The following is a 144,179-nucleotide window of genomic DNA, read 5'->3' on the forward strand; positions in this document are numbered from 1 at the left end:
GTTTTTACAAAAGATTTGCATTGTCGGCTGTGTGAACAACAATGTGAATAGATCTGAATAGACTCGGGATAGAACTCTTCATGCGTTTAATGGGTTACAAATGCATTTGCATCATCAACAGCTCACGTGGTTGAGAAAGTGCCACCCTTTCCCAACATAACAGCCAATGCTGGTGACAAAAGAGGAAAGAGAAAGGAAAAGAGGGAAGAGAAAAGGGAATGCTGACCCCCTTGTCCTGCTGAGGGGTGCTGGTGGGTGTGGGAACAAGGGAAAGGTGCCCGCACACATGAGCAACCAAACTTGCAGAGATATGGAGCAATGCAGTTCCCAGAAAGATGTGGTTCAATGGTGTGAATAACAAATCTGGAATGTGTGAGTGAGGTTATTTGCATTGTTCCAGTAAAAAAGATTACATGTGAATGAAGCCTTGGAGTCACAGAATGGGGATGTTCTTTATTGAGGTGTGAAACAGACATGCTTACAAACCAAAATAATTATTAGTTCTTTCCGAAGTATTATTTGTAAGGAACAGTTATTACCATCAGCTCTTAACCAACAAAATTCTGATTGGCTGTTTCCAGTGAATCTTTTTATAATAGTAGACTTTGAAACCTCCATTCAAAAAGTCTTACCTGCTACCAAGGCTGGAATAAAATGGTCAGCACACTGCTGCATTTCCAAAAACAGGGTCCATGTGTAAGCTCTCTCACTGGAGGGCTAGCTTTGCTCTGTGACAAAGTAGGCTTGGCATTGCTGCCAGGCCAAGAAAGACCCTCTCTGGCACCAGACCCAGCTTCTTTCAGATCTGAGGGAAGGAGCAGCCCTAGGCATCCCTCTTGCCTTTGTCCCAATGGTGTCCTCAATGTGCCACCTGCCTCTTCATTTCCCACCCCAGCTTGGAAATAAGACTGGCTTGGTGGTAAATGCTGCCAACACTTGAGGAGGGCAGGGAGGTGACATCTAAAGTCTCCCTCTTCCCCAGAACAATTGTCTCTTGACAACATCACAGTGCAAGAAGCTTGTGTGCATATGTATGCAATGCCAGGTGCACTGTGGGCCTCCTAGGCATTGAGGGCTCTGGAGAATTTGCTCCACTTGCACCACTGATAATCCAGCCTTGTGTGCCACACACAATTGAAAAACTAAAATGTTCCTTTTCTAAAATTAAAAGTATCCTTCCCTGCATGAAAATCAACAGCAAAGTTAGACTAGATATTCTAGTATACAAAACACATTATTTCAGAAGGGCTTCAATACACAGGTTAAAAACACAAGTCACTTGGGCGATTTTGTTTGGTTCTTTTATGTTCTGTTTCATTTGAAATGCTCCATTTCTGTTGATTAACTCACATAAGTACTGTAAATTCACTTATGTGAATCATGCCATGTCAGAGGGCCCAAATACCCTGAAGGTACTAGATTCCCTCTGATCTCAAGAGGCCAAACAGAGTCAGGCCTGGCAAATACCTGGATAGGAGACTGTTAAGGGAAACCAGGTGCTGTTGGCTACATTTCACAAGAGAGAAATGGCAAACCTCTTCTGAATAAACCTAAGAACAACTCTGTAAAGTTCATGTAGTCACTGCAAGTTGACATATGTCAACTTGGAAGGGGAGTGTACACACACAAACACATGTTACACCCGCCACAGAATCAAACCACTGGAAGATATATTTGTCTTACCGTGGCAGCTCACATCCGGCAAAGCTCACCTTACTTATTAGTCATGGTGCATAAACAAACAAACTGCACCTTGTTGGATAGGAAGATACTGCTGAGGGGGTAGAGGGTTCCCCTTCAGAGCCACTGTTGTGTAGTAAGTGGAACGTATGACTCTGGAAATCATCATTTGATTCCTTGCTTGGCCATGGAAACATGGGGAATCAAACCCTGATTTCTAGAGTCTACCACATCCAATTACTAAACAATAGTGGCTCTGAAGGGGCAAGTCACACACTCCCAGTCCCAGAAAAACCCATGATAGGTTTGCCTTTGTTGCTGTTGTGCCTTCAAGTTCTTTTGGAGACTTAGGTGAAATCGTTTTTTGTGGGTTTTTTGGGCTATGTGGCCATGCTCTAGCAGAGTTTCTTTCGGACGTTTCGCCTGTCATGCCATTTTTTTGGTAAGTGTCTTCACAGGGGGGTTGCCATTGTCATCCTCTGAGGCTGAGAGCATGTGGCTTGCCCAATGTCACCCAGTGGGTTTCCAGGGCCCTGTGAGGATTCGAACCCTTACTTCCACTATATGCATCTGAGAAAGTAGACTGGAGTTGAGGAAAGCTCCTGCTGCCAACTTCTTTCTTTCAGTGAGTTTAAAAGGGGCCATAGGATCTCTGACTGATTCTTCAGACTAACCCGGCTATAACTTTGAATTGTATTCTTATTGTCTATATATGTTATATATCCTCTCCATTGACGCCCCCTTGTTGTGGGGGAGAGGCTTGTGTACCCTAATGAAATTGTGAGCTATGCTGCTGGTGGTATAATAGCCACTGGTAGGGCCTCCCATACCAGACAGGTCACAACCAAAGGGTCTGACCAAGTGCGCCAAATGGCAGGAAGGGCTCTCTAGCCTATAGCAACCATCCTAGGAAAAGGAAAACTCTAATCCCAAACCCAGGCAGATGGTGCTCATCTAACCCTATAAGGTCTAAGAGAAGGAAACTCTAATCAAACCTACGACCCGAGGACCTCGCTGCCACCGTCCATGCTTGTCAAGGCCTCAGCAGACAAACCTCTGAGGCCAGTTCTGTGCACGCTGTGCTCCACCAGAAAAATCCATCACACAGATACATCCAACTTCCGAAAAAGCCCTGTAGCGATAGGTGAGGGACGAAACAGCAGGTGTAAAGATGCACTGGAAGCCGCAGACCCAACCCCGCATGCAGGCAGTTCAGGACTTTGGTCGCTTGAGACTGACCTGGGGGTGACAGTCTTGTTCGGCAGCATCTTGAATGACCAAGCAGCCTTTTTTAAGGAGAGCACTGTTTGCTCCATATGGAGAGGGGCCTAGAAAAGGTGGCCTAACGAAAGCTCATCCCCATCTACCCGGTTGGCTAGCCACGGCCAACAGGCATCTTTTGATGTGGTCAAACAAAGACAAAGAAACAAAGGCACACACCAGCCTCCAAAGGTGCAAATAGACTAATGCTTGCATGCTGGAACATCAGAACCATGCAAGATTCTGCAGACAGTGGACGTCCTGAGCGTCGTTCTGCTCTAATAGCCCATGAACTGTCACGATTTAACATTGACATCGCTGCTCTTAGTGAAGTTTGTCTCCACACGGAAGGCAGCCTTAACGAACACGGTGCCAGCTACACACTCTACTGGTCTGGCAAACCCAAAACTGAAAAACATCTTTCAAGTGTAGGCTTTATGATCAAAAACTCCATTGCCTCCGAACTCGAAACCTTGCCAACAGGACTTTCTGATCGCATTATCTCCTTACGCCTCCCACATGTTGTTCTCTTCAGTATATATGCCCCAACTATGCAAGCCGACCCTGCGGAGAAAGACAAATTCTACTCAGACCTACGCCACCTTATACAGAAAGTCCCTGCAGAAGACAAAATCATTATCCTTGGTGACTTCAATGCCAGAGTAGGAAAGAACTTCGAAGCCTGGAAAGGTGTTTTAGGCAAGCATGGGGTTGGAAACTGTAATGATAACGGACACCTCCTGCTAGAGTTTTGTGCAGAACAGTAGCTGGCTATTACAAACACCATCTTTCAGCAGAAAGACAGCCTGAAGATAACCTGGATGCATCCCCGATCCAAACACTGGCGCCTCATTGACTATATCCTAGTGCACCAGAGAAATATTCGCAATGTCTGTCATACCTGAGTGATGCCCAGTGCAGAATGTCAAACAGATCATCGCCTCGTAAGATGTAAATTAAATCTTCATTTTAAGCTTAAACTTAAGAGGGGTGGCATTTTAAAGAGGAGACTCCAAGTCATAGAATCATAAAATCAGAGTTGGAAGAGACCGCAAGGGCCATCCAGTCCAACCCCCTGCCATGCAGGAAATCCAAATCAAAGCATCCCTGAAAGATGGCCATCCAGCCTCTGTTTGAAGACCTCCAAGGAAGGAGACTCCACTACATTCCGAGGGAGTTTGTTCCACTGTCAAACAGCCCTTACTGTCAGAAAGTTCCTCCTAATGTTCAGGTGGAATCTCTTTTCCTGCAGCTTGCATCCATTGTTCTGGGTCCTGTTCTCTGGAGCAGCAGAAAACAAGCTTGCTCCCTCCTCAATATGACATCTCTTCAAGTATTTAAACAAGGCTATCATATCACCTCTTAACCTTCTCTTCTCCAGGCTAAACAGCCCCAGCTCCCTAAGTGTTTTCTCATAGGGCATGGTTTCCAGACCCTTCACCATTTTTGTCACCCTCCTTTGGACACGCTCCAGTTTCTCCACGTCCTTTTAAAATTGTGGTGCCCAGAACTAGACACAATATTCCAGGTGGGGACTGACCAGAGCAGAATATAGTGGCACTATTACTTCCCTTGATCTAGACACTATACTTCTATTGATGCAGCCTAAAATCGCATTGGCCTTGTTAGCTGCCGCATCGCACTGTTGACTCATGTTCAACTTGTGGTCTACTTGGACTCCTAGATCCCTTTCACATGTAGTTTCATTCAGCCAGGTGTCCCCCATCCTATATCTGTGCATTTCATTTTTCTGCCCTAAGTGCAATACCTTACATTTCTCTGTGTTGAATTTCATTTTGTTAGCTTTGGCCCAGCTTTCTAGTCTATTCAGGTCATTTTGAATCTTGATCCTGTCCTCTGGGGTATTAGCTATTCCTCCTAATTTGGTGTCATCTGCAAATTTGATAAGTATGCTCCCAATTCTGTCATCCAGGTCATTGATAAAGATGTTGAATAGCACTGGGCCCAGGACAGAGCCCTGTGGGACCCCACTGGTCACTTCTCTCCAGGATGAAAAGGAGCCATTGTTGAGCACCCTTTGGGTTCGGCCGGTCAACCAATTACAGATCCATGTAACAGTTGCCTTGTCTAGCCCACATTTTACAAGCTTGTTTGCAAGAATGTCATGGGAAACCTTGTCAAAGGCCTTACTGAAATTAAGATATACCATATCCACAGCATTCCCTTCATCTACCAAGCTGGTAATTTTATCAAAGAAAGAGATTAGGTTTGTCTGGCATGACTTGTTTCTCTGAAACCCATGTTGACTTTTTGTGATTATGGCATTGCCTTCTAGATGTTCACAGACTCTCTGTTTAATGATCTGCTCCAGAATCTTTAAGGTGATTAAAAGGGCCCTCTTCCAGTTGACCTTCCCAGACTGACCTCTGATTGGGACAGAATTATCTGCTCCCTTCACCAGCCCCCTCTGCATTGCCTCTTGCGCCTTAATCTGTTTTAATTGATCATGTTTTTATTTATATGGATTTTATTGTTATAATTTTCTAATGGTAGGAGGGAGGGGGGAATAAGGGAATGTTTTTGTTGTTGCTTTTGTATTGTATTTGATTTTCCTGTTATCTGCCTCGATCCTCAAAAGGGAGAGGTGGGAAACAAATTATTATTATTATTATTATTATTATTACTATTACTATTCTAAACCACTACAGCCCAGAGTGGCTCTTGGGGTCGCCTTGGGTCAGGAACGACGTGAGTTAGACTTCCCCAGTTCCAGCCCAGTCCAGGGTGTGTTCCCATCCTGAGGCGAAGTGCCCCCCTTTGGCTGGGTGTCCCAAGACAGAGGCCTGGCGGGTCTCCAGGGGGCCATTCCGGGGCCAGAGGCGGCCGGTGGAGCCCTCAGGTGGCCGCTCCAGTCCAGCAGCCCAGCGGAGGCCAGGAGGAGCCCCCTCTGCCCGGTGCCTTGGACGCGCAGCAGCAGCAGCAGCCCCGGGGGGAGGGAAGGGAAGGGAAGGGAAGGGAGCGGGGGCTGTGCGCACTCCTGCTGCTCCGCACCTGGACCCAGCGCCTGAGGAGAGGAAGGCAGTGGGCACAGAGAGGGAGGAGGAGGGCAGGCAGAACACCAGCCCCAGCTCTCCCTGCCCTGGGCAGAGGAGGAGGAGGAGGAGGAGGAGAGAGGCTGCTGCTTCCCCATTGGCCCTCGGCCCAGAGCCCTTCTTCCTCCCCAGCCTCTTCGGCTCAGCATTGGAGAGGGCTGCCGCCGGAGCCTGGGGCCCGACGCCGCCGCTTCCTCCGCGTGCGGCCGGTGAGTCGCCCGTCAAACAGCGGGAGCCAAGGCTGGGCAGAGCCAGGCAGAGAAGGAGGAAGGGCGGGGGCCTTGGCTCGGGCTTCTCCCCTCTTCCCCCTTTTCTCTTCCTCCCCTTCCCTCCTTTCCCCCCTTCCCCCCTCTTTATAGCCTCTTTACTCCCATTCTCCCCCCTTTTTCCACTTTCTTCCCCCTCTTTCTCCCCCTTTCTCCCCTCTTGCCCTTTCCCCTCCTTCCTCACTTTCTCCCCCTCTTCCCCCTTTCCCTCTTTTCTCCCTCTTCTCCTCTTTCTTTCTTCTCCCCTGTTTTCTTCCCCCTTCCCCCTCTTCCCTCCCCTTTCCCGCCCTCTTGCCCCTTCCTCCCTCAGCCAAGGGCAAAGGGGGGGTGTCTGTGTGGAGAGAGAAGGGGCTCCTTCCAGACTCCCTGCCCTCTGGGGCTGCCGCTGCTCCGGGGGCCGGGCCTTGGAAGAGCAGGAGCAGCTCCTCCTGGTTGCACGGCGTAGTAGTTGACCGGGTAACAGAGGGGGAGGAGGAGAGAGAGAGAGAGAGAGAGAGAGAGAGAGAGAGAGAAAGGGAAAGGGAGAGTGGCGGAGGAATGTGGCCTCCGAGGGGCTGAAAGATGGTGGCTGCTGCTGCTGCTGCTGGGAAGGAGGTGAGGGGGCTGAGGAGGGAGGCAGTGGCCCAAGAGAAGGCGGTGCTCCTCCCTTTGCAGGAGAGGGGCAAGAGGGCAGGCAGCTGGGGGGCTGAGGGGGGATGCCTAGTGGGCTCCCTCGGCCTCGCCTTACGGCCCTGAGCCTGTTCCCCTTCCTCAAAAGCTGCAAAATGGAACTGCTGGTGGTTCCATTTTGCAGCTTTTGAGGAAGGGGAAGACTAGGCTCATGGCCGTAAGGCGAGGCCAAGTGGACATCCACCCTCCGAGCTCCAAGGCACCCTGCCTTCTTGCCTCTCTCCTCCAAAGGGTGATCCTTTGACAGGTCTGGTTTTGACACTTGGCACTCTGTGTCTGTGTCTGTGTCCATAGTGGCATAACCACACCCCTCCTGCAAACAGAGGCATTTAAAATTAACCTGCTCTCCCTCTCCCCCCCTCCCCATCCTTTCTTTTCTCCCTCCCTCTTTTCTCTTTAGGGCTGGCAGCCATGCCTAAGGTGTTGGAGGAGCCAGTGGATTTATCCGGTTTGGGATCTTACTTATTTTTATTGTAATCCGGAGGAGTGGCCGCTATCATGACTGTCTTCAGGCAAGAGAACCTGGATGATCACTATGAGGTCGGAGAGGAACTTGGCAGGTAGAGTACTTGTTGGAAGGAAAGCGTGTAGCCATTTATATGTCAGCTCTCTGTTGAATTGCTACATGGAGCGTGCTTCGTAGTCCGCAGTGTGCTTGTCTCTTCCATTTTAATTTTGGGGAAAAAATTAATGTTACATCTAAGGGAAATGTTGCCGTATATCTCTGTATTGCTTTCCTGTATACTAGACATTCTGACAGTTTTGCCTGTTTGCACAGTAACTCTGCATGGAAAATCAGCTAGAATGTGATGTTTAAATCATGGTTTCAGGTGTTTCTATCAGTTGAGATTTGTGGATTTGCCATCACTGTATTTTGCTAATTGGGATATTATGGCCAATCGTAGGAAAAAGTAGTAAGTCAACAATGAAACTGATGTGCAAGATGCATAGAGAGCGTAGAGATTTCCTAGTGGCTTGGCTAGTTATGGGAATGAATGGGAATTTGAACCTGGATTCAGATTCCTTTAGGGAAACTGCAAAAAAAAAAATAAAAAAAAATCAGCAATATATAGCATGGAGATAGGTTGGCAGAGGTTGCTTTTGGATGCTGAAGAAAGCATGGGAAGCAGACTGTCGGATTGAATGCCTTTATTATTAATCCTCTCCAACAGGTTGCATGTGTAGCGGAGGAGATCAAGGAATATTCTGTGATGTCTAGGCCAAAAGTAATTTGTTACATTATGGTTGGTTTTATATATATATACACACACACACACACACACACACACACACTGCTCTTCAGCCAAAAGGCTATCAGAGCGCCTTACAAGTTGTTAATTAGACATTTCCCTGCCCTCAGGTTTCGACTATTGCTCTTACACTTGTCACTCCACATTCGCTGGGGTTGGGGTGCAGGACCCCCATGAATGTGGAAAAGCTGCAAATAACAAAAACATATTTTTACCTGAGAGAACACCTGTCTAGGAATCTCTAGGTCCTCCAGCACAACTCTGTGGTCAACATCTGCCAGACAATGACCACAGAATTGCACTCGAGGAACTATAAATGCTAACTGGATTGTTCTCCCTGGGAATATCTAGGTCCTTCAGTGCGACTTTTGGTTAACATTGACCATAGAGTTGCGCTGGAGGATCTAGATATTCCTAGAGAAAACATATTAATAAAATCAGTGAATAATTTAAGCGTTATATAGGTAGGTCCCCTTTTCTCAAAAATGCACTTGCTATAGATGGGTGACAAGCTAATTCAGTTTGTTGCTTTAAATACCTATAAGGCTAGTGGAACATTGTATCTACCAGAGAACATTATACAGTAATTGGCACTTATGCCTCTTTCATGCTGTCAGTAACTGATTATAAGAGTAGTTTGCATGGGCGGTTGGTTTTTGTTTACATGCTAAGTTCTAACAATAGTAAATTGTTGGAGTAGGTGGTGGAATGGAAATTGGTATTTAAAATTAATAATCTATGCAGTTAACAGTTTAATTCCAAAAGTAAGTCTCTGCGAATGAAGTTAATTTCCAATATTTGTTTTCAGTCTAATAAAGATCAATCTCTTTCAAGGTATCAGAGTTCAATTATTCTGTCCCAGCCAAATGTCAGATCAAGAGATTTATAGTCATTAAGTAGTGTAAGTTTAACACAGCCTTCGTAAAGCTTGTTAGTCGACTACTACAGAATGCTGTGTCTGCTTTGTGATGGAAAACCCAGACCATTGATTTGCGATTTATGTTTGCTTTTCCTTTCAAATCTCTGTTTAATTGCTAAATGAAGTATGGTTCATAGTCTGCAGTGTGTTTGTTTCTACCATTTTAATGTTCGAAATGTTGCTATATATGTCTGTATTGCTTTTCTGTATACTAAACATTCTAACAGTTTTGCCTGTTTTCACAGTAACTATACTTGGAAAATCAGATAGTGATGTTGAAATCATGATTTCAGGTGTTTCTAAATTGAGATTTGTAGATTTGCCATCACTGTATTTTCCTAATTGGGATATTATGGCCAGATGTAGAAAAAAGTAGTAAGTCAGGAATGAAACTGACATGCAAGATGCAGAGTGCCAAGATTTTCCTAATGGCTTGACTAGTTATGTGAATGAATGGGAATTTCAACCTGGATTCAGATTCCTTTAAGGTAGTTATGGTTTCTGTCTGATTTTACTGAGGTTCCTCTTGAATTTACTTTTGGTTTCTGGGTATCATGAAAAGTTGTTTACAAAACTACGAGTCCAGCTCTTATTTTGAAGTTGTCAAATTATTTTGGAGAAAAATATATATTTTGCTATTATTCTGAGCTGACTATACATAGCTTAGTTAATATATGCTATTGGAGAGGTTTAGCATATAAACTATAGGAGGATCTGTATTTACAGAGAATAAAGAGAAAGTCAGAACTGGATAATGACTTGCATTTGATCAGCTTTTGTATTCCTTTCTAGAGAAAATATTATAATTCAATGGTAAACAAAGAGTTTATATAATTCAATTTATATTTAAACATTGTAGATCTATAATTTTAAAGAACCTTTTAGCATCTACATTGCAGATTATATCAATGCTGATTCTTAAGAGTTTGACATTGGGGCTGTACAGACTGGCAGTAGCCTGATGCTGGAGACGCCCAGGCTACTTGTCCTGGGCGACTTCAACATCTCCCTCACGGCCAGCTATGTTCCACCCGGTGCAGCTCGCGAATTCATGGATACCATGGCGGCCATGGGCCTGTCCCAGCTGATTTTGGGTCCCACACATTGTGCGGGTAATACTCTTGATCTGGTCTTCTGTTCGGATGCGGAAAATCCGTGGGCGGAAATAACTAATATTTCCCCCTTGCCATGGACGGATCATTTCCTGGTTGAGGCAAAAATCAAGGTCTCTACCCAGATCCCTCCCGGGGGTGGTGGACCTATTAGGATGGTCCACCCTCGAAGGCTGATGGAACCCAAAAGGTTCCAGGAAGCCCTAGAGGGATACATGGTTGGAAGTGACGGCGACTCTGTTGATGCCCTGACTGGTATCTGGAATACCGGTCTCTCAAGGGCTATACACAGTATCGCTCCCAAGCGCCCTCTCAGGCCTGCTTCCAAACGTAAGCCCTGGTATACGGAAGATCTCCGGGCAAGGAAGCGGGAACTGCGACGGCTAGAGTACCGTTGGCGGAAACACCTTCGCTTAGACGACAAGACTCTCCTAGACCAACTGTTAGTGGACTACGGAGAGGCGATACGAGCAGCTAAGAATTCATTCTATGGTGCTCGTGTCGCGTCCGCGGAGTCGCGTCCAGCAGAGTTGTTCAGGGTAGTCAGGGAGCTAACTCAGCTCCCTCCTGCCCCGAACCAGATCCTTGAACCTTCTAAGGCCTGCTGTGACCAATTTAACAACTTCTTTGCGGATAAAACTTCTCGGATAAGCGAAGGTCTTGACGCCGACATTCAAGCAGAACCTAGGGTAGAGGCATCCAGAGCCTCCGTGGACTTTGTTAAACTGGATCGGTTTGAGTTGGTAAGTACCGATGATGTGGACAAGATCCTCGGAAGTGTTCGGAAAACGACCTGCTCTCTCGATCCCTGTCCCTCATGGCTAGCAGCCCAGGGGGGACCGGCAGTGACTTCACTGTTACGCCGGATCATTAATACATCCTTGAGGGAAGGGCAATTTCCATCTGATCTTAAATTGGCCACTGTAAAACCTTTATTAAAAAAGCCCTCCCTCAACCCCCTGGTACATAATAATTATCGGCCAGTCTCGCTGCTGCCATTTCTGGGGAAGGTGATCGAGAGGGCGGTTGCAATCCAGCTTCAGGCGGTCTTGGATGAAACGGATTATCTGGACCCATTTCAAACTGGCTTTCGGGCGGGTTACGGGGTTGAGACGGCCATGGTCGCCTTGGTCGATGACCTCCGTCTGGGCATCGACAGGGGAAGCGTGTCCCTGTTGGTGCTCTTGGACATCTCAGCGGCTTTCGATACCATAGACCATGGTATCCTTCTGGGGCGCCTGGCAGAGGTGGGAATCGGGGGCACTGCGCTCCAGTGGTTCCGGTCCTACCTCTCCGGGAGGTCCCAGATGGTGCAGCTGGGAGACGTGTGCTCCGACGAGAGGGCCCTTAAAACTGGGGTCCCTCAAGGAGCCATTCTGTCTCCCATGCTATTTAACATTTACATGAAACCGCTGGGAGAGATCATCCGGAGACATGGGGCGCGGGGTTATCAGTACGCTGATGACACCCAAAAAATTTTCTCTATGTCTCCGACTGATGCAGTGACCGAGGATGGCGTCTCTCCTCTCGTGGCCTGTCTGGAGTCAGTAATGGGCTGGATGAGGGAAAACCGACTCAAGCTGAATCCAGAGAAAACGGAGGTACTTGTGATAGGTTCCCCTGGTCCAGGAATGGCGGTGGTTCCACCTGTCCTGAACGGGGTCACGCTCCCTGTGAAGGACTCCGTGCGCAGTCTGGGGGTGCTTCTTGACTCGTCCCTTCACCTGACTGCCCAGGTGAATGCGACGGTCAAGAGCACCTGTCATCAGCTTTGGCTTATTCGCCAGCTGCGTCCATACCTGGCCCAGAGGGACCTTGAAACTGTGGTACACGCTCTGGTAACCTCGAGACTGGATTTCTGCAATGCACTCTACATGGGGCAACCCTTATATCAAACCCGGAAGCTACAAATGGTACAAAACATGGCAGCCAGGCTGGTCACTGGTACTTCCAGGGCCAGCCACATTACACCGGTGCTAAAAGATCTGCATTGGCTGCCGATTCGCTTCCGGGCGCAATATAAGGTGTTGGTGATGACCTATAAAGCCCTAAATGGCTTGGGCCCAGGATACCTGAAGGACCGCCTCTCCCCATACATTCCGTCCCGCACCCTCAGAACATCTGGGCAGCAACTACTTAGGGTTCCCGGGGCCAGGCTTGTCTCCACTACCAGGAAGACATTTTCCATCGCCGCCCCGGCCCTTTGGAACACGCTGCCCATAGAGCTCCGCTCGGCCACCTCCCTGGCCCAATTTAAAAGGGATTTGAAGACCTTCCTTTTTGGTAATGCATTCCCCGATTAAGATGTCCTATGGACCTCCTTCCTCTTCACTGGCAAGAGGACTGGCTAACTCGGGGCTTTTCTGTTTTTTATTGTAATGTTTATTGATGTTTTTAATGTAATGTTTTTAAAATGCTGTAAACCGCCCTGATCTGAGGAAGGGCGGTATATAAATAAAAAAAATTTTTTTTTTTTATTATAAGCTTGGTGGGGGCATGGCATTTGGATGATGCATGCCTGACGCTACCCCCAGGCTGCCTGCCTGACTGCACGGCGGGCAGTGTTATGGTACTTCTTTGGCACTGCGTTCACATGCCGCACACCAAAAGAAGCATGGAAAAGTACCACTGTGGCAGCAAAGGTGTCTTTTTTCCAGGCCAAAAATATGTAGCAGTTTGCCACTTCCTTTTGGCCCACAGAAATGCCAGATTGGGGCCACAGTTTGCAGTTGCCGTGACCCCGATCTGGCACTCAAAGGGGCGGTGGCAAGCCACTCCTTTGGGGCAAACTGTTTCGCCCCCTAGCCACTAGAAATTTAAATCTAAGTGTAAATAAGAGTTAAACATTAATTAAGAACACTGATCAGAATTAGCTCTGATATATTTTTAAACGTGTTTTTGAAATAATCTTTTAAAATACTTGTGGATAATAGAAAAATCCAAAATGCTGCCTTTGCTCACTGTTTTCTTTTTGAATAAACTCAAGCCAACATACCTGGCTCTTCTTTTCCCCATTTTATATTTGCAACAACTTGTATACTTGTAGTAGAGCGATCTTGTAGCACCTTTGAGACTAACTGAAAGAAAGAAGTTGGCAGCATGAGCTCTCATAGACTACAGTCTGCTTCCTCAGATGCATTACATGTTACAAGATCTCTCTCTATATTGATTCTACAGACTAACATAACTATATCTTTGGATTTTACCTGTAATGTAGACCATACTGAGAGAAAATGACTGGCCAAATACCACTTAGGCTAAATCCGCTTTCCAGAAATAATCCAAGTTGATACCACTTTAATTGCCATAGTTTAGTGCTATGGAATTCTGGGAATTGTAGTTTATCGTTGCACCAGAGCTCTGACAGAGAAGGCTAAATGTCTCACAAAACTACAGTTCCCAGAATTCTATAGCATTGAGCCATGGCAGTTAAAGTGATGTCAACCTGGATTATCACAAAAATGTTGCTTCCAAAATAATGCTTTTATTTTTTAAAATTTTTGTAGCAAATTTTGTAGCAAATTTCAATCTTTTCTTCCTCCAAAGACATTGCTGTTTACTCATCCTCTGTGCTGCTAATGTTCAACAGAAATCTTATATCCAAGGGAAAATGTGATATAGCAAACAAGTTAGTGAGATCCAGTTGAAATCTGTATATATTAATTTTTATAGCTCATAATATCTACCATTTTAGAAAATGGTCTGAAGATTATTTTAATTATGGAGGTACAATGCTGCCTTACCAATGCTGCTTCAGATCACTTTTCCATCCAGTTCAGTTCAGTGTGCTCTAACAGGCAACAGATCTTAGAGGTTTGGTGCCCAGCTCTATTTCAGTCATTCAGTGGACAATGCTACAAAAAAAGTACTCTGTTGATGAGAAGTCCAGGTGTCTTCGACTTGCATCTGCACTGCAGAATTAATGCATTTTGACACTGCTTTAGTGGCCATTGCTCCATGCAATGGAATTCTGGGGTTTGTAGTTTTGTAAGATATTTAGCCACCTATGACAGAGAAGTATGGTGCCACAACAAAGTACGAAACTGATGATTCCCTTGGATGGAGTCATGGATGCTAAAGCAGTGTCAAGCTGAATTAATTCTGCAGTGTGGCAGGAGCCATGATGATCTGAGCAAAGACCAAGCGTGGTTAACCAGGTTAATCTGGTGAGTCGCAATATATTAGATACAAAAAGCTTATCATGAGTTATACCAATATAATTTACATTTAAGTAGCTATTTATGTTAGTAGCAGAAACTGAATCAGGCCTTACAGTTGCAATCTTGAGAGTTAAATTCTATTCAAACCAGTGAGACTTCTGGTACATTATTTGAGACTGGAGTGTAAAGTATTTCCTTGGCACATTATCTGCTTTAAAATACCAAACTTAAAGTAAGATTAGTACTCCCTTGCTTATCTCCTAAAACAGATGTTATCAACAATCAGCTCACCATGCAATTTCATAAGGCCAAAGCAGATTTCACTAACATTTGGTCTGGAAATGATTATGAAATAGAAACAAACATAAGCCTTTCTCCTCTGTTTTGTCCTCTTGTGGTTACAAGCAATGTGACTGTGCATTTTAAATACACCAGTCTGTAGTTCCTTATTATACTCTGTTGTTTCAAGTACTTTGTTAGATGGTTGCCACAGTGCTGCATTCTTCAGAGACTTTTATTGCTTCTGGTCAAAACACTTAATCTCCATAAAGGTGGCTTAGTTTTTCAAAAACATCAAAGGCAGTGTTGCTTAAATTTAAGTAGTCCTCATATTAAGTGGCTTTGAACCTTTAAGTCTGATCTATATCTAGGAAATAACTTACATGAAAAGCAGATATTATAAGAAAACAGATATCATAAGAAATGAACTAAGCCAGAAGACAGCAGATCAAGTCACACAAGATGTGCATGATATGAATGAAGGAACTGTGTGGAAGAATTTTTCTAGAAAAAATGTACCTCTTTTAGAGTTGGAAATATGCCAAATCATGAAAGCTTCCCCTTTCTCTCATGCATGCAGACAAGGCTTATGCAACCACATGTTCCACAGAAACAAGCCCATTCCTTCTGTCCAGTGTCTAGATCCAACTGAGAACCTGTGACTCACCAGATGTAGGACTCAGATTCCCACAATCCCACTAGTATGGCCTGTGGTCATAAAGGGAGGTATAAATTCACAATTTCTTTTCCAAAACAACTTTTATGAAATCCATAATCTGCTGAAGGCGACCCTCAACCACAAACATGTCGCAGAACAGTGAGAAAGCTTTCAAGTTTTTCCTAACTCTCAACAGGTCGGTAGAAAGCCGAGGATGATGATCTTTCTCCTCCAATTTATAGCACTCTTAAGTGGAATGTAAGAGTAGCTCTACTGGTATTAATCAAATTAAAAATACTTTTAATCAGTAAGTCCAAGGTTTTCATTTATTTATCAAGGTATTACATTATCAGAGTGTGGCATGTTTCATTGCAAAGTGCATATTGTCACTTTAATCTGCATTGATCCAAATAAAGTTTAAAACAAAACCTTTAAAATGTATGTTAATCTTTAGTCCTGGCAAAGTTAAGGTATTTATGTGCCACTGATGGCATTGAAATGCCTAGTTGAAATTGATTGTAAAGTACTTTGTCTTATCTTAGTCTGAATTATAGCTGCATAGTTGGGTTTCACTATCTAGATCCAAGAGTATGATTTTATCTTGCAGAGTAAACACTTATGTGTTAGAACTATTTGTGTCCTACTTCGGTATGTTTCATGCTGTAAGTGCTTGTGGAATTTTCAACTTCAGTGGAATAAACACTTGTAGCAATGCACCTTTCAGCTGACTGTTAGCTCTGGCTGTAAGCTCTGTTTATTATAATACAGTGAGTGGTAAATAAGAGGCTTATGAAGTAAGATCCTGTTTGAAGTGGGTGCTTATTTTGAGCTAAATGCCTGGGAAAATTTCAGACCCACAGTGTAATATGTGCAGTGTCTATGTAGTGACACCTAGTCCCTAAAGAGGTACATTAAGCCTGAATTGTGCATAGTGACCTAACTCCACTAGTGCTCTGTGATTTCATTCTTAAAAGTAGACTACTTAAGCTCCAAAACACACTGCAGAAATAATCCCATTTCAGACCGCTTTAACTACCTTGGCTCAGTGCTAGGGAAGCTTGAGAACTGTAGTTTATTGTGGTGCCAGAATTCTGACTGAGAAGGCTAAATGTCTCACAAAACGACAGTTCCCAGAATTCCCTAGCATTAAGCCATGGCAGTTAAAGTGGACTCAAACTGGATTACTTCTGCAGTGTGTTTTAGACCAAAGTCTTTAGTAGTGCTGTTTGCTTCCTGTCACCCTGACAGTGTTGTATTTTGGATGAAATAATAAACTATAGTCATTATTAAAGCAAGCCTAGGCGAGCTTATGATTAGCATGCAGCTCGTTCACCTGTCTTCCTTTGTCATGAGGAGGTTGAGCAGATGGACAGGAAACTGGACCAATCCTGGTTTTTATGAAAGTGGATGAATGCCTTGCTATCTGTACGGCCTCCTCTGAAGGCGGGCCAAACACTCATAGGCAGTTTGCAGCACAGAGCATCAAGCTGCATCTCTTGGGTTTTGGGAGGGGGATTGCCTCCTCCCAGTGTATGCACACCACTACACAAACACACCACTTGAGACTGGCAACTACCTCTCTTCCCACCCAGCTGTCATCACATTAGACACCCTTGTGTGACCATCCACAAAGTCACATGATCAATCAACCACGCGTGACCCATACAGTGCCTTGGTGCACCCAGTAACACATTGGCAAAGCACAATCATGGAAGCCCCCCATACATGCTCCCTTTCCCCACCTTCACTCCATTAATGCCCCCTGTTGAACTTGTGTATGTTTTAAATACATCTGTTGCATTATTGCCGACCTGCCATGTTGTACTTTCGCATCATGGGATCTGTGACAGCTCAAGAGTGGTGCAGCTGGTCACTTGTCTGCCTATATGCTCAAACAAAACCATATGACAAGCAATGACTGCATCTCACTGATCCTAGAGCACATGTTCCAGACCACTTCCGTATGATACGTAGGCTTTCCCACATTACACCATGCTTTGTTACATCTGCACTGCAGAAATAATCCAGGTTGACATCACTTTAACTGCCATGGATCAATGCTATGAAACTCTGGGAAGTGTAGTTTTGTAAGACATTTAGCCTTTTCTGTCTGAAAGCTCTGGTGCATCAACAAACTACAATTTCCAGAATTCCATAGCATTGAGCCAATGAGCAGGCAGAGACATCATTTGGGAACGGCCAGAGCCCAAGAAGGATGCAAACAAGCAGTATTAGAAAACTTTGAATCATTCCACACAGAAAGCATTATTTGTCATATAATTCATGAATAAAATAAGGAGAAACAGCATATAGATAGAGCATGGGATGAGGGGAACTCTACCAAAGGCAAAGCATAGAAGCCCCTTGAAATCACTGAGCTGAAGGCTTCTGTCAGCATATTCTTTCTGGTGGGGATGTTTCATGGACAACATGAAGCTTTACAGGAGTTGTCCCTCTCAGGTCACTGCCATTTCAGAGCAACAATGAGCCTGAAAATACTTTGTTTGTTTGTAAGGTACTTGAGGCTCAACAGGGGAGGAAGAATGATAGTAAAGTCACTGAGGAGCTGGCTACCTTTCAGGAAATGTGGAATATTTTTGTTGAGCAGCTGCAACACACCACAAATAAAAATCTGATACATGCCCATTCTGGCAGAAAATAGCAAGTAAAGAGAATATGGAATAAAATTGTGATGGTAATGCAATGCTAAAACAGCATATGCTTTAGAGAGAGACTTGTACCTCAACAGCTATGTACACTAGGCAGGTACACTACGGAAAATGCAGCTCAGTTTGGTGATGATGATAATTAATCTGTATTCCCACAATGGATAAAATGTGGCGGGAGACCATTTTTTCTAAACCTTAAAAGTTGGCAGATGTTCTGAAAACCAAAATTCCAATTGTTAGTACTATGTGGCAAAATAAGCTATCTCCCTGCCAGGTAAGTATAACATAGAATACCTCCTCCCTTCACTATCTGGGTAGATATTAATCTTCTCAGAGTGCTTTTTCATAAAGTAGGCATCATTGGCCTTGGAGAATTGGGTAGAAAGTGTTCCAGTGCTGTAGATATACATTCTTTCATGGAATTAAGGAGGAACACAATGAATGAATGCAACCTAAGTTAATCTTTTCAGCAGGAAGGGATGCAATATCAGTAAAATCTACAGAGTTGTACTTTTTCAATCTTTAGGTGATTTTTCTTAGGAAATACACCTACACAGCGTTTCAGGCACATTAAAATTAATATATTATCAACTGATCAAAATTTGTATATTGTCAATGCCTTCACTTTAAAAAAAAATTATGCCAGTGGAACAGTCTTATCTTGAAATAGCCATATAAACCCAAGTAAATGGTTTAATTAGTGTGTCGATAACATTTAAATCATACTACATGCATTTTATTAATTCTCTTCCACCAGTCACAATCCAGGGATAGTCAGCGTTTTTACTGCTGGATGGATCCTTTCCTTGAAATCTCCCAGAACTAGTGCAAGTAGATGCAGTCACAATTCAAAGTATGTTTGACTTCAAATCCATTCTTTCACAATTCAAATACATCCTTTCTCTCACCCCCACACAGATCTACTGAGCAGCAAGAGCATTTTCCTTGGTAATAAATGAGAAACTCAGCTAGAGAGAGCTCTTAGCCCTGGTCATTGCTTTAGAGCTTTTCTCTATCCAAGGAAATGGAACTGAGCCTGGGGAAGAAGCTGGTGGAGTAGATGGGGAACCATTGTGGGTTGTGTTTATCCCATTGGTTAAGGCAGAAGAGGAATACTCTAGCTTGGAAAAGGTCGGGAAGAGCTTCCTCCCTAAATCCATCCTCCTCCAAAATTCTTTCTGCTAATTTGATTTCTCCATTAGGAAAATGGTAGAATCCCCATTTTGTTTTCCATTCAGTGATGGGTGATAATTGTGCAGATTCTCCCCCAGCATTCTTCCCACTACAAGGGTGAGTGGCAAGAAAGGACTGCATATAATTTTGATGAATGCTCTATTTCAACTGCTTTTTCTTGTTGAAAAAACTTTTGTGATATTTTATGTACCAATCAAATTCTGTCCCAAAGCCACATAGAAAACCCCCATGTATCCCAAATTTTATTGGATTCCCTCTCAAAATGGCAAAAGGCAATAACATAATATCCCTTCCAGTTGCCAGTCAGAGAGGGACTCTAAAAAAATGATGGTATTTGGAGTGCTGAAGGTGTGTGTCCTAGGATGGAGGTTGGGTGGAAACTGGACCCTGGCTCCTATGCAGTTGCCCACCCTTGTTTTAATATCTGTTTCCATTACCCATTCATGTTGTAAAAGACATATAATGAGCTGCTTTACACAAGTTACCCAGAGGATGAATGAAATAAAGCTCTATGACAAACCATATATACAGAAAAAAAGCTTCCTCGATGATCTTCAATTGAAACTTTTATGTGGAAGCATACCACACCTCTATCTATTCTTCTCAAAATACATCATTGGGTCACTCCTTTCTCACAATGGCCCATCCGGTTGTTCTTTTTATTTTTAAAAAATCAGTAGTTTTAAAGGAGGTTGAAACAATCACTAAATAATTTTCTCATCTGTTAGCCTGAAGCACTTGGTCTAGAACACTGACTGAGGTGAGAAACCAGCAATTATTTTCTCATGGTGTGCCAGGGACTGACACTATATTTGCACATATTGGCAATAGTGATTTCTTTCCTGGAAATTCACCAGGGACTGGTCCAGGAACCACCACTTTGAGTAGTGCTGGTCTAGACCACTTTAGTCAGAAACGGAGCTCCTTTCACAGTTATAATCTGTACCACCAAGGCTGTTTCCCCTTAACTATGAAGTATGATTTCAGTATTTGGTTCTCAAGAAACCATCCAAATCAGGAATTCAAATCAAAATCAAATCAAATCAAATTTTATTGCTTTTGACCAAAGGTCATTGCACAACACAACAATACAACAATACATATAACAATATAATAGTATAACAGTATAACAATACATGTAAATTATATCTACAATGTGGGTATATATATATATATATATATATATATATATATAAGAATATCTGGTACAGGATTTCTAAACAAACAAACAATTGTCATTATGCCCATTAAAATTTTTGTCAAATATAGTCATCGCCTTTACAGTTTATGGCTATCCCTGTTATATATTTGTTCCTGATATTTATTTATTTTATTTTATTTTATTTTATTTTATTTTATTTTATTTTATTTTATTTTTTGCTGCTAAGGCAAACAAAGCTACTTTCCAGGTTACATATTTATTCAGGTCCAGTAGAAGATGAAAGATCATAATCTGTGGGTTCTGACTGGGGCTGGTTTCTATTATAGTGTAATGAACCTTTCTCTTGGTTCTTGGTAGAGAGGACAAAATAACATGTAATGAACAAGGTCCTCTACCTCTTGACAACCATATACACAAGTACGTTCTTTTGCTGGAATACCTCTATATCTTCCGTCTCTGTATGCTGTATCCATCATATTTAATCTTAATTCGGTAATAGTTTGTAAATGTTAAACTAGCAAAATAGTCTGGAAAAATACAGAACTTCTTGAGTTTATAGTATAGGGGGGCACATGAGGACAGATAAGCAGTATGGAAGTCGTTTTGTATCAATGTTTCACTTATTATGTTCTTGATAGACTTTATCTGTGCTTCCAGTTGGAGTTCATTAATTTCAGCTAATGAAATTCCATATTTGATAATCAATTGCACGGCCTGATGTACCCAGTTCTTGTTGGGCATGCTGTTATTCAGTTCCAGCAAACATTTTTTTGGAAGTCTGTTATTATCCATCCTCTGAACTTTAAGCCAGTAGCATAAAATTCTCTTATCTATAAGGCTTTCTATACTAAGCATGTTGGTTTCCAATCTAAGCAAGGCAGTTGGTGTGTCTCTGGGGAGGCCCAACAACGACCTCAAGAAGTAATTCTGATGGGGTTCCAGGTTTATGTTTGGTTTACCTGTGGTACCCCAAACCTCTGTCCCATATAGAAATGGTGCCATTGTTTTGGCTTTATATACTATTAAGGCAGGGTTTACTAAATTTCCCCCTGTAGTTGCCACAAACTTTAATGTAGCTTTTGCCGATCTATAAGATTGTACTTTTAAATTTAACAGTTGTTCCTTCCAAGATGTTGTGTCTGAATATACTAGGACTAAATATCTAAATGATTTTACTTGACTTAAAATGTTTCCACTTAAGTGCCAAGCATGTTTGTCGGGGCGTCTTCCAAAGACCATAACCTGGGTTTTGTCATAATTAATTGTCAGTTTGTTGTTTTTACAATATGTGGAGAGTTTTGCAAGAAGTCTCCTTAGACCTACCTCCATTCTAGATATCAAAACAATGTCATCCGCGTATATTAACAAAGAAATTTTAGTATCAAGAATTGTGACAGGGGCATATTGCAAACTCTCCAGGTCTTTTACAATGTCATTAATAAAAAAGTTAAACAAGAAAGGAGCTGAAATGCAACCCTGCTTAACTCCTACAGATGCATCCATCTTTGAAGTAAGATGTCCTGCCAGGTCCACTTTAACCTGTAATGATGTATTGATATACAATGACTTTATAAGAAATAATAAACAGTGGTCAATATTTGTTTTCTCCAGTTTCTGCCACAACAAAAATCTAGAAATCGAATCAAACGCAGATTTCAAATCAGCAAAGGTAACATACAATTTTTGTTTCAGGTTATGAACATATTTGCACATGAGGAAGTTCAACACAAAACACAGATCAATTGTTGCCTTCCCCTTTTGGAAACCAGCTTGTACTTCTGCCAATAGATTATTGCTATCTGCCCAGTCTTCAATTTTTTCCAAGAGGTACCTACCATATAATTTAGAAGCAATATCCAAAAGACTAATGGGCCTGTAATTGGCTGGGTCTTTCTGTCGCCTTTTTTATATACTGGGGCAATGATACTCAATTTCCAACCTTCTGGAATACATCCAGAACGATTTATATGAGTAAATAATTTTGCAAGGATCGGGGACCAATTAAATCAGAAATTGAAAGATACCCTCCTGCTGTCTTCTCTGCAATGAACTCTGCACGTGCTCTGAACACAAAGATTCTGCTTTGGAATGTAACATGTAACTGATTTAGGTTGACTCTTATGTTTATAGGCATGTCCCTGTGTTTTCCTCCCTTCTGTTTTTCTTCCCTTTAATCATCCTGTTCATAAATAAACTTTTTTTATATACTTGACATTTGGCAGCATTATTTTAAAAGGGAATTTCTCACTAGAGCCTTCTTCATAAAGGGAAAGTGTGAGACTGCATGGTTGCTAAGCTACTCCTTGTGTTCTTAGAATACGTTACAAGATTTTGTTACCTTGGATGTCAAGTCAATCTTAAGGCATCGTTCTTTTAATTTTTCTCCTAAAGCTGGTCAGGTTCTAAGGCAGTTCTTGATAGAAGAATTTAGGAACCCTGTCAGCAGCTGGATAGGTTAAAGTGTGTCAGAAAGTTAAATCTCACTAATATGCTGTTCAGCTGGGAGCTCATGTAAGGAAAGGGATTTGTCATAAGTAAAATTCTTCTGTACCATTTGCCACAGATTTCAAACTATATTGAATATTGATGTTAAGGCTCCAGTTTTAGGCACATTTACTTGTAAGTAAATCCCATTAAGTACATGCCAGTTGATACTTTTACAGAGCATGTACAGTATAGAATTGTGTTTCAAGAGGATCCACTGTAGTGGAAACTAGTCTGAGAATGCTGCGGCTGCACATTGCAGGGATACAGTTCCTGCATTCTTGAGAGTTACAGAGACAACAGCCCCAGGACTTCTTTTTTCCCCTAAGACTGAGGAGCTCTTCCTATGAGTGGGAAGAGTGAGGAGGGGAAACAGAACCAATCAGTTTAATTGATTATAATATTTATATCCCATGCCACATGTAAGGATCTCAGAATGGTGTACAATAATATCCCTTTAGGACACCACATAACACTAGTATCATAGAATCATAGAATAGAGTTGGAAGAGACCACAAGGGCTATCCGGTCCAACCCCCTGCCATGCAGGAAATCTCAATCAAAGCATCCCAGACACTCTCCGAGGGAGTGTGTTCCACTGTCAAACAGCCCTTACTGTCATAAAGTTCCTCCTAATGTTGAGGTGGAATCTCTTTTCCTGTAGCTTGCATCCATTGTTCTGGGTCCTAGTCTCTGGAGCAGCAGAAAACAAGCTTGCTCCATCCTCAATATGACATCTCTTCAAGTATTTAAATAAGGCTATCATATCACTCCTTAACCTTCTCTTCTCCAGGCTAAACATCCCCAGCTCCCTAAGTTGTTCCTCATAGGGCATGGTTTCCAGACCCTTCACCATTTTAGTCGCCCTCCTTTGGACACGCTCCAGTTTCTCAACATCCTTTTAAAATTGTGGTGCCCAGAATGACACAATATTCCAGGTGGGGCCTGATCAGAGCAGAATAGAGTGGCACTATTACTTCCCTTGATCTAGACACTATACTTCTATTGATGCAGGCTAAAATCGCATTGGCCTTGTTAGCTGCCGCAGGCCCGCATCGCACTATTGACTCATGTTCTACTTGTGGTCTACTTGGACTCCCAGATCCCTTTCACATGTAGTTTCATTCAGCCAGGTATCCTCCATCCTATATCTGTGCATTTCATTTTTCCGCCCTAAGCGCAGTGTACCTTACATTTCTCCGTGTTGAAATTCATTTTGTTAGCTTTGGCCCAGCTTTCTAATCTATTAAGGTCATTTTGAATTTTGATCCTGTCCTCTGGGGTATTAGCTACTCCTCCTAGTTTGGTGCCATCTACAAATTTGATAAGTATGAAAGACTAAAATATATATAACATTTATTGTTTAAAACCCATCTAATAATTTGAAAAATGGTGATCATAGCATATGTGCAAATTATGTAAAATCAGTTAGGCACTGAGAGATTTTTTTTAAAGGCAGTATTTGTGACTGGTATTTGTTAAGACTGCTGATAATGTTGTACCAGCAGCCACAGCAGCAGATGCAGGGCAAGTTGTCAATTGTGGTCAGGCTAGTACATGGGTAAATCCAAAGTCCTAACTGTTTTTAGGCTACTTATCAGAATCCCTGTCAATATAAGCCCTTTCCAGATGTTCTGATCAGCTAAGTAAACACACAGGTGTGGGGAGGTACTAGCACCACCCACCCTCTGTCATGATTTTTGTCTCACTGAGGAAAACAGTCTTAAAAGAAGCACCTCCTTGGATGGAGTCTCTCCACACGTTTTGTTTTTAATGTTTTAATTTTTTGAATTTTGAATCACTTGAAAAGCCTTGGTGCATGCAGTGGGTTCTCCTCTTTAAACCATGAATCTTCACATGAGAAGAGTAATGGAAATGCACAAGAGAGAGGTGGTGCTACCACACTTTGTAATGTGTTTATTCAGAATACATTTAGAGCTTTATTTTTCCATAAAATACATACTATTCTTGTACCTTCAAATCACCTTTAGTAGTATCTTACACCTGTTACAGACCTGTGGGAAGTGCTGTTCTCGAGCCAAAACTAGAGTTTGGGAGCACACAGCAACCACACGCTCCCGAACCCTAGTGCACGGCAGCGGCATCATGGCAGCCTGCTGTCCACACGCAGGCAGGAGTGACGTCATGGCAGTACACATTCCTGTTTGCGGCACTGCAAAAAAAGAAGCTACTCTAGGCAGCTTCTTTTTGGCAGTTCATTGGTGCTGCAGTGTGAGGCTGCTGCAGCACTGACAGTCGAGTCCCATAGTCTTCACTTCTGATGGCACTCTGGTTCTTTCTCCATTACCACTGTTGTTTAACTTTCTGCTTCTTTTTGCTGATGTTATCCTTCAGCAGAAGCCTCTTCTGCTGGGAAGTAAGTGGTTATGATACTAAGAGATCCCACGCTCTCTCTCTCTCTCTCTCTCACACACACACATATATAGATATATATATATATATCTATACTGCGTGACCTCTGAAGCACTGATTGCTGCTTCTGTTTCTCACTCTCCCACCATCTATGCATGGAAGCCTGCCATATGCTTCAAAATTCTCTTATTTCCGCCACCTTTCCACATAGGCTGTGACTAAAAGGTTTTGTCTTCTCCACAGCAGGTGAATTGATGAGAATATTTATGGTCGGAGGTGCAGTGGTTGTAATCTGTTTGGCTTCTCAGAGAATCTTAGTGTAGGATCTGGCAACCCTTTGAGTCTTTGGAAGAATTAGGTTCAAGTTCAAATAGAGATAGTGTTCCTCACAACTGTAGAATAGCTGCCTCTATTTGACTTCTCGCTTTCTTAGTAGTTAAACAAGTGTGTATAGGTACACACTTATAAATCTTGTACCCAATAGGAATTTATTTTTTTACTTTTCACTGGCTAACAAATGGCTAATAAAAGATCTCATGTGTTAATCTATTTGTTCAGAAACTGTGTTTATCTATGAAGGATTGGCTCATGAGAACAGTAACAGTAAACTTCATAGGAATATCATTTTATTTTATACATTGTGAAACAGAATTGTATCCATTTCTTTAGTAAAATTTTACTAATTCCAGGTACTCTTTTAGAAATTCTGAGAACAAGAATAAATGTCATTTTTTTCTCCAGTCATGCATTCTTTAATCTTCATCTTTTTCAAAATAATTTAAAAGAGCAAGGCATGACCTAATTGCTTAGTTGCATGTGATCATGGTTTTTCCTTACATTTAATAATCTAAGCCTCTAGACATAGGTTCTTTTTTAAAAGTCATGTTTTCTGGTGTGTGAATTAACAATATTGATAGGAGGTCTTGGTTGCAGTGCCATCAGATGTAAGACTGCCCACAGTGTTTCTTAATGTTTGCTTTCATTGTTACCATAAACGATTGAGGACTGTAAAAGTATCCTTGATTCAGTGAGAGGATATGTCTTACTTTCCTAACCACAGTCAGAGTTTCTTGAAAACATATGTTGAGCAGATGAACAGACAGTTACAAACGAATTAGTTCAGAGGGAACAAGCATTTTAAGTGCTTGCAAATAATGATGGCTAAATAAATGTATTTAGAAGAAATTAAATTCCTACTTAATCTTTTCCTTATAATGCTAACCATGTAGAACAGGTAATTTTTTCATGAGTGCCATGTTCAGGAAAAGCAATTGGATTTAGTAGATTTATTCTTGAAGAAGATATAGGAAAGTGTATATGCTGACGTAACTTGGAATGCTATTAATTTCATAGAGGTTTCTTAGGCAAGGAGTACTGTATGCATTACAGGCAAGTATTTCCAGGTTCAGTTCAGAAACCTCTCATCAGCTTTGATCACAACAAACACCTAACTATAGCTGAGAGGCCATGTCATAGTTCTGGACATCAAATAGATGGGTAAACATTACTGTACAAAGCCCTTTTTACAGTACATTAATTTTCAGTTCACCAACCTCTTATCTGAGTTCTTGGGTCCTATCTGCCTACAAAATGATTTCACATGTGGTGCCACATTATCACATGCTAGCTACTCCTAGGAAATGGAATCACTGAAGAATGGACTGTTTAACATCTTTGGCAGACTCTCAGCTTTGTATGCAAAGGGATCTTGTAGCATTTTTGAGAGAAACTGAAAGATAGAAGTTCATAGCATGAGCTTTCGTAGACTTGAGCCTATTTCCTCAGATGTATTTGGTGGAGAGGAAAGCCCAGGTACAGACCTATATAGAAGAGTGTGTGAGAATGTCCATAGGAATGCAAAATTTTGTGGGTTTGGAGATGAGATTACAAGTTGACTTTTAACAATGGTCATTGGGGGCAAGGCAAGGATGTTGCCTAAAGCCAAGATTAGTTGATAACCGTATGAATGAGTGTTGGAGTGTAGTGTGGGAGCCAAAAAAGAAGATGTGATGAATTGACCAAGAGAGCCCCTATGAGGGTGGTGGAGTTAGCTAGTGTTATAATGTATAATGTAGTGTGCCAGGAAGCTATTGTCTTTGTTCAGAACTAGCAATATTGTATTGTGCTAGCAATAGCAAATACATTTCTGTATCACTTATCAGTGCACATAAGCACTCTCTAAGTGGTTTAAAATGTATAATTGCCCCCAACAAGCTGGGTACTCATTTTAGTGACCTCGGAAGAATGCCAGGCTGAGTTGAGCCTGAGTCCCTGGCTGGTATTGAAATCACAACCTTGTGGTTTGTGAGTGAGTGGCTGCAGTACAGGCATTTAACCAGTGTGCCACCAGGGCTCCTAGCAAATGCATGTTACCCATTTCTGTTGTAATGTTATTTTAAAACATTCACACACACATACACAAAGCGCCATTGTCTCTTTCCACTTCAATATAAGTTAAAGTGTGTTGCCTATGCTGACTTTTGAGTTATAACTTCTCATTTAGTCCAGAAATTCAGCAAATCATTCATTTTATCATTTTCATTTTGTTATGAAAGGGAGTAGAGGGGGAAAATGAATTTTCTCTTATAAAACTCTATATTTGTTTTTCTCATGGCATAGATCACCATTTTTGCTTTTACAGAGAGAGGGAGCAGTGCTGTCTATAACATTATCCCATGTTTAGAATGGCTGTGTATTACCTATACTTAGAACTCTAGGAAAGCTCAAAATGCAAAATAAAGCAGAGTTGGATTATCAGTATTGGTTTGTTGAATTTTGAGTTGAAATCTCAGAATAATAGAGGGGTTTATCTGCATTTCAAGCTTTCAACCATTCCATGGACCATCTCTTTCTTCCACCCACCCCTCTACCTGCACTTCCTCTGTTGTTAACTAGAAAATATGTGTGAGAGTTATAACACTTGTCTCAAGCAAGTTCCTCTGCATATTTCTGATCTTAATCCATTTAATACAGATCATGCTGTGTGTACCATGAGCAAAGAGACAGATTGAACACGGTATCAGAATAGACATCTGAGTGATTCAAACAAGTGAACTATGTGTTCTGCTTGCTGCTTAATATGACTTAACAAGATGTGCCAAATTGAAGATTGGTTGTAAGCCAGAACACCTAACATGGAAGCCCTTCTCCAGAAAATGAGTTGCTCAATGATTCAGTGGTGAGGGTGAAATACATTGCACGTGCTTTGTGGGAGAAAAATATAATCATATTTTTTATGCTTGACCAGTAACCTTGTAAAAATAGTTCCAGGACAAATCCCTGGCACAAACTAGAAATACTGTGTGATAAGGAAAAGTCAGGAGGGCTGCTACATAATTATTGATCCAAAACACACTGCAGAAATAATCTAGTTTGAGACCTCTTTAACTGCCCAGGCTCAGTGCTAAGGAATTTTGGGAACTGCATTTTTGTGAGACATTTAGCCTTCTCTCTCAGAGAGCTTTGGTGCCACAATAAACTACTATTCCCAGGATTCCCTAGTACTGAGCTAGGGCAGTTAAAACAGACTCACACTAGTTTATTTTTGCAGTGTGTTTTGCTCCTGTTACATGTGCATATGTGCTTGTAATTAGTGGGTGGTTAGTGAATGGTTCTGTAAAATTTGTTTTCACCATGAATTTAATGATAGAGGAATTAAAACAATAGAGGACTTAAAAATATCTCCTGTTGTAGTGATTATTATTATTATTATGCTTAAAATTCCAGAGGAGTAAGTGGGATTCAGGAAAGGCAGAGGCACTAGAGACCACATTCCAAGCATATGATGGCTAATTGAGCATACCAAGGACCTCCAAAAGAAATTCAGCATGTGCTTTATACACTATAGTAAAGCCTTTATCTGCACAGATCATGAAAAGCTATGGCACATTCTTAAAGACATGGGAGTGCCATTACATTTGGTAGTCCAGATGAGAAATCTGTACTTACAACAAGCAGCGACTGTTAGAACAGAATATGGAGATTCAGAATGGTTCCCAATTGGCAAGGGGGTCAGGCAAGACTGCATATTACCACCCTACTTGTTCAACTTGTATGCAGAAAATATCAGGTTTAGACTTAGAAGAAGGTGAAGTAAAGATAGGAGGAGGGAACAATAACAATTCAAGATATACAGATGACACCATACTACCAGCAGAAAACATCATGGACTCGGAACTATTACTAAGGAAGGTCAAGGAAAAAAGTCCAAAGGTAGGCTTGCTGCTGAACATACGGAAAACAAAAATAATAACCACAGAGGAGCTACATAAATTCAACCTAGACAATGAGGAAATCAAAATAGTAAAAGAGTTCCCATACCTTGGATCAAACATTGTCCAGAATAGAGAGTGCAGCCAAGAAATCAGGAGAAGACTAGGAATGAAAAAGGCAGCAATGAAAAAACTATACAAGTGAGCACTAAAGTCAGAATTGTCCCAGCCATTTCATTCCCCATTACTATCTATGGATGTGTTTGACATTGAAGAAAGTGGATAAAATAAAAATCAGTTCATTTGAGATGTAATGTTGGACTTGTTAAGGATAATGCGGATAGCAAAAAAGACAAACAAATGGGTCCTTGAACAGATCAAACCTGAACTTTCTCTGGAGGGCAAGATGATCAAGCTGAGGCTGTTGTAATTCAGCCCCATCATGAGAAGGCATGAATCATTAAAAAAAGACAATAATGCTGGGTAGAAGGCAGTAGAAAGAGTAACAGCATACAACTCAGTTAGGGAGGTTACGGGCCTAAATCTACAAGACCTAAGAAGAACAGTAGAGGATGGGGGAGGGGGGGGGCTTGGAGATGTCTCAAGGGCAGCTAACAACAACAACATTGTAGTGAGAGTCTCTTAATACAAAGAGCCTCCAAAATAAAAGAAATTAAGCAAGATGGGGGGGGGGGGGGAATCTTACATGAATTGAGCACGAAAGAAGAAAAACTTAGACAAATGTATAACAACAAGTGCAAAATGAAATAAACCTGTTCCAGAAACAACTCCAAGCTCAAACCACAGAAGAAACGGCAATAAACTTTTTTTAAAAACTAGTCCAAAATAGTTTGCTGGCAAACAAAACAGGACATCACAGTAAAAAAATATTGTGATATAGAGAGATCTTGTAGCACCTATGAGACTAACTGAAAGAAAATTGGCAACATGAGCTTGCATAGACTAAAGTCTACTTCCTCAGACTCATTTTTAATGAGTCATGCCTTCTCATGATGGGGCTGAAGTACAACAGCCTCAGCTTGATCATCTTGCATCTGAGAAAGTAGACTTTAGTCTACAAAAGCTCATGCTGCCAGCTTCTTTCTTTTAGTTAGTCTTAAAGGTGCTACAGGATCTCTCTACATACTGATTCTACAGACTTTGAAAACAATTGTGAGAAGATTAATTACAGAAATCAGTTACAAGGATAAGATATGATAGATCAGGATGAGATTTGGATAACGCATTTCATGAATTCTATGCCAACTTACTTGGGGAAAGGAAATATCAAATAATGATTGTAGGGAAATGATTACCTTAACAATAAGACAATATTCAAGATAATGGGAAAACAAAAGGAAATTTTAAATGCTTCTGTTAATCAGACAGAAATATTGTATGTTATTAGAAAATTGAGTGATGTTAAATCTCCTGGCCCAGATAGCTTCACAGCTATATTTTATAAAGTATTCAAAGATGAGATAAACTCACCACTACAGAGTACATTAAAAAAAATACCAGAAGAGAAGAAACCAGATACTTGGAACAAAGCTAACATCATTCAAATACCTAAATAAAGCAAAGATAAAATGGAAATCTCCAACTACAGACCTATTGCACTTCTTAATACAGATTACCAAAGCTACACATCCATCCTAGCGAATAGATTGAAAAATATCCTATCAGAGATTATACATGTGGTTTTTTGCCTGGGAGATACATGAGGAATAATGTAAGAACGCTATTGAATATTTTGGAATATTATGAAAAGAATAACAATAGGAAGATTACTGTGATCTTCATGGATTCTGTGAAGGGCATTGATAGTGTAAGATGGGACTTTATGTAAAGGGTGGATATGGGAGAGAACTTTATCATGGGAATAAAAACAGATTTACATACAACAATATGACCAATTGATGATAAATGGAGATAAAACAAGGGAATTTAGGATAAACAAGGGAATTGGACAAGGATGCTCACTCTCCCACTTTCATTTATCATCACTTTGGAAATATTCAATCAATCAATCAGTAATTTATTTCAGCCAACAAGCCATCAACATCAGAATATATATAAAAATATAGAACATATAGAGCATTTAAAGTATTTAAAACATTAAAAACATTAAAATACACGGACTTTTAAAGATAAAATCATGGGATATATATTCATAACCTGCGCAAAGGATAGAAATTTATATTTATTTTAACTGAAAAGCTCTAAAAGGAGAAAAAAAAAAGTGTATAATACAAGGCCTTAGGCACAGAGCCTAGATAAGTGCAAGTTGCAAAAGGCCGACTTTGGAAATATTAACTAACACAATCAGATCAAATGATAAGATTAAAGGAGCCAGAATAAAGATCCATGAACACAAACTAAGAGCTTTTGTGGGTACTGTTGCTATAATAGTTAAAGACCCATTAGAAAATATTGATGAAATTCTATATGAGGTGGAAACCTTCAGAAAACACTCGTGATTCAAATTAAATAAAGAAAAAATGGATTCTAATCAAGAATCAGAAGAAGACAAATTGAGTAAATTGGTTTCTAGGTTAGGAAGAAAAATCATATATTGAGGAATTTGGTTCACAAATAAAAACACTGATCTTTATGACAACAATTACAATTCAACCCTTTCAGATAAAAAAAACCACTGCAATTTGGTAGATCTTCACTTGTCTGAGACTTACTTAAGGATCTCCCAAATGCTCCCATAACTGGTGAAAAATTGCCCCCCAAAAAGAAAAATAAAACAGAAATTATTTCCAGTTTCATTTTTAGTTGAAGTAAACAACTGATATATTCTATGTCTGCATCCAACATATGGAGGAATAACTGGGATCATACTCACTGGCTCAATTCTTTAACATCTGTAGATTCAAGCTGACCATTCCACAAGTCCATTTGAAAGGAGACCTATGTGCACCCTTTACACACTGTGGATATAGTGCCTTGCAGAAGTAGTCACTGCCATCCCTTTGATAGTTCCATGTTGTGTTATGTTACAGTCTAGTGTGGAAATAGATTTAATTGCAGTAGTTACTACTAGATGTTGACAAGATGCCCAGCACTGTGAAGCTACAAAAATACTGCTAATGTGGCACAAAAGTTAAAGCAAATGATCATTTGTTAGCTGCACCCCTTTGCTGTGACATGCCTGCATACACTATGGTTCAACCCCACTGCTTCCAAAAGTCACATAAGTGTAGCTGAATAGTGTTCTCCACTTTATAGTTCCACAGCCACATGACCTCAGGTCAATTTAACCTGTAACTGAAAGGCCCAAGAATTTAAAGGGGAGCATATTGCAACAAAAAACATCAGGAAGTTGTAGACGCTATCAAAACAAGTATGGGATAAAGTTGTGCAGAAGCACAAATCCGGGTTGGATCATTTTAAACAATCCCAAACTATGAGCATCCTATAGAGCAGTGTTAAATCTATTCTGCCTAGAATAGCCACTCCACCAAAATTCAGTGACTGGGTAAGGAGGGTATGAGTCAGAAAAGCAATGAAGAGGCCAGTCTGCAGTTGAGATGAGAGAATTCCTCTTAGCAGTTTGGTATAATAATCTAAAAGTATACCAATTTCTATCATATAAAAGTTACTTGGGGTCATTTTAACTGTTCTTCTTCAGTTTATTATGTCAGTTCAGGTTTAATTTTACCTTTGCTTATTTTAAACTGTTGGCTTCTGAATATAGTTTGTTTGGAGTCCACTGAAAAAAATCAGACAAAGCTCATACACCTTTAATTCTTGTGTAGAAGGGGAATTTCCATTCAGTAACTTCTAATTTCAGATTACACCTGTGAGAAAGAAAGAGGTTGGCAGTATGAACTTTCGTAGACTTAAGTCTCCCCATACAAAAAGTGTTATGTATTACCAAGTTGTAGATGGTAAATATGGTCAGAAAGCTCTAGGAACTCTCGGTCTAGAAGTAACCCTGGTTGGTAAATCTGCAAGACACAAACATATCTGCTGGAGTTGTTTTTACCAGTTTAGGAAGCTGGAAAAGGATATAAAAAGGGGAAGACAGATGCATTTTAACAACAGTAGCTTTGCTGTGGTTTGCAGTAAATTAGTCATGTTGTCAAGATCACAAAAGTATGGTGTATCATGTGACTGATCATAGTTCATAGCATAGATCAACTGTGCAGTTCAACTGTGTTGAATGAGATTTACTCTCATGTATTCAGGATTACAGGTTAATTAAAGAGAAAAATCCAATGACTTAGATTTAGCTAAGGTTTATTGTTGTTGTGTGTCTTCTAGTCATCTCCAACTTATGCCAACCTTAAGGAAAACTTGTCACAGGGTTTTCTTGGCAAGATGTGTTCAGAGGAGGTTTGTCTTTCCCGCAGCAGTAAGTGATTTTTAAAATCATGTTAATTTTTGTATCAGTTAGGGATACTGACATTTTATCATTACTTATTTATTCAAATTCATGTCCCACTGTATTGTATTTATAGCCTACTGGGTGATTCATTTTTTAAAAAAAAATCATAAAAATTACATTTTTATCACAAAGCCAGTCACTGTCCTCAAAGTTTTAAATGATATTTACTTCACACAATATTGCATAAAATAAAAATTTCATCATTTTGGCAGTTCATATGATGTAAAATTATATGCTAATAATCACTAGTGAGCTTTATGTAGTGAGCTTTAAAAAATAAAGGTATTTATGTTGGTCCACATCTTTCCTCTTAGGGTATATCTTTTTTCACTGACCCACCCCATGTGCAGAAATAATGTATAGAAAAATTTCCTCAGCCACCTTGCTTTTCTGTCAGTTGAACCCAGCTTTATTTATGCTGATGTTGTGAACTGCCTGTACTGTAGAAAGTAAATGCCTTGTTTTATTACAGGAGGAAATGAAATCACTATCCTTTCCTGTGTGATTCTGCTTTGGTTCTTGTCATATGTTGTATTCCATTTTGTGTTTCTGGGGAAAAAAAGAAAAGAAAAAAAATGCTTACATTTAAAATGAATTGTACCTGTAGATTAGTATTATTATTAATAATAATAATAATATGTATTAATAATATGTATAATAATAATAATAATAATATGTATTAAAGGGACCTAGCAGTATTCAGCAGTTATAACTTGTCTGTATGTGTAATATGTATGCTTTCATCCTAGAACTCTGTCACAATATCCAAAACCTAGAGAAATAGAGTAATCCAAAAACCTGCTGTTTCAAGACAGTTGTTGCTGTCTTATATTTGTTCAAATTCCACAAAGCCAGGAAATTGGAAGCTTATGCTGCCACCTTAAGAAATATTCCCTGTGAGCCGTAATAATGTTGTGCAATGTCACATACTGTACTTGCTTATTGCCTACTCAGCTTGAAATAACACCTTGAAAACGAGTGGGCTGTTTTATCACTGAATTTCATCTTTGCACTGGTGGGATGATACCAAATCTGAAAAGCTTAATTCTTCCAAGGTAATTTCTGTCGCAAGATAAATAGGGTCCTTAACAAAAGGAAGAAAACAAGGACTTAAAAGAGTTACATACACCTGAAGTATAGTTGGACCTAGATTGCAGAAAGAATTAGCAAATGTGCTGTCCCATGTTTAGTAAGTGAGTGGAGGTGAGAAGATCAGTATTCTTCTTTCTATCAACTCTTGGACCAAACCTCAGATTCCTGAACCAAAATTTTCCTCTCTGCTTCTTTCTTGAGACTACATTTCAATGTGAGGTCACAAATGCTTTTTTTTACTAGGAAACTATTTGTCTAGGAAGTGATTGGAGTGCAAGCTTTGAAAGTCTTCTGAAGATTTGTACTTCATAGGGTCAAAACAGATATGGAAAATATGGATTGTGAGACAAAAATCTATTTGGGTAGTTGGAGTGGCCTTTCATAGGCTTTAAGAAAGGGTGAGGATGTAGTTCAGTGAGCTCCCATCACTAGTCCCGGATTCTGCCAACCTAGCACTTTGAAAGCATGCAAATGCAAGTAGATAAATAGTTACCACTCCAGTGGGAAGGTAAACAGCGTTCTGTGCAGTCATGCTGGCCACATGATCACAGAGTAGTCTCTGACAACACTGGCTCTTCGGCTTAGTAATGGAGATGAGCACCGCCCTCTATGGTCAGACACGACTTGATAAACGTTTACCTTTACTTAGTATTGTTACAGTTAAACTGAAGAAGAAGGGAACCTACAAAGAGAAAAGTATTTTAAAAGACTTTTAAAAAAAACATCTGGAGTGATATACTGATCAAAGAATAAATATAAACTTCGTAGTAAAGAAGAAAAAAATAACCAAGTGAATGTGCATGTAAAACAAGCTTCTAAGTATTTGACAATTTACTAGTTATTATAAGTCTTTATTGATTGGAGTTCATATCCTTTGTGGTGCTGCTTCATTGTTTTAGATTGTTTCAGTATCTGTATTTTTATTTCTTCTATGAATAAATCTTGGAAGGCAGGTTGGCACAGAAAGGGTGTGTATACATTTTATTAAGTAAGCAAGGGAGGATAAGTGTAAAATGGTGAGTCACTTACATCAAGATTACAACTTCCATTTGAACATACAGTGTTCCTGACTTGGCAGTTTGCAGATTTTGGTGGTCAGCTGAACATGGCAGTCGCCATCTTGGACTGTGCTGATTTCCCCTTCTTCTTTCCAGAAGCCTTTGGACCTTTCATCGGCTTTAAGAAAGAGTCAGGATGTAGTTCAGTGAGAAACGATGAAGCTAATTGGGGGATGGGACTTGAGCAAGCTGGGTATAGGCTTCACCCAGGTTTGTTCCCTGGATAGATCTATAAGGTTGTGTTTAGAATCCCAGCCTCGTTTAGCACCATCAACCACCATGATGTAATCCATGTCTAATTTGCCCTTTCTGTACTATGATCTTGTCATAACTTTGGGAAGTTTTAGCATGAGATCTGGATCCTGTTTGGTGGGGTGGGGGTCAATGGACCCACCAGACCCTGTTGGGAGTTTCCTTAGGGGACCTTGCATGGCAGAAATGGAAGGATGCCCAGCTGGGAAGAAAGTGAGTTCATCCCATATCCACACACATTGATTCCCATTTGTGTCATTGTGTTAACCAGCAATTGGGCTGGGCAGTTGCTTTTCATTGGTGAGCAGGCAGGCCAACTGATGCCTGGGGCCAAGTCTATTCAACTGTAACCAGTAAAATTGTGCCCTTTTCCTTGCTAAAAAGTAAGGTGGTTTGTGTTTCTAATGTGTGGAGCTGCACTTGCCACTGAAAAAGAAAGGAGGGGTTGATATCTGTAAAATAAACAGAAACAAATTCAGACAAGATAACATGTTCACATTGTCCAGTCAATTTCATTTTTTTAAAAAAATATTCCATAAGAGGTTATATTCCTCTTGTTCTGCTTTGTTTCCTCCATTTCCTTTATATTGTTGCCACAGCCAAAGCTCACCCTATTTGTGAGTCATCTTTTCCTCTGTGTACCCCATTGTATTCTTTACTCCGTACACTCCCACTTCTGTTTGTTGTTTTTTCCATTTTTGCTGTTTCTCCATGCTCCCCCCCATCACTTCTCTAATTTGCCTTTCTAGATTTTAGTGGTGTGCTTCTAGTTTTGTAGCAATTCCTATAGTAGTAAAGGAGTCTTGGTCAGAGATGGGCCTTACAGCAAGAGGCTTAGAAATGTAGGTTGTTGTTGTTGTTGTTGTTGTTGTTGTGTGGCTCCAAGTCATTTTTGACTTATGACAATCCTAACACAAACCTATAATTAGGTTTCCTTTTCAGGTTTCTTCCAAGGGGATTTGCCATAGCCATCCTCTGAGACTGAGAGAATGTGACTTTGCTCAAGGTCACCCAGTGGGTTTTTGTGCTCAAGCTGGGATTTGAACCATAGTCTCCAGAGTGGTAGTCCAGCACTCAAATCACTACACTATGCTGGCTTGCTTACCCTTTCTACAGTGGACCTATTAATCCACAGATAAAGGAACAAATAATGAATCACATTATAAAATAGGTATAAAATTAGATTCCAAGTTATTATAACATACAATTTATCCATTAATTCATTCGTCATTGTATTTATAAAAGATCTTGTGGTTGTTAATTGCGCTTAAGTTAACTCTGACTTATGGCACCCCGTGAATGAGAGACCTTCAGTTCCCCCTGCCATCTACCATCCTGCTCAGGTCTTGTAGATCCAGGATCGTGGCTTCCTTTATTGAGTCTATTCAGATGTAATACAGTGGGCTCTTCCCTTACATGGGGGATTTGTTCTGGACCCTCCCGCATAAGGGGAATTTTACTTATGCTCGAGCCCCATTGAAGATAATGGGGCTCGTGCAGGTGGGGGCATGCACCATTACTGCTTGTGGGCGCACCGAGGCTTTTCCCGGCACGGACCTCTAGCATATGCTGGAGTCCACATAAGGCACACCTGCGTATAACATGGACGCACTGCACCATCTTCCCCATTTCCTACTGCCTTCAACCTTACAAAGCAATTTTTTTCATATAATGAGGCTTGTTTTCCCATGACATGTCCAAAGTACCGCAGTCTCGGTTTAGTCATCTAGGCTTGTAGATCTGTTCTGGGGGCCCTTTATTTGTCTGTTTTGGCCATCTGTGGTATCTACAGATCTCTCATCAAGCACCACATTTAAAATGAGTTCATTCTCTTCCTGTCCGCTTTCTTAACTGTCTAGCTTTTAGAACCATACATAGAAATTGGACAACTTAGAAGTTCCCATGTGGTTAACAATAATATTATAATAGTTTCTTGTGGGTTTTTCGGGCTGTGTGGCCATGTTCTAGAAGAATTTATTCCTGACATTTTGCCTGCATCTGTGGCTGGCATCTTCAAAGAATGTATTCTCTGAAGATACCAGCCACAGATGCTGGTAAAAGATCAGGAATAAACTCTTCTAGAACATGGCCACATAGCCCGAAAAACCCACAAAAAACTATAATTTTAAAATTTTATATACAGTGTGTGTGTGGTATTAAAATGATTATGCCAATAAGATTATGACTGATATTTTATCAAACAAAGGGCTTTGAAATAAAAGTAAAGCTCTGGAAACAAAGCAACATTGGCACAGGCTAACCATCAACTGGCATGGAATCCAGTGAAGTGGAAACTACTATATTAAAAGTTGTGCTCAGAGTAATCTAAGTGATTTGTGAAACCACAAGGACCACCTTTTCTGATAATCTCTGTTTCCAGGTATTTTGTTAACTGTAGTTCTGCTGCTGAGTTCAGGTGTCTTCCACACTGATTATCTGCAGACAGCCCCAGTCTGGATCAGAACTGTAATATGAGAGTAGGCAGCTATAATCCTCTGCATTCACCTTCTATGAACTTAATCCAGATCAGATCTCTTATGCCTGAAATATATATTACACAAAAGGCCCAGTTCCTTTCCATTGAACGTTTTTTGCAATGTAAATTTCAGGAATGGAGGAAGGGCTGTTTCAGATTGCAATCACATGGAAGGCAAAGAGTTAAAAGCTCCTTGACCACCACTGTATTGTGGTCTCAGTTTGGATAGAGGGCCCCATTCTGACAGTCTGTAGGAATAAAGAACCTTGCAGCTAATGGCAGGACTACACAAAGTCATGTATAGTTTGGCACTTGTTAAATAAGATTCCTCTTTTTGTTGTTCCTGTTGTCTCCCTTCAAGTCATTTCTGATTTATAGTAATCCTAAATCAAACGTATCACGAGGTTTTCTGGGGTGAGAGTGTGTAACTCTCCAAAGGTCACCCAGCAAGTTTTCATGGCCAAGCAGGGAATCAAACTCTGATCTCCAGAGCTGTAGCCCAGTACTCAAACCACTATCCCAACTGACTCTCTAAGATTTTCTTTTGCCTTTATAAAGTAACTTAAAGTAACTTCATTGTTTCTTTAATGCCATACACTGAAAATAAAATGTTGTTTTTCTGTATCAGATGATCACACCTCTTCTGGGACAGTCAGTCCTTAGAACTGAGTATACTTGTGGTGGATTCATGTTGCTAAGGTTCATTGTTTCTTTTGTCAGCCTGTGAAACCTGATCTTGCTTGACTCTCTCTCTCTCTCTCATGCTCTCCCTCCCTCTGAAACTTTCAAACAGCAGGAGTTGGCTGCAGTTGCTTTTTTAATGTTTGGTTTGTCAGAGCTAGTGTCTCTTTAGGAAGGCATGTAAGTAAAAGTAAACAAATGAGTGTGTTCGTTTATTTATCTAGTTAGGGATTTGTTTGTTTTAGTTCTACTACTTGCCTTATGGTTAAGGTGGCCTCCAATAAAAACATCCGTATAAAAAAAGCAACAACAGCAATACAAAACTACAACTCAGAAAGCAAGAGCTGTTTGGTTTGAGCTGCATTAAATCAGTAAAGTATTTAATAAAAACATAACAAGGTCTCCAAATGATCTCTGTACTGGGTGAACTTATTTATTGAGATAGCAAGCCTCTTTCTTGTAGGCATAATGAGGGTGAAAAAGTGTATGGTCAGCTATCCAGTTTTGTGAATTACAGATTTATATATTTAATGTACAGTTTGTTTAAGGACATCTTTGTCAGAAATTAACATCACCACTACCAACCCTCAAAAACCCTGGGAAATAAAACCTTCAAATTGGAATTGTTTTTTGCTATTGTCATCAGGTGCTATTTGCTGACACAGTGTTCCAAATAATAAAGCTGTAGGACTAGTTTGTTATGTTTAAATTAATGCACAGTCTGTCAAAGAAATGTGCTTGACTACTTTGTGACAGAAAATGAATTTGCCAGTGTATCACTCAGAATGATTACAATTCAGTACAATCATGCAGTAGCAGTTTGTGTTATACATATGCAAATACAATATGGCTCCGTCAATATTTTTTGTGTTTTGAATTATTTAACATGGGGTAAGTTTGTTTTCAGGATAATGTTTCATTTTTTTTCATATTAAGTGTGTTGTAATTCATAGCCTTGGTGATCAGAAGGTGTTAAAATTCCAATAAATTAATTATGAAGTTGTACCACATCCCTTAATATCTTTTCTACATTTCACTACACTCTACATTATCCAACAGTTATCAAGCTTGTATGTTTTGTTCTGCACACACATTCCTCCAGTATTTAGAACACAAGCTAAAATTTACTGTTCTTACTGAAGGTGTGTAAGTTCACATACCATTATTTTATAACCATAGCAGACTGATGACCCTTTGGCTCAGTTCAAGTACCACACCATATCAAGTGGTTAAAAAACATGATTGAGAACCATGCCATCATGGTTTGAGCTTCACAGTCTGCAGTGCAAACCATGATTTAAAACAGCTTGTTTCTTCCCCGCCCCCCAATTTCTTCAACACTTAGTTTTCTAGGTTCCTTCTTGTCAGCATAGTACAACAATCTATTCTCGCAGTCCAATTCCTTTGCCAATCATTCTTTGTGATCACATACAGTGGTTTGTATGATTCAGATATAACAGCAAACCATTGTCCAATACAGATGTAATGTTGCTGCTTGCATGGTTAAATGTGTATTTATGCAGACCTGTACAAATTTCCTCCTTTTAAAAAATGTACATCTGGGGCTGGGAACATGACAGCTAAGGATGCCATTTCCTTCTGTACACACATGCATACATGCATACTTATGATGTGCCAGTTTCCTCCTGATTTTCATATGTTAAAAAAAGGAAAGCTCCACTTTAAGCCAAATATATTCTTATAAGTGCTATTCAACATCTTTATCAATGACCTGGATGACAGAATTGGGAGCATACTTATCAAATTTGCAGATGACACCAAATTAGGGGGAATAGCTAATACCCCAGAGGACAGGATCAAGATTCAAAATGACCTGAATAGACTAGAAAGCTGGGCCAAAGCTAACAAAATGAAATTCAACACAGAGAAATGTAAGGTATTGCACTTAGGGCGGAAAAATAAAATGCACAGATATAGGATGGGTGACACCTGGCTGAATGAAACTACGTGTGAAAGGGATCTAGGAGTCCAAGTAGACCACAAGTTGAACATGAGTGAACAGTGTGATGCGGCAGCTAAAAAGGCCAATGCTATTTTAGGCTGCATCAATAGAAGTATAGTGTCTAGATCAAGAGAAGTAATAGTGCCACTGTATTCTGCTTTGGTCAGGCCCCACCTAGAATATTGTGTCCAGTTCTGGGCGCCACAATTCAAAAAGGACATTGAGAAACTGGAGCGTGTCCAAAGGAGGGCGACTAAAATGGTGAAGGGTCTGGAGACCATGCCCTATGAGGAACGACTTAGGGAGCTGGGGATGTTTAGCCTGGAGAAAAGAAGGTTAAGAGGTGATATGATAGCCCTGTTTAAATATTTGAAAGGATGTCATATTGAGGAGGGAGCAAGCTTGTTTTCTGCTGCTCCAGAGAACAGGACCCGGAACAATGGATGCAAGCTACAGGAAAAGAGATTCCACCTGAACATTAGGAGGAACTTCCTGACAGTAAGGGCTGTTCGGCAGTGGAATGCACTTCCTCGGAGGGTGATAGAGTCTCCTTCCTTGGAGGTCTTTAATCAGAGGCTGGATGGCCATCTGTCAGGGATGCTTTGATTTGGATTTCCTGCATGGCAGGGGGTTGGACTGGATGGCCCTAGTGGTCTCTTCCAACTCTACGATTCTATGATTCTATGATTCTATGATTCTATAAGTAAGGATGGGAAGTGGCTGCAAGCTGAGACTTTGCTTTACACCAGCGGTTCTCAACATGTGGGTCGCGACCCCTTTGAGGGTCAAATGACACTTCCACAGGGGTTGCCTAAGACCATGAGAAAACATATATTTCTGATAGTAGCAACAAAAATAATTATATGGTTGGGGGTCACCACAACATGAGCAACTGGGTTGCAGCATTAGGAAGGTCCACTGCTTTACACCATGCCAAACTACTACAGAAAGAATCTTTATAATCTGGTAAATTTAGGGGTTGTGTTAGGGTTAGAGATCTGGAGAAGGCACTGCAAGGGTTGAGGATACCAACATGGGTTTATGGAGGATAAAGAAATAATAATGATCCTCCCTGTACTCTTAGTTCTGCTGGGAAGAATCTGCTTCAATGAAAGAGGACAAGACTTTTGGCAGAGACCCAGCGCTCCTTTTCAGCAGTTGCTCCTAGACTCTGGAACAACCTGCTGGAGGAGATCCGTCAGATTACCACCTTGGAAACTTTTAAGAAGGCTATTAAGACGGATTTCTTCCGGCAGGCCTTTCCAGACTAGGTCCACCTCTATTTTCCTGCCCCCCCCCTCTTTTTTCCATCCCCTTTTCCATCCTATCTGGACCATGCTATAATTTTTTAAAAAAAATTCTATTGAGTTTAACTGTTATTTTATACTATTGTTTTAATGTCATTCTGGTTAATCTCTTTTTAGTATTACTATGTTTTTATACTGGGGGGATAGCATTTTAAAAAAAAAAATTAACTGTATCTCGTTTTATTGTTGTAATCCCCTGGGATTCCAAGTGATTAAGCAGAATATAAATTAATAATAATAATAATAATAATAATAATAATAATAATTACATGCAATTGTACAAAGAGGTATAAAGGCACTGGGAGGCAGTTAGGGAAGCTAGCAGTGAGAAAAGGGGACAGAAAAGCTATTAGGAGAGAGGGAGAGGCCAGAGAAGGTAACAACAGAAGAATCAAGGAAGCATGGGATGAGATCAGGAGAGAGCTAGCTAAAAATGTGGAATGCCATTGGGGTGGAGGAAAGCAGCTTGAGAGAGAAAAAACTTCTGTGAGCCTCCCCTTTCTCTGAGCGTCCCAAAATCTGTTTAATAGAAAAGTGATCCTCTTTCTTTCTCCTACCCCCCATCTCTCTCTAAATGAATTCCATGTTCCTTATCTCCCAAATACAAAACAAAATGTAACTCATTTTAATCTAAATCCAAATCAGGGATAGTACTGCTCCCTAATCCACATCCTTTTCTCCTTTTGTATTCTTCCCTACTATCCTTAACAGACCCTTTGTGAGGCAGGATTGTATGGAGTCACATTGCTTCTGCCATTAAGTGGCTGTCTATTTTCTTTCTTCAGAAACTTTTATCTGTGAAAAGATGTGTCTGTCAACTAAATGTTCAATGCATTTCCTATGTAGTGATGATAATAAACTGCTTTGTATGAATATTTACTTGTGATCCTCACATCTATGTAAAATCAGTCAGTATTCTTAACTGTAAATTTAAAGGTGAGCCTTCGAGAAACTGGCTTATTCAAGGCCACCCAGTGAGTTCGTGGCACAGACAAGACAATACAGGCACTTCCTGATTTGTAACCTAACCTACACTGCACCACATCACAACACACAACACACCACACCAACTCCTAAATTAGAATGATGTATTTGCATAGGGTGAGGGGGAAAGCATGCCATGTTTCCAAACCTTATGGTAAATTCTTTGTTTGGTTTGTGTCTAAATAATCAGTTAAAGACTTTGGAAATTATCAGAGAAAAAGGATGGGAGAAAAACAGGATGCTCTCATCCTTATTGCGTGAAAATTATCACACAATGTCTTGCAATGTCACGCACATCCCGTTCTTCTCTTGTAAATGAAGTGGAATGGTTCCATAAGTTTTTATTCACGGAAATTGACATGAATAAAAAGTTAAAAGACCATTCCACTTCATTGATGGGAGAAAGATGGGATGAACGCAATGCCATGGGACACCAAGTGATGACCTTCATGAATTGCACAATAAGGATGGGATCATCCCGTTTCTCTCTTGTCCTTTTTCTCTGTTTGATAATCTCCTGGAAGAGCTCTTCATCTTTCTTCCAGTTGTCCAGAAAATGCCAGAACATTGGTGAGGGAGAGCATGTTCCGCCAACAAATTGGGATTGTAGGTTTCTAAATCAGACTGGACTTTTCTGGTTTGAATATAATAGGACACCGACGAAGCATAAATTTTGTAAGACAGGTAAATGTGCTAGAAGAAAAGGGCAGAGCTTGGAAATGCTCGGTTTCATTGCTAGTTTTTGCTGTTGATGACAGCATGGCATCTGAACCATGTTTCTAAAATCATGATCTTACCCACAACCTCCTTGTTTGGGGATTTAGTTTATATCAGGTTGCATTTTTATATGAATGTACGTTATGTCAGTATTTTTTAATGGGGTGACAGGAAACAGTCTTGTGTATGCCTAGGTACGCTAACAAGTATGTGATGATACAGTCTACCAGTAAAGTGATAAATGAGGATTTTTGTTCTTTCTCTTATCTAATTGTAGCTGCCTCTTCTAATTGTACCCCACTCTGTTTCTGTTTTTCCTTATCAAAAGTAAAGACCATTTTAATAGTTTTTATTACATAGAATTTTTTACATCAGTTAGATCTCATAATAAATATATACAGAATATTAACACACATAACTTCCAAAGTTCCTGCAAAAATATAATATCTTCTCTTCATAAAAATTATGTTATATCCTTGTTCTTATTCCCATCTTAAATTCGTACCTCTCTTTTTCCTCATATACTGACATTTCTTTTTCCATGTCTTAATCATATACATTTAAAATACCAAGCCTTGACTTTCCATTTTTATAAGGGACACCATTTTGCTATGTCATTATATTTAATGGGACTTGAGCATCCACGGATGTTGTTATCCACAGGGGATCTTGGAACCAAACTCCAGCGTATAACAAGGGTCCACTGTATTATGTTTTAATTGTTTACTTGCCAATGTATATGTTTTTAAAGCTTTTTTCATTCATATAACAGGGCTTTCCTAATCACATGATGACTAAATTCTTGATGGACAGATGCTTTATTGTACCATAAGTACCCATGCCACCCAAAATGATTATTAAATCTCTCCAAATAGAGTAATTTATGTTTTTACCAAAAAATCCATTCCATCATCCAATTAAGTGCATTGGCTTGATGATAAAGCTCAAAATCTGGCACGCTCCTTCCCCCTTCACTCTTTTCCTTTGCCATTGTTTCTCACTTAACTCTTGGTTTCCTATCATTCCGTATAAATTTCCTTACATCTTTGTTCCACTCAGTAAAGAGTTTAGTACTATGAATGATGGGGATACATTGAAATAAAAAGTTCATCTTGGATAGCACCATCATCTTTACTGCCTTTATTCTTCCTATTAATGTGATGTTTAGTTTTTTTCCATTTCTCTGTATCTGCTTTGAAAAGTAAAGACCATTTTAATGGTTCAGGAACAGTTGAGAGTAAAAGGAGGAATTGCTGAAAATCAGAAAAAAGCTTCTTCCACAGCTCTTGGTGTTCCCCTTCAATCCCATACAACAGCTCACCTCCTATATTAGGATGTCTATTAGGGAATGGTGCTTGGGAGGCCTCCAGGAGGAGAAGTGACAGAGAAAGTTATCTTCTGCCAATTGCATCAACAGATGCTTTCTTAGATCTAGCTTTCTATGTGTCCAGTGTAGAATAAAGGTTTTCTTCTGTAGCTATAACTGATTTAAGTAAGACTGATACATATGTGCTTTCCTCCATTTTTTTTCTTGTAAAAGCTATACACAATTTTCCAGAGGTATACATTCAAAATAAATAATGTGCTATCCAGGACAGGCAAAAACAACCTTTTCAATCTCTGGATTTAAGAATGCTTATTGGTGTGATAAACATTGACTAGTCTTGATGAACGATCGTGTCTAACAGAAAATTAATTTTATTCCGACTTGAGAGATAGGAGTGATTGGAAAAGAGCAACAGAGAAAGAGGCATGTAATATATAGAAATTGCAATGTATACTATCTATTGTCTGGAAAGATTTTGTTGTTCTTCATGCTGAAGATCAATTTTTAAATACCTTCAAGTACAAAAGTAAAAGCTGTCTGTAGAAATCAATGGAGAGATGAATTTTATGAATATAAATGGAATTGTACATTGTTGGGGCAGGCTTCAAAATGAAAGGTTGAAGTGTTGGGACAAAAGGAGAAGCAGACTGAATACCTGTTCTTTCTAGCTTAATTCTTACATCTTATTACAGCCTTGCAACAGAGTTCAATTAAATACTGTAGATGTACAAGAATGCTGAACTATTATCTATTGCAGGGGTACGCAACCCTTTTGAGCTGGGGGCCGACAACTGGGGGGGGGGGGGGGGGCGGGCGAAGCCAAAAAATAAATAATTAAATATATTTTTTTTTAAAAGAATTAAATAAATAAATAAACCGGGACAAATGTAGGACAAAATTTTCAAATGGAGGGCATTTTTTAAATAAAAAATGGAGGTCATGAGAAAAAATTTGCTGATTTTAAAAAAAATGTTAAGATAAATCCATGTTTCTGAGGCTTCTATAGACAATTGCCCCACCGTGCCCCTTGTGCAAGACGCCAAAGGCCCCGGTGGCAATCGGCGGCAGGACCGGGCTGGGGCCGGTCCCAAGGCCTCGCCGGGCCGCATCCGGCCCGCGAGCCGCAGGTTGCCTACCCCTGATCTATTGCCTTTGATCCAGTGTTGCAGTTTGGGCAGAGAGACAAGTATACATAGACATACCTCAGTCAAGCACAGGGGAAACAGATAGGCAGAAAGGGACAGCTTGAAGCCGCCCCTTCTGAAGACAGCTTGGGGCCACAGCAACAACACGCAGTGGCTCCAGTCCACCTTGAACCTGTTCAAAAAAGGAGCAGATAAGGGGAAAAGCCAGTTTGCCAGCCCATGGTGGCTTCATCACACTCCAGTGGCATGCAGGATGGAAACGCTGTGCTGCCAGAGCTGTTTGGGCTCAGAGCCTCTGACAAAGGAGACTTATTACAAAGTCTTTATACTCATCCATATCTCTTTTCCTCCTCGTCACCTGTATAGCTCAAAGTTGTTGTTGTTGTTGTTTTAGCAGCATCGATAGTGGGATGTTGGTGGAGGATTGCTGGAGAAACATAGACTCTCAGTGTCAGATTGCAGCAGCATGTCTGCAGTAAACAATGCAGTAAAATCTTGAGCTGGCAAAGAATGGGAATCTAACCCAGCCAGTTCTCCTGTAGCTATGTGTGCCTATATGAAGCAAGCAAGGTGAACAGCATGCATAAACAGCAAAACAGAAAAAGAAGGATTAACTAAAACTGTCTCATCAACTTCCCACAGCATTTAAACAAAGAAACAAAGAAACAAACAAAAAACAAGCACAGATCTAGACAGTTGGCCAACAGAATGGCAAGTATAAGAAAAGTGGATCCTTACAAGAGGCTTACCTAACCTAATTACTTCATTTTATGACATGTGTGGATATTGTTGTTTTAAAAATATTTTATTAATATTTTAATTATTATTTTTAATTTTGTGAAATATACACATATATCGTGTCAATTAAATATGAATTTAGTGAGAGAACAATATAAATAGATGCTTTATGATGAACTAGAAGAGATAAGGAAGTCAATGTCATTCTATTACAAATGTCATGAATTATTGTTGAATATTGTTTTTAACTGTTATGAAATTAATAAACTTTTTTAAAAAAAGTTAGTCTTTGGTAAAAAGTTTGCTGAGCCCCATTGAATTGCAGTTTTGCGTGTGTGGTGCAAGAACCTATAGCTCTTCTTTCCTCGTTATTTCTGTCTGGCACCAAATATTCTGTTAAAGTAGTAATGCCCAGGAACACATGTACTTTATTAAATGAAGAACACCTGTAACAGCCCTACAGTGTGGTTCAGTTTTATATCTCTTTTGTTAGCTAGAGAGCTGTGCTAAAATGGAGTAGTTCATATCCACCTTGCAGTATAATCAACTGTTAATATGGCAGGATAACAGTAGGTCTGAGTTTGGTGTGAATTCCCAGCCAAAAATCCCCTCATGCCTTTGCGGTAATCCCAAAATTGTTTCCCTCCAAGACCATGTTTGAGGGGAAATCAAGACGTCTGAATAGATGTCTCTTTTTAACAGAGATGTATACCTTAATATGCACTTTCCAGATTTGCAATCCTGACATTTTACATGGATCTATTAAAACATGGAGCCTCTGTTCTAAACCTTGGCACCTTAAGGATTAGGGAGATTTGGAGATTTAAAACACAGTTGCTTAAACAAGACATAATCTATTGAGAAGATTTGAAACATGCATTTAAAAGGTCAGACTAAGGTTTCTAAACACATATCAGGGGAATTAGAATCATGCATCCAAAATGCATTAGTACTGAGGTTAAAAGAAAACAGGCAGGTTAAAAAAAGTGAGTTGTAAGAGTTAAATATATAGAAGTGTGTATATGTATAGATAGCCCATAACAAGGAAGGGAAATGCCAACCCAAATACCATATAGCAAAATATCTGCATGATTAACAGAAGTGAGAAGGAGTTTCTTAGATGTGACTTGTGGTCTAGTCATGATCTGAATGGGAAAGGAAACATCATTTTGGAGTGGGTTGGAGGGCTGGCAACAAATGCAGAGATTTTCAAAAAGCAGAGGGAGAAATAAGAAAAGAAAAAGAGGTGATCTAAGGACCCATTCCCACTGGGGGAATAACCCACACCCATGTCAGGGTCTGCCACAGGGACAACCTCAATTCCAAAAGGCCCCTCATCCCCATTATGGAAAGGGGGCCTGTTTGGAATCAGGAGGGGGGTTGACATGCTTGCCGTTCCCATTGGGGAAGACAAGCAGCCACCCCTTTCCTTCACCCTCTCCCTTTTCCTACCTTAAGATTGATCCAAGTGTGGCAGAAGCCCCAGAGGGGCCCCATGGGTCTCTCTCTCCACTGCCACTGTTGGATCGCTTCCTCCTCCCTTCCTCCCCCGGCCTCCCTGCCTCCCTGTGTGCTGGTGGCTGGGGCCCGGCAGCGGTGGCCCTTTCCTCCCATCCTCCTCCATGCCGTTCCCTACTGCTCAGCCTCCTTCTCCGCTTCAATAGGCCTACATTAGAAGGAGGCCGGGGGCGGAAGGAGAGAGACAGCAGGCCTGGATAGGGTTGCCATATCCCGCCCCCCGGTGGGACAATCCCGGTTTGGGCGGTGCCATCCCGGTCCCGGTCCGGTTTGGCGCCCAAACCGGGACGGCCCCGCCCACCGCGGCCACCTCCGCCGCCGCCGCGGCTCCAAGGCCTTTCTGAGGCCTGGGAGGGCTCTCCGCGGTTGGAGCTCCAGCCGCGGAGACGCTCCCTCCCGGGCCCCAGCGAGGCCAGAGAGAAGGAGGAGGAGGCGGCCGCTTCCCACCGCGGCGATCACCGCGATGAGGGGCGGCCTCCGCCTCCTTCCCGGCCTGGGAGCCGGCCGAGGCTTGCTCCCAGACCGAGAGGAGGAGGAGGCCGCTTGCCACCGCGGCAATCACCGCGATGAGGGGCGGCCTCCGCCTCCTTCCTGGCCTGGGAGCAGGCCGAGGCTTCCTCCCAGGCCAGGAAGGAGGGGGAGGCCATTTGCCACCGCGGCGATCGCCGCGATGACAGGCGGCCCTGGCCCTCCTTCCCGGCCTCTATGGAGGCCCAAGCCTCCACAGAGGCCGGGAAAGGGAGAGGGGGCCGCCCGCGATCGCGCCGATCGCGTCGATCGCGGGCGCTCTCCTCCCTCCTTCCCGGCCTCTATGGAGGCTTGGGCCTCCACAGAGGCTGGGAAAGGGAGTGGGGGCCGGGAGGAGGCTGCTTCCCACCGCGGTGATCGCCGCGATGAGGAGCAGCCCTTGCATCCTTCTCGGCCTGAGAGGAGGCCGAGGCTTCCTCCCAAGCCAGGAAGGAGGTGGAGGACAAGGTTTTAAAATGTAGGACCTTTAAAAAAAAAAAGGTCCTACATTTTTAAGCCTTGTCCTACATTTGTCCCGGTTCGGAGCTCCTCATTTATGGCAACCCTAGGCCTGGAGGATGGAGGATGCATGCACGCACGCACGTTAGTGCGTGTCTCCATATTCTTGGCCTGCCTCCAGGCCTCCACAAAAAAGAGGAGAGTGGTTTCCACTGGGATGAATCAATTTATTTTACAATAAAATGATTCATCCCCAAAAACACCACTTTGGAAGTGGTGTCAGGAAACCTCGGTGTTTTTGGGTTTGACCAGGATCGATTTCAAATGGGAACTGGGGTTATTTACCTTGAAACCTGCTGCGATTTTTTTTGTAGTGGGAATGAGGCCCAAAGCAGGTTTACACAGAACCTGTCAGAATTTCAGCCAAGAAAAGACTAAGAACAAAGTTTTAAAAAGTAGCAGCAAGGGGCAGAGACAAAGCAGAGGTGAAATTGTGTTTGAAACGAGGAAACCACATAGAAGAGTTCTATTCTGGATGTGGAAACTCACTTGTTTGTGATGGAATTTGTTCACTAGCCAGTTAGAACAGGAAGCAGAAGTTAGTGTTAATGCTGTACTTACATAATTTTATACATGATGAACAAAAGGTAAGAGACAGTGAGTGAAGGGAGACGTTGCTTTCTGAGCAGAGAATAAGGGTCCTCATTAGTGTACAGTGAGGAGATAATTTTATATACAATATTTTCAGTAATTTTGTGCATGAAACAAAGTTTGTGTACATTGAACCATCAGAAAGCAAAGGTGTCACTATGTCAGCCACCTGTGTGGACAATTTGGGGGATTGGTATGTTTTGGATTTTGGAATTCTGAATAAGGAAGACTCAACCTGTACTCAAAGATGTTTTTTCCACTTCCTTCCTCTGAAATATACCCTACAGCATACAAATACAGGATCAGATGCCTTAGGAGTATGCAAGTTTTTTAAAAGGAGTATAGGAAGGTTTTTAGAAAGTTAAGCAAAGAGAAATAAGGCACTTTTAGTACATGTTTCTGTGACTCTGCCCCTTAGGCAAGGTAATTTGCATGTGTTAACCAAAAAGGAAAGATATTTGGAGACAGTAGTTCAAGGAGGGCACAGTTGGCCCTTGGTATCCAGGGGGAGGGATCTGTTCCAGATTCCCCATGGATACCAAAATCTGTGGATGCTCAAGTTGTCCCCAATGGCAGCGCATGCACATAGTCATGCCAGCATTAGGGACAACCCACATTGTACCTAGTGGCGTTGTGTGCACACAGCCGCACCCCCATTAAAGACAATGGGACTTGGCAGCTCAGCAGCATGCATGCACCACCACTGGGTATGCTGCCCTCTGTCACATGATCGTAGGGCAAGATACAGACAAGAAGGCTATTTAGAACTACATATTTTAAAATATATTTTGAAATATATTAAACAATTTAAAACTATGTAATAGCTGTTAAGCCACAATCCTTAGAGCAACAAACACTTTTGGGGAAGAATCACAGACCCATAGAGTTGGAAGAGAGCACAAGGGCTACCCAGTCCAACCATCTGCCATGAAGGAATACACAGTCAAGAAGAACTAAATTCAGTTCTCTTTTGCAGTATTATTCATTTCTGCTTCATTCTTTCTTGGCCTAATCATACCTTCACAAAGATCAAATACCAAACAGACAGGAAATCTCCATAAGTGATACTTACATAAGGCCTCCTGTTTAATAGACAGATTAGATCACGTTGTTTTCATGGTGCGAAAATGAAATGTCCATATTTATTTCATCAAATGCTAAATAATCATATTTAAAAAATAACAAAATTAACTTTTTGTTTACATAGTCTCCTATAGTCCTGTGTATCTGTCAGAAGCATTGATTCAAATTATAGATTAACTGTGAGATCAACAAGATTATAAAGTAAATTATTAAACATAAATCTAATTTTTAATTATTTTTATTTTATTTTTTCAATAAAAATAAACATGATTTAAATACCCCCAATACGTGTTCTTGGTTTTATTAAAGCATGATTTCCTATCCACTTTCTCTTCAACCACAGGTTTGGTGTCTGGGGATGCACTGTAATACTTTGGTATCAGAACCTACTTGTAACAAGTGACACTATGGCACTGGTTGTTTTTTCTCTAAAGAAAAATAACTCAGCCTGTCACTGGAGTTATTGTTGCCCCATTCATGCTAATTAGAGGTGTTTTTGTGTGTATTGTTTGTGAGTGGAGGATGCAGTGAGACACTAAATAATATGAAGGTGCAGGGCAATTGTAAATAAATGTATGAATCCCCCCCCCCCCCCCCCAAATCCCTCATAGCTTTTCCTATCCATCTTGGAGTAGCCTAAGATTTCCTGGGCTGAATACAAATACTGATATTTAGCTGTCAAGTAACAAGATAACTGGGCAGAAAGATGGTTGTAAAAATCATTAAACATAAAATGCTTTCATAGATTGATGCCAAGAGCTTTGTACAAAGTAGATTTAGAGTAGCAATTATCCACTGGTTCAAAGAGAATTACAGGATCAGAAAACAAATTACTGTTATTAAAAAGGTACTTGTTCTTGCAAAATGTTATCATTGGGTTTCTCACAGTCTTAAGTTGGTCTTACCCCATTGGGGAAATTATATATACTAGCTCATTTTGATTGTAGAATGCTAGACATTTTTAAAGAAAAAAATCCCAGTTCTGACATAAATCATTTGTTGGGGGAGAGGGATGTAGTTTTCTAATTTATATCTGTGTACTGCTCCTGAGTTTGCAATAGAGATAGTCATGGCAAGGCATTGATGTGAAATAAGAACACAGTTAACCTGCCATTAATGTACTGGTTAATATTTAGCAAAATGGCTTTCATGATTTCTTCCCTCATTTAAGAACATATCTATGGGGGGGGGGGGACTTTTTATCAAATCAAAAGGTGATTTAATTGTCCAGTAATTAAAAACATCTCCTTAATTATATGTATGGTTTTGTAACCCATGTTTCTGTGAATACTAGTGTATCTTGGAAAGCTTGACTGTTACATCTAAATCTGTCTCCAGACATCAGCGGCACAGGATCTTCCTAGGAAGATCACTGAGCTGGACAAAAATAAAGGGGCTTCAGGGCTTCACTAGTCTAGGTCAGAAGAGATCTCAAAGGAGGAGACTTGATGGTTGAAATGGAGTATTGAAATTTTATTGCCATGTTTCACAGTTTTGCCTTGCTGTTCCCCCATCTCTTTTTGGGGGGTGGGGGACAGAGCTTTCTGCCTGCATATACAGTTTTTGTATTTAGCCCAGGAAATCATAGGCTATTCCAAGAAGGATAGGAAAGGCAATGAGGGATGAGGAGGGAAACAATTTATACATTTATTTACTCCTTGGCAAACCAGGGGCCAAACTACCCCAGGGTAGTTTACCCTAGGGTTGGGCCAAATCCACCAGTTCTGTGTCTAGTCTTGCAGGATGGGACCCAAACCTGACCTAGGGTTTTGGCCTGCATCACCTAAACTGGACTATGCAAGGCCAGGGAAAACACGGGCCTTTTGGCCCATGCAAACAACCCCTATGATTGCCAGTTTTGTTTCTGAGAGGAAATAGTTAAATAGCAGGTGGACATATTAAATGATTGTGTGCCAAATATGTTCTTTATATCTTGCACCATTTAAAACTAACTGGTTTCTTTTTGGAATATTTCATCTTTATGTTTTCCTATCTCAGTTTCTGAAGCTATACTTTTCCCGATACCACTGTTAAAATAATTCATAGGTCTCTAGGTTAGTCCCTAGCACTTTCCCTACTGAGTTAGGTACACTAATGATCCTATTTAGGATAAGAACATTTCAGCTCTTGTTGTAGCTAACAATTCTTCTTCTGGTCAGTTGTATCAATTGAAAAGAAGATTTGTGTTGTGTCACTTTTAAAAGGATTTTTTGTGTTTTTTAGTGGGCAGTTTGCAGTAGTAAGGAAATGTCGTGAGAAGAGCACTGGTTCACAATATGCTGCAAAATTCATCAAGAAACGAAGAACAAAATCCAGTCGTCGAGGAGTGAGTCGAGAAGATATTGAACGAGAAGTGAACATATTAAAAGAAATTCAGCACCCCAACGTGATTACGCTGCATGATGTTTATGAAAGTAAAATGGATGTAATTCTTATTCTGGAACTGTAAGTAGTTTTGAAATTACTTTGGGATAGAGGCTATGAAAATGAGAAAAATATATCATTTGGGAAATGTGGCTTACTGTCAGTGACAGAAGAACTGGTATACAGTTGGCCCTTCTTATACACGGATTCAAGCATCCACGGTTTGAAGATGTTCCAAAAAAATATAAATTTCAAGTATCAAACCTTAATTTTCCATTTTTTATAAGGGACACCATTTTGCTATGTCATTATATTTAATGGGACTTGAGCATCCACGGATTTTGTTATCCACAGGGGATCTTGGAACCAAACCCCAGCATATAACAAGGGTCCACTGTATACTGCAGTGAAAATCCCCAACTTCTTGAGAGAACCTGCTGGACAGGGACAGGAGATGAATGAATCTCAGAGCAGTATTATTGTGGCAATTATTGCAAAACACCACATTGCTGACTGTAGTTATGGGAATTACGGTCCAAAGGCAGAAGGAAGATGGAAGGGTGCCTAAACACTGGTCTAATCTGTATCGTACTTTGCTAGAATATTGATCTTTGACAAACAGTAAGGAAGCTAGAGAATCCAAACAGGTGATGAAATGAAAATCCCCATCTTGTTTATGTAAATTTGGCAACCCTATCGTTCTTGCTGTCATTAATTTTTGCTTGCTTGTGGGGCTGTAGAGTTGACCTTGATTTGTTAAGGAAGCAAAGTACTCTTTTAGGTATAAATCTCAAAGGCATGAACTAGCAGCTTCTGGAGAAATGAGTAACTGGAAACTTCACCAGCCTCCTCTTCATCCTTCCACCTCCCAGAAATCTTAGGTCTGCTGAAATGTACAGCTATAATTCTCAAAATGATAACAAATCAGTAGCCATCTAAAAGAATATCATGAGATCCATGGGCCTCAGGTTACTCATGACTGCTCTCAGTACTTCAGTTCTGATAGTAGCTTTTGCTATATCAGCTCAACAGTTTTCTTACCTGTGCTATGCTATCCCTGAATAGAATAGACTTGTAACACATACATATACATTTCATTCCTGTGTAATATATTTATGTATAATACCTGTGATCAGTCCTATGAATATTCTTTCTAAAGTGGGAGGGGTAGTGTGAGTATACAACTTTTGAAATTGACAGTTCAGGTGAACTATATGAAAGATGGGAAGAAAGGCCAGAAACTGGGTGGAAGTATTGTGGGTGCTGTTGCCTTTGCTTCATTTTGGTGAAGCCTTGCTTTTTGGATAATAAAGTTTTCCTGCGGATCAAAGCAAATATAGTGGAATATGCTAAACCTTTGGCAAACATACAGTGACCTCTTAAATTTCAGTAACTTTGTGGATTTTCTTTATTTGATGTTTTACATTTAATAGAATCAAGTATTTCCTTATTTTAAAGTGTTATTTAATTGTTATGTGTTCCTTGATATTATTTGACTATATGTATTATGGTTTATTCTGCTTTATTTGTACCCATTTAGCTATGTTTATTCAAATTTTACATTATATGATTATTTTTAAAAGGGTTTATGTCAATTAGCTAACTTAATTACAGTTATATCTGGTCTGGTGTGAGTGGGAAGCTGAGAGCAGCATTGTTACATTTCTGTAACAAAAATGAAATTACTTTCCATTACCTGTTTGGTAGACCCTAGTGTTGTGCACATTGGAACCAATTATGTGTCTGGAAGCCAGAGTTTGATTCCTCTCCTGGCCGTGGAAATCAACTGGTTGATCTTGGGAGGGTCATATACTCTCAGCCCCAGAAAACCCTGTGATAGGTATGACTTAGGGTCACCATAACTTGGAAATAACTTGAAAGCACACAGCAACAACAGCAAATGTTAAGTTCAGGCCACTTTTATTTCTTTTTTCTCCCCCCCCCCTTTTTTTTTTTAATATATTAATAACGTAAGCAATGGTTTACTTCAGCTGCTGGGAATCATATTACATTAAATATAAGGTTTTTATTTCTTATTTGCTTAACGCTTTTAGTGTAAGCCTGTTTAATTTTGTTAAATGTGTTTGGCATGACATTCTCAATGCGACAATAAATCTTTGGATAATGGCTTAATTATTTAATTAGTTGATTAATAAAAGCATGCAAGTACAATATTACTAGTTCATTAAGAGATTATTATGCTTTTTTTTAAAAAACTAATCTGTTTCAATGTTTCCATTTAAGACCTATAATGATACCTTATGGGATGTAACATTTAATCCCAAAGCTTGGGGAGAGGGGTTTGTTTGACTGAAAAATAATTATTTGATAGTGTTGTGTGATGCCTTTTGCCTCCCAAAGGAAGGAAGTGTTGGTTGCACACATCATTATTTTCATCTTTGAACTGACGCTCACTGTTTTATCTTCTAAGAGAATTTTAATTGAACCTTAAGCCAGAACATGTAGTAGCTCCACTTGTAACCTTTCTGTTGATTTTCATGTTTTTTCTATAGTAGTATATAGATATAAATCTATATTTTATCTATATATCTCTGTATATAAATTCTAATTATTTTAAATAGTAAATGTAAATTTAAAAAAAACTAGTCTCGCATACTTGTATACTTGAAACTGAGGGACTTGTTGGTTTGGGGTATACTGTACTTGGATACTTGAACCCCCTCTGAAGATATTAACCAAGGAAGCCCTACGATAGGTTTGTAGTAGGGTCGCCTTGAGGGAAATGACTTGAAGGCACACAACAACAACAACAACAAACCTGAATCAAAGCACAAAATATACAATGGACCCTTGCTACTTTCTACCTTGGGAATAATGGTCACTCTGTGCATTTATTTTCTATAAAAACGAGCTCTTAGTTTGCTGACAGTCTTAAACCTATAGCTGACATTTGCTATGTCTCCCCTTGACTAAGAATAGATTGCTTACTTGTAACCAAGTGGCCATTTGTGTCTTCACACACATAGGATCTGCACCTAGGCAGAGAGAGCCAGAACTTTTTGGTGGTAGCCTTGCCCTACCACTCTGATATTTGGGAAGAATAGTCTTAAGTGTTCTAAGTACAACTGAGGAAGGTGCCTAATACTAGAAGTTCATGCTTTGATGCTGAATAAGGAAACTACTGTTTTCATATATCGTCTGAATTTAATGTAATTTTATACTCTTTTCTGAAGTGTAGGGTCTGCAGTTAGCAAACGCTTTCATATTGTGGTACTCAGAGTTCCAAAAGCATACAGTTTAGGGAGCTATGCAGAATTTCCTCAGCAATTAGAAAACAATAAGAGAGATTATTAATCAGGACTGATCTCAGATGTTATCATAAATAATCTATAAATAAACCTTCTGTGATCCTGTATGGAAATGTACTGAATTGTATCTGGTGCAGGAAACATTTTTAAAATTTATCTTGCATCCAAATCTTTTCTTCAAAAAGGGAACTATTTCTCATTTAGTACATTGGCTATCATCATTTTGCTGTGTTACGTTTATTTCATAAATATCAATATCAAATGTTCATCAAGTGAAGTTTCACCTTAACAATCTCAACACCACTGCTGTGTCATCTGGATGGGACAGGCATATTCACGTTTTGATTTGATAATTTGCCTTTTAGTTCTAAGTGAGTAAACAGTTCAACATGTTATAGTATTGTAACAGACTTAAAACAGCAATCTAGGAAAGTGTAGGAGGTGTTTGCATTCACTTTGGCACAGTAGTCTCTTAGCTGTGTATATTTTCTTACATTTCTTTCTTATTTTGCAAAGTGATTGTTTATTTACAGTGTCTTCATCTTTCCTATATTTCCCACTTTGTCATTTCCTAACCACTGCTACACTCTCTCATACCTGTACTATGTTTTCTGCTTTGCTCTTCTTGAATACAAATGCAGTGTAATGGCTTGAGTGTTGAATTAGAGATCCAGACAGAGTCTAGATTCCCACTCAATCATGGAAACCTAGTAAATGAGCTTGGGGAAATCACACTCTCTCAGCCTCAGAGGAAGACAATGGTAACCCTTTCTATACAAATTTTGCCAAGAAAACCCCATGATAAGTTTGGCTTAGGGTTTGCCATAAATTAGAATTGACTTGAGGGCACACAGCAGCAACAACAAATCAATTTCCTTAGTTCTTTTACCCCTATATATCTGGCTTTCAATTTTGCCCATTATCTCATCTCTCCCAGCGTAGGGGCCAAGTCAGTTTATAAATTAAAAACAAAGTATGCTAAAAAGCTGCTTGATACAAAATGTTTTTAATAAATAAATAAAAGGTTATGTTAAAACCACTAAATTACAGTAGTAAAAAACACATTAATAATAATAAATAATAATTAAAAATATTTATTTATATCCTGCCTTTCCTTTTCGAGGATCTAGGCAGGTAAAAACAGTCCAATATAACATTTAAAAACAGTAGTAACATGATCCCAATCCTCTAGCCCTCCCTCCTTCTGCTAAAATACAAATAAAACATCATACTATATAATAACAGTAGCAGTATCACACATTACACCCAGTTGCATAGAGAATGCAGCTAAAATTAGGAGCATGGAAAAATATTTACAGGAGTGGTCATAAGAAGAGACAGTGGGTAGGTGAACAGTTCAGGTTCTCATTTTGGAGGTTAGTGTGGGAAGGCTCACCGGAAGAGATCCCTCTTTATTGCCTTTATATATGCCTCTAAAGATGTAATTTGGCAGATCTCCAGTGACAGGTCATTCCACATTTTTGGAGGAGTGGCTGAAAAGATCTGGGAAGTTGCCACCAGCCTGGTTTTCTTCGGCTGTAGTAGGTTCTTCCCAGAGGACCTGAGTGTGCGGAAAGGATTCTATGGGGGGAGGCGTTCCCTCAAGTAATCTGGACCCAGGCCATGTAGGGCTTTATAGGTAATAACAAACACGTTGTACTGAGCCCAGAAGCTAATAGGCAGCCAATGTAGAGATTTTTAGGTAGGTGTAATAGGGTCATATTTAGATTTACCTACAACCAACCTGGCCATGTAGAGAGCATTACAGAAATCAAGATGAGGGGTTACCATTTCTAGGTCCACCCGTTCCAGGTAGAGTTGCAGCTGGCATATCAGCCGAAGCTGATAACAGGCGCTCCTGGCTGTCGCATCAGTCTAAGAAGTCAGCTGAAGCGACCAATCCAGAAGTACCCCCAGACTGCGAACACAGTCCTTTAGGGGAAGTGTGACCTTGTCCAGGACTGGTGAGCATATCTCCATACCCGGTTCAGGTTTACCTATAACGAGTACCTCCGTTTTGTTTGGATTCAGCTTAAGTCTATTTTCCCTTATCCAATCCATTACTGACCTCAGACAGTCATTCAGAAGGTAGATGCCTTCCTTGGTCACTGAAGCAGTCCGAGACATGGAGAAGGATATTTGGGTATCATCAGTACTGATAACAGCCCTCCCCATGTCTTTGGATGATCTCACCCAGCGGCTTCACAATAACTTAAAACTTAGCAAAAGCTAAAGCATAATACAGTCAGCCCTCGCCTTTCGCAGGGGATCTGTTCCACCCCCACCCCCTGCGTAAGGCGAATTCCACCTATGCTCAAGCTCCATTAGAAACAATAGGGCTCATGCGCGGCGGCGGCGCAGGGCGCCACGGGGGCACACACACTCCCCCGTGGCTTGAGCGCGTACGCTCAAGACCACGTAAAGCGTGCCCGCATTATATTATACTCTCAACTGAAAGGATACTTTTGCCACAATAACTTAAAATCCAAAAGCCTGCTTAAATAAAGGCCTGTCTTTACTTCCTGGCAGAAAGAGAGTAGATAGCAAGCCAGACAAACCTTTGGTGTTTGTGGGGAATTTCACAACTTGGGAGCACCCACCAAGAAGGCTCTCCCCCTTTTCCTTATCAAACACACCTGTGATGGTGACAGGACAATGAGAGAGGCTTCCCCAGGAATCTTAAAAGTCAGGCAGACTTACAGAAGGAGATACAGCAGGCCCTTGATATCACACAGGGGTTTGGTTCCAGGACTTCCCGTGGATATCAAAATCCATGGGTTCAAATCCCATTAAATACAGTGGTGTAGTAAAATGGTGTCCCTTATATAAAATGGCAAAACCAAGCTTTGCTTTTTATATATATTCAAGCTGTAGATGGTTGAATCTGTGGATAACAAATCTGTGATATGGAGGACTGACTGTTCAGTCTTTTAGGTGCCCTGGACCCAAGCCATATGGACGTATATGTCAGTTGGGATAATCATATGCTCATCTTTCATATTAAATTCTTATAGTCCTACATCACTATGCAAATGTATGGCTACACAACAAAATATTAAATGCAAAAGTAAAGCATTGTATGATAAGGCATCCATTGATTGGAAGTTACTGACACAAGACAGTGGAAAAATAACCAACTAGTGACATCTTTGAACTAATTTTATGAATACTGGTTAGTTGAAGGACGGCAAACAGCAAGACTTGCTGGGAAGAAGGGCTTGGAAACAGCTGTGATGGTTGCAAACAGGATAGTGGACTGCTTTGTCTAGTCCACGATGCCTACTCTTTTCATTTTATGCTCCCACAAGAGCTCCAAGAATCAGACATATGTACCTACAAACTGTACATATGAGTGTCCCTGACAGTATGAACTGTGAAGCTCCAAACTGGCTGTAATATTTTAGAGTCAACAGTAATAGAAACTTCCAGATTGGTTGTGTGATATAAAACTGTTTGTGAAGAGTGAAAAGATCAGCTTGTTCAGTGTGAGAAAGCCAGACTGTTAACTAGGTCTGATCACAGAGAACATATTGTACCTTATTTTTCAGTGGATTTGACTGCTGAAAAGTTACTTTGCATGCACAATTGTAAGTACTAATGTTAATCTTTAAAGCTATAATGGCCTGGGACCAGCTCAAGCAACAGAACACCTACGTATTTTCATAAAAATCTTTGCATTTAACCAAACCCTACTCAATGCTTTAACATGCTAGACACCATACGATGTAATACGATGTAATAATCTGGCTGGCTTCCCTTTGGTCTTCTAGATATTTATGAAGACATTGTACATTTGTGTTGGTATTTCTGTTCTAATGGATGAGTTTCAGTATCAAGTTAATGGCATGCAGTGGCATCATAGTTATATAATAATTTCTTTTCATTGAGGATGCTTGGTATCTGGGAAGGTATGTAAATACATAATAGTTTAGATTGGATCATAATAATGGACAAGATTGGTTTCTTATTGTTTCACCTAGAAATCTGTCTTGATCACTTAATATTTTTATTGCTAATAATGTAGATGATAGCTTGGAGGAGCAACAGTTGCCAAAATAAAACAAAATGCATTGGGGGGGGGGGGGGAATTCTCTTAGGATGTAAGCTAGCAGAAGGAGAAGGTACAGGAAGCTAGTAACCATTACTGACATCTCATCTTTTTCACTGCCAGAAACTGATGGGCCAGACAGGAGTATGCTTATTTTCTTTCATCTGTAAAAATTAGTTGACAAATTTTAACGTCAAAATATTTGAAAAATTTTAATATGTTTTTCCAAACAAACAAAAAGTTTGCACAATAATAGAATATATGGAAAGTTTATATGACATTGAAAATTCCCAAAGTAAGGAAGTAGTTAGGATCATGTTGAATAGACAGCACAGGTCAGATTTTATGTGTGACTTTTCTCTGCTTTATTTTAAACCAGTGCTCTGTTTTGGGTCTCAGGATCAGTGACATCACTAGGGTTTGTGTCACCCGGTGCAGTAATTCATGTTGTCACCTCCCATTGACCTCCCCCTGTATCACACCATACAGAATTCTTAGTAATGTTTTTGTACTAATTTACTTATAAATTGTAATTCCCATATATCACTGAATGTAAATAGTTAATAATTAAATTCCTACCTTTAAATTACAATATCATACACACATAATAAATTTGTTGACATATACATAATTTCATGTGGTTAAAGTGAAAATTTGGTAAAATGTGATGTTAACTTCCTGGGACCTCTCCTTTTAGCTCCCACTGAGCCTCACCCCACTCACGCCATCTGGTCAACATTTTAAAGCTCAATACAAGGTGTTGGTTTTGACCTATAAAGCCCTAAATGGCTTGGGCCCAGGGTACTTGGATGACCGCCTCTCCCCATATAATCCACCCCGCACACTCAGAACATCTGGGACAAATCTGTTAAAGGTCCCTCAGTCACATTTTGTGAGGACCTCACAAAGGGCTTTTGCCATCGCCGCCCCCTCCCTCTGGAACAGGCTCCCCGTAGAGCTCCGCTCCTCCGCATCGTTAGTTTCTTTTAAAAAGAACTTAAAAACGCATTTATTTCAGTTAGCATTTCCACCTTAGATAATTTATTTTTTTTCTCTGCCCCTTGTTTTTCCTTTTGACCTCGGACTGTTGTAATTTGACTTTTCCATTTCCTGCCCCTGATATATGTAATTTATTGATTCCTGTTTTTATTCCCATGCAGTGATGTTTTTAACCTTATACTGTAATGTTTTTAACTCTGTATTTTACTGTTTTAATCCTCTGTAAGCCGCCTTGATCATACCCATGGAAAGGCGGGGTATAAAATAAAATTATTATTATTATTATTAAAGAGATGCAAGCCAAAATACAGATGTCTGAGGAGCAGTGGTGTCACCCTCCCTTAGAGTGTCATCTGGTGTAGACCGCACCCCCTATACCCTCCCAGTGACACCACTGCTCAAGATATAAATCTATTCTTTGTCAAAATAGACTAGCTAATACCTAGGTTTCCTGCAATCAAACCAATTCTGAAATACATTTTCCTAAATTAAATATGAAATTTAATTTCTTAAATTATATATGCATTGCTGTCTGTGTTATACAGCAGGAAAACAGTTCAGTGTCACGGGTACCATGATAATTATTTAGGAACCATTATTAACTTTTACATGCATTGAATCTGTGTTATTGTTTCCTCTATTGAATTAAACTTTTGACTTGTATAAAAGTGGGTTTACATCCTGTGGAAGAAGCTTTTAAAAACTGATCTTAGTATAACTGTACAAAGTCTTTAAATGTCAAAAAATCAATAGGTTAAAGTGCTAAAGTCAATAACTACAGCTCTTTTTCTCATAGTGTTGCAGGAGGGGAACTCTTTGATTTTTTAGCTGAAAAAGAATCCCTAACTGAAGAGGAAGCCACAGAGTTTCTCAAGCAAATCCTTAATGGTGTTGGCTATCTCCACTCTTTGCAAATTGCACACTTTGATCTCAAGGTATGTTGGAGTGGTTTCAGTAAGTTTAAGCTTGGGAACACTATCTAATGAAGCTCTTAAAAATAATGCATACAAAAGCTAGTCTTTGATGTCAGTATTAATTATTGTTTTGGATCTTGTAGTTGACCTGTGTTACAAGATACACTTCTGTATCCTATACCCTAGGATGCAACAACCCATATATGTGCATGTCTTCACTTGGTTTCAAGGTGTAAAAACTAGTGTTTTGCCACACAATTGTTATGTAGACTTGGCTGTAGATTTTTCATGTAAACATATTGGTATTGTGTCTCCAATTATTATTTTGTATGTGTCCATACATGTACATGCACACACGTATTTGAGCTTTTTCCTTCTGTTAGTCTCTCATTTATGTTCTAAATAAAAGCTGCAAAAAACATTTCTGGGGAGAGGGGATGGTTTTAGCACATGATCTTGAGTATTCTTCAGTAAAACCTTACTTTCCAGATTGTGACTACGAAATTGTTCATGCATGACCAATTTTTTTTTTTTTTCAAAGCCTGAGAACATAATGCTGCTGGATAGAAATGTGCCAAAGCCTCGCATCAAGATCATTGATTTTGGCTTAGCACACAAAATAGACTTTAGCAATGAGTTTAAGAACATTTTTGGGACACCTGAATTTGTTGGTGAGTATTTTGCTTTATTATTTGACTCTAATGCCTTGACTTCATGATGGTGTGCGTAGATTGGTTTTAGTCTGTGTTAAACTGATCCCTGCTGGCTACATATTCTGGTGCCTTTGATGCATATTGTATCTTGCCTATCTTTTGCTTTCTCTGCTCAAACCAGAACTGAGAGTGAATGGAGAGATAAGCAGAGGCTATCCAAACTGCACAGAAAAACAGTGTTTCAGACATGATATATCTGTGTTTGTGTGTGATATCTTCTTTGTCCACTTGTTTAAAGTATCCATGAAAATAAATGTATAGAAACTCACACATATTTTGAGCATCAGGATCATTTATGTTAGCTATTGATAACATATTAATTATTCCCAGCAAAAATGAAAAATAAAACCAGACCTGCGCCTTTGTAAAATTTTTCCTGCCTCTTACCCTGGAAGACATTTTTGGGTGCCAGATAAGTGACTCTTCAGAGCCCTGCTTTAGGGGGAGAACTTCACTAATAAAGGAGTAATTGTCCTATTTTGCCTTTGAGAAGCAAACCAGAAGGCTCAATGTCCCAGAGATTTTAAGGAGAGAGAATATCCAAGATCACCAAAACATCAGCTGAGAAACAGAGACAATCTAGTCCAGTCCAAGTTGTTTATGGGTCAGTCTTCAGGTAAGCAGTCCAAAAGGCTATCTGGAAGAATAGTGAGAAGTCCAGGCAGAATTCAAGGCAACCAGTCAGGGAACATGGCACCAGTGTAGGTTTCTTCCACACTTTTCCCCCTTTCTGCTCGTCAGACTGATGCTGTCTCCCTTCCCCCCCAGTGGCTTTAGAATGTCAGCCACACTTGTCCATGGGAGGTGCTGGGTTATTATAGTCCACTTTGGTCTCACAGGTGCGCCCTAATTGTTATATATAATTCCTATATAAACGCTGTGAGGTCTGCGTCTTTCTCTTGCTGTAACATCTCTCCATAGGGGTAGGTATTGGTAAGTCTGGCTCTTCCTTTGAGGGTTTGGAAATTCTGCTCCTGTGGCTGCTGCAAACTGTTCCTGTAGCTGCTGGATTCTATCCTCTTGTGACAACAGACCTGGCATTTCTTCTGGGCTCTCAGGCTCTATATCAGAGCCTTCATTCTCAGCATGAGAGTTCATCCCATTATTGCATGACAGCAATAATGTTTCTTCTGAAGATATCCATAAATCCTCCTGATCTAGCCATCAACTACTAGCAAATCTAATTTTCAGCTGGTGACAAAGTAGTGTAAATGGGGCTTGTCCTGCTCTCGGCATTTCTTGATGATAGTGTTTTTTCTGGTCACAGTTCTAGGACTGAAACTGCTTGGGTTGCCCTGGTGGAAAAGTACAAATCTATTTTCCTGGACATTTTAATAGTTTTGAATATCACATTATTTCGTATTGCCTTTTTGGTTTATGGACTCTGCTCTATAGTGGTTCTTCTCTTTTTTGGTAGATCAGTTTCAGTGGATGCTGCTGCAAATGCTGTGTAACGCTGTGACAATTTTATGGTGCAGTGTTCCACAGAATGCTGTGTTATTTCCTGTGGTATTTAACATCTAGAAGATATCAGTGGGACAAGTCAACAGAATTTTGGGAGCTGGATAACATCAGTATGCTAAATATACCCAGCTCTGTTTCTTTTTCTATCTGGCCAAGGTGCAGCTACGAATAACCTTGAACTGGTATCTAAAGCTGGGTTGAGAGATAATCAATAAAAGTTTGATTCAAATAAGGCTAAGATGCTATTTGGACTTATTCGCCGATGGATGCTGTAATAGCAATTTGGATGACCTTTTACTGGTGTGCTGGTTGCACCTCTTCTTGGAGAGGGAAAACATGTCCTCAGTTACTCATGGCAGGCTAGATTACTGGAATATATTGTATGTGGAGCTGCTGTTGAAGAGTGTTTAAAAGTAACAGGTAATCCACAGTGTGACAGCCTATTCTGCCAGTAGTAGAAAGGCTTCACTGGCTGCTAGTTTACTGATGTCCTAAATTCCAGATTCAGATTTTTGTCTTTAAATACACAAATAATCTAGAATCCAAGAGAACTGAACCACATGAATCTACATGTCAGGGGAAACCTTTATTGGACAACCTTTGTTAGAGTTCTGTGCCTTCTGTTGTTAGGCGAGTAGCAACCATGAAGAGTATCTTTCCCAATTAATTGAATTCTCTTCCAAGATATATTTCCCTCACAGCTACGTTACAGTCCTTTCAATACCAAACAAATCTGCTCTTTTTTTCCAATTGTTTAATTTGTTTGTTTTTTATATATGTAAACCCCTGTTTAATTGGGTGAATTTTCCAGATATTTTTAACTGGTTATTTTTAACTTTGGTGTGATCTGCTTCTCTTTTGAACTTAGTTAGATGGTTTTATAGTATTGTTTTAGTTAGTTTGTAATCAGTTATTTTGTTTTAAGTGTAATGGAGATTTCAAAATACATAGTTGATAGGTAGCAATTCAGAGAAAAAAAGGAAAGGAAAGAAAGCACTGTGGATTTAAAAATTTCTTGGAAGCAGCAGTTATTTCAAAACAGGAAACAAGTTGTAAGCCTAAATCCAACACTAGACCAAACAAGAGTACAGTCAACCCTCCGTTTTTGCGGGGGATCTGTTCCAGATTCCTCCCCCATGAAAACAGAGACTCGTATGTATTCAAGCCCCATTGGCTTGAATGGGGCATGCCCCATTGAGGATAACGGAGGATGCCCCTTCGGGAATAATCAAGAATGCTGATCTCAAGTCTGTGAGAAAGGAGGGGCGACTGTATGTGTCTTAGATCAATCTAACTTATATAACCCTTCACAAGCCAAGTCTTCATTTATTTATTAGGCCAATTCATTGGAACTAACAGTTGTATTTAAGAAATAGGAATTTAAGTATGGTGAAAATAAAGAAAGGTGAGGGTGCAAAATTAGAAATTCCACAAGGAGGAGCAACTGTTGTCATGTATGCCTACAGTGAAGAAACAACTGGTGTAGTGGTCTGAGTACTGGACTACAGCTCTGGAGACCAGAGTCTGAATCCCTGCTCAGCCATTGAAACCCACAGGGCGACCTTAAGCAAATTACACTTCCTCAGCCTCAAAAAAGGGCTAAGGCAAATCTCCTCTGGACAAATCTTGCCTGGAAAACCCTTTGATAGGTTTGTCTTAGGGTCACCATAAGTCAAAGTCCTGAATGCATGCAACAACAAGCACAATAGATTGCTGCTATATGTTTAATTCAGTACTTAGCTATGACACACCTGAGGTAAAAAGGTCACAGGGAGGGCAAAGACTGACTGGGAAGAAGGAATACCTATACCATGATCTTAAAACAAACTTTGAACCACAGAAAACTGAGGTTGTTGTAACTACAAGGTGAGAACTCTAAGATCAGAGATTTCAGGCTTCCATCCCACCTTGACCAAGGGCTTGTGAAATCACCAGGATGGTTTCTGTGATGGTTTCATAAAGGGGAAAAATGTGATTGTGGTGGTAGGAATTCCTCTATACCTGTTGCAATTCCTCTATACCTGTGGTCCTCTTGACTCCCAGTCACATTCCCAAAATGAATTTTAGACACCTCAGAGCGTATCTAACCTCCTTTCACTCCATTGTGAAAGGAGCGTATTTTTAGCAAAAGTTGGGGGGACCCCATAGAAAGGTAAAATGGGTAATAGAGAGCACCACCGATATTTCTGTGTGGAAGGAAACCTTCAGGATCAATAGAAATTTCCATCTGTCAGACTTCACATCCTTAGAATTCTTCCCTTGAGTATACAGGTATTTACTAAAAGAAAGCAGATATTATCTATCTATTAAGGTATACAATGTTGTTCACATACCTTTTGGCATGCAGCAGCATATGAAACAAAGGCAATGTAAAAGGAGAGCAAAAATGTTAAATGTACTGAAAAACCAGTAAAACTGTAGAAAGCTCATATACAGTAGTACAGTGAAGGTAAGCAGAAGGAAAAAAGCATTAAAAGAAGGCAATACAATTCTATAATTAGTCTAAGCAAAGGATAAGCAGGATTGTTTCATCTCCAAAAAGAGAAACAGCAAGAGAGAGAGAGTGCATTGATAAGAAAACTAACTTCAAGTTAACATAAAGAATAATTACATTAATAAAGCTGAGTGAAATAATGGGATGTAGAAAAAAAGAAATCCTAGAAGGAAAGAAAGAGAAGTAACTTTTCTAAAGTAGACTAAAAAAAATGAAACTGTCTTGAAGATAATAACCAAGTATACAGGAATTTTGTGTAAAGGACTAGGTTTTGAACTGGCTTACAGCCCGAAAACTAAACAATGGGAAATTAGGGAAATGCTAGAAGCAAAGAAGAGAGTACTTTTAGGCATGTGTGTTTACATATGCTAGCAGAGCAAAATAGGGAAGTAAGGAAGTAAAGCATACAGAAAACAGAATAACAAAAAATGAAAATGAGTGTATGCATATTCATCAAGGAGATTTTTTTTTTAATCTCAAAACTGTATGGCAATTTTGAATGTGTTGCTTGACTACATAATAGCCAATTTATGAATGTCATCCCATATCTTTTCATAATTTCATCCGGTGTTTGGGAGTTCAGTGTCATCAGTATGCCAATGACACACAACTGTCTCTCTCCTTTCCATCCAATTCCAAGGAAGCTGTTTCTGCACTAAGCCAGTGTCTCCTGTCAGTAATGGTCTGGAATAGGGTGAACAAATTGAAACTTAATTCAGACAAGACAGAGGTGCTCCTAATCCTAGTCAGAAGGCAAACCAGGGATTAGGGATTCAGCCTGTAGTGCAAGGGGCTACACTTCCCATGAAATCTCAGGTTCGCAGGCTGGATGTGCTCCTGGACTCAGATCTGAGCCAGAATGTCCAAGTTTCAGCTGTGGCAAGGAGTGCATTTGCACAGTTAAACCTAGTGCACCAGGTATGACCTTTCCTTGAGAGGCCAGATCTGGCTATGGTGACACTTCATGATTACATCTCATCTGGACTATTGTAGCATACTCTACAAGGGGCTGCCTCTGGAACCTATTTGGAAACTTTAACCGGTCCAAAATGCTACATCCAGGCTGTTGACTGGTGCTGGGTACAGGGATCATGTGACACCCCCTTTATTGAAACAGCTATATTAGCTACCAGTCCATTTCTGAGCAGAATTCAAAGTGCTAGTTTCAACTTTTAAAGCCATACACAGCTAGGGACCAGACTTATCTGAAAGGCCATATCTCTTTATATAAGCCAGGGTGTCTGCAGGGCAGGGCTTTTTCACAATTGCACCACTCTCACAGGTGTGGTTAGTAAAGACTTGTGAGAGAGCTTTCTCTGTTGCTGTTTACAGATTGTGGAACTCCATAGCAGGTCTGGTTGGCCCCTCCCTGTTCTCTTTCCACCAGCAGGTGAAGACATTCTTATTTAGATCTTGGAGATTTTAACTGATGCTGAACATAAAAAAACCCGAAAATAATGACCGCAGAAGACATACACAAATTCAATCTAGACAATGAAGAAATTGAAATAGTTAAAGAATTCCTATATCTAGGATCAAACATTAACCAGAATGGAGACTGCAGTCAAGAAATAAGAAGAGTAGGAATGGGAAGGGCGCCTATGAAAGAACTGGAAAAGCTACTGAAGAACAAATTCATACAACTGAGCACTAAAGTCAGAATCGTTCAGACCATTGTATTTCCAATTACCATGTACGGATGTGAGCGTTGGACAGTGAAGGAAGCAGACAGAAAGAAAATCAACTCATTTGAAATGTGGTGCTGGAGAAGAGTACTTAGGATACATGGACAGCCAAGAAGACTTGAACAGATCAGAGCAGGGCTCTCCTTGGAAGCAAAGATGATCAAGTTGAGACTATCATACTTTGGCCACATAATAAGAATGCACAGATCACTAGAAAAAACAATAATGTTTGGAAAGGTAGAGGTTAGAAGAAAGAGAGGAAGACCACAAACCAGATGGATAGACTCAGTCAGGAGGGTTGTGGGCAAGGACTTGCAGGATCTGGGCAGGGAAGTGGAGGAGAGGGATTCTTGGAGACATCTCATCCACAGGGTCGCAATGAGTTGGAACTGACTCAAGGGCAACTAACAACAAGAAGATTTTAACTATGGAGATGTACTGTGTGGATAATGTGGTGTGATGTACATTACATTTTTTAAAAAAATTAATGAAACTGTGTTGTAATTGTTTTAATCATACTTTTAATAATACTGATATTTAATTATTTTTTAAATTTTGTAATCAATTTTTCAGTATAGCTGAACTGTAATGTTGCAGGTGTGAAAAGCAGTAATAATTACATAGAAATGTCACTATCTCAGTAAAATGTATAAAAATCTCTAATTGACCGTCCTCTTTCACCACTTTTCCTATCATCTGTTCACCGGTTACACTGATTCCCACAGATATAAAATGCATGTAACATCTCATCTAGATATTTTATTTTACTTAATATGAAGGGTTTTTATTCCACCTTCCTGAACAGATAAACATTATGTTAAATACAGACACATAGCCATGTTAGTCTGAAATATCAGTATGCAAAGGGATCTTGTAGAACCTTTGAGTGTAACTGGATGCAAAATCCCTTTTCATATTAATACTCCAGACTAGCATGGCTATGTCTCTGAATTTTACCACATAGTTAGTCGCAAAAGTGCTGCAAGATTCCTTTGCAATGTGTTAAAAAGCAACTTACAACAGTGAAACAGAACTTTATAACAAAAAGACTTAGCAGAACTAAAATGAACATAAAATAGTAGTGGCATCTAATAAAAACTCAGGAGAATGAAAGTGAATACTTATAAGAAATTACAATGAATACAATGAGACATATCCCCTGTTAAAAATATGGATGTATAGGGTTGCAGCCTTTGTTCTGTGCACAAAGGTTGGCAAGAGTGCCTTGCTCTAAAATTGGCCATACTAGTTGGTGGATTCTGGGAGATATGGTCCAAAAGGAAACTTTTTGAAGCTCTGGTGCCATGTAAGTGTCCTTGTGAGACTATTCCATAACCAGTGTGGTGTGACAGAGAATGTGTTATTCTGATCACTACCTATCTAATTATGGAAGGCAATGATATTCACAAAACTGGTGCATAGACCGATATGGGAGGAAGTAGTCCTAAGCTGTATAGATTTTCACAGGACAAAAAGAGGGCTGATTTTTTTTTTTATGAATTGGGTATAATGAAGATTTTTAAAATAATAGTTGGGCCACCACTCCACATTCTGATCCAGGTTGTTGCACTTGACTATATTAACTCACTTTAATTATTTTATGTAGATTTTTCCAGTCACACAATTTGCCTTTTCAGGACATCCTTTCTAGATTCCAGAGTGAAGTGAGGGGAGTTCAGTTCACTGACTATGGAGCTTATCACACAGGAGGCTTCCGTCCTCCTCCCGTGATTAACTCAAATTTAAAGTGTCCAAATAGTGCAATCAGGGTTCACACCCCCACACTTTTCTCCCATCCTTCTCCCATCAGTAAATCGCAATCAGCGCACTTGTCCCATCAGTAAAGTGTCATGGAGTAGCCATTTGGCAATAATGGAAGAACCTGTTATTGCCAAATGGTAACTCCATAATGTTTTACTGATGGGACAAGTGCACTGTTAAGAAGATTATCACATGGGGAGGCTGGCAATTGTGATTAACTGACGGGAGAAGGATAGAAGAAAAGCACGGGGGTGTGAAACCCAATCACTCTATTTGGACGCTTTACATTCAAATTAATCATGGAAGAAGGGCAGAAGTCTCCCCATGTGATAAGCTGATATGTGCAGTCCACAAGGTGAAGCCCTCCCGCAGCCAGCACCTCACCGCCCTGGGACACACACCACATTTTTTTAAACAAAAAGAGTTCTTGCACCTCAAGGAAATGGGAAGCAACTTCCTTCGAGCTGTTTTAAGGCTCCAAAAGCAAAGTGATGACTGGTCCTCTTCTTAACCCCAAACAACTAATTTTGGGCAAATTCCCCCTCCCCCCCAAAAAAACTAAAAAGTAAAAGAAGCCTTTTTTTTTTTTTTTTTGAGTTAAAAATTGTAGTATAACATGGAGGGTCCATGTCTCTTAGGTCTGGTAGAGGGTCTGTGCAGACCTATGTCTAGACGCTGCCCACTATAGAATATAATCTGTCATCTAGAATATCATCTGTCTTCTTGTATATTGTGTTGTTTTTAGGTCAAGAAACATTAGGATGCACCTCCTAGTATTAGAATTAATTGTTACAGAGAAAATTAAAGATTCTTGTCAGCATGTCTTGTTGTCTGACTATATACTAAAGATGCTGTTTTATCTCTTAGCTCCTGAAATAGTTAACTATGAACCACTGGGTCTTGAGGCAGATATGTGGTAAGTGGTCAGTTTTTCTGGGACTTGAATTGTTTGTAATTTTGCTGTGTCTTTAAATATTGATCAAGATGCTTTTTACTTTTTACTTTTTTCCTTTGTAGGAGCATTGGTGTGATCACTTACATTCTGTAAGTATTAAAATTCTAAATCATATTGTTTACTTTTGCTGTTGCTGCTGTGAGCCTTCATGTTATTTCTGACTTATGGCAACCCTAAGGCCATGGGGTTTTCTGGGCAAGTTTTGTTCAGAGGAGGTTTGCCATTGTCTTACCCTGAAGCTTAGAATATGTGACTTGTCCAAGGTGACTCAGTGGGTTTCATAACTGAGTTGGGAATACAACCCTGGTCTCCAGAGTCACAGTCAAACCGCAGTCAAACCACTATGTCACACCAGCTCTCCTTTGTTTATTTTCCAGGGTATCAGTTTTATAATAATGTACGGGTTTTTTAAATCCTTATCCAGAATTACTTCCTTACAATTGTGCATTGTTTTTACGAGAGAGAGAGAGAGAGAGAGAGAGAGAGAGAGAGAGAGTGTTGTGTGTTGTGTGTGTACAGTCTGGATACAGCTTACTTTGTTAAGAGAACCTGCAGAGGTCAAATTGCCTTCCTTAAACCCTCTGTGCACTCTCAGAATCTGCTGCAGAAGGTTGGAAAACTTTCTTAGCAATGCAGGAGACTGCCAAGGAAAATTTGAGGAGTAAAAGTTATTTCATGCTATCCAAACAGTGGATTTTACGCTATACTAGTTGCATTCATAGTGTGTTTCCATCTTTATTTTCAATATCATGGCTTATTTAGATCTTAACTTCTGTGGTAACATAACTTCGTAGGCTTTGGATTAGATGGATTTTTAAAAACTTATCAAAGTAGTAATCATTCTAAAACTGTAGTATGAAAGCTTTGTTTAGAATGTTATGCTGGCAAGCAAACTTTTTTGTCTTGGAATCAAACATATTCATGATTGTGATCAAACTTCATTTTTATAGCCTGAGTGGTGCATCACCATTTCTTGGAGAGACAAAACAAGAAACCTTAGCAAATGTGTCTGCAGTGAACTATGACTTTGAGGAAGAATTTTTCAGTAATACCAGTGCACTAGCTAAAGATTTTATAAGAAGACTTCTAGTTAAGGATCCAAAGTAAGTTTCGTCCAGTCCTTACTTTATGATACTGAATGTATTTAATGTGTATGATACTGAGGATGAGGGAATAGCTGATGGGTTCCTAAATCTTTGTGGAATAAAGCAGATCGTCCCTGCCCAGTTATTCAAGACTTCAGCAAATTAATCCCACAACTCAGTGTGATTTGTATTTGACATTCAGAGGCAAATTAACATATGATGATTTATTATACTCAGGCTGTTCTTTGGAGCTGTATAATTAGGTTGTAAAAGGTAAAGGTATTCCCGGTTGATAAGGTTGTCAAGTCATGTCTGGTCATAGGGGGTGGTGCTCGTCTCTGTTACTAAGCCGAAGAACCAGCATTGTCAGAGACTTCTCTCTGATCATGTTTAAAAAATAAGCAGGCTAATTACATTACAGCTTTTCCCAACCTGGAGTGCTATAGATTTATTGGACTACAACTTGAATATATATAGATTATGGAGTCCAAGAAATCTGGACCATACCAGATTGGCAAAGGCTGTTTTAGATGCAATGTGATACTATGAAGTAGGATAAGGGGGATCTCTGGTTCCTTCCTAGGTATGAAATTCACAGATTGACTTGTACTGTTCACTGTCCCCCAGCCTATACTACCTCACAGGTTATTTTTAAGACAGAATTGGGAATAGGTCATGTGAGTCATCTTTATGTAAAGATACATGTAAATGTTACCAAATAAAATGTATTTCTCTTTTGGAAGGAAGAGAATGACAATTCAGGACAGCTTACAGCATCCCTGGATCAAGGTTAGTAAACAAAAGTATACCCTATTTATTCTGTTTTGTTCACATTTGGTTTTTTGTTTGCCTTCTGACAGTCTTATAGGCATAACCTCTTATGGATTTGGTTTCCCTCCCACCCTACCCAATAATGGAGCAGGAGATTTGCTAGCATTTAGAAATACATGCGATGTATGAGACAGAGAAAAAAGTTTCTTCCAGATATCCAAATTTCCAGCAGTTGACTCTTACATTTTAAATTCAGTCAGTTCATTGATACACCAGGCAATAAGGAAATACCAGAAGAGGAAAGGAACCAGTATGTAACCCAAAGAGAATGAACACTCACATCTCAAGTATTTGTTAAAGAAAATCAGCATTAGTTGTGCAGCTCTTAAATTGTTTCATAAAAGTTTCATACTTGTGAATGAATCCAGTAGATAGATAATATGTTCTGCTATTTCTTATCCTTTTTACTGCATTTCAAGCTGTTCGTTTAATTTTGTCACAGCCTAAAGATACCCTACAAGCACTTAGTAGAAAAGCATCGGCTGTAAATATGGAGAAATTCAAAAAGTTCGCAGCACGCCGAAAATGGAAAGTAAGGTCTAATAATTATTTACAATATTGTGATATCGTTTTGTCTTTGTCTTTGAGTTAAATACACGTAATAATATATTTTCATATTAAGGCGGTTGAGGGCCTGATGCATGCCTTAAAGAATTTGCTGTATGAGCTCAGTCTGTGACCCTCTTGCAGGTTGTTTATCTTTCAGATTAAAAGTGTAATTGAGCCTAATATTTGCTGATGAAGAATGTGTGGCATTTCCATGGTAGTGAGGAAAGAAAGCAGATAAGCAGGACATTTTATGTATTTATTTTAATTCTGAAAAATTTCTACCTCACTCTGTATCAAAAAATCTTAAGACAGCTTACAAGAAAAATGAAAACAAGCAGTTTGAAATGTTTTGAAACAGTAAAATTATTTAAATAAACTAAAAACATGTTAAAAATTAATGAGTTAAAACAGATTTAAAAGACTGAAACTGTTCAAAAACTATATACTGTACATTAGTATTTGAGTGAAATCAATGAAACCCAAAGGCTTTGATAAACAGCTAGGGTTGTACCTAAATTAAATCAGTGTTAGTGCCAATCAGGTCTCCAATGAGGAGGGCATTCCATAGCTGGGATGCTACAGCTGGGAAGAGCCTCTCCCATATCCTCACATACTGACCTCTCTAGCAATACACAGAGGAGAGACCACCCCAACAGTCTTCAGTCCTTGGGCAGGCACATGTAGGAAGGGTACTGACAGCCCAAGCAAAGAGTATCCTGAAAATTGTGGGAATGACAGATATCCATGACAACTTGGAAAGAAAAAATGAAGCCTGGAGTATATAATTACCCTTAAAGATATTGCAAGGAGGAAGAAGGGCAACAGTTAAGCCCAAAATTAGACAAGGAAATCTTTCTTGAAATAAGAGAGAAATAAATAAATGTCTGTGTTGATTAATTTAGCACTATAAAATTTGTTCCAAGTTTGTTTTAGAATTGTCTCTCCTATGATTTGCTGATATAATGATGTACTGCAGATTTTAAGCTTGTGAAAAAATGTTTCCTGTAATAATTTCTTGTATTTTCATATAAATTTGTCTCTTCTCTTGCAAAAGCAATCTGTGCGCTTAATATCACTATGCCAAAGATTATCAAGATCCTTTTTATCCAGAAGTAACATGAGCGTGGCTAGGAGTGATGACACTCTGGTAAGTAAATGGCTAGAGTATGATGAACTACTTAAAATGTTAACATCTTCTGAATTGAAATGTGCAAGTCTGTTATGAATTATATATTATTATTAATATATAATATATTAAAACCAAGGATATGTGTGATGATTGCAGTCAAATGTTTATTACAGAGGAAACCTATAATCTAAGAAAAAAGAAGAAATTTCACTAGCCTCAGTGCTTCTAACCAAAGTTAGAATCAAAGTTTGGGCATCTTTAACCAGGATTATTATTTGTAAATTGCTAAAAGTCCCTTAGGTTAATCTGTTTTATATGTTCTATATAAGACTGCCATTGAAGATGCTTGGAAGTTTGTGCAAAATGCAACAGATAGGCTTCTGAGTGAAGCACATCTGATACTGAAAACTCTGTGCTGTGTGCCAGTTGTTTTCCAGACTCAGTTCAAGGTGTTGGTTTCAGTCTTTAAAGTTCTAAACAATTTAAGATCTGACTGTTTGAAAGATCACCCATAGGATTACAAGGAGATGACTTTTGAAGCACTTGTAAAGACACCTCTGTATACAGAGGCCTGCATTCTGTGTCACTCCCAAATTTTGACATTTGTCACTGATCTGTATTCTCTTTGTTCAAGAAGGGAGTCCAGACACTTCTTTTTCACAAACAGCAATATCAGTCAATCACCCAGGACTCTGTCTGCTTGGCTCTTTCTTGCTAAACTCCTCTCCACACCACTGTATGGGGAAATCTGAAAGAGCTGCTATCAAGTTTCCATAGTGACCCATAAATAAATCAACCTGGGATTTTGGGATCAATTTTTTTAGTATAAATTTTTAGACTTATGAACAAATATATACAGTATGTTTTATGTGAAATTTTAATTTTGCATATTTTGTACATTACCTTAGTGGATTTTTTTTCCACTAAGAAAAATGGTATAAAATACCCAAATTATTTTAAAAGCAGATAGACAAATGACTGGACTGAAAGTCTGGCTCCCTGAAACACATCGGGCAGAACATGTTTGGATAACAGGAGTATTGAGGTGTCCGAGGGCTTTTCTCCTTGCCTAGTAGCATGTATTGAAGCTGTCTTCTTGTATGAAATATCCCTGGCCCTGTTTGTATTTGGTTTTGAGGTTGTAGCAACAAGTCCAAAACAAGCCATTGGCAGATAGTACAAATGTGATTCTGGGGGAGGCCTAGTGCAAAACAGAAGAGTCATGTACAGTTTAGCATTCACCCAAGACTAGGAAATAATAGTGCAATTCTATTCTGCCTTGGTCAGGCCTCACCTGGAATACTGTATCCAGTTCTGGGCACCACAATTCAAAAAGGATGTTGACATATTGGAGCGTGTCCTGAGGAGGGCAACCAAAATGGTGAAGGGTCTGGAAACCATGCCTTATGAGGAAAGACTTAGGGAGCTGGGTATGTTTAGCCTGGAGAAGAAACGGTTAAGAGATGCTATGATAGCCCTGTTTAAGTATTTGAAGGGGTGTCACATTGAGGATGGAGCAACCTCCTGACAGTAAAAGCTGTTCGACAGTGGAATGCACTCCCTCAGCGCATGGTGGAGTCTCCTCCTTTGGAGGTCTTTAAACAGAGGCTAGATGGCCATCTGTGAGGGATGCTTTGATTGTGAGTTCTTCAATGGCAGGGGTTGGATTGGAAGGCCCTTGCCATCTCTTCCAACATTGATTTATGACTACCTGCAGGGCTCATATTCCTGTGAATGTGGTATATTCAACATTACCACTCACTTGTATCAAAGAGATAAGTTTTTTAATAAATAAATAAAAAGGTATTTGAAAGATTCCTCTTCTCACTTCCCAAGATCCCTTCATCCAAGTTATCAAAAAGTGACTATTTATGATCATAGTTGCAAGAACTCCCAAATGAGTTACTATTGCAATTTTTAAAAAGTAACTTTTTGTTTCTCCAAAGTAATTGCAACAGTTAATTTCCTTGTTTTGTTTTGCTTTTAAGCTTCAAAAATGCTATTAGCCATCCTCTTGTGGTGTTGATGGTGGTGGTTTGCTTTCAATTCGTTTTTGACGTGAACCTAACAGAGGGTTTTCTTGGAAAGATTTGTTCAGAGGAGTTTTGATTTTACTTTCCTCTGAGGCTGAGAGAGTGATTTGCCTAGGGTCACTCAGTGGGTTTCCATGGCTGAGCAGGGTTTTGAACCCTGTGCTCCAGAGTCATAGTTCAGTACTCAAGCCACTACATCATGCTGGCCCTATATTGGTCATATGATACTATCTACTTATTTATTCTCTCCTCCCACCCACAGTCAACAAATTTCCTCCATCCTTTGGTGAAACTATACCCAGATAGTGATAAAAAGTTACTGTTTCAAATTTTATCAAGGTTGTGCTGAGTTAAATAACAATGCAGTTTGGAATACGGAGCCCATACTGTATATTTAAACTATTGCTTTCACTGCCTTTCATAATGGAAGAGAGTACTTTCCACTTTCCAACTTCCACAGGAAGTTGTCTTCCCTCTTTTTTTTAACTGAGCCCTTGAGATTCCACCTAAACATTAGGAAGAACATCCTCATAGTAAGAGCTGTGTTCAACACGAAATATAATGCTTTAGAGTGTAGTGGAGTCTCCTACTTTCAAGGTTTTAAAATAGCAGCTGGATGGCCATCTGTCAGGAGTGCTTTGGTTGCATATCCCTGCATGGCAAGAGCTGGACTGGATTACTCTTATGGTCTCTTCCAAATCTATGATTCTATGATTTATACTCAAAGTTGAGTAAATCTAGAATATTTCTTTTTGAGATTCTGTCATACACTGAATGAAATGCCTCCCTGTGTTCCACTCTTTTTAAATAGTCATTAGAACTATTCAGTAAACATTGTCCCCTGAGAATTAAAAGGCTGAAACATCAGAAGTTCAGCTGAGTGCTGCTTTAATCTGTCTTATTCTTTTTTGTCCTTCTGCTAACTTCCACATGTTCATAAATATAATCTTCACATATTGATGTGCTGTTCAATTTTAGCACTGAATCAGTTATATTTTCTTTTCCTCAACCAGCTGGTCTGCAGTCCTGTGGCCTTCAGGTTATAATCAGAAACCCAAGATAAGCCTAATTGTAGCACTGTATGGTGTTGATTGATCAGTTTTGCTTAGTGCTGTCTTTAGTACTGAAGTGGCTTTTTAAAAATGTTCTCAAATTGTAAAATGCCAATTAGGGACTAATAAGCAGCTGATTTTTTTAAATATCATGTTAGGAGCAATACAGGAAAAGGAGACTTCAGGCGCCTGCTGGCTATTTATTTGTGTTGAATTATCCCTCACTTTTTCATCTAGGATCTTTCTGCTTCTCCATTGAAAATAGTAGGCTACTATATCCAGAAAGATCAATCTCCAATGCACAAATACTTGTTGTTGTTGTGAAGAGAACAGACAACAAAAGCATCCTGAAAATAAAGAGTTGTACACCGGTGATGACCAACATGATGTTCTTTTAAAAAGTACTACTACTCTGAAGCATATCACTGTCACATTGACAACTGTAGTGTATTCCTATTTTCTTGCATTTCCATGCTTCTCAGGGGGGAGAGTTCTATTTCCTAGGCTACTAATCTCATCGTATGTTGTCTCTCTTCTATTCCTGTCTCATCCCCACTTTATGCTTCTTTCTGGTTAATTTATAAGGATGAGGAAGATTCATTTGTAATGAAAGCCATCATACATGCCATCAATGATGACAACGTTCCTGGTCTCCAGCACCTTCTGGGGTCTTTAACCAATTATGACATCAATCAACCAAACAAGGTATGTTGTGTTTATCCAACTATTTGTAAATAGTTGACTATATTATATACAATCTGCCCTTCCCTTATGCAGGGGATCTGTTCTGGACACCACCACCACCACCCGTGTAAGTAGAATTACCTGTATGCTTGAGCCACATTTAAATGAATGGAGCTCATGTACATGGCAGCAGTGCAGTGCAGTGGCATGTGCGCACCATTACCCCTTATGGGGTGCACCACCCCTTTTCCCACTGCAGCTCTCAGCATATGCTGAAAGCCGCTGAAGGCTCGCCCGTGTATGATGCAGGCACACTCTGTGTGTGTGTGTGTGTGTGTGTGTGTGTGTAAAATAAATACACACACATATGGATATCATTCTTACTGGCAAACAAAAAATCATCCAAAGATTAATAAACTTCCCAGCATTAATTCAGAAAAATCTTTGTGTGAGGAATATAAAATAAAGTACTGAATAAGCCCAATTTTAAATGTTTTTTTCTTTTTCTTTATAGCATGGAACACCTCCATTTCTAATTGCAGCTGGATGTGGGAATATCCAAATGCTTCAGTTATTTCTGAAGCGAGGCGCTCGCATTGATGTCCAGGATAAGGTGGGGAGATTGTTTGATCACTGTTCATAGTAAAGAATATTAGTTATTTGCAATGCATTTAAGAACAGCCAATTTGAGCCTTTGTTTACATTGTCATAAAGATTTTAGATATTGAACATTCTTGCAGTTCAGTGATTCACTTAATAAATATTCTTTTATTCAATGCTTTAGTTGCTTAATTTGACCTAATATACTGTATATATTATTATACTGAAAATGCTTCTGATGTGTAAAAGTTCTTTCCTTGGATCTTAATATTTATTCTAAACTTATAGAAAAAATGCTTGCAACAAATTGCTTCCATTTGCTTATGGTTTTCTTGATTACTATGATCACATATTTTGGACAGGCAGGATCTAATGCGATCTATTGGGCATCTCGACACGGTCATGTAGAAACTCTGAAATTTCTCTATGGAAATAAATGTCCTTTGGATGTTAGAGACAAGGTAAAGGAATATATTTCATATTTTAACATTGAAAGTGTTACTTTACATGCAATGCTAAGTTTAAAACAAGCTACACCATTTTTAAAAAGGATATTTTGATTATACCTTTGGTTTTCAACAGTTAGCTGTCTTCAAAGAGTAGCTTGAAAGGTGTATCAGTATTTTTTAATAAACGTGGATTTAGTAAACCAGGAAAAAAAATCTATATGCTAATGTTTACTGTTGATTTTTTTTCTTGTAAACCACTCTTTGTATACAGTTGAAAGACAGTGTAAAATTCATATGTTTTTGGACATTTTGTTCATTGTTCAGAAAGTGAAACAAAATGGTGTATGACAGTATGCTGGAGCTCTTTTAAAAATAATGGGGCTTGTGCCTGCAGCACATGCTCCATTACTTCATCCAGAGCATGGCAGAGCTTTTTCCGGCATGGCTTTCAGCATATGCTGAAAGCCACATATGTTGCACCCGCGTATGACATACTGTGATTCCTTCCTATCCTGAATCTTCCAATAATATTTGAGCTATTATAAACTCTTTAGCTAGCCTGCCAAAGAATCTGTATCTTTTACTCATGAGAATCTGAAGGGTAGGGAATGTTTATGATTTAATTAGCTAATAATATGAACATTAAACAACTGATAACCAAACTGAGTCAAGCTCAGAATTTTGATTTTTGAATTCCTGACAACCTTCAAAATCAAAACCAACTGAAGTTTGTAGTGAATTTTCTATAGGAACCTATTTCAGCCTTTCTATAATTAGGAATAACAATCAAGGCAGAGAACAAATTCCCACAAATGAATAGATGATGTACTTTTGTAGTCCAGTAAAATGTTAGTATATCCAGTCCATTGTCTTCTTCCTTTGAATGTGGCTAAAAGGACAAGCCTCCCACTGCTTCTCAGTGCATATAGTTCACATCCAGTGTTTGCGAGTGTGATTCATGATGTGGGGGTATTCAGCAGCCTGGCATAAGAAGTAATATTGTTGTCTTCTAATCACAGTCTGGAGAAACTGCACTCCATGTAGCATCCCGGTATGGTCATGTTGATGTGGTTCAGTACCTGTGCAGCACTGGATCAAATCCAAATTTTCAAGATAAAGTAAGTAGTGAGCAGTAGTTAACTTTGTCCCTCAGTTAAGTAAGGAAATATCTTGGCATTCGATCTTTGAAAGTTGTGTGTTCATTTTATTAAACACTTTTTAATAAGAGTCTGGGGTAGTGTTTTTAAATTCTCTTAATGAAAGTTAGACATTGTCTTATACTGCCTCAAACCATTTTGTTTGCTGTTGTCTATACTGATTGCCATCAGCTTTAAAGGAATTGAAAAAGGAATCTTCCCCAGTCCCATGCCAGAGATTGAACCTTCCCCAACTGTTTACTTCATTGGCGCTCAAACTTTTTACACTAGGGACCTCCCTTTATATCTACATGCAGACATCGCACCCCCACACCTGAAGAAATATATGTATAAAATATTTTATTTAGTATGCATATTTTCATTGTACCTTCATGTATATACATATTTTAACACTGTATAAGGAAATAACTTCATAATAACTTCATTCAAAGTAGAACAGTTTTATTTAAATAACTTCAGTATTTAACTCAACACATGTGTAAATTTAACACATAAAAATGTTTGGGAAGAGGAGGAGAGGGAAGGACCAAGGCCTTTAAGTCTCACACCCCCTTCAAGAACTCTTGCATGGCCATTGGGAGTCCTGCCCCAATATTTGAGAACCACTGCTTTACTAATATTGAAGGCTCAAAATCGTTTCAGATACCTTCCAAACACCAACATTAAAGGATCATTCATAAAACAGAAAGGGTCATCTAATCTAGTCCCCTGCCATTCAGGACTACACAAAGCACTCCTAAAAGATGGCTGCCCAACTTCTGTTTAAAGAAAGAGAGTGCACCATCTTCTGAGGCAATCTCTTTCACTGTCAAACAACTCTTACAATCAAGACATTCCTTCTAATGTTTGGGTAGAATCTCTTGTCCATTGGTTCGGGTCTTACTCTCTGGAGCATTCACATTGTTATAATTTGTGAACATGTGAAAAATCCTAACTAAGCTTTACAACATGAAACATACAATACAGCCAAAAACAGTATAATTCCTTGAATTTTCCAGGTAATCACTACAAGCATAGGAAGTGCTGCTTGCTCTGACTGGCTGCCCTTGTGTCTCTGGAAAAATTATTGAGTGAGCTGGCCCTAAGTAAAAATGCTGCAGATAGATGTTAAGGAAATGTGATAGGCTATGCCATTTTGAAAGCAATTTTACAATTCCTTTTTTTAAAAAAATTAAACAGTTGCTCTCTCAGTGACGATTGTCCTAGAAAGTTTATATAACTTCTTTCAAGACATTTTTAGGTACCCTGTTTCTCTTGTGATAGATCAGTAGTACATTCCCTGTTTAGTGTTGCAGAGATGTAACCATATTAACTGAATTGTCTCAGAGTTGTTTCATGTATTATCATTGCAGGAAAAATAATGGCTATGTGAAGAACAACATTCTAGTTTCTTCAGGGTTTGTGTTGGTCATAATTGTAAGTGCTATGAAAGCAGTAATGATCTGAGACATGTCAGCTTTATTAATATTATTACATTATTTTATAGGAAGAAGAAACACCTTTGCACTGTGCTGCTTGGCATGGCTACTACCTTGTTACCAAAGCACTGTGCAAGGCAGGCTGTAATGTGAACGTTAAAAATAGAGAAGGGGAAACCCCACTCTTGACAGCATCAGCTAGAGGTTACCATGACATTGTGGAATGTTTGGCAGAACATGGCGCTGACCTTGATGCAACTGACAAGGTTAGTTACAGTTGTATGGGTAATATTTCACAAAAAATTACCTATATAAAGTTTTTTAATAAAGCAGAATTAATTATCTAAGGCTCGGAACAGATGGACCTTTGCAGCGCCCTCATCAAGTGCGAGGGTTGCCTGGTGGGCAGAGCACCCACACGCCCGGCAACCCTCACATGTCATGGATATGCCGCAGCTGTGGCACACCCACCAGACGGGGCACGTAACTATGATGTCGCAGCTGCGCTGTTTCCAAATGGGGCAGCGCAGCTGCTACATCACCGTACTGTCTCTGGAGCTTTGTGGCATTGCAGTGGCACCACAAAAAGAAGCTGCTTCCGCGCGCTCCTTTTTTGTTCTGCAGCTGCGCCACACAATTTGGTTGCTGCGGCACTCTTGCAGAGCAAAGAGAGGCACCTCTTTTTGGTGCTCTGTACCACACCTTACTTTCCTTTCAGTATGATACTTGCATACTGGGGGCCATTGTTCATCATTAATCAAGGCTCACTAAATAAATAAAATATTACTTGTCTGTTTAGTACTGCTAAAATCATTGTTTTAAATGCATTTCTTTGAATGCATTTATGGATTTCACGAAGGATCTCCCTTTTTAAAGATCCAGTTGTTCACCCACCCACCATCATGTTGTTTTCCAAGGCTCAGTTAACATAACTGTGCAGACTCTTAGAGAACAAGCGTTTGATTTGTGCTCCTATTGTAGCTCAGCTGCAAGGCAAAGTGGGGAAGGGGGCAATTTAAGTGCCTTCATGAATTCAGGTCAGTGAATATAAGAGATCAGTGTACACCTTGGCACCCTTTTGGTGAAGGGCTGGACTTTGGAAGCCCTTCCATAGAATGTGGGACTGGGGAGTAGAGAAGGATTCTGGTCTTGGGTTGATCTGTGGTTTGCTGCCCTTTATTATAAAGTCTCAGGGTGAGCCCTCTCTGGCTTTGCTTTCCAATAAATGACCGGGCAGTCAAGTCAATAAAATGGCCCTTGTTTACTCCTTGTTTGCTTATGTCTGGTGTCATTATTTTGTAGTAGAGCATCAGTTTCATTGCTTCTCAATATTGCTTCTGTTATATTTTAGAATAAAATAATTTATTATTTCAGGATTTATGAGTTAATGTACTGTGTAAATTTTTATCACTTTAAGTTTATATAATGAAAAATGGGGTGTAAACTGAATGCATTAGTTTATTTTTAAAAAATGTATGTGCCCTTAGGATGGACATATAGCCCTTCACCTGGCAGTCCGAAGATGTCAGATGGAAGTGGTTAAAACGCTCATCAGTCAGGGATGTTCTATAGATTTCCAGGACAGACATGGGAACACTCCTATTCATGTAGCCTGCAAAGATGGAAACATCCCCATCGTGATGGCACTCTGTGAAGCAAATTGTAACATTGATGTCACTAATAAGGTAATCATACAGCAGCTCTCTTCTTCTCCTCCTTGAGTGGCAGTTTATCATAGCTTTCCTCATAGAAACCTGAATTAGTTCAGAGTATTTTCATTGTGTGGGAGCCAGCATAGTGTAGTGGTTTGAGTGTTGGACTGTGACTGTGGGAGACCAGGGTTCAGAGGCATGAAGAGGACAACACCAAACTTCATCTGAATAAATCTTGCCAAGAAAACACTAAGGTAAGGTCACCAAAGGCAAGAGTTGACTTGAAGTCAGATAACAACACCAACAAATTTCAATGGTCCTGATTTATGTGGTTTTACACTCTGCTTGCCTTTGCGTTTGGATGGCTGGCTGGATATATTTCAGGTCAGTGGTGGGCAACTGTACCAGGGTAGGTGATAGTTTTTGTCCCGACACCTAACACCTCTCCCAGACAGTTGCACAGACAAGGTTCAGCAGATCCAGAAGTGATGTGATGTCAATGTCAATTTCAGCCAAATATTAACCATTTTAAATATTTGAGCATGGGGGAAAATCAACCCAAGCTGATATATTTTGTAGCAATTTGAGTGATTTGGATGCAATATTTCACTAAGTTTAATTGGTGGGTCCTGAGGCTTTGGAGGTGTTTACTGGAGGTTTGGGGGCTGCCAAATTTGGCTTGGGCCAACCCAACTTAGATGGTCTAATGTTACAGAGTGAAGGCATGTTCTGGATAATGTAGTTTTATATATAATTTTCTACGTGCCTTACATTTTTAAAGTTCTTTTTTTTCTTTTGAAAGTACAGTATTATTAAGTAAGATTGAAATGTCATCTTGCCACCTAAAATCCCTCAGTGACCTCCTATCCTACAACTAGCTGTGGAAGTTCTGGATTTTTGGCTGTGCAATCATTTATTGGGATTATTTTTAAATGTAAATGTCACCAGCTGCCAAGCTAAAAAAAATAGCTTATGATAATAAGCCCTCTGCCCCCTTGTGTTGGTTTAATCCTGACTGATTAAGCAATTAAATGCAGAGCCATGATAGAAACTCTGTTTTCATAAAGACTGAGTTAATACTGCTAAGGATTTGATTTTATGGTTCAAAGTCTTTGACTGGTCTTGGTGACTTCATACAAATTTCACCCTGCACCTCCACCCCACCCCCAGACATTGCATTTAAAAATCTTACCTACTGTGGACATCATTTATATTCAAGTAGGCTTGAACTTGAGCTCTCTGGATTTGTGCAAGTAATAGGTTCTGCAAACTTTTAGTCACATGTTAAATTTAGAGAGTGAAGATTCTTTGATACCATTGTAACCCTGAATTATATTTAATATCAAATCATGCAATAACATAATTAATGCAATGTTTATTCTTAATTGCAAAACTTGACATCAACTAGTTTATTAGATTTTAATCACTGTCCTATCTAGTGTCATGCAAGTGATCTTATTCAGTCTACTATAGAAGCTTTTCAGAGTTTGAGGCAAGTATTTTTTCCTGATATTTCAGTAGAATATCTTTTTTATTAGAGATATCAAAATTGAATCAAGTAATCAGAAATGCAAAGTATGTAGTCAGTTGTTGCCCCTTTTCTCTATTCATTATTCCTCACCACCAGGCTGTCATTGATTCAGAATGATTAGAAAAAGATGAAACATTTAATTCATTAGTATCAAATTATTAAAATTACAAAATAACAAATAAATTGATTTTACCAAGCACTTGCACAAAAGATTGCAGAAAACGTATACAGGAATATTAACCCAATAGATATTTGTTGTGTTATGAGCCAAGTTCTTACTATGTTCTTAGTATATGTATCTTTAAGAGAGATTGGCTTAAAGGAAATAGGGTGAAAACAAAAATCTTTCCCTAATCCACATATACACACACACCACAAAAAAAAAAAAAAAAAAAAGGGGGAAAGATGGAAGGAGCTTTTAGTCATTGTGCAGTGAAAATGCTCCTTAAAAATAGATTTAGGGATGATAGAAACTCCCTTTCCGTTATCTTATTCTGCTTTACTGAACAGGAGCTTTGTATTTCTAGTAGGAACAGTGCAGAGAGCAAAACTAACTGAGGAAAAGCCTCTAGGTTAGAGCCAGGACTTTAAGAAACAGACTCCTCCGTTGTATTGTATTCTTTGGGAGCAGGGGGTCAAGGGCTTATCCAGACTGATCTAAAGAAGTATGAGTTCACACAGTATAGCTGCTTGGGTTTTGCTAGTTGTTGTCACCACTGCATCCCCTTGTCCCATTTTTTTGTGGAGGATTGTTTGTAACAATGGCTTGCCTCCACACTGGAGAAATAATCCAGTTTGACATCACTTAAACTGCCGTGGCTCAGTACTATGAAATTATGGGATTTGTAGTTTGTTGTGGCACCAGAGCTCCCAGAGAGAGATGGCAAAATGTCTCACAAAACAATACCCAGAATTCCCTAACATGGAGCCATGGCAGTTAAAGCAGTGTCAAACTGGATTATTTCTGCAGTGCAGATGCAGCCAATATGTTGGATCTGTACTAAGGCTCTTCCAAAAGTGTTCTTTAAAGGGGAGGGATTACTGAGGTGGTTTGCAGATTTGCTCAGGTGGTGCTATGATATAAAGGGCATGTTAGAGAAAAAGATCTTTGGGATGGTTGATGTCTCTTGTTACCGGTGGTTCTGAACTGGTACCAACTGGAACAGATGTAGTCTTCTCAGCTACTCAATATCAAAGTAACTTCAACACAGATTTTCACTCAAATGAGGGTTTATTAACTTTGTTGCTATTTACACTTTACAGCAAGCTACTATACATCTATACTCTTTTAGAGTCCATGCTAAAAGCTTGAATGTGACATCAGTCTTTGTTCTCTCACAAGATCAACTTTCCCACCAAGTGGACACACCTCTTTCCCATGAAGTCACCATGCTACACAGGAGCATAACAATAATACATTTGTTGATATTATGTCTCAGCACATGTCCTTGAAGACTTGCTCTTCCGGGCCTAGACTTTCTGGCCTTCAACAGGAACCATTTTAAACCTTAGTTAACCATTGACACATCTGAACATTTTCAATACAATTTAGAAATATATTTTAACATGCCCCTCCAAAATGTACAGATGTGGAATAACACTGTGTATTTACATTTATATCTTTGTGGAGTTAAGGAACCATACCAATTGCACAAGAAAGTTGTTCATGTCTTTCTCCAGAAAGTGCCTTTGTCAAAACATCTGCCAAGTTATCCCTTGTGTCAATGTACTCTATCTTTAGGATACCATTCTGAACTAACTCTCTTACATTCTGGTACCTTACTCCAATGTACTTAGTCCTGCACTTCAAATTCTCAGCCTCTGCCATCCCAATACATGATTGTGAATCCTCAAAAACCAAAGTAGGCTCAGTGCAATTTTCTCCCAGATCACTTAACAACTGTCTAATCCAAACTATCTCTCCAGACAAATCAGACAATGCAGCAAATTCTGCTTCTGAAGTACTAAGTGCTACACAATTCTGTTTTCTACTTCTCCAAACAACTGGACTACCTGCAAACTTAATCACAATTCCTGTTATTGACTTCTTTTCTGCCTCACTTGCAAAAGAACTATCTGCGTAACACACTAGATTCTCTTCACTTCCTTGAAACACAAGCTTCTTGTTCTTGCTACCTTTCAAATACCTCAAAACATGTTTCACAGCCGTCCAATCATCCACCTTTGGACTATTTGCACTTCTACTCAATAAACCAACTGCAAAAGAAATATCAGGCCGTGTATTGTTAGCAATGAACAACAAACTACCAATTACACTTCTGTACAACTCAGGATTATCAAACAATTCAGCAGACTCTGCACTGGCATAACCAGGAGTCATTGGGCTTTTCACAGGCTTTGCATCCTGCAATCCACACTTCTCAATCAGCCTCTCAATCTTTTTCTTCTGACTCAACAGACATCTGCCATCATCTGTCCACTCTACTTCTATCCCTAGGTAAGCTTTCAGATTTCCCAAGTCCTTCAATGCAAACTTCTGAGACAATTCCTTTTGTACCTCTTGCACTTCTTGTTCTGAATTAGCTGTTACACAAAGATCATCCACATAAATCACAAGAACTACCCCTCCTCTAGTGTAAACACAAGCATCTGCAACACTTCGTTTAAACCCAAGCCTTTCAAGCTCAGCATGAATACACTGATTCCAGCAACGTGCACTTTGTTTCAAGCCATACAACGCTTTATTCAACTTACACACTTTTGTCTCAGTATTACTACCAAAACCAGGAGGTTGTTCCATGTAAATTTCCTCCTCAAGCTTAGCATTTAGGTAAGCCGTCTCAAAATCAAAATGCCTTACCACTGTTCTTTGCCTCACAGCTAATGCAAGTACTAATCTCAAACTTTCTGGCTTTGCAGTAGGTGAGAAAGTTTTGTCAAAATTCTCAAACCTTTGCTGTGTGAACCCTTTAGCTACCAACCTGGCTTTGTACTTTTGACTATTATCAGGCATTTCCTTCTTCTTATAGACCCACTTGCAACCCACAACCTTGTGGTCTTTAGGCCTATCAACAATATCAAAAACCTGCTTCTCAACTAGAGACAAGAATTCTTGGTCCATAGCAGAAAACCATTTGTCTTTCTCCTCCTTAGGAAACTTCTGCAGCTCTTCAAAACTCTCAGGCTCATCAGCCACTGCACAACAAGCAGTTGCAGTCTGAACAACAAATCTGTCAGGAGGCTTTCTCACTCTCTGAGACCTCCTAGGAATCAACACCTTTGTTCTACCTCTCTCATCCTCACTTTCTGAACTAGTTTGCACCTCAGTGTCCCTCTTTGACACAACTTCAAACTGACTTGTGGTGATGGGTGTGTGTAGTGTTGGCTGTGTTTGAGTGTGTTGTGAAGTACTGGGTTTCTCCTCCTCTGGAGACATTGTGGACATTGTGGGCTGTCTTACCCCTCCATTTCCAGCACTTTGCCCCAGTCGCAGAAACACTTCCTGATTGGAATGCAACCTCTCCCAGCCAGAATGTTTCTCAAAATTGGCACTTCTGGACAACAAAATTCTCCCATGACCCTGGTAAAATTTATAACTGTTGCCAGAATAACCCACAAACATCAACCTTTTCCATTTACGTTCACCCTTCTTTCTGAATTTTGCTGGCACAAACACATTTGCAAATTGCCCAAACACCCTCAGGTATTTTAAGTTTGGTGGTCTACCATGTAGCATCTGATAAGGTGTTTGCTTCACGGCTGAATTCCACACCCTATTTGCTATATGGTTAGCCATTAAAACTGCTTCACCCCAAAATTTTTCAGAAACATTAGCATCCAATAACATACAGTCTTTCATCTGCTTCAAAACACCAATACGTCTCTCTGCCAACCCATCTTCCTGTGGAACTGCAGGATTAGTGGTGTTGTGACGTATACCTTTCTTCTGCAACCAATTCTTAAGGTCAGAAGATAAAAATTCGCCTCCTCTGTCAGTGACCAAAGAACCCACTTTGTACTCAAATTGGCGCTCTATTTGATTCACCCAGTCTTTGAAGACTTCAGCAACCTCACTTTTCTCCTTCAAGACTTTCACATAGGAGTACCTTGTGTGCCTGTCTACAATTACCAGAAAATACTGACTTCCCCCAACAGTTTTAGTTAAAGGCCCAGCCAAATCAGCATGCACCACCTCAAACGGCCTTTTGGTGACACATTTTGTTTGCTTGGCCACTGGAAAAGCTTTCAATTTGATCTTACTGCAAACAGAACAATCAAGATGATTAGGACAAGAATTCATTTTGAACTCAGGACAAACCTCTCCTAGCTTTTCCAAACCTGAAAACCCTATATGACCAAACACTCTGTGAAAATAATGTGCACAATCTGCATGTAAAGGCACATTACTGACACTGGCACACTCAGCTTTGTCAAGCATAAAATACAATTTATTTTTCTTTTGTGCTTTTGCACATACCTTGTTCCCTTTGCTAATTATGCATTTATCTCCTTCAAATTTCAAAGCATACCCATCTGTTGTTAATGCAGACACACTAACAAGACAATTCTTCAATTTGGGAACACACAAAACATTTTCAAAATCTTCCCCAAAACTAGGAACATGTACAGTACCCATATGTTTTACCTCTCTGGGAACACCATCAGCCATTGCAACAGACTGAACATTTGACACAGACTTAGCTTTCAAGAGCTTATTGTCATTACACATATGGTTAGAAGCCCCAGAATCCAGCATCCAGACTGAACTCACTGTGGCTGCTTGATGGGCTTTGCAGTCATTGTCCCCAGCCACAACTGCCGCTCCACTCCTGCAACTAGCACCTTTTCCCTGCTTCTTCTTCGATGCTGCCAACTTCCAACAGTTCTTTTGGACGTGCCCTGGCTTCTTGCAATAGAAACAAGACTTGGACACTGCAGCCTTCTCCTGCTGGCAATTCTCCACAACCTCCAGTGGGTTGAATACCTTTGGTATCTGTCGCTGCTGCCTCTGGAGCCCTTCTGACTTCCGTCGCTGGCTCTCCTCCAAGACGCGCGCCGACACCAACTCAGCAGTCATCTGGTCTTCAGCCATCCCTTGGAAGCTATGCAATATGTGCTCAAAGTCTTGGGACAAACTCCCAAGCAAGATGTACGCCTTTTGCTCCTCAGGCAAGGTGACACCTCTCAGCTGCACTTGTGCAAACAGGTCATGCATTTCCTCCAAATGCTTCTCAGGATCTTGGTTACTTTGCATCTTGCAAGCATATAACCTTTTGCAACAGAGCATCCTGGACAAGGCAGTGCTACTTTCATGCACATTCTTCAAAGTGTCCCAGACAGCTTTAGCACTAGTCTTGAGCCTCACATGATTAATCTGGTTAGGCTCAACAGTGAGTAAAATTGTAGCTCGTGCCTTTGAATCATCAGCACGTGTAGCCTCAGTAGGACCTTGTTCCACAACACGCCAGAGACCCTCACGGACCAACAGCGATTCTGTGTAAACAGCCCAAGAGCTGTAATTGTTGTTGTTTAACTTGGGAAATCTTGCTGCCGCCTCCATGATTCAAAGGAAACGGCAAAACAGCCAAGAGTCCCAGCAAAATGTCCAACAAACACTGTTATCTTCCCATTTGCCTCCCGGCACAGGACAGATGAACAACACAGAGCTAACTTACAGCTGGAAGAAAAACTCCACAGCAGATTCTCAGTGGAACAGGAACTTCAGCAACAGCAGACCCTCCAGAAGACCATCTCAGCACACCAGCTTGGCAACCATCCTGGGAACCATCCTCAGGCAAACCATCTCGGCAACCATCCTAACCATCCTCTGCTACCACTTGTTAGAGAAAAAGATCTTTGGGATGGTTGATGTCTCTTGTTACCGGTGGTTCTGAACTGGTACCAACTGGAACAGATGTAGTCTTCTCAGCTACTCAATATCAAAGTAACTTCAACACAGATTTTCACTCAAATGAGGGTTTATTAACTTTGTTGCTATTTACACTTTACAGCAAGCTACTATACATCTATACTCTTTTAGAGTCCATGCTAAAAGCTTGAATGTGACATCAGTCTTTGTTCTCTCACAAGATCAACTTTCCCACCAAGTGGACACACCTCTTTCCCATGAAGTCACCATGCTACACAGGAGCATAACAATAATACATTTGTTGATATTATGTCTCAGCACATGTCCTTGAAGACTTGCTCTTCCGGGCCTAGACTTTCTGGCCTTCAACAGGAACCATTTTAAACCTTAGTTAACCATTGACACATCTGAACATTTTCAATACAATTTAGAAATATATTTTAACAGGGCAAGTTTGTTCCTCATTATAATTTTTTTATTCTTAATTGTTGTACAGTTAGAAGTCAAAAATGCCATTTTGTTGGTACACTGTTATAATATAACTCTTTTTTTAAAGTAAATAAAAATGGAGAAAAGAACCTGTTGTCTCAAAATTGAAAAGCAACCCCTGTGACAGTAGGAATAAAATATTGCAGCTGGTGCCAGAAATTGTCAGAAAATAGCCCATGACAACAGACATGCCATTTGTATGTTGTTTTTAAAAAGTGAAAACTTCAATAACAAATACCACAAGCTTTTGAAATGTTTACCTTGTCTGGAGGAGACCTTAGGGGAAAATATAAGATAGGCCTAGTTCCAGGCATCCATAACCTAAAAGCAGTGATAATTTTGAAGTGCAAGTCCTCACCAGGACAGTCTTTACGGCAACAGATTTTCTGTATGCAAAAGTCAGGGGGCTGTGTTGATCTAAAACAATTTCTAGAAGACCTCAACTTTACCAAGAAAAAAATATTATGTAAAGCCACCTCAAATACAAGATAGATAGATAGATAGCACGTAACAATGGAGCTCATTGCATGAGTCCTGGGGAACGGGCCCGACATGGAATGGAACAGGGATATCACCCATTTTACCACACAGGAGAACGCCGCTGATGAACGATTCTGAATATTTCTTGAAAATTGCCTCCTGTGGGATGGTTGGGGAACGGATTTGTGACTTTCGGCAGCATTTCCCCATGCAGTAAAATGGGTGATATCCCAGTTCCCTTCCCTCTCCCTTCCGTTCCTCGTTGGGCCCGTTCCCCAGGGCTTGTGCGATAAGCTCCAATGATTCATTGCTAGGAATATCCCTTCCAGCTATTGTGGGAACTGCAGCTAACTTCAGGGAGAACAGGGATGTTGAAGTGGGAAGGTAACATGATGTCATAGACTGCTAATGAAAATGTCCTAGAACTTCAGCCCTGTGAGCCCTGGCTCTACTGTGCTACTTGGAAACATCACATGGCCTAACCAATGGTTTTATGTGTGGTTAAGATGGGAGCACATATGGCCATAGTTTGACTAACAACAGTTTAGTTGATCACCCTGACCAGAAGGTGACATTCCCTATCAGTGTGACTTACTTGTCCAGCAGGCATTATTTGTCAACCACAGAGTATCACACTGGAGGCAGAGCTCTTAACTCCTGTCTAGTAATATAATCAGTATTGCTGACTTCCCCAGTATTAGTGGTTGATGGAGTCACTTCCTTCCAGTATGGGTGTTAGCTCAGCTAGAGAGGCCTTCTTCTTTTAATCACTGACTAACCCTTCCACTGTCTAGTCCTAAACAGATTTCCAATTCAGTTCCAGCAATTTTTCATGTAAGTTACACAACTCACACAAATACATAAATCACAACAACAATGTGATGCAAATACAGAAACTGTTGTGTGAAACTGTTATGTAAAGAGGTTGAGGTATGTGTCTATTAACTGGATCATTGTTTAGAAGTCTTTTTTTCCCCCTTTACAGTATGGGCGAACACCTCTACATCTGGCAGCAAACAATGGCATTCTTGATGTTGTCCGATACCTCTGTCTCAGTGGAGCTAATGTGGAAGCTTTAACATCTGTAAGTATGAATCCAGTATTATTTTCATTGCTTTGAGGCAGTTTTGTAAAAGATTTTAAAAATAGTTCTAAAATGTAACATTTTGTTTTTTAAAATAGAGCATTTGCCTTTTCTGCTTAAACAAGTAGCAGTTAATCAGCATTTTAATCTGAAATGCTGAATAATTAATCAGAAATGCTATTCTTGCCGTATCAACAATATCTTTGCTGGAAAATTGGTTGTTTTCAGTAACCTGTTGGTCATTTTCTGGTATATATCATGAACTCAAGTCTTTTTTAAAAATATTCTTGAGGCTAGTGCTTCTAAAATGTTTTTGAGCTAAGAAAAAGGAGATATTTCTCAGTGCATGTGTATGTGTTGGAGAAAGTGAATGGATAGACAAATTTTCAGGTGTATTTATAGCATAATTACTACTTGTCAAACCAGTCTGGACCACTGTTTTCAGTCAGCTCCCCCTATTCTCTTTTCTCCTTTCACTATTTTTGCAGTATAATTACAAAAAAGAGGGAAGAGGAGAAAAAGGGAAAAAAGGGAAATACCTATGAATGGCAGCTCAGCATATACATTTATATAAACTGATCAGATGTCCAAAACACACTTTCTTGAAGTTGACATATATGAAAAATACATAATATGTATAATAAAAGCAGTAAGTTCTTCTGGACATTGAACAATAGTTAATGAATATTTATCTTTCAAACTGTGGAGTCCAAATTTTTAGGAAGAGTAAAAGCATACAGGATTCAAACCTGCTGACCATCAGTTAAATTCCACATTATACATTGATTTAAATAAATAAAAGAATGTTTAATAAACAAATGCCAAATATTTTTCTAATATAAAATTAATATGTTGTAATACATGCAACCAGAAAGGGATAACCATAGAACTTATCCACATCATGTTGCATGGAAGCCCTCTCTGTTTCATTACTAACATTTAGTTGTAGTAGAACACCTATGGGTGTTCAATATATCCTAAATGTCAGTTTCTGCTGAATCATACATAATTTTAGGTATAAATTTTTAAAAAACATTTTCATTGGATGACTCATACCAGGAGAGCCTAACACCTTATTTTACTCTATTCTGATTTCATTAATATCAAATTTTTATAAACTAGATTAGTTGATTTCAGTTTCTCTGTAGATACACTGAATGCTTCCAACACAACAGAAGTGGCTGAAGTCCATATAAGTAGAGATGACATTCCATATATTGACAACAAAAGGTGTTGCAGTTGTATATTGTCATAGTGCATCCATGGATGGCTGGTAATGAGATATAAAATACTGGATTCTTGGTCTGGACTATTGGTTGATCTGAAGAATAAATCCCACAGTCACCATATTTCTTTTTATGAGAAGAATTGACTCTTGTTTGAGGGGAGGGGACAGGATTTAGGAATTTGCAAGGGTGTCCTATGAGCCAGTGTGATATACTGTATATACTCAACTATAGGTCAACCTGAGGGTAGGTTTTGGGGCCAAACGTAGGGATTTTGCCATGACCCATGAATATGTTGAGGGTAAAATTTGGATGCTCCTTCAGTGTGTGTACGTGTGCGCACAGCAACAGAAACTCTGGCCTGTTACAGACTGCCAAAATAAAGCTGCTTCGGGTCTCTTTGGAGGTATGCTATTTAAATGATGCATGGGTCCTAAGAGTCCGGAGGTTGCGCCAAAGCCACACTCCATTCCTAAGCACTGGAATGCAGCTTTGGTGCAGCTTCTGGATTCTTAGGATGCACGCATCATTTAAACAGCATACCACCAAAAAGACCCGAAGCAGCTTTATTTTGGCAGTCTATAACAGGCCTCTAACTGAATCTTTTTGCTTCAGCATTTCAACTTTGGTTTCATCCTTCACTCCCCAGACAGTATGGGCGGGAGAGAGACTCTGTTTGATTGTTTAACAGCAATTAATCACCCAGGACTCTTTCTGCTTGGCTCTAGAGAAAAAGAAACTGTCTCCCCACCTCATGGGGAAATCTGAAAGAGCTGCTATCACATTACCATACTGACCCATGAATAAGTCGACCTGGGATTTTGGGGTCAATTTTTGGGCATAAATTTTTAGACTTACAGACAAGTATATATGGTAGTCGTTTGAGTTGGAAGACCAGAGTTTGCATCCCTGCTTGGCACTGAGTGACACTGGGCAAGTCACACATTCTCAACCACAGAGGCAGGCAAAGGCAAAACCTCCTCTGAACAAATCTTGTCAAGAAAATCCCCTGATAGGTTCGCCATAGGGTCTCCATAAGATCAGAAATTACCTTAAGCCATGCAACAACAAAGAGGTGTCATAGAGGCTGCAAGAAGAGGTTGGGAGGGCTACATGTTTCCCACAGGACACAATTTCACCACCCATATTCTGAATCTAAATAGTGAATGGCCATTGCCTTATGTCTCTTCATGTACATTCTGAAACTATCCACATATCTTTTGGTGTTCCACAGACAATAACAGGGACACTCAGGGTTTGTACACTAGCTTTTGTATTGCAGTAAGCAATGCTGCCCAAGCCCAAACCTCTGTCACTAAACCTTCTTTGTGTTATGTTTGTTGCTGTAGAAAATTTGCTTCTGGTAAATCTGTCATTTTTAATATGTTAATAAATTAATATTCTGGCTGAACCAGAATGCAACATGCACCATGTTTGTTGTGAATGAACCATTCTTTGCTAAGTAAAGCAGCAGAAATACATATAACACAATGTCGTGGTTTAAAAATGGCAACTAATTTAACTACTGTTATTGCTTGATTTAATTGGTTTACTTTGCTGGATAGTTCTATACTACATGAATATTGAGAAAAAGTTATGTTTCTAAAATTTCATTGTAGTTTACATGAGTAAAAGAAGAACAAGGGATGTGTTGTTAACACTATAAACCTTTACTTGATTCTGATAATACAGAGTAACTTCCACCTGGCTACACTTATGCCTACTTAGTATAAAGTATATTAGAATCTCAGTCAGTCAATATCATAATAAGGATTTAATAAGGATTTATTTATAGCCCGCCCAATCACAAGGAATCAATCAGCAAGAGAGAGGTACAAAGCACATTAATAATAGCAAAAGAAATATGTAAATAGTATTATGGAGGCATAGTTCAGGGATAGTAGAGAAAGGAGGATTACTTTAGTTTTAGTCTTGTATTTCTTTCATTCTTTTGATCTCTTTGATTTAAGTCCTGATAATGTACCATCAGAGAGCCACCATGGTCTACAACTCTGAAGTTTCATTCCCCCTCAGCTGTGGAAACCCACTCAGTGATCTGAGGCAAGTCACACATTCTTGCCTTCTAATATACTTTATACCAATCACTTTAGGGTTGCCATAAGTCGGAAATGACTTCAGGGCACACAACAACAACAATGACAAATGTACCATTATGTTAATCTTGTTTAGAAAATCCTAAAGTAGTCCTGTTTGAGAAGCAGTTGTAAAGAGAACAGTGTTTTTTAATATTGTAAAACACAAATTGAGTTTTTTTCTAAATGAAAAATTTGATAGGTCAGTGGGTAGCACTGCACAAAGCAGTTGCATTCATACAGTCCTAAAGAACTGCTGTAGTAAGCAGTTTTTCTTGCAGCTCATTTCATCTCAAACTGCTGACCTGTGAAATAGAGGTAATTAAAAGTCAGGATCAATGCTGAAGACAAATTTACTCTTCTCCCGACTTTGCTTGAGCTGTTTAACATTGTGCTCCTATTCTAGCACCACTACTTGAAGTCCGTAGATACATTAATCAGGCTATTCGTTTTCCCTCTTTCTTTATCCTATCTAATATAAATACAGTACTACCACCTTATATTCAGTGTGCATCAGGATAGAATTCATACCTAATATTAGAAATACATTCTTCAAGAAAGCAAACTGAAAATATAATATTATCGACTTTATGCTGTTTCTGTAAAATCAAGTTGCATATTCCTGCAAAATAAGCTATTCAGGTTTTTGGGATGGGTACTGCTTTGTTTTGTTTTTTAATACTAAAATGTTTTTAATGCTTTCTATATGTAATTTTGTTTTGTTCTTGGTGTTTTCTCTGTAATTCATTTGCTTCTGACAGCATTTATTTTCTTATCAGCTTGAGAATGATAATGGAACTAGTGTGTATACACACACATTTATTTTCTGGGTAAGAAATCATAGTAACTAACAGCTTGTCTTCTAACAGGATGGAAAAACAGCAGAAGATTTGGCTAGAGCTGAGCAGCATGAGCATGTAGCCAGTCTACTTACAAGGCTAAAAAAGGTGAGTCTATAAATGAAGACTCAAGGTTGTTATTTTTTTTCCACTTTATCTCTTGAGACTAAAGGTATCTGTGGGGGAAATGACCTTTTAAGAATCTAGATGAAAATGTGTTTGAGGATTCATTGGCAGTTTTCATAATTAATTTTAACCAATGCCTCTAGATGTTATTCTAGATAGAAGTAGGCCAGGATCCAGTTGTGTTCTTGACCTGACATGGATTTCAGAGGAGGATTCTGGAGTATTTCAAATTTCTGAATTCTGGATAAGGGATATTCAGTTTATATTCCAGAATTCTCTTAACTGGAATAACTGTGGGCAAAGGAGAGGGAAATATATAATACAAAATATAAAGACCCAAGTGCCATCTATCTAAAAAGAAGCATAAAACAGGAAGACTTCAAAAATCACAAAATGAAGAATTCAACAAACAAGAAAGATTGCAGTGAACAGTGCAGACCAACAATAAGTATGATGATATAAACCAAAGCCTGCCCAGCAGTCCTAGCCAGCATAGCCAATGATGAAGGATGCCAGGAGTTACATTCCAACAACACCTGGAGGGACACAATATCAAATTTATATGTTAATAGAAATACTTTTTTAAAAACAGCATTAAATTTACCTCCATTGAATGAAAGTTGGATATCATGGTCAGTTGTGAAATTTAGCCTTGGGAACAAATTTTCAATCTTTTGTTTGATACCTTTTGAATGTGTCATTCTTTCGAAACATATCTTACTGTTTTAGATTATTAATGCCACAGCTGACTCAAGAATGAATCACTTTTCACATAGTCTTCCAAACATACAGTGAAGACCTGTAGTAGGAGCAGGATGGTATCCACTTTCCCATGAAATCTTTATGTGTTCACTGTTCCTGAGGACATGATCTGGAACCCTGCAAAATTTTGTCTTCAGGTATATAGAGAGAGCCTGCACATGTGTAACTGGTGTACTTTTAGACTAAGCATATATTTCACTCCCAAAGTAGCCAGTATCTGAATTAACTGGTCTTGAAGGAACCAGATTATGTCTACTTCCTCCTCAAACAAGTCTCCAGCCTCATTTAAAAGAATATTGACATCCAGACACAGATTTGTACATCAGATCTCTGCTACTTAAATATTCTGGTTTGTCTCCTATAAATCCAGCACCTTTTATTTTAATAGGAATACTAACTCCTACATCTCTGTTTATTCTGTAAAATATGCTGTGGAATGTCTGAAGCAGAAGCATATTTAGTTTGACTTTTTGGTTCATAGCTGTGTGTTTGTTTTGTTCTTTGCTTTCACTTTTAGGATACACATAGAGCAATGTTCATCCACCAACTAAGACCTACTCATAATCTGCAGCCAAGAATAAAACTTAAGCTCTTTGGCCATTCTGCATCTGGGAAAACTACTCTGGTAGAGTCCCTAAAGTGTGGGCTGTTGAGAAGCTTTTTCAGAAGGCGCAGACCAAGGCTTTCTTCTACAAACTCAGTCAGGTTTCCTCCTTCACCGTTATCTAATAAGCCATCAGGTAACATTTAAAGGTTTCTTTATGTTGTAACTGTTAATAACAGTAATTATTGATATTAATCACAGTATCCAGACATACAAAAAAGGAATAGTTTTTTTGATAGCACCTTTCCAATGTTGATAAAATAGATATTTTTTCTTATTTTATTTTATTTTGAGTGTTTATAACCTGCCCTTCAGACAAAAAGAGCAATTTGTGTGTGCATGTTATTTGCCTTCAAGTAGTTTCTGACACATTGCACTGCCATTAGGGAAAATGGGACTTCAAGTTTTTTCATATCCATGGGGGAGTCCAGAACAAATCCCCTGTAGATACAGAGGTCTTACTGTACAAAAGACTACAGTAACTACAGGACCATCCCTTGAGATGTCTTCCACCTCTACAATTCTGTGATTGCACTAACTTCCCATGCAAGCCAAGACTCTTAAGATATATGGAACAAGAAATTCCAGGGGAACAAGCTGATTTCAGAAAAGGAAGATGCACAAGGGATCACACTGCGAATATACAAGCCATCATATTCCCCATGTACGACTGTGGGAGGTGGACAGTGAAGAAAGCAAACAGAAAGAAAATAAAGATGTGGTGCTGCAGATGAGTGCTGAGGTTACTATAGACAGCCAAGAGAAGATAAACAATGGGTTCATGAACAAATGAAGCCTGAGATATCCCTGGAAGCCAGGATTGCTAAACTGAGGCTGCTGTACTTTGGCCACATCATTAGAAATCATGAATCATTGGAAAAGACAATGATACTAGGAAAGGTGGAGGGCAGTAGAAACAGAGGAAGACCGCTTGCCAAATGGTTAGACTTAATCAAAGAGGCCACAACATGAGTCTGCAAGACCTGAGCAGAGCAGTGAAGGATGGGGGGGGGGGGGGGGGGCTTGGAGATGTCACATCCAGGGGGTCACCATGAGTCAAGGTCCACTTGGAGGCACATAACAACAACAACCTAAACAACTAGCAGGTATGTTTAGGAAAACCTGTTCCACTTGGGCATAAGGAGTCTCCAATCAGATTCCATTACCTGCAGTTCTGAAGGAAATTTACTCCATTGAGTAGGAGTCCTAAGGAGAAAAATGGACTCCTTGCTAAGGAGCTACTTTCCTTTTGTATTCACATTACTTAAAGAATAAAAAGTTAAATTCATAAAGTGCTGTATTCTGAAAAAGTGATAGACAAGAATGCTTTTAGTATTAAATATATATAAAATGTAATTTTCTTCATATTAAAATCCCCAATTTATTGATGCCTTCATGGATGTTAGTGATGTGTTGATAATTTTCACCACATGAGGGGGCTAGTGGAATACAAAGATGACTATACGTCCTTAATTACTGCAGTTTATGTAAATCTCTTGAAAATGTTAAGGACTATGAAACACTCTGTCCTGTTTTAGTTCTGCTTACAAAAGTCACAGATATACTCAATTCATGGCACAGTATCATGTCTTCTTACAGAACAGCATGCTGGCTCAAAGCTGCTGCTTCCCACAACCTGTGGTTTTGTTTCAAGGAGGTTTATGTCATTGGACATAAAATATATACAAATATAGACAAAATAAGTGTGTTGGGGAAAAAATCCTTTCTCACTAAGGGACTGTACAAAACAGCCTCTCTAAAGAAGATATAAGAGTTTTATTGTGATTGATTACTATGCACTTATAAATCCTAAAAAATATATATATTCTTGGCAGATTCTGATAGCACTATGGAATCTTTTTTTCCCCTTCTCCTTTTTTCAACTTGCTCTCTCCTTCTAGTTCTACATTATTGTAGGATAACCTGGTTACACATTTTTCAAGGTTCATAATGTTTTATTTATTTCTGTGATCCAGTTTCAGTAAGTATTACCAACCTCTACCCTGGCTGTGAGAATGTGAGCGTCAGAAGCCGGAGCATGATGTTTGAGCCAGGCCTGACCAAAGGGATGTTGGAAGTATTTGTTTCGCCTTCTCACCATTCCCACAGCTCAACAGATGACCAATCTACCAAGGCCATTGATGTTCAGAATGCTTCCTTGAATGGTAAAATAAGAACTGTAAAATTTCAATTATATCTTTTAATTTAAGGAGCAGCATCCTAAGTGCAAAAAAATTCTGCCTCAAAATTTGCTTTAAAAATTATAGAAATATTTCTTTATTTATATAACACCCCCCCACAGGCAGAGTATGCATAATCTGAAATGTGTTATACCTAGCTGGGCTCACCATAGGATCATTAAAAATGCAAAGGGCTGGCTATTCCATTTCCTTTGTCAACACACTGTCAGCAGAAGCATTGGTAGTTCAGGCAACAATCCTATGGTTCATGAGAACCGTTATCTTAAGGGAAACATAGGTTTCAGGATCTTGGTCTTCAGTCTGAGCAATGAAGTGTTTCACCTCCCTAACACACAAATATTTCACACCATCATCTACATGCACAGAAAACTTTGTGGCCTTTGCTGATCCACCATAGGTGTTCAGATGAGCATACCAGTAAAAAGGAGATGTTCTGGGAGCAAAATATATGCAGACTAAGCTGAAATGTTAGCTAATCCTCCAGAACTGTGAATGTATAATGTTTGACCTATTTATAGCTGATGCCACTCTTCTTGTGCAAATAGTCACATATCAAGAATTTCTACGGTTTTCTCTTCTACCTTGGCTATATTTGTTTATAAACCATTTTAATTAATTACATTGTAAATAAGCAAAGATGGTACAAGTGCCCATTTTCCTGAGGACAGGGAACAAATTAGAATTTCTGTCATCATCAGCAAAAAAAATAAATAAGAGCTGATAGAAAGTTTGGTATCAGTTCACATAAAATGCTAATAGATGTTCCAATACTGTGTTTTCAAATTTTAAAAAGCTTTCTCCCATCTAAGCCTATTGCATTTCTTAGGGCTGGGTTGGAAGACTCAGAGCAAGGTTTTCTTTGTAGCAGAGGTCAGGCTGGTTCCATCCATCTGAGTTTCTCATGAGTGGCTAAAATTGTGCCATTTTGCTTCCTCTTCAGTACTCAAAGTTAGGCTGCTCTGGCTGTTTTAGCTGGCTGTTGTTTTAAAACTATTATTAAAGAGGAGTTCTTAGTCTATTTTAAAACATTTTTATTAATCTGTTGAATATTTAAAATGTTTTTACCCATTGTACATCACCTCGAGGGCCTTGGTAGGTTGAGAGAAGCCTTTAATAGATAATGGTAAATAATTAAATATTCGTTTTCAATTCTGTGAAACAAAATGGTCACTTTTGATTTAAAACTGTAACAGCAGCACTTTGGTTCTTTTTTTAAATGAGATATAACCCTAAGGAAACATTCATGCCCTAATATGTGTAAAATTTTGTCTTCAAGGGGAAAAAAGTTACTCATCTAATACTCATTTTAACACTAGGGTTTATTAAGGTCTTAACATAACTGTGTTACTTAACAGTTACTGTTTGTGGAGGGAGGTTTGGCTGGGCTCATTGTGGCATATTTTCTATTGTAGTTCATAGAAAATATTGTTAACAATGGGGAGGTTGTCCCATTTTGACTGCAGTCTGGCACCCAGTTACTTATCAGCATGACTTAGCCATTGAACTCAGAATAGCAGAGTGGCTTCTGTGTTTGAAAATGGCATTTCATTTTTTTAATTTATTGTCTTGATAACATGTATTTGCTTGTTGCAGGAGTTGGTGACTTTAGTGTGTGGGAATTCTCTGGGAATCCTGTGTATTTCTGCTGCTACGATTATTTTGCTGCAAACGATCCCACCTCAGTTCACGTTGTGCTTTTTAGCCTTGAGGAACCCTATGAAATACAGTTGAATCAAGTGACCTTTTGGCTTAGTTTCCTAAAATCACTTGTCCCAGTTGAAGAACCTATAGGTATGCTTTAAATACTTTACATCTACCAGCCTTGCAACATAAGAGAGAAAAAGCAGAATTTATTAGTAGTTTTGTAGATATATGCCATGCACCTTATCACTCCAGATTGATCTATACAAATTTCATATTTAATATAATAATCACACACTCATACACACACAAACTGATTTTGTAAATGAGTTCATCAAATACTGGCCATATTAGTCAAAGTCGTTATGAATCATACCATATTTTGTAAAAGATTAAATTCTTTTGATTCATCTGTTTTAACCAACACCATTCATTAATCTTTTCATATCATAATGAAGTGCTCTTCAACTGCTGTGACAGTTTCTTGGATGAACAAAGTCAAGATATATGGCCTGGCTCCATCAACTAAAATTCTGTCTAAACCAACTGCTGTCCTGCTAAAACACACATGCAACGAAGACATTAATTAAGTGATCAGATTATTGTGGGACTATAATGTTTTGCTTCATACTGAAATGGCAGAAATATGTCCTATTAATATTCTGACTCATAGTAAAACTATTTCTTATCTCTATCAAGCGGTATTGTAGTATAAGTCCAGAAGTTAATTGGATTTTCTCCAGAACAGTCAAACAAAACATTGTCTGAATAATGAAAATCTACCCAGTTCATTTTTTTGTAAAATATTTTTATAGGAGTATTAATGCATCAGCAGAAAATGCTCCGTCTGAAAACTATTGAGTCATCATTGAAGTGCAAGTTGAGTTTTTCCTGCACTTTTAAAACAAGTTAAAACAAGTTTTGAATGAAATCTGAGGGTGGGGGTCATGCAATACTAATGTCAGTTTGTAAACAAACCTCTGAAACAACTTAACAAAAATTACATGGTTACCAATTAGGTTCTTTAAAATATATTTTGGACAATTGAAAACTTTTCTCTTTTTTCTTTTTTATTAATTTTTTACATGAACAATACAATTTACAATCAAAGTGGTATACATTCAGAAAATAAAAAGGTAAAGAAGAAAATGAAAAGGGGGTAAAGAAAAAGAAAAAGGGACCTATGACAGTAGGACTAACCCCCATCATGTTTGTAATGTGAGAGAGAAGATAAAAAGAAAAAAAGATCTATCATTGCAGTTCCAAATAAAGCCTACTAAAATTACTAAAAACCATAAGTACACATTATTACATTGTTAAATTTCTTATTGCTTAATACACACACACACACACACACACACACACACACACACACACACACACAGAGTTTCCAAGCTTTCAACAAGTCTTCAGTTGTACATATCCTTTAGTACCCTCATTAATTTGGTCATTTGGGCTAATTCAGTGACTTTAACAATCCATTCTTCTATCATCGTTGCTTCAGTCTGCTTCCAGGTTTGAGCAAACAGTATTCTTGCTGCTGTTGTCATTTATCGAAGAAATGATCTGTGTTTATTATCCAGTTCTTTATCCATAATACCCCCAAAAATATTGCTGATAACATTACAAAATCTACCTTTTTTTGGATTAACATAAATCATAAAACAAAACTTTTTCAGATTAACATAAATCTTAGACCAGTAACTTTTTGCCTTTTTATAAGTCCGCCATATATGCAAAAAGGAGACTTCCTTATCCTGACATCCCCAATATTGATTTGAAACATTCTAGGTCCTTTTTGAAAGCTTATTTGGAGTTAGATGCCAACTATACATCATCTTGTACAAGTTTTCTTTTAAATTGCCGCACAAATTAAATTTTATTTATTTGGACCACATTTTCCCCAAGTATCTGTACCAGAGGTTCCGTGGACTTGGTTAAACTGGATCACTTTGAGTCTGTAAGTACCGAGGATGTGGACAGGATCCTTGGGAGTGTTAGGAAGACGACCTGCTCTCTCGATCCCTGTCCCTCATGGCTGGCGGCTCAGGGGGGACCGGTGGTAACTTCAATGTTACACCGGATCATCAATACATCTCTCAGGGAGGGGCAATTTCCATCGAATCTAAAATTGGCCACTGTAAGACCTTTATTAAAAAAGCCCTCCCTTGACCCCCTGATGCATAATAATTATCGGCCTGTATCGCTGTTGCCATTTTTGGGTAAGGTGATCGAGAGGGCGGTTGCGATCCAGCTACAGTCGATCCTGGATGAAACGGATTATCTAGACCCATTTCAAACCGGCTTTCGGGCGGGCTACGGGGTTGAGACTGCCATGGTCGCCTTGGTCGATGACCTCCGTCTGGGCATTGACAGGGAAAGCGTGTCCCTGTTGGTGCTCTTAGACATCTCAGCGGCTTTCGATACCATAGACCATGGTATCCTTCTGGAGCGCCTGGCAGAGGTGGGAGTTGGGGGCACTGCGCTCCAGTGGTTCCGGTCGTACCTCTCTGGGAGGTTCCAGATGGTGCAGCTGGGAGACGTGTGCTCCGACAAGAGACCCCTAACATCTGGGGTCCCTCAAGGAGCCATTCTGTCTCCCATGCTTTTTAAGGTTTACATGAAACCGCTGGGAGAGATCATCCGGAGACATGGGGCACGGGGTTATCAGTACGCTGATGACACCCAAATAATTTTCTCTATGTCTCCGACTGATGCAGTGACCGGGGATGGCATCTCTCCTCTCGTGGCCTGTCTGGAGTCAGTAATGGGCTGGATGAGGGAAAACAGACTCAGCTTGAATCCAGAGAAAACAGAAGTACTCGTGATAGGTTCTCCTGGCCCAGGGATGGCGGTGGTTCCACCTGTCCTGAATGGGATCACGCTTCCCGTGAAGGACTCTGTACGCAGTCTGGGGGTGCTCCTTGACTCGTTGCTCCACCTTACATCTCAGGTGGATGCAACGGTGAGGAGCACCTGCTATCAGCTTCGGCTGATACGCCAGCTGCGTCCCTACCTGAGCCGGGGGGACCTAGAAACAGTGGTACACGCTCTGGTAACCTCTCGGTTGGATTTCTGCAATGCGCTCTACATGGGGCAACCTTTGTACCATACCCGGAAGCTGCAATTAGTGCAAAATATGGCAGCAAGACTGGTCACTAACATACCTAGGACCAGTCATATAACACCGGTCTTAAAAGACCTACATTGGCTGCCTATTCGCTTCCGGGCGCAATACAAGGTGTTGGTTATAACCTATAAAGCCCTAAATGGCTTGGGCCCAGAGTACTTAAAGGACCGCCTCTCTCCGTACAATCCGCCCCGCACACTCAGATCCACCGGGCAGCACTTGTTAAGAGTTCCGGAGGCTAGATTAGTTAATACCACCAGAAGGGCCTTTTCCACCTCGGCCCCTACCCTCTGGAACTCGCTGCCCATTGAGCTCCGTTCAGCAAGCTCCCTGGTCCAATTTAAGAAGGGGCTGAAAACGTTCTTCTTCAAGCAGGCTTACCCCTGATTCTTTGCCCTGAGAGCCCCCTCTCCCCCCCCCCCCCCGTTAGTAGTTTGTGATTTGGCACAAGTTATTTTATTGTTTTAATTGCATTGTTTTTAATCTAAATTGGATGTATGTTGTTATTGTTGTTAACCGCCCTGATGTTTCGAAGGGCGGTATATAAATAAAGTTTTTATTTATTATTATTATTAATATTATGCCCAAAATTTTGGTCTCACCTAATCATGTACTCTTTTACATTTGTCTCTAGTCACAGAAGCCATTTATACACTTTTTAAATTACATGGTCGTTCTCCTTATACAACTCTAAATAAAACTGTTTATCTCTAGCCTCAGTGGCTGCATTTCTCTTGTCTTGGTTAAAGCTGTCCTTAAGTTGCATATAAGCAAAGCAGATGAAAATTTTTAATATATAGTCAGAAATGCAGCTTAATTTGGCCTCCTAACATACATGGAGATCTTGAATTTCCCAGGGGTTTTGACTCCAAAATCAAATAAAGCACTGAGAGGTGTCTCAGTGGATGCACAACTGTGTTCAAGTCAGTGGTTTTTGCTTGTGAAAAAAATTACGTTCCTGTAATAATGCCTTTAAATTATCTTTGAATTGGATTATGCTTGGGGTAAGATTGTATAAAGCTTTATAATGAGCATAAAATAAATTCTAAATTAGATTGAGCATGTTTATATTCCATGAAAATAAAAAAACAAGTAGAAGGATGTGGTAGTCGTCACTCACACTGATTTCTTTGATATTACTGTTGACTATTTGTTAAAGTTTAAAAATAGACAACATATAGATATATTTTCCTTATCCGGATTATATATAACCAAGCAGGTTATGTGTATTTATGTTCAGTGCTGTTACCTCATTCATGTCCCATTTGTATCTTTCTCTCTTTCATTCTTTTCCATGGTATCTCCCAGGCTTTCCTACTTAACTCTCACTTAAGTGAGAATTCTTTGTTTGTGTAAGTACTGTAAAGTTGCATTCATACTTGTGTATGAATGTTTTTTAAAATCATTCATTTTCTGCCTGTAATAATCTCAAATGTAAACCTGTAGTACTATAGACCAATGCAGTCAATAGAGGATTTTTAATTAAGAAAAACATTGCCTGTCTCCCCCAGTGTATCTTTAGGTTGTAGTGAAATAGAAGGCTTGTGAAGAGTTATTGAAATTTGTAATATCATCTTCTTGCTTTTTGAAATGGAGCGTAGTTTTATTTGAAATGATGTTATTGGGTCACACTAGCCACAGTCAGCCTTTTAATATAAGGGCATTTGCAAAGTACATAAGCCTTCTTCCCTGAAATCCTTCATTCTTTTTCCCTTCAAGCATTTGGAGGAAAGCTGAAAACTCCACTGCATGTTGCACTTGTGGCTACTCATGCCGACATTGTAAATCTTCCACGTTCTACTGGAGGAGAATTCCTATATGACAAGGATACATCACTTTTGAAAGAAATTAGGAATAGGTAAGATAAAATAATAGTATTGGAGCAATAAAAGGTGTATTAAGATATTAATATTTCTTCTTCATGGTCTTTGTCCATCACATATAAGTTTTCCATACCCCTGCAAGACATCATTTGGAATGTTCCAATAATCACAAAAGTTCAACGAAAGTTAAAAAACACCATCAGCCTTCACCACATACTCCTAGGGGAGGGTTTACGCCTTCCTGCTCCATTTTGAAGACTGCAGCTGTGGCCAAATGAGAAAACAGACTTGTATAGAGAGGCAAGTTGTGTAAATACACAGGCAGTCTTGAAGAGTCAGTTACAGATACAGGCAAGCCACCTTTTCTTGGTCTTGATTCATGATGGGGGGGGGGGAGGCAAAATATAAATAAATAAGTGGTTGTGGTGTGGTAGTGGTGATAACGATATGATAAGAAAGATTCATTATCTCTTGTTCCATATATATAAGCACATCTCAAGCTGACTTCAGGGATTGTCACTGTAGACCTAAAGAGAAACAGCACCAATGGAAGTATCCTAATAAGATCAAATAAATGCCCAGGTGGTGATACTGCACAAACATTCAAGGGCAAGATCAGCTCACAACTCAGCAGAGATCAGGCAAAGGTACTCCTTACAACGTGCCTGAAATATAGCTGTTATCATGATGGGTTAGACCTGTACAATGGCATGAAGCAGCCACTTGGCCAACTGGATGTATAAGGTTATCACTTCATTCACTCTCTTAGGGCACAGCCACACTGAATAAAAAGATAATTGAGGCCCAGTACAGACTGCCGTTTTGCGGCAGCCTGGAACCAGTTCTAGGGTTCTGGAGCGCTCAGCATCTGCATGCTTCAAAAATCTAACGCGCTGACAGTGCTATCTTTAGGCACCGCTGTCCACACAGCACACTTATCAATGAAACTTACCGCACTGGGCTTGTGGGCCATTCTCAGAACAGCCCGGCAGGAAACAGAACGAGTGGGGGATGGATTTTACCACACACCAGTCCCTCATTCGTTCTGTTCCCCCTCTCTTCTGTTCCCATTCCGTTCCAGAGGGAACGCTTTTTGAGAACTGTTCAGATCAGTTCTCAAAAATTGCCCCCTCTGGAACAGATTGAGAACGGAAGAGAGGGGGAACAGAATGAATGAGGGACTGGTGTGTGCGGTAAAATTGGTCCCCCACTCGTTACGCACTCATTCCTGCTCCTTCCGTTCCGTTCTGAGAACGGACCCAGGAGGACCTGTGCGGTAAGCTCCAATGTCACGTGCATGCCGCATCCAAACAGCGTGGTGCGTGCTTGACATCACCACGATGCCCTAGGGCACTTATGGCGCCTTGGTGACGTCGCTGGAAGGAGCTCCATTTCAGAGCTCCTTTTTGCTGTGGATCATGGCCGTGGCCGTGTGGTTGCCATGGCAATGATCCAGAGAAGTACTTCCAGTCTGCACCAGGCCAAAGTCCCAGAGTTCATCCCTGTTCTTTCCAGTTTTATTTTGGAGATCCATACACATTTCATTTATTCCAGAATATTTTCTGTCAACTACCAGTACAATTAGAGAAACTTCATTTTATTTAAAACCATATTTATATATTCAGGAAACTTCAGATTATTTAAAACCATAAACAAATGTTTTCCGTTTCCTCCCCTGATATTTGGAAGAGGGAGGTAGGAAGAGAGATATGCCATTACCAACTGAAGCAATTCATGATGCAACCAGGTGAACTTTGGGGAAAACACCACTGAACCTGATAGCACTTATTTCCAAGTAAAAAAGCTCATTACTGCTTTACTGTATGCCACATTTCTTCAGTTAGAAAAACTGCTAATGAAAAGGATTAAATAAAGAGGTTCTTTTCTTTTTTAGGTTTGGGAATGACCTCCATATTTTGGATAGATTATTTGTTTTGGATGCTGGTGCATCTGGCTCAAAAGATATGAAAATTCTTCGGAATCATCTTCAAGAATTGCGCAGTCAAATTATCTCTGTAAGTCATTATCAAACCTCTTGTAATTTTGCATGCACCTTGGGTTACAAATGTTATCTTATATGAAAGTGTTAAAAACATGAATAGTGTTTAAACCTTATCCATATGGATACAGCAGCTTCATTTAGTTTCTGTCTGATTGCCCTCTGCTGGTTAGTAAGGAAAATAACTTGAACTTGTTATTTTGAAAAGCTCTGGTCCTCTTGTATAAGTACCTATCAATGACAATATTGTTACTTATTGCATTTCTGCCTTGCCCTGTCCCCAAGGAACTCCTGGACTGAAGTTACTCCACTTTATTATCAAAGAATTCTATAGGAAGCTTAGGCTGAGAGTATGTAAATTGCCCAAGACTACCTAATTTGAATCCATGTCTCTTTACTCTCTGTCCAGCAGTTAAAGTAGTATGCCATAGTTGAACTCTTATCACTATGTGTAGATGATGTTTCATTTATGTAGTCATTTTTACCTTCATCAGTTTCAAGGCAGAATTTAGCTTGTCTGTTTTGTTTTGTTTTTTAAGGAAAGGACAAAATGTAATACGTATACACAAACACGTCTTCTGTAAAGCTGCTGCTGCTACTCATATTTTGCTACCAGATCTTCTTGCATGTAAAGTTCTGTATTGTCTGAATGAATCTTTATCAGATACTATGTTTTTACAGTTTGCTTCTTGCTTTCAGATAAATGGCAGTTTACTGTGCCAACTTAAATTTGATTGTATTACTGGTTCCAGCAGAGGGTTGTGCCAGGGGCAGAACTCTGAGAAATCAAACTCTTTCTAAGTGATATGTTTAAGCTTGTTCAGTACATGTAATATTGTGGTGTAAATTGATCTACCATTCCAAAGCCATTAGGAATCCCATCACTATTAACAGCCATTCAGCTGACTGGGGGAGGGGTGGTTTTACACTTTTGGGGACATAAATCTACATTTTAAGTTTGTGCAATTAACATTGGAATGATACCCAGACATTGTAATTCTAGAAATATATTGTTTACTTTAGAAATTTCTGGTGGTATAAATTTTCTTCTAAAAACAGTATTAAGGCTTTTTCTGCTTTTGCCAACATAGATTGAAGGCAAGCTGTACAAATGTGGGAGCACTTCCTTGTTCTCTAAAACATATTTTATATGAAGAGAAATCCTGAGAATCATAAAACATGGCATACATTCATATGTAAACAGATGCTGTTATCCTGCTTTAACCATTCAAGCTTTTCCTTTCACAATTTACATAATGCTTAATTTCTGGTTTTTTAGTCTCTCCCATATTTTTGGGGGGGGGGGGCATTCAAGCAGGAATGACAGGATATTGTAGTGTTACACTTAAGGAAGATGAACTCATACAGATGCCATTACTCCTAATGTTGTGTTGTAGAAATAACTTCAGAGCATTCTATTTCCAGTATCATTAGCAGGGAAAGAGAGAGAGGGAGAGAGATCCAAACACAGTTGTTGTCCCCTTCCAGGCTAGAAGGGCTTTTTAAATAAAATATGTTGCTTTAGACAAAAAGAACAATTTACATTCCAGAATTAAATCTAATGACCACTATTGTGTTTCTCCCAGGCATGTCAGCCTGTGACCCACTTGTGTGAAAAAATCATCTCCACCTTACCATCATGGAGAAAAATGAATGGACCCAACCAACTCATGTCATTGCAGCAGTTTGTATATGATGTGCAGGATCAGCTTAATCCATTAGCAAGTGAAGATGAGTTAAGACATATTTCACAGCAGTTGCACAGTATAGGAGAAGTAAGTAATATGCAATAATACAATGTTAACTTCATAAACAGTATATAATATACTTGTGTATATGTGTGTATATAATTTTCCATCCTAACTGTCAAAAGAGGTTGGTACATTTAAGTTTGGTTTGGTGGCTAGCCATAACTTGTTATATTAATGCAACATTTGCATTATCTGGTGTTTATAATTTAATTTAATATAGTTTATAATTTAATTCCTTTTTAAGGTACTTTTTAAAAATGTTTTTAATTGTACAGTGCGGCCGTATCATACGCAGGTGCGCTTTATGCGGCTTTCACCATATGCTGAAAGCCGCGCAGGAAGGAAGAGGCGGTGCATCCCATAGGGAGTAATGGGGCACGTACCCATGGCGCTGCCACGTGCACAAGCCCCATTCATTTAAATGGGGCTTGAGCATGCACAGAATTTGCTTTACGAAGGGGAGTTCAGAACGATCCCCCCACGTAAAGCAAGGGTGCACTGTACTGTTTTTAATGCCGTGAAGCCACTCTGAGTCCCAGTCCTAGGACAAGAGCAGGATACAAATAAATAAAATAAATAAATAAATTTATATAATCTGTTATACAAGACCCCTGTAAGATAGGGCAGGTGCAGAGATAATAACTTGCCCAAGATTGCTCCATAGTTGAACTGGCGGGCTTATCCATTTGATCCACCATAATGGAACCTCGGTAATACCCTATCTTCCACTAATTTTATATAGGTATGGACTGTATTAATTTTATGACTTTGTCTTGTTCATTAATTGATGTAATTTTAGATAATCTGTGCTTGTTGTAATGCTGATTTTATGTACTGTACTCCCGCCTCAATCCATGGGGAGCGGCGGGAAATATAAATATAAATATATTATTATTATTATTATTATTATTATTATTATTATTATTATTATTATTTAGTTCTTCTATGGGTAAACCTAAATTCTCTCTCCTTTGCTACACCTAACCCCTAGTCTTCAGAAGAAATTGGAAACCTTGTCAGAATGCTTTCATTTCTAATTTTTTCTAATAATCATTTCTGTTTCCTTGGCTAGGTTGGGTCCATGAAAGAGCAAAGATCTCAAAGTATCCTTGAATATGAGGGAGGTATTTTCCACTCATAAAGGAGCTGCTTTTAAAGTCTGCACTGGACTATTGTGTTGGAAAACTTAACAGTGCTACACACTGTGTCTAAATTTCAGTAAAATTTACTTCCATTTATCCATAGGCTGGAGTCTAAATCCAATAACATTGCCCAGAATCTACCTTTTATAGCCCTTTTGTAACTCACTTACAAACTATTGCTCAGCCTTATAAAGAGCAGCAGTTAATTTCAACTATTCAGACAACTTTAAAACTATGTCCTTTTCATGTATGAAAGCAATTAACTGGAGATAAAGCCGATGTGTGCTTGCACCCAAAAGTATGCTTCATATTTACAAGTATAAAATCTGTCATTAGATAAAGAATCAGGCATTATAGGAATCTGAACCCAAGAAGTGCTTTTACAGTCAGTGACTCGGTTCAGATTGGCCAGTTGGGAAACCGTGATGATCACAACTGTCTTCTTTTATTTTGTATTTGAATCTGACATAGGACTTTCCTTTCATTGAACAGATCAATATCATGCAGAGTGAAACTGTCCAAGATGTTGTCCTACTGGATCCTCGTTGGCTGTGTTCAAATGTCCTTGGAAAACTCCTGTCGGTAGAAAACCCCAAAGCTCTCCATCACTATAGAGGTCGGTATACAATAGAAGACATCCAGCGCCTAATACCAGACAGTGATATAGAAGAACTTATACAGATCTTGGATGCCATGGATATCTGCGCCAGGGATCTCAGCAGTGGAACAATGATTGACATCCCTGCCTTGATCAAGACTGATAGCCTCCATAGATCTTGGGCTGATGAAGAGGATGAAGTGATGATTTATGGTGGTGTAAGAATTGTTCCTGTGGAACACCTAACCCCGCTTCCGTGTGGAATTTTCCACAAAGTTCAGGTAAATCTGTGCAGGTGGATTCATCAACAGAGTACAGAGGGAGATGCAGATATACGTCTGTGGGTAAACGGATCAAAGATTGTGAACCGTGGAGCTGAGCTTCTTGTGCTACTTGTCAACAATGGTCAAGGAATTGAAGTTCAAGTCAGAGGCCTGGAAACAGAGAAGATCAAATGCTGCTTATTCCTAGACTCAGTGTGTAGTACTATTGATAATCTGATGGCCACAACATTGCCAGGTCTCTTAACAGTCAAACATTATCTCAGTCCTCAGCAACTGAGGGAACATCATGAACCAGTTATGATCTACCACCCAAGAGATTTTTTCCGGGCACAGAGTCAAAAGGAGACTTCGCTAACTAATACCATGGGTGGATATAAAGAAAGCTTTAGCAGTATATTGTGCTTTGGCTGTCTTGATGTCTACTCACAGGGAAGCTTGGGGATGGATATCCATGTATCAGATCTGAATCTGCTTACAAGGAGAAAATTGAGTCGGCTTCTGGACCCACCAGATCCCATGGGCAAGGACTGGTGCCTTCTTGCTATGAACTTGGGCCTTCCTGATCTCGTGGCAAAATATAATATAAACAATGGGAATCAACATGACTTTATACCAAGCCCGTCCTATGCCCTTCTGCATGAATGGGGCAATGCCCCTGAAAGTTCTGTGGGTATCCTCATGTCCAAGTTGAGGGAACTGGGCCGCAGAGATGCAGCTGACTTTTTACTAAAGGCATCCTCTGTGTTCAGAGTCAGTCTAGATGCAAATGGCCAAGAAGCCTATGCTTCAAGCTGTAACAGTGGGACATCATACAATTCAATTAGCTCAGTTGTTTCTCGGTGAAAGCAAATTCTAGAAAGCGTACATTTTTCTAACTGCAGCTGATGAGAAAGGATTCCATATGGCAGTTTTGTATGTATTAATAAATGTCTCCATCAGTGGCTTGCCACCATTCCCCCAGCATCACTTTTAAATGACCATCTACTTTTTAACTGTGACCTGTTGCTCTTATTTTAGTTTTAAAAGGCTGGTGTACTTCTGGTATTTTACCATTCTGATTATACATTGTGCTGCTTAAATAATCATTTTAAATAGAAGGACTCCAGCTTTTCAATAAACAAGAAAGGGTTTTTTAATATATATAAAAGAAAACATTTTCTTAACAGAATATGACTATGTAATGTGATTAAAACTCATTCTTATGTCCTTATTTTTATTCATTGTGCTTGTTTAATTTTTTTAAAGATATTTATAGCAAAGTAATGCTATTCTATTTGGATTTTAACACCAAGCTTAGGAACAAAAAAGCGAGTGCCTTTTGCAGAAGATAATGTGGTTAAAATCAAGTGATCCTGTTAAGCTGTAAGACAATGCTACCTCTATTTCACTGTCTGCATGCTGGCTGTTACAAGTGGTGCTTGCCTTTGTGTTTTCCTGAAGTTTTGAGATACTCATTCTGCTGAAGAGCTTTCATGTTGGATACCAACATGAGAGTAGAAACATATAAGACATTATCAGTTTTATTTCCGTTTAAGTGGAATGAAATTTTAAAAACCCATGAACTTGCACCTTCCATTATTTCCACATATCTCAGGTAAAGATTTGACACAAATGTAAAGTTCACCAAGGCACATATACAAGTGTTAACTAAATGGACTTATTCTGTATTTTAACAGTGATCATTTGTGCAAATCAAATGGTTTGACTTTCAGATACTAGTGTGCTTATTTCATATACTTGAAGGTTTACTTTTTTTAATTAAGGAAAGCAAGAATTTCTTGCAGTGAGAGAACTTAAAATTGGTATGAGGGAACAAGACTATTTCTTCTGTTCTGAAAAGCATGTAATGTTAATGGTATAAGATATATTATGTGTATATACAAATATAAGGTATGTATATATATTAATACTGTTTTTCCTTAATCTTTGTTGTAGTAAAATTTCAAAGGATTTTTTTTTACAAATAAACTGTTGCCTGTTGCAACTTTTTCACCACTCCTCATTTCCTAGCTGCATTTATATCACTGAACTACAAAATGAGCACAAAATCCTGTGGTATGTTGGCATACAGGTGTATTAGAATGTTGATCCTAGCAATCTGGCTTCAGTAGCAGCTAAGAATAATACTTAAAGCAGGAGAAATAACTATTGAGTCCTTCAGTGATGGCGAACCTATGGCACGCATGCCAGAGGTGGCACTCAGAGCCGTCTCTGTGGGCACATGTGCCGTTGCCCCAGCACAGAGTTTGCCAGAGTTTGTTACTAGAAAGCCAGAGAGACATGGCACTTTGCAATAAATAAGTGGGTTTTGGGTTGCAGTTTGGGCACTCGACCTGTAAAAGGTTCACCATCACTGCAGATGTTGGATTGCAACTCCCAGAATTCCTTTTGACTAGATTGGCTAGAGTTGCTAAGAGTTGCAGCTCATCAACAACATCCAGCTGCATTGATTCCCATCCTTGATTTAAAGTACAGTTCTCCCACCCTTTTTGTGGGCTTGGAATGCACAGTCTCACTCTTTGTAGAAGGGACAAGCAGGGAGGGACAAAATTGCGGCATGCACCCCTATGTGCCCCTGCACATGTGCCATTATTTTCAATGGGACTCGAATATTTGCGAGTTGCCATTTTTGCATGGGGGTCTGGAATAGATCCCCCACAAATTGGGAGGGGCTACTTTTTATAATGTATATGCCACAATGCAGCCATTAGCACAGTAGCATGTGAACCAACCATTGAAAGTTTAGAAAGTTTAGAAGTTGTGAGATGCATCTCATAATGATCTGGATATTGTAAAAAGTGAAGGAACTACTTTCTGTCTTATTTGTTTTAGATTATGAATGATAAAGCATCAAAGGGGATTGCTCAGAGAAGTAGGTGTAACGATAAAATGTAAAAACATGCTTTTGAAGCATTTGTGTTGCTGAATACTCTTCTTTTAAAATAAAACAAATCCTCAAAAGGGCCAGCTTGGCTACTCCTGAATAAGTCTCCTTTTAACTATGTGGAAATGGCTTTTAGTATAAATTTTATAATTCCTGGCAAAGGGCTGTCATTTCCTCTCTCACAGTGATGATTCTGCAGTTTGAAATAGCTGTGATAGTAAAGGTGTGGTTTTCTGTACACTGCAACTTAAGTGTAAGCACGTGATGTAACAAGGCAGGAAAGTGGATCATAGTGACTCACAATCGTCAGGCAACAACATTCAGCAGGACTTTCTGTAAAAGAAACACACTAGGTTTATGACTAAGTAGTTGTAATGTAATTTCTTTTTTGCAAAAGTAGTCCCTTATTGGTAAGATGATTTTGGATGGAATCTTTTTTCCCCCAAATCTTTTTAATGTCAGATATTTTACTTCTTCCAAATTAGCAGTAATTTTAATGCTCATTTACATCCCACAAACCCATTATGGCATATAATTATCTGTATTTAAAATGTTTATTTATTTTAGGAGAAAAATGCATGTTGTAACTACTTGGTTTTCTAGCCATCTTTTCAGAGCTTTTGAAACTGCTATTTTAAAACTGTTGCCATTACTCATTGCTGAAAAAGTAGCTTATTGCATTGCAACTTGAATCCTTTGAATCGATAATACTTTAAAATTTCCTGTCAAATGCCTTCAAAATGCCCTTCATTTCACCCTAATAAGTAACATAAAGTATAAGTAACAGACCACATATACAAAGAGAGCTGGAGAACAAAACACACAACTTTATTAATCCCCAGCTGGATTGTTTTAGACCAGCAAGAGGCAATGGTCCATGAACCAAATAAACTGCCTGACATTTGATACTTCTATCCTGTTAGTCCACCTGCCAAGAGGACATCAAGCATATAGAAACCATTTAACAGTGGTTTTAAAATAGTGGTCCCCAAACTTTTTTCAGAATAACCCGCTTTCCTCTTAGGCAACAACCCTAGTGTTGTCGTCCCCAACACCTATTTCCTGATATTAAGTATACTGTTCTGCAAATTCAAAATAACTAATGTCGGTCACTACTCCCATTGCACCTGGTCACTCCAAGAGCAGCATCCAAACAGCTGGCTGAGCAGCAATTGAGAAGCCTCATCATGCTGGCCTTGTGGCAAAGGCCAGGGCAGGTGAGAGGCCTCTTGCTGCTTGGTTGCTGCTTCCAAGTGACCAGATAGAAAAGGAGAAGCTTCTCCTCCGCAAGTAAAGACTCTCAGTCCGCCTTCATCGGGGCAGAGTGGGACACAGCCAGTGTTTCTGTAGGGATTTAGAGACTGCATGCTCAGGACTGAAGAAGTTTTAACTGGAAAAATGAGAGATTTTAAATACAGAAACCCATCCCAAGGTGAAGGACTCTTTCCAAGAATGGATCATGGATAGTCCTTCCCCTGTAAATGTTCAAATGCTTACATGCGCGCGCACGCACACACACATATTTTCTTCTGTGACCTCTTCTCTGCATTCAGTGTGCTTGTGATGCCATCTAAAGCCCTAAACAGTGTGGGACGTCAATTTTTGAAATAGTGCCTCTTCCCATATGGTTCATCAGATACTGTATGTTGGAGGGGAATACACTGTGTGACAAGACAGACAAGGGCCTTCTGGGTGTTGTGACAAGCCAGCTGTGGGAATATCCTTTCCTTGGAGGCCCAACTGGTGTTAATGTTGGTCTCATTTCCACACTAAACAGCTTATCACATGGGAGGCAAAGTGCCCAAATCCCATGGATAAAACGGGGTTTTAATCCTGGGAATATCCCGCAACAGCAGGATTATTTTCAGAGATGTTGGGCGATTTTGACATTAACCCATGCAGAAAGCCACAAAATTCCACCACTTTTTAACTTCGGCCCAATGACTTCATCCAGTGTTTTGTATTGTTTTAAACTTCAACTTTTAACTTTCACGTTAAGTTTTTAACTTTGAGCAACTGAAATGGTGAAATGACAGGAAACCATGGCTTATGAGGGACGAGTTAGGGAGCTGGATATGTTTAGCTTGGAGAACAGAAGGTTAAGAGGTGATATGATAGCCCTGTTTAAATATTTGAAAGGATGTTGAAGACAGAGCAAGTTTTCTGTACCTCCAGAGAATAAGACCCAGAGCAATGGATTCAAACAACAGGAAATGAGATTCCAACTCAACATTAGAAAGAATTTCCTGACAGTGAGAGCTGTTTGACAATGGAATACGCTGCCTCAGAGTGTGATGGAGGCTTCTTCTTTGGGGGCTTTTAAAGAGAGGCAGGATGGTCATCTGTTGGGAGTGCTACATGGCAAGGGGTTGGAAGAAGACACACTATGGCTTATTTTCAGGGGATGTCTTATTTTGGTACAACAATCTACATTTATTCAAATATAGTTAACTCGTCTTCTTCTGGAACATCGTCATAATTCTCCAAATCCAGAATTCCATCCTGAATTTCTTGTGACTCCATTTCCTTTAGAACCATTGGCCTGAATCCTTCCACTCCCTTCCTGCCCCCTTCTGTTCCACACCGGACCTATCACTATGCCTTATTTTTGGGGTATGGCTTATATTGTGCAAATGCTTAGAAATTCTGTTAAAGCTTGTTTTCTGGGTATGTCATATTTTGGGGGGAACAGGGTACATCAGAAGAAATAAAAGATTACTCATTGCATCAACGTAGCTGCTTGTTGTGCTCCTTCAAGTCATTTATGACTTATCACAGCGTTTTCTGGGGCTGAGAGTGTGTGACTTGCCCAATGTCACCCAGTGAGTTTCCATGGTTAAGGGAGGAATCGATCCCTGGTCTCCAGGATCACAGTCCAATGCTCAAACCATTACACACACCCTCATTGTTATTGTAGAAATGTAACTTGTTGATCAGAAAATAACAGGCAACCAGAGTAGTGTATGGTTTGAGAGTTAGCTTACAGTTGTAAACTGCTTAGACACTGCTTAGGCGGTATGAAGCGGTATATAAATGAAGCTTGTTTTGTTTTGTTTGTTGGACTACAACATGGTTAATGGGATTTATGCATTGTTATCTAACGGTTGGCTATATAGGTGGTGGTAGTGGTTTTTAAAAACATTAGGGGGAGCAATTAAAATCTTGTTAGGGATAAATTCTTCCAGAACACGGCCACATAGCCCTAAACAAACAAAAAAACAACATCTTGTTTATTAAGCATTCAACACTGATCCATGAAAACAGAGTGGTATTCGGCATAGCAGATGTTTTTGCTGTAGATGCTGCTTTTTGATCTTCAGTCATTTGTTTTTTGGCAGTCAGGTGGCCTGCTCCTTTAATAAATCTGATGTGTCATACTTTGAGATAAGCCCCATATAGTGGTCACCTAAGCCATGATCCTCTCTGTACTTAGGATGATCCTACTCTGTACTGTACTTAGAAGGCACGATCTAGGAATCTTACTGGAGCACAAGCTAAACACGAGTTAACAGTGTGACATGGCAAAACAAAATCCCAATACAATTCTCTGTTGTATCAGCTGACGTAATAAACACATCAAAGGACATACTTTGTTTGGGTCACTCTTCATCTGGAGAAGCATATCTGCAAGTGTCAAAAGAGATCAGCCAAAATGGTAAAGGTTCTGCAACCAGTCCTTGTGGAGAACAAGACCTGGACATTTTAGCCTGGCAAAGAGAAGACAAAAGAGATTATATGATAGCTATACTTAAATGTCTGAAGGGCTGTCACATGGAAAAATGAGTCAGCTTGTTTTTCACTGGGGTAGGACACAAACCAGTGAATTCAAATTACAAGAAAGGAGATTCCAAAAAGCATTAAGAACAACTTTGTTGTTCTGTGCCTTCCAGTCATTTGTGACCTACGATGATCCTGAGTCAAACTTACATGGGGTTTTCCTAGCAAGATTTACTCTGAGGAGGTTTGCCATTGTGTTCCTGTGAGGCTGAGTGTGTTGACATCCTGATGGCAAACCTGTTTGACAGTGGAAATAAATAGAGCCACCATGGTGTAGTGATTTGAGTTGGTCTAAGACTCTGGAAAACCATGGTTCAAATTGTCCATGGAAACCTACTGGGTGACCTTAGGCAAGTCACACATTCTCAGCTACAGAGGAAGGCAAGGGCAACCCCCCTCTGAAAAATTCCTGCCAAGAAAACTCATTGATAAGGTCACCCTAGGATTGCCATGGGTAGCCACACAAGTAGAAAAAATTGTCTTGGAAGGTGGTGGACTTTTCTTCAATGAAACATTTTAAACAGGAACTGAATATCTGTCTCAGGAATGCTCTTGCAGGAGATTCCTCCATCAATGCAATGTTGAACTAGATGAAGCTCAGAGTCTTTTCCAACTATGCAACTCTATGATTCAGTGACATGCAGACTGAGATCCTATATCAGAGCATAGATCAACCAACACAGTTCTGCATTCTTCCTCTCCTTTTTCTCCAAAATGCAGGTATTGCCCCATCCCAGCAGCTACATCTTTGCTTACTAGGGGGCAGGCAAATAGCTTAAAGCAGCAGCTTTACTCAGCTGGGGAATGGGAGACAAGGGTGCACTTGCACATGGAATGCACCCTCCCTTCCCTTCATCAAGGAACCCAAAGCAATTCATGGTCTGAATTACCACCTCCTCTTTCCACTTCCCACCAGGAAGAAGCAGCTCCTACAGCCCCTATCTGTGCTTTCATGCTATCTGGGACTGGGTACAGGAGAGATGTCAGGGCAGAGTGCAAGTCAAAGAGAAGTACCTCTACACCTCATCCATGAAGGGACATACTTATGCACAAGCATGCATATCAGTAACAGAAGGCCGGACACAATCCACTACTAGGACTGTACTCAAAACATTGCTTACTCTGTAGAACATGTCAGAGCTCGTACTCCACTGCAACACCCCTTGAGAGCCCATGGTCATGTTCATACCATGACAGAGAGAGCAATGTAGATAGCGGTATACCCATCAGATGCAACCAGTATGGCAGGGATTTGAGAGGGTTTAGTTCAAGAACAGTCAATATGGTGTAGTGATTTGAAGTATTGTACTATGACTCTGGCGACCAAGAGTTCAAATCACCACTCATTCATGGAAACCCACTGACTGACCTTGGGGAAGTTACATGATCTCAGCCTCAGAGGAAGGCAAGGGCAAACCTCCTCTGAACAAATCTTGCCCAGAAAACCCCTTAACCCCAGGATCACTATAAGTCAGAAGTGACTTGAAGGTACCCAACAACAGCAGCATTTTAAAAAACCCAGGGGAGCACAGGTTTCCAGTTCTGGGCTATTATTTCCTGATTAGTGCCACTGGCTCATGAAAAGCAAGGAACAAACAAGATATGTGCACCAGGACACTGTTCATTCTCATTAAGTTATGTTTCCTGGCTGATCATTATATGTAAAGATGGCTGATCATTATAAAGCACTCATTTCAAGTGAAACAAAGAAAAAGGCGATGTACAAATGAAAATATTACAGCTCTTCTCCTTATTTCTTTCCTTGTGCCTGACAGCATTACTGCTTTTAATAATGAACAAATTTTTACAATATCAATTGTTCTCATAACTTCACATTCTTAAGAACTACTTTTCCAGACATGCATGAAGAACAGCAAAAAGGACTGTCATAAGGCAAGCATGTGACTGAATACATGAGGTTTACTTATTTGTCTTTCCCAACTGTCCCATTGAGAAATGACCAAAAAGAGCAAGTGAGTGCTACAGATAGGGCTAGTTTTGTTGAGGCTGCAGTTTACACAGTGCTTTCTGACTCACGGCCAAGGGTTATCATAGTCAGGCTTCTTGTTTTTGCTGCTTCTCACATTCCACAGTGTCCTAAAACAAGTGGTCACAGGTTGCAAAAGAATTTTTACCTCATTCATTTTATGGGCTTGTCTTTTTAATCTGCTACAATGTATGCCCTAGGCCCTGGGTGGCTTGTACAATTTGCAAATTAATTCAAACCACACTGGACATATGAAAATGTTTGACAGACCCTCCCCTCCCTTATAATATTTAGCTGGATGAAAATGAAGTTTAGCCTGGAGAAGAGAAGGTTAAGAGGTGATATGATAGCCCTGTTTAAATATTTGAAAGGATGTCATATTGAGGAGGGAGCAAGCTTGTTTTCTGCTGCTCCAGAGAACAGGACCCAGAACAATGGATGCAAGCTGCAGGAAAAGAGATTCCACCTGAACATTAGGAGGAACTTTCTGACAGTAAGGGCTGTTTGACAGTGGAACACACTCCCTTGGAGTGTAGTGGAGTCTCCTTCCTTAGAGGTCTTTAAACAGAGGCTGGATGGCCATCTGTCGGGGATGCTTTGATTTGGATTTCCTGCATGGCAGGGGGTTGGACTGGATGGCCCGTGCGGTCTCTTCCAACTATGATTCTATGATTCTATGATTCTGAAACTGTTGTATTTATCCACCAGCAAACCTAGGACTAAAATCCACCATCACTGACTGCACACTGGAGCACTGAAAAAGGTGGGAACCTTTTTCTGATGGGATTCAGGACACCCATGACTTCCTACTGCCCTCTGTTCTGAATTACAAGTGCCATATGGCTCTGTTGGAATTTGTAACTCTTCCCTCACATTGTCATTATACAAGGACAGCCCATTCCACAAAGTGCAGTACTGTTGCCCATCATGACCATTTCACAATGGCCACACTGCTTGCTCTGCTAGTACACTGGTCCCAGTGGCATTGCTATGACACCTCTGTCCTGAGAATACCTTTGTTGTGCAACACCACAATTCTAAACTGCACAATTGCAAGTGGTTTTGCAGTTGATATCCAATGTGCAGAGCGCTCTGTATTTGAATCACAGGAGCAAGTGGCAAGCATATAAACCAGTTCCAATTTGCAGTTATGATTTTAAATCATGGATGTTTATAAATGTTACTATGGATCTTCTCAGAGCCAGTGTAGTGTAGTAATTTGAGTGTTGGAGACCAGGGTTTAAATCCCATCCAGCCATGGAAACCCACTGGGTGACCTTGGGCACATCACACTCCCACAGCCTCAGAAAAAGGCAAAGACAAGTACCCTCTGAACAAATTTTGCAAGAAAACCCCATAATAGGGTCGTCTTAGGGTTGCCATAGGTTGGAAATTACTTGAAGGCACACAATGGCATAGATTTTTTGAAGGACACACTAAGCACACTAAGGGGACATTGCTTGAAGTTTGGAGATGCTCCCACGCACTTCGAAGGTTATGGAGGAGTTATGTAAAAATTCATCAGGAGGACACTTGAAGTTTGGAGACACTCCCATGCACTTCGAAAGTTATGGAGGAGTTATGTAAAAATTCAGCAAGTCCCCGGAGTTGTAATATTCAGCATAATGTAATGGTCTACGGCCTTCATTAAATAAAAGAATAATGTTGTGAAGCCAGAATTGAAAATATAAAGCCATTATTATAGCACAGATCACTTAATATATATTTTTAAGTCAGCCTTAAGTAACCAGTAGGAAGAAACACAGCTCAGAAGCTCCACAGTATCCAGTAGCAGATTTGGAAGAGAGACGAGTTTGAAAGAAATCAGAGTGGAAAGAAGGCAGATAGGGAAGCTATGGATAGAATTCAAAATGATCTGTCGTCAGTGGGCAAAGATTGTTTAAACAACAACAAAAATTGTTTACCAATAAATAGCAGTTGTTAACAATGGTAGCAACAAAAAGTTTATTAGTAGGAGTACCAATTTATGGGTCATGAGAAGGGGCACCATGCACTCTGTTTCTTTTTCTGAGAGGTCCACAGTTTTCCTGGGTCCCAGAATGGAGCAAGAAGGCCAACCAGTCAGATACATCCTGATTGGCTAGCAGGGGAAAGGACTTGGAAGAAAATGGAGGCTTGACTCAGGTAGTCTCTTGGCCTATATATATAACCTGCTTCCCCCACTATGCCAACAGTCAGTCAACTCCAATCATCATCCCTACCCACCTTCTCTCCCTGGGTGCTTGGGGTTTTCTTTTTGTCAGTGGTATCACACAGCTAATACAGGTTGTCATGACTCTGAGTAGTTTGGATATTCAGTTTGGAGGTAGATGGGGCCCATGGGCCATCATACCCAATACAAAGAGTACCTTAAAAGACCTTGGGAGTGTAGGCAATCAAGTCATGCCCAATTCAAGGGCAGATGACTCTGCCAGCTGACAAGGGAACCATATAGTAGTTGCCACCAGCACTATGCAGCAAGTGACCTATGTTTTCATTTGACAGCAGATAACTTGACTGATTAATGGGTTGCCATGATCTAGTTGGCAGATTGACCATGGAGCTGGAGCAAGCTTATTTTCTGCTGCTCCAGAGATTAGGACACGGAACAATGGATACAAACTGCAGGAAAAGAGATTCCATCGCAACATTATGAGGAACTTCTTGACAGTAAGAGCTGTTTGACAGTGGCACACACTCCCTTGGAGGGTGATGGTGTTTCCTTCCTTGGAGGTCTTTAAACAGAGGCTGGATGGGGTGCTTTGATTGGACTGGATGGCCCTTGTGGTCTCTTCCAACTCTATGATTCTATGATACAAAGTCCATTCAGCTGAAACCATTGTTCATTCCAACCAAAGGTAGTTTCCACTCATGTTTCACTCTTGCCACTGGGTCCACAAACAGCTCCCTTAACCCTAAAATATTTTGCTGAAGTGAAAATAAAGCTGGGGGAAAGTGTAACCAAGACCAAATATTTGGGCAGAAGACAGAGCTATATTCAATTGCTGTCCTGAAAACAAATCTTGATCTCAGATTTCTTTAGGTAAGTGTATGCTTTTGGTATCAAGCTCCACTTGGATTTAGAAATGCTAGTAAAAAGTAAACTAAATGCTGTAAGCCTGAACTCTATACACCCCTGGTCTACCTGCTAGAACCAAATTAAAAATGCCAGTTGAATCTCAGCAAAAGACCAGTAAAATGAAAACATGCTCAGGATATGACAATAGCCCGTTACGGACGGGCGTATAGTACTAGGGTTAGGAAGGGGCGTCACTTCCTGATGCCCCTAACCCTAGTACGTACTGGGTACGTACAAAATGGCGGCCCCCGTCCACACGGGGGCCGCCATTTTGATGTTGTGGACATGTAGCGTCCAGACGTCGCACGGCGCTAATGATGTTGCAAGTGCGCCATTGGCGCCTCGTGATGTCATAACCGCGCCGAAAAAGAAGCACCATTTTGGGGGTTCTTTTTGCAGCATGGAGGAGTCGCGCAGTTTGGACGCTGGGGCTCCTCCATGCTGCAAATGACAGCGGCGGCAGACTGCCCATTTTGGGCGGTCTGTAATGTGCCAATGCTAAAACAAGCTACTGTTGAATGATATCTGCACCATTACTTACAGTACAACTCTGGCTGTTCCAGTTTCAGTTTCTTAACAATGAAACATTAGGTAGGGAAATGTCACTGTTTCTCAAGCTAAGCCATCTCACAGGGGTCATTCCGACTACAAAATACTGGTAACCTGATGTGGAAACTGGGTTATTTTGTGATTGAATCTTTCTTGGGCTGTTTACTTCCCTTTTACTCCCCTTTGTCATTCAAACTTGAGGGAGGGAGAGGAAGAATGGCTGCCATATAGAGAGGAAGAGGAGGAGAATGAAAGAAAAGGCAAACTCCTTCTGAACAAACCTTACCAATAAAACCCCACAACAGAATTGAAGGTACACAACAACAGCAACAATAGAGGAGAGGTGGTAGCATGGTGGGAAGGCTTGGGCCCCAGTGGCTCCTTTTCCGCCTCCTCCAGATGGGCTGCCCTCCGGTGTGCCCCTCACCTTGCCATCTATGGCAGTGGCGGCAGCAGCACTCCATCTCCCTCTCCTCCTCCTTGTCCTGACCTACTCTCAGCTGCCTCAACCGGGGACCCCGGCCAGAGCACTCCCCAAAGGTGGGAGTGGTCCTAGGCCCTGATCCAGACCTCTCCAGGCCCTGGCCCCAACTGGCGGTCAGCAGCCTCAAACAGAGATCCTGGCCAGAGTGCTCCCGGGCCCTCCTCTGCCTTCTCATCCCCTCTGGCTGAGAGAGTGTGACTTGCCCAGTGGGTTTCCATGGCTGAGCTGAGGAAGGCAGAGGAAGGAAGAGAAGGTGAAGCTGCGCTCCAAGGACACTGGTGAGGCTCCCAGCTTGCCTTGGCACTCTGTCCAAGAAGGAAAGCCTCTCAATTCCCTCCTTGCCAAGGGGAGGAAGGGAAGAAGGGAAGAAGGTCTGCCCCGCCTGCCAACCTTGCAGAGCCCAAAGAGAGCACCGCAGGTGAGGAGCCACCCAAGATGGTGCCCCATGGCTGCACCCCCAAAAACGGCATAGGGCCTGTCTGAGAGAAGCTGGCAAGAGTAAGTGCATCCCCCTCAATGCGAACTGCCAAAAAACGAGTGTCAGAAAAGAGCTGTCATTTTGCGTTTGCCTCGCTTTATTTCAGTAGAAACAGAGCACAATAGGATCAGAACCAGTTTCAAGTGGGAACAACGGGCACATAACCTGATTAGCAATTCACTTTAAACTCTAGTGGGAATGAGCCCACAGTATGCTAGAACTGCCAGGGCCCTTGCACGCTAATAGCACTATGATTCCAACTGTAATGACAATCTCCTATAAAATCCTGGAATTTGTAGTTTGGTGATGCACTAAAACACCCTGGCTGAGAATTCTAAATTCTTCTCCTTAAACTGCAAGCCCCAGGAGTCCATAGGAATCATGGCAGTTAAACTGTAGTTATAACACTATGATTCTGTACCATGAAAGGGCCACCGAGCACTAGTGTCACACCAAAATGCAACCCTCAGGATTCCATAGGATGCATCACAGCAATTAAAGTTGAAGTGGTATAATTATGTACTATAATAATAATAATAATTTGTTTTATTTATATACTGCTATTCCAAAGATCATAGCAGTGAACAGCAAGTAAGCTAATTAGCAAGTAAGCTAATTTGCCCCCAACAGTCTGGGTACTCATTTTAGCGACCTCAGAAGGATGCAAGCCTGAGTCGAGCTTGGGCCCTTTTGCTGGTCTTGAACTCGCAACCTTGTGGTTTCGAGTAAATGGCTGCAGTACAGGCATTTAACCACTACGCCACCAGGGCTCCTATGATAGAGCCCAGTCTCAACCATATGGATCAGCTATCCAAAAAACCCTGCTCCACTGCAGAGGGCATTTAGAAGAGGATCTTTTGCATTAGGAGAGGGAGTGTTTAACTCATACTTCATCAGTCATTTCCCCCCCAAAAAATTCCCAGCAGGCTGCAGTGCCATGGTTTTGAGAGCAATTCTGATTTGGAACACAGGCAAAGATTATAGTTAGGATTAAGGTTGAAAGAGTAAAGTTCCAAAAAAAAAATGGTGGCAGAAGGAGTAAACCCCACTCCCAACATACACATATATCCATCTTCCATTCAAATTGTCTTTCCAAGTGGCAATTTGTAATGGCGACTGATCCATTAGAACTTCATTCAACAGATGTGTCTGAAGCCTAACACGTAGTTAGTTTATTGTATAAAATGTCTGCAGTTACAGCATTGTGTCACTCTAATGGCTGCCTTCAGTCATATCTCAGCACACTTAGTGCTCTTAGGAATAAATTTGTCCTAAGCCTATTATGTAGGTTTTAGTACTTAATTACCAGCAGACTGCTGGTTCCTCTTACATTTATTTGACTCATACTTGAGGACGTATTTCCTCTGGTTATCTGCCAAGATGAAACTAGCTTGAAATTATGTTCTTGTTTACTTTGACCAAGTTCAGTTTTCTGGGAAGGTCTTGTTTAGTTTTAGACGCATACACGCCCCTTTGTGTCTTGGATTAAAATAATAGATTTTAGCTGCTATTTCAGTTGCAAGTTGTTATTTGTTAACAAATCTTGGTAGGAGCTAGCTTTACTCACCATGGATGTTATTACAACATAATACTGGGAAAAGACAAAAGAATTTGCAACCACCTCAAAATCCTTATTCAAAAACCCTATCGTTAGAATCAAAACTACAGTACCAGTGAAATGGCTGTTTGCTTTTGTATAACAACCCCAAGTCTTAGTAAATGTTACTCTGCACATCATTTCCCCGCCACTATCACTGTCATAATCAATCCCCAATTAAAATGGCAAACATTGGTATCTAGTGTTTCATATGTGCAGAGTTAGGGAAACTAACCTGCCATATATTTTGGATTTTGTCTTCCAGAAGCACCAGCCTGCATGGAAAATGATAAAGGGCTATAGGTAGAGTTGCCATAACCTGGCTGCAACCGGGATTTTCCCAGTTTTGGCGGTCCCCGGGCCCCTCCCATCACGGGTGCCGCCAAAAACCGGGACAACCCCGGTTGCAGCCGGGTTGCCACAGCCCGTGGGGCCTCGCTGCCCGCCTCCTCCTCGGGGAGGCGGGGAGGAAGAGGAGCGCAATGAGGCCTGGGGCGGAAGAGGCAAAGGTGGAGGCGGGGCCTCCCCGCATGCCCGCTCCACCCACCTCCTCCTCCTCCGCCCCCTCTTACCCAGGCTGTGCGGCCGCGTGGAGGAGGCGAAGGTGGAGGCAGCACCTCCTGCGCGTGCCCGCGCCACCCTCCCCCGCCTCCCCGCCACCTTCCCCCGCCGCCCCGCGCGCCCGCACCACCCACCTCCTCCTCCGCGAATGGAGGAGGGGGAGGAGGAGGAGGAGGAAACGGAGGAGGGGGAGGTGTTGGAGGAGGAGGAGGGGGAGGAAAAGGAGGAGGGGAGGGGTGGTGAGTGAGTGGCCAGAGGCCTCAAGGTGGTTTTTTTTTGGGGGGGGGGTGCTTTTAATGCTAACAAGTCTCCCTTGTTTTGACAGTGATAGTGTGATGATGATGATGATGATGATGATGATGATGATGATGATGATGATATGAGTCAACTTCAGAGGCATGCACGCACTGTTTCTGAAGCCGAGAGAGTGTGACTTTCCAAAGTGCATTTTCTGCGTGTTTTTGGTTCTTTAATGGTGATATTGATATCAGAAAGCCTCTGAGGCAAGGCCAATGTAAATTGCTGTGATTTTTACAAACTCATGCGCAGTGAAGAAAAACCAAAGTCCCTTGACCAAGTACACACTTCTGAGAAGTACACTTGGTGCAAGAACTGTGAAACCACCTTGACATGTTCAATATGCATAGCCATGTTAAACCATGCTAAGTGTTAAACCCAAGGGGTTTGGTTATGGAATAAACCTCCAAAATATGGAAGCGGCCATGTTAAATAAAGCCATGTGAAATGCCCAAATGTGCTGTTGTGTGTGTTTTGGAATGGAGGTTGGGGGTGTTTGGCCAGAAAGGGAAGTACATTTCTGCCATCTGTCTAGAAATAATGCCCAAATGTCCTCCATTTTGATCATGCCTAAGAAACATGCATTTATATTAACATTTTTTTAAAAATCAATTTTTTTCGTGTGTCCTCCATTTTTTAAAAAAATGTGTCCTACATTTGTCCTACATTTGTTCCAATTTGGAGGTCCTGACTTATGGCAACCCTAGCTATAGGGATAGTAATCCAAAACATCTGCAGAGTGTTACATGAATAAATAAATGCACCATGCGATGTTAAACCAACCTGGGCTTTTTTCTTGTTGACAGTCAATAAAGGTAATTATTCCACCTCTCCAACTCATAAAATTGCTTAGGATGAAATTGTTCACCCTGTTGGTTGAGCTTCTTGGATTGCAGATGGTTTGATGAGTGATGAGCATATTAACTCTGTTTTGACTACAGTATATTATTACTCTGGATTGTACGTGACTCAGCAGGAAACATGCCTCCAGTCATCTGCACAAAGCAATGGTTCTTTAGTAGGTTTCATCCATGGCAACAAGAAACAAGACTTCACATATGCAAAATTGTTTCTCTGATGCAGATTCTTTTATCCAGCTTCTGTTCTCTGGTAGGGATTACACGTACAAAACTACAGAAACAATCCACTTTGAGACCACTTTAACTGCCCTGGCTCAGTGCTAGGGAATCCTGGGAACTGTAGTTTATAGTAGTACCAGAGCTCTGACAGAGAAGGCTAAATATCACAAAACTATAGTTCCCAGAATTCCCTAGCATTGAGCCAAGGTCATTAAAGCTGTCTCAAACTGAATTATTTCTGCAGTGTGTTTTGAACCTATAGTTCACTATTAAATTATGTTTGATGTGCTTATCTCACTTCCATTAATTTCAGCCATTTGGAAGAGCATAACATGAGAACTGTTCCAAGTGGCTTGGTCCCAAGTAGTTTTGGGCTTTCTTCACCTGCATTGCTGCTGATCCTGAAGGCAGAACCAAGCATTCCTTAAAGGAGCAATTCCTTGTAGTGCATGAAAAAGATCCTACAGGTAAGTTGATGTTCATTTCAGCTTTCCTCCAAAACGAGGCTCAAGGCATCTCTCAGTAAGAAGACTGATTTATAAAAAACCACAAGTGCAATAGTTTGTTGGTTCAGTCATAGTGCCATTTGTGATAACCACCACAGTCTGTTATTAAGAACAATTATTAGTAGAAAAATTGGCACTTGTGTTAAATAAATAAAACCATACAGCAAAGATAATACCTGTTTAACCAACCACTTGACACTTTTTGATATTACAGAACCTGCCTGAAAACCTCTGGGAAGCATGATTGATTTTGTAAACAAGGTGCATATCTTACTCTACACCTGCACAGTTTAGCCTGGATAATTCCTATAGCCAGGCAAAGTGATTTTGGCAGTAGCTCTACACACACATACACACACCCAATGCCCGCATCTACATTGTATCTCTTACCTTCTGCTGGCATAGCCTTCAAGAACCCAAGAGACCATCTTACTATGATGTGATAGCAGATGAGATGACAGAATGGGATTTTATGGAAGAAGTCAGGATACATATTTGTTTATTTGTCTCTAGGCCAGAGGCCCTTATAAATAAAGTTGAATTTGCCTAGGATAATAACCAAGAAGATGACAAATAAGAAGTCCATACCCTCCAACATTTCACAGGTGAAAATTGGGACACATGAGGCCAACAACAGAGTGTGGTTAATATGGCAAAAGTTATTAATGAGGAAGAACACACAATCTTAGAGAGGCTGCAGCCATTTGCTTTTCTCTAAGCATCCTGGAAAGGGTAATATATTCTGCCCCTTCCTCTCCTCTCTGTCCTGCTGAATTTACTGAGTGCAAATTATGTTCGCACTTTGAACTCAGTTTGCAGCAATGAACTAAGCAGAACACAGTGGTGCAAGTGGAAGGAGGATGGAAAAACTGGGGTATTTTAAAAGCAGCTGAAAAAGTGGGTCAACAGAGGATTGGGACAATTGGACAATATGAAAGTCACCAATGCAAACTGCTTCACTGAACTTGGAGTGAGTTTCTCCTTCCCTCCCAGAGTCCATTTAGAACTAACAGGAGAGAAATGTAGATGCAGATGACCATCACTGGTGTCTTTGTAAATAGTCTACTATTTTAATGGAATATTGTTTGTCTGATTTTAAGTAAGCCACTCTGAGAGTCTTTTCAGGTAAAGAGTGGAATGAAAATGGAGAGAGAGAGGCAGAGAATGATAATATGTGGTTTAGCTATTATGGATTGTTTTCCCTGCCTGTAGCTTCTTTCTGACTATTGTATAGGCAACGGAACTATCTTCTCCCATGTAAATTGCCCCATCCTTTAAAATTATAACTAATCTACCAAAGTCATTTGGTTGGCATAGATCTTTCTCAATAAATGTCTAACATTTCCCACCAGCCTCCTGTAATCTTTTTGAGATTGTCATTTACTATTACATATATCTACTGCCATCATAAAGTACTACAGGAGATATCTCACGTAGCAGAAAGGTTTTCAAAATCAAAATACTAACACTGTAGTTCAGGGGTAGGCAACCTTTTTGAGCCGGGGGCCGGGTTGCTGTCCCTCAGACAACTGGGGGGGGGGGGGGGCGAAGCCAAAAAATAAATAATTAAATATTTTTTTAAAAAAAATAAATATATAAATAAACCAGGACAAATGTAGGACAAAATTTTCAAATGGAAGACACTTTTTAAAAAAAAAATGGAGGACATGCGATTGCTGATTTTTAAAAAAATGTTAATATAAATGCATGTTTCTGAGGCTTCTATAGACAATTGTCCCCCAAAGGCGCCGGCGGCAATCAGCGGCAGGACCGGGCTGGGGCCGGTCCCAAGTCCTTGCTGGGCCGCATCCGTCCCGCAGGCCGCAGGTTGCCTACCCCTGCTGTAGTTCTTTATATTTATGGTGGAATTGCTCTAAACTATTGGGACATGGTAAAGTATGCAATTTCAGTTTATAGGTTTAGTAAATGTTTTAGAATAATAATGCTCGGCTCAATTTAAGATGAAAATGCAAAAACATTTAGTAGTAGTAATACTATAATAGTAGTACCTATACTACTAGTAGTTGTGTAGTAATAGTAGTAGCATTAGTACTATAATAAAAATATTAATGGCTTCCAAACTGTGTATGCTATATACTGGAAGTGCAAACACAGGGAGCTTTTGAGCATATTGTGGCAAATTACAGAAAAGGATAAAATCAGAGAAAATAAATGTACACAGAAAATCTGTCTGTCTATCTATCTATCTATCTATCTATCTATCTATCTATCTAATTTTACTGAACCCTAGCTAGAAATATATATGTGTCACAGGTCTCAGCATATTCACTAATACAGTAATAATTTATTTTTTAACACAGGAAGCATACAATGAAAAGAAATGACTAGGTATGAATCTTGGATAGTTATTTCTCTTTTGAGCTATGCAGTTTCTAGCAGTCTATACAATTTACTCCTGTTATACAGATTTTGCGTTCCATCATTTCTGAAATTAGTTTTGTATTTACTTCTATTTGTGGTCAAAGTAGGGGTTTTCATTATTATTAATGCATTCAGAATTTGACTACATGGGTTCTGCAAATGTTTGTCTTATCTAACTAAATTTGCAAGTTCTTTGATAATTTCAGTAGACACAGGGACAGGAAATGACCCAGTAGACATTGCTTGGACATTGGACTCAGAAAAGCTTTTGACCAAGTCCTTCACCAAAGACGCTTGAGTAAACTTAGCAGTCATGGGTGAAAGGAGACTTTTGAACCGAAAACTGGTTAAAGGACAGGAAGCACTGAGTAGAAGTAAATCCAGGATATGGAAAGTGTATTTTACAGACCACACTTTTATGACCCCTCTGGAGAGATGGTCCTTCTGGAGCACATCTTCATTAGGCATGGGGCTGCATGGGGAAGAAGAGAAAGAGAAAGTCCCATTGTCTGAGTGGCAATTCACCTCATTGGGTTGCACAGCAATGGGTTGCATCCATAATTTGCCCATTTACATATAAATTAATGTGCCTATTTTTTTTTTTTTAGTTTTCTCTCTTTATTATAAACAAATGTAATATTCAAAGAAAGAACATCAGCATCATTTGACAAAATACCAGAACAGCTAACTAACATATTTCTGGACAAATAATAATAATAATAATAATAATAATAATAAGTTTTATTTCTACCCCGCCCTTCCATAGATATGATCAGGGCGGCTTACAAAATTTAAAAACATTACAATAGAAAATGAAAATTCAAATATAAAAGTTAAAAACATTACTACAAAAACAGGAACAGGAAATCGATAAAATACACTTGTCAAGGGCAAAGAAAAGGAAGAATTAATTTACAGCGAACCGGAGTCGAAAGGGGAAAAATAAGGGGCAGGAAAATAAACAATCTAACTAAGGTGGGAAGGCCAACTGAAATAAATACATCTTCAGATTTTTCTTGAAGATAGCTAGTGAGGCGGCGGAGCGAAGCTCTGTGGGGAGCTTGTTCCAAAATGAAGGGGCAGCGATGGCAAAAGCCCTCTGAGAGGTCCGTGCAAGGTTTGACCTAGGGACCTCCAACAGATTTGTCCCGGATGTTCTGAGTGTGCGGGGCGGATTATATGGGGAGAGGCGGTCCTCCAAGTACCCTGGGCCCAAGCCATTTAGGGCTTTATAGGTCAAAACCAACACCTTGTATTGAGCTCGGAAGCGGATAGGCAGCCAGTGAAGGTCTTTTAGAATAGGTGTTATATGGTCCGACCTGGAACTACCAGCGACCAGTCTGGCTGCCATGTTCTGCACCAATTGCAGCTTCCGGGTTTGGTACAAGGGTTGCCCCATGTAGAGCGCATTGCAGAAATCCAATCGAGGGGTTACCAAAGCATGTACAACAGGTTCAAGGTCCTTACGGTCCAGGTAGGAATGCAGCTGGCGTATCAGCCGAAGCTGATAACAAGCACTCCTGACCGTCGCATCCACCTGAGAAGTCAGCTGGAGCGACGAGTCAAGGAGTACACCCAAGCTGCGCACCGAGTCCTTCAGGGGGAGCGTGACCCCATTCAGGACCGGGTGACAGATCTCACCACCCGAAACCGGGGAACCTATCACCAGTACTTCCGTTTTCCCTGGATTCACACTGAGTTTGTTCTCCCTCATCCAGCCCATTACCGACGCCAAGCAGGCATCTAGAGGAGAGATGCCATCCTTAGTTACTGCATCAGTCAGAGACATAGAGAAAACTATCTGGGTGTCATCAGCGTACTCATAACACCTCGCCCCATGTCTCCGGATGATCTCTCCCAGCGGCTTCATGTAAATGTTAAATAGCATAGGGGACAGAATTGCTCCCTGAGGGACACCAGATGTCAGGGCCCTCCTGTCGGAGCGACAGTCCCCCAGCTCCACCATCTGGGATCTGCCCGAGAGGTAGGAACGGAACCACCGCAAAGCAGTGCCCCCGATTCCCAACTCCCTCAGGCGTCCCAGAAGGATACCATAATATTTTTCATCTTAGTTTATTATGATATGAGAAAAACTTGTATCTATCAACATACAAGTTATATCTAGCTTTCATGAAGGCAATAAAAGAGCACTATACATTAAAAAAGCAGATTACATTGGACCCTTCCCATCCATGTGGATTCAGTTCCAGAGGGCCCTACAGATGAAAAAAAAAACATGGACACTCTAGCTCATATTCAATGGGCAGTGATGTGTGCATATTTGCATCAGCACATTTGGAAGCACACACAAACATTGAATAATATGGGGTGTGGCAAACTATAGATGCTCCAATCTGTGGCTAGCTAGCTGGCCAATATGGCAGACCCACTGTATCTCTCAGACGTATTCTGTCAACTTTCTACTGCCACAGCTTTGCACATAACCTTTCTTTTAAAGCTAGAGTAAAATGATACTCCTTCAATTTCTACAAATCCAAATCCTAGCAACAATGAATAGATTCTGAACCATTTATTTATATGCAACTCATGCAATTTTTATGCAAATCTTATGTATTTCCCCTTTTCATGTTATATAGTAGGCTATCATTCATTCATATAACTGGAAAGTGATCATTAAAGCCAGGTAACAGAGTCTGTAAGCAATCTTTAATATATCACATTTTGATGACTTCTCATCTTGGAGTATATTTGCATTTCCCCATCATAGCAGCTTAATATCACAGAGAAGGGAGTCCACAAGGGATTGTCTACACTGCATAGATGTAGCAATTTGGTATCACTTTAACTCTCATGGCTCCTCCAAATCTGTAGTGGGTGATTCTAAGTACTCCATCAAATTACCAATCCCAGGATTCTGCAGGATCCATGATAGTTAACATAGTATCAAAATATTACAACTGTATAGTATGAAAGAGTGTAGGATTACTACTTAGAAAGAAAATTACTTGAGACCTGTTGGTTTAATTTATGAAAGTTGCAGTCCTTTAAATAAATTTCAGCCTCAACAAGAGAAACCATTTTAAAAGTAATGCACTAGCACTGCTGTCCTGCACAGATTTCAAGGACTGACAAAAATGTAAGTCCAAAAGGTTGGTGAGTTTGCAAGGGAAATAGCACATTGAAGCATACGTGGCTAGACTTACAGAACCAAGTAATACATTTTATCTCAAACTTCAGAGGATTGCTCCTCAGAGAGAACTTTTATTATTTTCAGTTTTGAGGGAGAATATAAACAATTATCTCACAGAGATCTAGTTGGAATGCTTTTGAAAAAAGCTGGAAAAATAGCCAAAAAAAAAAAGGAGGGGGGGAATTTGGCACAAAATCTTTCACAAAGAATCTAGGTAAAAAGAATCTGGCCTTTAGTTATCTACAGACTAAAAGACATTAAGGGAGAAGAGGACTCAAATAGTTTTGATGTTATCTGGATTCCATTTATTTCATACATCATGTCACCCTAAATGTTTATGGCTTGTAGAGCCTCTACTGACAGTTCCAATCTATCTTTAATTAACTTGGGGAATATTTAACTTGGCTTTGCAAGAAGGGGTAACATATGCAGGAAAGGGCTGGAGAAAATAGTCAAACAGACATAGAGGAAACAAGAAAAAAAGTGCAAAGACCTAACAGTGGGAGGCAAAAAAACTTGCACAAGCAGCAAGTAAATGGGACCCGTGGTCTGCGATGTCTCTACACTAATGCACAGAGCATGGGAAATAAGCAAGATGAACTTGAACTCCTAGTACAACAAAGCAAATATGATATAATAGGCATCACTGAAACCTGGTGGGATGAGTCTCATGATTGGAATGTGGAAATAGAGGGGTATAACCTTTTTAATAGAAATAGGCCAAACAGGAAAGGAGGAGGAATAGCACTATATGTCAGAGATATTTACACCAGTGAAGAAATCCAGGACATCGATCCTGGAAGCCAGGTGGAGAGCATCTGGATAAAAATTAAAGGGCAGGGAAACAACAAGGATGTTATGGTGGGAGTCTACTATAGACCCCCAAGTCAGACGGAGGAATTGGATGATGCCTTTCTAGAACAGATGACCACACAGTCAGAAAAGAGAGATGTAGTAGTGATGGGTGACTTCAACTACCCTGATATTTGTTGGAAGTCAAACTCAGCCAAATCCTCAAGGTCTAGTAAATTCCTCACTTGCCTTGGAGACAATTTCATGGTCCAAAAGGTGGAAGAGGCAACAAGGGGATCAGCTATTTTAGAGCTGATCCTAACCAACAAGGATGACTTGGTTAATGAAGTGCAAGTGGTGGGATCCTTAGGTGGAAGTGACCATGTTCTCCTGGAGTTTGTTATACAGTGGAAAGGAGAAGCCAGGCAGAGTCAAACACACATTCTAGACTTTAGGAGAGTGGATTTCAGTAAACTTAGAGAAGTATTGAGGGTGATCCCGTGGTCAGAAATACTAAAAGGGAAGGGAGTTCAGGACCGATGGGAGTTTCTCAAAAGAGAGATACTGAAGGCACAAGTTCAAACAGTTCCAGTGAGAAAGAAAAATCGGAGGTGTCTCAAGAAACCAGGATGGATGACTAAGGAACTTTCAACCAAGCTAAGTTTGAAACGGAACATGTATAAGAAATGGAAAAAGGGGGAAATCACGAAAAAGGAATTCAAAGAAATAGCAGGCATGTGTAGGGGTAAAGTCAGAAAAGCTAAAGCGCAGAATGAACTCAGGCTTGCTAGAGAGGTTAAAAAGAATAAAAAGGGATTTTTTGGATATGTCCGCAGCAAAAGGAAGAAGAAGGAAATGGTAGGGCCACTGCAGGGAAAAGATGCCAAATTGCTAACAGGGGACAGAGAAAAGGCAGAATTATTCAACACCTTCTTTGCTTCAGTCTTCTTAGAAAAGGCAAAGGGAACTCAACCTGAGGATAATGGAGCAGAGGACAGAATAGGGGAATTTCAGCACAGAATAAGTAAGGACATAGTAGAGAAATACCTTGTTAATCTAAATGAATTTAAGTCTCCAGGACCAGATGAACTACATCCAAGGGTACTAAAAGAACTGGCAAATGTAATATCGGAGCCATTGGCAATCACATTTGAAAACTCCTGGAGAACAGGAGAGATCCCAGCTGACTGGAGGAGGGCAAACGTTGTCCCCATCTTCAAAAAGGGGGAAAAAGAGGATCCCAACAATTATCGTCCAGTTAGTCTGACATCTATAACCAGGAAAGATTCTGGAGCAGATCATTAAACAGAGAGTCTGTGAACATCTAGAAGGCAATGCCATAACCACAAAAACTCAACATGGGTTTCAGAGAAACAAGTCATGCCAGACAAATCTGATCTCTTTCTTTGATAAAATTACCAGCTTGGTAGATGAAGGGAATGCTGTGGATATAGTATATCTTGATTTCAGTAAGGCCTTTGACAAGGTTTCCCATGACATTCTTGCAAACAAGCTTGTAAAATGTGGGCTAGACAAAGTAACTGTTAAATGGATCTGTAATTGGTTGACTGGCCGAACTCAAAGGGTGCTCAACAATGGCTCTTTTTCATCCTGGAGAGAAGTGACCAGTGGGGTCCCACAGGGCTCTGTCCTGGGCCCAGTGTTATTCAATATCTTTATCAATGACTTGGATGACAGAATTGGTAGCATACTTATCAAATTTGCAGATGACACCAAATTAGGAGGAATAGCTAATACTCCAGAGGACAGGATCAACATTCAAAATGATCTGAATAGACTAGAAAGCTGGGCCAAAGCTAACAAAATGAAATTCAACACAGAGAAATGTAAGGTACTGCACTTAGGGCAGAAAAATGAAATGCACAGATATAGGATGGGGGACACCTGGCTGAATGAAACTACATGTGAAAGGGATCTAGGAGTCCAAGTAGACCACAAGTTGAACATGAGTCAACAGTGCGATGCGGCAGCTAAAAAGGCCAATGCAATTTTAGGCTGCATCAATAAAAGTATAGTGTCTAGATCAAGGTAAGTAATAGTGCCACTGTATTCTGCTCTGGTCAGGCCCCACCTGGAATATTGTGTCCAGTTCTGGGCACCACAATTCAAAAAGGACATTGAGAAATTGGAGCGTGTCCAGAGGAGGGTGACTAAAATGGTGAAAGGTCTGGAAACCTTGCCCTATGAGGAAAGACTCAGGGAGCTGTGGATGTTTAGCCTGGAGAAGAGAAGGTTAAGAGGTGATATGATAGCTCTGTTTAAATATTTGAAGGGATGTCATATTGTGGAGGGAGCAAGCTTGTTTTCTGCTGCTTCAGGAACTAGGACCCGGAACAATGGATGCAAGCTACAGGAAAAGAGATTCCACCTCAATATTAGGAAGAATTTCCTGACAGTAAGGGCTGTTCGACAGTGGAACACACTCCCTCAGAGTGTAGTGGCGTCTCCTTCCTTGGAGGTCTTTAAGCAGAGGCTAGATGGCCATCTGCTGAGGATGCTTTGATTTGGATTTCCTGCATGGCAGGGGGTTGGACTGGATGGCCCTTGCGGTCTCTTCCAACTCTATGATTCTATGATTCTATGAACCAACTATACCAGTAATAACTGATAGAGACTGTAGGCTTGGGGAACTACAAGAGCTTTTATTATAATATTCAAAATTCAAATTGACCTTAATAGATCATAAGGCTAGGCCAAAACTAACAAAATGAATTTCAACAGGAAGAAATGTGGGATACTACACTTGGGCAGTAAAAGTGAAATGCACAGATATGGAATGGGGGACACCTGGCTTGACAAAAGTACATGTGAAAAGGAATCTAGGATCTAGGAATCTTAGTAGACCACATGTTGAACATGAGTCAACAAAGTTATTCAGTAACAAAACAAAACAAAAAAGCCAATGCTATTTAGGTTGCATCAATGGAAACATAGTGTCTAGGCTGAGAAAAGTAATAGTACCGCTCACCTAGAATACCACCTCAACATCAGGAAGAACTTCCTGACAGTAAGAGCTGTTTGGAATACACTCCCTCAGAGAGTGGTGGTGTCTTCTTCTTTGGAGATGTTTAAACAGAGGCTGGATGACCATCTGTTGAGAGTACTTTGATTGTGTATTCCTGCATGGCAGGGGGTTGGGCTTGATGACCCTTACGGTCTCTTCCAAGTCTATGATTCTATGATTCTATAAGAAATATAAAAGAATACACACATGAAAATTACCCATTCAGACAACCCACATACAGAGCTAGCTGAAATAGAAAAAAAATGTATGTCTTGTTGGATGAGGTAATAGCTATCTGTCTTGAAGAAAAGATTTCACAGAAATCCAGAAATTATGATGACTCAAGCCATGAGGATTGAGTATGTGGGTTTTGGGAGGAGGACGAAAGCAAAGGTTTGAGGTTCGTCAAAAGTTTGACAAAAGACTGAGGTTTGAGGGCAACAGTGCGTGTGGGGGAGCAACCGCAGCAAAAAGATGACGTTTTGTGGTTATAGTTATAACCTTTAAAACCAAACACAATCCAGAGAGCTTCCGTGGGAAACCAAAACTTTGATTGCCCCTCAACAAAACCTGAGAAGGTTCTCCAAAGTGGAGAGTTTGTTTTAATATTTAGGAGATGAGAGGGATTTGATTTTGATTGATGATGCTGCATGGACTTCACAAAGCTAGACAGAGGAGATTACCGCACTAGGGTAAAAGCTTTCCCCAATGTGTTCTCACGGGCGCGAGCCTGGAACGTGATGAGGGCCAGAACGCTAATTTACCGCACAGCGCAACGCCGCCTTCGCCGCCGGGCATTCCAAATGTGTTCCCAACGTGTTCCAGGGAGGCCATTTCTGGGAACGGTTTTGAAACCATTCCCAGAAATTGCCTCCCTGGAACACATTGGGAACACATTTGGAACACATTTGGAATGCCCGGCAGCAACGGCAGCGTTCCGCTGTGCGGTAAACTAGCGTTCTGGCCCTCATAATGTTCCAGGCTCGCGCCCGTGAGAACGCATTGGGGAACGCTTTTACCCTAGTGCGGTAATCTCCAAGATCTGGAGTCCTCAGAATTGAGAGGGCAGGAAGGGGTGCTTGGGAACACACAAGAGATGGAAGGGGGAGTCTAGTCTTCTTTGATCAGGCAGAACTCATCTTCTGGCTTTCATTTTCTGTCAGAAATGGGGGGGTGCAAGCTCCACCATCCCCACACCATTCCACGTGGTTGGGTTTACACATCATTTACATTACCTATTCCAGGGCTATGTATGCTGTTGCTACTGTGTCCACTCACAGTATCTAATTAAACTATAGCTGGATTAATAAATACTGTATATTAGGGGATGTTTGGATGCTTACAGTCAATGTAACTTGTAATGCAAGTGGTCCTCCATCCATGCAAAGGAATTTCTGAAAGGATGTACAGTTGTCCCTCCATATTCGCTAGGGTTAGGGAAACAAGACCCCCGTGAATATGGAAAAACTGCAAATAACAAAAACACCATGTTTTTACCTGAAGGACAGCTCTCTAGGAATCTCTAGGTCCTCCAGTGCAACTCTGTGGTCAATGTCCAACATACACTGACCATAGAATGGCACTGGAGTAGCTACAAATGGTATTTCAGTGCAACGTTTACTTAAAGTTGACCACAGGGTTGCACTGGAGGACCTAGACAGTCCTAGAGAGAACATATTAATGAAATCCATGAATAATCAAAGCCGCAAATATCAAAGCTGCAAATATGGAGGTATGACTGTACTTGGAGAATAACATGCAAAAACTCACCTGTAATGAATAAAGAAAGGAATGAACCTGAAATTCACTAAATAAGCTTAGCATATATTCTGTGAACAATTTGTAGAAGAGCTTCCAACATCATATTAATATTATGTATAGGATATTTTAAATTGTTCCCATTTACTCTTTTTATTTATATCCTTTCCCCCATTTTGTCTGACGGGATGATAGTTGTTTTTAACATTAATGAATCATATAAATTTTATAATAAAGAATTGTTTTAAAAAGCACTGCAATTACACTCTTGTGGTCTCTCTTCTCTGTAGGACTTTATGTGATGATAAGTGAAGATGGATTATCATGAATATTATATTCTTGAGACTGAAAGAGAAATCTCTATGTTCTATAATAAATAAAAAAGTTCTCAACACATCTTAAAACAAACTTTTATTTGATTAAGTTGGTGTCTTAAAACATTGTTTGACATTTTTTGCTCCACTTAAAAACTATTTGAACAGCTTCTAAAATACTTGAGAGTAGAAGAAAAAATATTTGCCAAGCAAAAAGTTAAGAAGGGGAAAGAGGGGAGAAGAACTAACTTTAAAAGCAGTTACGACATGGCGTTCTGAAATAGCAAGGAAATAAGTTTTATCTTATGTTGGTTTGGGTGGTAAATAATTGGCAGACCAAACAAAGGCAAGATATTACAGCAGACAGTGGACAGCATGTGACATGAGAAACTGAATAAGAAAGATTTAGCAAGAGCAAATATCTGAATGACAAAGGTGTAACAAACACACAGGAATGTGGACTGGTTGACCATTCTGACCTTAGTAACTTGATTGAGTCTACAGGAAGACTGCAGCCTATCATACACCCAAGTAGCTCCGACATGACATTTTACTTGCTATACCTTAATAAATCCATGAAAAGTGCATTCAGAGAAACTGACTTTGATCCTACAATGAAAATGAGGTTTGGGATTTTTATGAGCAAATACTGTATACACTGGTGGCTTCCCTGAAGGCCTGTTTGCAAGACATTCCATAGTGGAGCACCTGGACATGTGTGCACATATGTACATATGTATACAGACAAAACATTATTTTAAGCTTTTCACCTCCATTTGGTAATA

General features: G+C 40.0%; 1 protein-coding gene across 4 annotated transcripts; it reads left to right on the forward strand.

Moving 5' to 3' along the window:
- Positions 1–5,978: 5,978 nt before the first annotated feature.
- On the forward strand, positions 5,979–116,666 carry LOC149323667 (death-associated protein kinase 1). Of its 4 annotated transcripts, none has more exons than XM_089490803.1 (26): positions 5,979–6,202; positions 7,329–7,488; positions 53,980–54,201; positions 63,233–63,371; positions 63,892–64,021; positions 72,335–72,383; positions 72,485–72,511; positions 73,373–73,525; positions 74,251–74,296; positions 74,781–74,870; positions 75,942–76,034; positions 79,687–79,806; positions 80,300–80,398; positions 80,748–80,846; positions 81,854–81,952; positions 83,478–83,675; positions 84,897–85,094; positions 94,377–94,475; positions 98,664–98,741; positions 100,039–100,261; positions 102,102–102,290; positions 103,920–104,117; positions 108,817–108,955; positions 110,815–110,935; positions 112,506–112,694; positions 114,305–116,666. In XM_089490803.1, exons 2-26 carry the CDS (start codon positions 7,427–7,429, stop codon positions 115,535–115,537), a joined length of 4,293 nt encoding a protein of 1,430 aa, XP_089346929.1. In that variant the 5' UTR covers positions 5,979–6,202; positions 7,329–7,426; the 3' UTR covers positions 115,538–116,666. The 4 variants fall into 4 exon arrangements, with proteins under 4 accessions (XP_089346929.1, XP_089346926.1, XP_089346948.1 ...); XM_089490800.1 differs by lacking the exon at positions 5,979–6,202 and adding an exon at positions 6,241–6,853; XM_089490813.1 differs by lacking the exon at positions 5,979–6,202 and adding an exon at positions 7,067–7,175.
- The last annotated feature ends 27,513 nt before the right edge of the window (positions 116,667–144,179 follow it).

Source organism: Sceloporus occidentalis, unplaced genomic scaffold (assembly GCF_023333645.1).
Source record: "Sceloporus occidentalis isolate IW3139 unplaced genomic scaffold, rSceOcc1.0.p SCAF_1, whole genome shotgun sequence".
Lineage (NCBI taxonomy): Eukaryota > Metazoa > Chordata > Lepidosauria > Squamata > Phrynosomatidae > Sceloporus > Sceloporus occidentalis.

What these genes read in the sequence shown, in the direction of transcription:
- LOC149323667 (XM_089490803.1), top strand. Translation starts at nt 7,427, where the DNA reads ATGACTGTCTTCAGGCAAGAGAACCTGGATGATCACTATGAGGTCGGA. An exon ending in ATCCAAATTTTCAAGATAAA is followed by an intron (nt 81,953 to 83,477) that starts GTAAGTAGTGAG and finishes ATTATTTTATAG; the next exon opens with GAAGAAGAAACACCTTTGCA. An exon ending in TACTTACAAGGCTAAAAAAG is followed by an intron (nt 98,742 to 100,038) that starts GTGAGTCTATAA and finishes TTTCACTTTTAG; the next exon opens with GATACACATAGAGCAATGTT.